This window comes from Sceloporus occidentalis, unplaced genomic scaffold (assembly GCF_023333645.1).
Source record: "Sceloporus occidentalis isolate IW3139 unplaced genomic scaffold, rSceOcc1.0.p SCAF_35, whole genome shotgun sequence".
Classification (NCBI taxonomy): Eukaryota; Metazoa; Chordata; class Lepidosauria; order Squamata; family Phrynosomatidae; genus Sceloporus; species Sceloporus occidentalis.
Genome location: NW_028317015.1, coordinates 9,524,726 through 9,657,465, shown reverse-complemented (window position 1 = coordinate 9,657,465; position 132,740 = coordinate 9,524,726). Strand labels below are relative to the sequence as shown.

At 39.8% G+C, this 132,740-nt stretch overlaps 2 protein-coding genes across 2 annotated transcripts; one reads left to right on the top strand and one right to left on the bottom strand.

Moving 5' to 3' along the window:
• Positions 1-11,097: 11,097 nt before the first annotated feature.
• On the bottom strand, positions 11,098-89,955 carry LOC149298078 (out at first protein homolog). The gene is made up of 10 exons (XM_089487970.1): positions 89,932-89,955; positions 57,331-57,438; positions 56,785-56,901; positions 43,859-43,880; positions 36,275-36,410; positions 31,869-32,051; positions 30,713-30,863; positions 13,261-13,395; positions 11,762-11,942; positions 11,098-11,372 (listed from the first exon to the last, which is right to left on the bottom strand). The coding sequence occupies exons 1-10, from the start codon at positions 89,953-89,955 to the stop codon at positions 11,098-11,100; spliced, it is 1,332 nt and encodes a 443-aa protein (XP_089344096.1).
• Positions 89,956-91,922: 1,967 nt separating this feature from the next.
• LOC149298077 (tripartite motif-containing protein 29-like) lies at positions 91,923-118,142 on the top strand. Its single transcript, XM_089487969.1, has 10 exons — positions 91,923-92,531; positions 100,437-100,532; positions 103,320-103,553; positions 106,664-106,850; positions 107,584-107,676; positions 108,156-108,158; positions 111,429-111,512; positions 115,270-115,362; positions 116,326-116,399; positions 118,083-118,142. The coding sequence occupies exons 1-10, from the start codon at positions 91,923-91,925 to the stop codon at positions 118,140-118,142; spliced, it is 1,533 nt and encodes a 510-aa protein (XP_089344095.1).
• Positions 118,143-132,740: the final 14,598 nt, after the last annotated feature.

The window sequence follows — 132,740 nt, the reverse complement described above, 5'->3', positions numbered from 1 at the left end:
CTTTATGGACAGGTAATCCAAACAGATAGAGCTCAAGATTTGCATAGGCCTTAGGCAGCCAGTTGCATTGGAGTTGTTACTAGTAATTTGCATAAGATAAAACAATGTTCCAAGTTCAGAGCTTTTAAAGTAATGTAGAAAAAAAAAGGCCCAAACTGCAAAGGCAGGAAAATTAGTAGTCATTACATTGACAATACAGAAAATACTACAACACAGACAAGTATTATATTGTATGCATATCACAATTCACAACACCAACAATGCCCCCCCCCCGATATATCTCCAATTCAGACAAAACAGAAAACAATATTTAAATCCTGTTATATTATTATTAATATAGTATGGACCCAACAAAGAACAAACGCGTTCATATATTTTTAGACTCAGCGTACCACCACTCTTGTATGAACAAACATCCTACAGCCATTTATAAAATACAACGCAACACACATTTTATCATAACTGCACACTAACATTCTTTTACTCTACATTTAACACAAAGTACTGGAACCTCAACATAGTCCTGATAATATACCCTAAGAGAACAACCTAAATCCACCAACACATCTCGGACACTCATTTACATGCAAACTTCTGTGTACGCACATACTGGCAAAACAATTATCCATTAATTATAAAAGTATGCTGACGCACAAATCTCAACTTAAGTAACATGATATCTAATAAACAACTGCAACATTTTTGTAATGAAAATTCCAAATGCTATCATATACTAATAAGAAGTATATGAAAACGTTTTAATACATGCATCATTAAAATGGCTTATGCGGAAAAGGGGATCTTAAAATCTGATTAGACTGATCAGACATCTGGTTCAAAAAGGTGTATCTGCTGAAGCTGCAAAGCCCAAGAAATCGCCCGATGGACACTATGGTTCACCTGTCCGAATGATCCCAATAATTGTATGTACTGTTCATGTACTAATGTACCGACATGCATAAGATGTATTTTTAAAAACAATGCCTGCTTTGGAAATGCATCGGCAAAATGATAAACAGATAACATTTACGTAGCACATATGTTTCTGATCATGTTGCCCACTTTTTTAAAAACTATCCCAACTAAAAGGAATTCATTCACAATGCTTTAATTCATTGATAAGTGATCAACTGCAGACACAGTTGAATAGATATAATCTAAATAGAAAATGAATTATTGTGCCAATAAAGTGGATCAGTTACAAAAATAAACTTGCCCTTAATCAATACCGTAAAAAAACACTGCGTATATATAATTTCATAAAAGCATAGAATCTTATGGCAGTTAAGACCATGCAGCTCATCTAGTCTCAGCTCATTTTTGTGGATATTAAGACACAAAACTTAATCAGTCCTTGGGTTCATCTTCAGGATCTGGGATCTGTCTACCCCATACCTGCTTAAATTCCCTCTCAATATTAGCCTTTACCACTTCTGTTGAGAGGCTGTTCCACTTATTTATCACCCTCAAAGTAAAGTAAACTTTCCTTGCATTACTCCTAAGCCTCTGACCCTCTAGTTGTAGATTATGACTTAATTCTCATTTATCTTCCTTTTAAATAAACTTTCCTCCTACACTTGGTAAAAATGTTTCTCTCACATTTCCTCTCTTGTCTCTCATTCAAGCAACACCTATTGAGATCATTTAGCCTTCCCTGATAATTTTTGTTGTGTAAACCATTTTAATAGCCCTCCTCTGGACTCTCTCTATATAATGTCTTTTGGGAGAATTGTACAAAATACATATAGATGTGGCTTCTAACTAGGCCTGCCAAGTTTTGCTCCAGGTGGTGGAGCCTAAAGTAGTCAGCGTTACATGCTGCTGCGTGACCCTCCAGCATTGAGCTCCAGGCTACCCGGTACAGAAACAGGGTGTCTGGAGCTCATTTACCAGTCTTTCGGCAGTGTGTCTCTGAGACATACACAATTTAAACATAATGCTGTTGTGCACAGTGCAATGACAGTATTTTTATGCTGGCACAGACCAGAATTTGACGGGACAGGACCAGAACAAACGGAAATGTCCTGGCAAACCCAGGATTGTTGGCAACTATAGCTACCACTCACTGGGGTGGTGTCAATGTATACATTGTAAGAAAATCAGGTAACTTAAAAGGCATCTCACATATTTATATACCTGAGAGCTTCGTAACAGAGAGACGGCTAGCTATGCGTGGGGCTCCCCTGTCTGGAGAAACAACAAACTGCCCAGGAGAGCTCCCAAGCATGCTTATGGCCTCCCTGACACACAGTGATGTTCATCCAACATCTATACCAGAAAGTAAAAGGGATGGTGTTTACAAAAACAGTTATAACGCCACTATGTTTCTATAAAATTAGCATCTTTTTGTTTTTTACTCCATAATATAGAGTGCATGTGCTTTGTCTGGCTTCACATTCAAATCAAATGATGAGCGCAGCCAGACGTTTGGGTTATCCCAGATTCCAGCCTTCGCCTGCGTCTCCACCGATAGTCTTGTTGAAAGCTTACTGTGTGATAGAGCCTCATGTGTTGCGGTCTGTGTGTAGAATTGTTTGTTAGCAGTCAGTGTATGAGTGCTCTGCGAGGCTTCAAGAGGCAGAGCAGTGGGAATTGGAGTCGAGCCCGGATCTTAAGACTTGTCTTTCTTTGTCAAATACACACAAACTGTTTATCTAACAGCTGAGAGGGAAAAAACAGCCAAGGCACTTAATGATGTATGAAAAGGTTTACATAAAGAACAGATCTTGGGGCAATTTGTTGCTAAAGTCTTTCTCACCTTCCACCCCTAATAAATAAAGAAATGTATAACTTTGTATGATTCCAATTCTTTCTCTTAATCGATATTCATTTTCAGATTTCCTTTTATAACTTTTAAAGCCTCTCTGGTCATGTTCTCATATAATCCCCCTTTAATTTTTTTATTTTTATTTCTTTGTATGTTATTAGTTGAAGCTGTTTGTCTAATGATGTGATTGAGTTAGAGATCAGATCAAATTTAATGGCCAACATTCACAGAAATCCAGGTAGTTCCAAAGGCTTCACATACATTTTCTACAACAGTACGTGAGAATAGTGCAAGCTAGGAAGGGGAGTGTGAATCAGTATAGTGTAAGTGGACTCAGGAGAGCTAAAACCTTTTGGACAATCGCATTGCAATGACATAGAGAACGCAATGCCGCTTTTATCAGAATGGAGGGATCAAGATGCACTAAACAGCAAAACCCAACCTGAGACCTTCCTTTCTTTTAGCGGCCAATTCAGTCAATATGTGGAATGTTCCATGAAAATCATTGACTCATATTTCCATATGTAGGTATTTTTTTTCTGGCACATGGATTGCCAAAAGTGAATATTTTCGCATTTTTAGGAAAAGGGACAGTGAGATAGAATAATCTGAAAAACATAAGGATATATATATATATATATATATATATATATATATATATATACAGTATATATAGATCAGTTTTGTACGATTAAGGTGAATTTAAAGACCCAAAGCAAACTAATCCGAAGGAACAAAGCGGATGAATGTGTTATCAGATGCCTAGATTCTCTGTAAAGCAACAGCATTCTTACTCCTATATATCACTGCCAGGGTCTTTATATGGCAGCAGGGCCTTTTAAAAAAATCACTATATATAATCTATAGTTGAATATACATGGCAGTGGTGTGTAATTGTAAATGCTATCTGCCTTGTGCTGCAATATCCTTTATAATATATCCAATAAAAATATATTGGTATAATAGACCAGCATCACCTAGTGCATTACACAAACCCTGTTAAACTGCTGGTGACGAAGGGTACCAAGTTCCATGTTGTAAATAGGCCCCTTTGGCCTCAGTACATGAGAAACAATGAGAAGAGAGGTTTGTGTCAGTGGACACCCACACCATGTGTATATGAAGTCCAAGGGGAGGGGGTGATGGTAGTGGTCCTTGTCTCTACATAGTTATGTTTCTGGCAAGATTTCCCTTAGTTAAGAGGTACCTATGCACTAAAAAAAAATACATATTACTTCCAGATTTAGAAGATATGTATTGAGATTGCTGAATTAGTGTATTGCGTCTATCCATTGGACGCCACACGCAGTGGTAGAGAAATCAACTGTGTGTACATCTGATCATTGTCCACAAGGGATCTTGGTCAAGAGATGTATTTTTAAAATCATAGGGGGTAGACTGTCCTGTTTTTCTGCAGTGCCCTTAAACATATATGTGTGTGGAGGGGAGAGAAATACAAATTCACAACTGATAACCAGGTAGAGCCAAAAATACACTTGAGTCACTCAAATCACCTGTGATTACTTTTCAGCGCATTACATTAAAAAGTGTAAATACATAAAGCAAATCAATACAATAAAGGAGGAGGATATATGTGAAACAAAAAAACCAACCATATATTTAGAGGATATAGTCTTAAGCTAGAGGGGCAAAAGTTTAGAAGTAAACTTTAAAAATAACTTTACTGAGAGGATGGTGGATGCATGGAATAGCCTTCCAGCAGAAGTGGTAGAGGTTAATACAGGGGAGAAGTTTAAGCATGCATGGAATAGGCATAAGGCTCCCCTAGATATAAGAGAAGGCCAGGGACTGGGCAGACTGGATGGGATGAATGGTTCACACATTCTAACTTATTTTATCTATATGGTATGTAGAACTGTACACGAAAAGATAAGCATTGCATTCGAAAAGGAGTTGTAATATCTAATTGCACCTACTTCTGTGGATGTGGGACGAGGGATGGGTACACCAATAACCTCCAGGCTCATCTCATCACTATATCTATGTATATGGGGGAAAATATGCCTCTATTGGACATAACTGAATTGGGATAGCAAACAGTGCTGTTGTGATAAGCTGATAAGCAGCATGCATACCTGGGTGGCTGTATTCCAGATTCACCATCCTGATCAAAGTATCTCTGTAGCTTTCTGCTGTTGCCTGTATTGTGAGTGGCACAGAGGTGGTGGAGGAAGAGGGATGGGGTGGAGGCTGGCGCTTTCAGGGCAAATGGAATTTCATTTTAGAGAAGCCACCACACCTCTCAGGTACAAGCCAACATCCTGCGCCCTTGGCTAAAAGCCTATGCAAAACAACCATTTGCATATAGTGACTGGGCAAAGAAAGGAGGAAGAAAAGATGAGAGCTGTTGGCAGTTGTTGAGACCTCTGTAACCTACTTTTTAATGCCAGCACCTGTCCGCCCTTTACTGCTGTAATTACCACCCTTCAGATTACTTTATCCTTTCTATCTCTCCATTGTAGTTACCATCAATAAAAGATAACACGTAATTGTGCTATTTTGGGTAACATTATTGCAAAACTCATATCTCTTATTTTCGAGATGGGGATATGAATGATGATGTAAGAAAAGTATCATATGTGTACGTCATAGCCATGATACGTCATATTACAATACAATGCATGAATGGGAGTGACCGCAGAAAGCAGTAGTGTTATTATTTGTGGATGCTTCCATAATTTCATTGTAATCATATTTTATTTTGTTTGTTAACATTCATGATACAAATGCAGCAACTGTAATTAAAGAGATAAAAATGGGTTATGTATATTATTTGGGGTATTATACCAATATTGTAATACATTCTTAAATTGTTGTTCCATGTATGTGTGAGTGAATGAATAATATTTTGGAATCCAAACTACAGTGGCATTTTAACACATCATAGGGATGATATATTACGTTACAAGACCTCTGAAAATCAATTCTTAAAAAATATTAGAAGGAAAGAAAAACACCTCAAGGTGTGGAAAGGGGTTTTTCTTCAGCATTGAAGACGAGGAGGAATTGGATACTAATCTCTGTTATCACCCCACAACAAACCTTGTAACAGTTGATGCAGGTTTTTGGGATCGCCTGCCACCTGCTGGTTGATTGATGAAATTCATTCCAGTATGGTATTAGCAATTGCAAATAATGATTTCATTTTCAAAAATTTCAGTAAATGAAAACATTTATTTTTTTCTCATTTCCTTACTCACATTATGTGAACTTACTGGTTGCTGAAGCTGGTGCTCAAATCCATATGGAGGACCCAGATCGGTATCAACACCTTGAGATTAGTAATTATGCCTGTTTATGGGATTACATTAAACGCATTCTGATTTTTATATATTTGCTGTAACTGTGTTATTTAGGGGTGTGTGTGGTGGGATGAAAAATGTAAGCCCCAGCTAGGAAGCCTCCACCCCCTGCCCTCAGGTTAGAAAAAAACAGGTTTAAAAAAACAAACCAAAAAAAAAAAAAACAGGTACCACATTAGACTTACCTATCCATAATCCACCGTACAAAAAAAGTAGGTGCATGTCCACTGATTTAATTTCTACTTTTAGTTTATATGTAGGTATTTCAAAGTGGGAGAATTAGCCAATTTAAACTCATCCTCGCATAATTTTCCCCGTATTACCCTATGTTGTGAGATAGAAAAAGCAGAAATAGATGAGATTTCTTGAGGATTGTTTTGTTGTGATATGATTAAAGCTGGAGGAACACAGCTGACCAGAAACCCCAAAAGGGACAAGCCACTTGTCTATAGTGCTTTACTACTACTAAAAGACTCCAACCGCAATGAACTCTCTGAAACATTTGGCAACGTCTACATCTTTTGCGTTCCCTATTTTCTCTAAAGTTAGTGCTGCCATTTGTTTCTTTACTCGTCCACAGAAGTATTCTTCCTATATCTGTACTAAGGTGAATTTATAGCCTTCAACAGATACAGGAGTGTGCGTGCTAATCAGTACCTCCCAAAGGTGGTACAGGGAAGGAAAAGCAGTGAACTGGTGACATTGATGCTTGTAGGGGGTGAAGGCTGGCCCGTGTGGTAAAATCTAACAGACGAGGTACTGTAGGTCAAATTCCTGCAAAAGTTAATGCTGGTTCCGATAGAAAGGTGTCAGAACACACAGTGCATCACGGTTTGTTTTGTATGGGGCTGCATACCTGCAGACCAGTCAGGGTGCCCATGTTTTCGAAAGCGCCTACAATGGGCATGTGAACATTAGAACCGGGGACCTACACAATATCAGGCAGGTAGTCATAATGTTATGACTGATCGGTCAATCCCAAAAAATCATAGTTTGCCTGGACTGGAAAAGTACTTGACTTATTGTATCTCTTTATGTCTCAATAAGATCTGGTCACGTACTATTCTACTTAATACGCAAATACAAATTTGCTCGCCCCTACTAAAGCACTAATAAAGTCTGAACTCTGAACCATACAAAAGGCATAGAAAAAAAGTAAAATGTAATAAGCTTGGCAATTTCCCTTGCTTTTATACTAAATTCATATTTTCAACATAGGCACCTTAAATAGCTAGATATGGCAATGGTAGAATGACCAGATTGTAGTTATTCTATAGTCATCCTCCTCCAAAAAATAGCTTCTAGCCCATTGTTGTTCCCATGCAATTCTCAGTGCTATTTTGTCGGATTATTACAATAAATAAATATATATATATTATATATACATATATACACACACACCGTATTGGCTCGGATATAGGCCGCACCCTAAAAGTTTGGTGCTTTTTTTAAAGAAAAAGTTTTTTTCTTTAAAAAAAAAGCACCAAAAAAACCCAATGCTGCCACTCTGTCTCCCCCCCCCGAGATATGCTGCCACTGTCCTCCCCCCCCCCCGAGATATGCTGCCACTGTCCTCCCCCCCCCCCCCGAGATATGCTGCCACTCTGCCCCCCCCGACTTACCAGAGCAGACTCCCAGGTGTCATGCGGGGCCGGCGGGGGACATCTACAACTTCCGGTGCCGGCACTCAGCGGATGTGCCGGCACTGGAAGTTGTATACGCGTATTGCGTAGATGTCCCCCGCCGGCCCCGCAAGACACCCGGGAGTCTGCTCTGGTAAGTCTTGGGGACAGAGGTAAAACGCATCGCGCGGACGGTCACCGGCTGCAGCGATGCGGGTAAACAACCTCCGCAGTCGGTGACCGTCCGCACGATGGAAAGTGCTGGCAGGGGAGGCTGTCTGAGCGTATCGGAGAGTAGGATACGGGTCCCCTGCACCGCTGCGGGGGATATGTATCCTAACCCCACTGCCTGCCCGGCGCCCGACCACGAATATAGGCCACACCCCCACTTTAAAGACTATATTCGAGCCAAAATGGTATTTATATTCTATTAACATAATGGACAATTTAACAGAACCTTTATTTGATTGTATATTTAAAATATGAATTTGCAAATTGCACCCACCAATTATGTCTGACCAAATGTAAAAGTCAATGCGTTCTACAGTCTCTAAATATATACGCAAATCTGTGGGACTCTGACTATACCACAGAATAAAAGGGCTGCATCAGCAAGTATGTGAGAGAGATAGTTGTACCCAGAGAAAGAAACACGACATATACATGGAGTGGGAGATGTTCCAATAAATACATTCTGTAAAATTAAAAATATAAATTTATTACAATACAGGCATTTCTAATGCAACAGAGAATAACAAAACACAGTTGAATCATACAATTTGATCACAATACAAAGCATCATCATACAAAGGCCTTCAAAGTTGGAATTGCAAAGCGTTGCAAAAGAAAATGGAATGTGAAAGTCACTAAACAAAAAAAAAATAAAAACATTCCATCAGGCACATAAATATACTTAAGACTAAACACAGACATATTTACTAAAGTGCCGATGCCTTAAAGTGCGTGCTCCTGTAAAGCTAACGTTCCTCCCCAAATGCCATCTTCTCAAATGTATTTAAAAAATTTTTTTAATAAGGCAAACTGTGTGTCAGGCACATTGCCAATGGCAAGCACCAATGCGGCATAAAGCAGAGTTCACGGGACCATTTTACTAAAACACTGTATGGCAACATTACGCTAATGTCAATAATTCTAACTACAGCATTACTATGTATGGCTTTTTAAACAGATATGTCCAAAAAGGTTTAGTTTTCCGCACTAACAAAGCAACTTAAATCTGGCTTTGGAAGCCCGAACCGCAGTCACGGTCATACCGCAGTAATGTTTGTATGGAAACAATCATGCAGGATACCGCACACGCTGCTCCAAGATTTAGATGCTCGTTTACGCACTTTTGTAAATATGCCCCATGGTGTTCAGTGCAAAGGGACACTTATGGAATGCCTGTAAAAATCTAATATTCACTGAGCTTTTGCTTCCATCATACTGTAGCCAAAAAATATTCTGTACAAAAACAGCAATACTAGTTAAACTAGGTTGCGATATTCTTAATGTATGCGATCAGAATGACATACAAGTAAAAAAATGGACTGTTTTCATTAGCTAGCTAGATGGCATTTGTTAGTACCACGTGATGATTATCACAATCATTTATACAAATGAAAGAAGTATGAGTATACATAAGGCACTAATTGTGTGTAAACATTACCGGAATGGAAAGTGATCATTAATGGGATTATTATGAAGTATATGATGTTGAGATAAATACTCTAACCACCTCAAAAACAAACAAATAGTTAAGTTTTGGATCTCAAAGTGGATCTTCCATAAAAAAATATTTTTTCTTGAGCATAATAATAATATAGTGCTGTCCACAGCAACAAATGTTTAACAAAAACTTGGTTTTATTTCATTTTGCACCAATAAACATTCTTTAGGTTGCCAGTCATCTGTTATTGTGGATGATTTCCTTGCCCAATTGAGATGATTATTTATGGCGATGCTAATGCAAGTGCGATGCAATCCTATCCTCCATAGACTTTCATTAGCTAGTGTCATACTGCGTGATAAAGAATAAAAGCACAATACTTCTGGAAACTTATTTTCACTGGTATTAAAGAAATTTGGTGGAAGTTCTGCTTTAAAGGAGATCTATATGCACAGTGCTAGCGACTAGGCTATCACAAAGTGTAATGTGGAAATAGATGTCCATTCCATAATATGCTCACCAGAAATGTGGATTACAGAAGAAGAAAAAATGTGCAAGTGGTAAGTAAATTTGTTCTCACATTGCTCCATATAGTACAGACATAATTCACATTCTCTCATGGCATGGAAATATATATAGTTGTAAATGCTACATTTTTTTCCTTAAATTTTACATATCTATTCATCAGCGTACATAGTTATTATGTGTTAAAATATGAATTAAGTATGTTGTGACTGATAAACCCACCCTTGAACTCAGGCTATAGTCCCTTCTATTATAAAGTCTGCTGGAAATGGTTTTGATCGTTGGCCTACTTTTATTCAATATGAATAATTTGAACATTTTCTTAACATGCAAATTTTTGTCATCTTATTTTAAGCCTATTCAGTTTTTTTCTACAAAATAGTTAATGTATTTTTTTGTGTTTGAAAAGAAATGAAGACCATTGCAATTACTGACTGTATCGTTTAAGGCTCATATTACCAATTATTTCAGTTTCTTTCCGTATTTTGATTATGTTGCTTAAATGTATAATTTTCCACAGCAGAGGGCAATATTGCTTCACTTACATATATAAACATTTTAGAAGCACATTTACGTTGTCTACCAAAGTCGTTTTAAAATGATTACAAATGACACATTGTTAAAAAGTTATGTTATTGTTACACCGAAGAAAAGTCATTTCATAAAAAAATAGCAATCTATATTGAAATATGATGGAAACAGGCAACCAAGGATTTGTGATATCCAAACCTGTTCCAAGCGGTGACCAGTATATTGGCAGGTAAAGCTTCATTATCCATTCTGGCCTGTAGATCCCAATTGAATTGCAGGTAATTAATACTGGGTAACTCACAAGGTCGTAAATAAGTGCAGAAACTACTTCAGAAGAAATAAGGCACTTTGGATGGGCTGAACACGTCATCTGGTTGTGGAGCAACAAGCACCTAAAGGTTTGTTGAGGCACATGGCAGTTCTTAGTAGGTTAAATCATTGTGCAATAGAATGGGACAATCCTGTCTCTTCCTAATGTCCGTAGGAGGCACAGAGAGAATACGAGTGCTCCGGGTCAACTTTAACATTTATTTAAACGGCATTCTAAAAGTTCACAGTATAAGGCATCTCTAAGGTGGCAAGATTTATAGGATCCTGAGATCTGGTCCCATATCACTGGCAGGCTTGAGACCTCCAAATTCTGACCCAACAGAACATGTTCTAGGTCTCCTCATCCCACAGACAGAGTTGCTTCTGTGTGACATAAAACAAGAAGTTGTAACTCTTTTGGCAACTTCTGATTCCACACCTGTAAGAAGTGGTCCTTCCGGAAGAGTCCCTACTCTTGCAATATTTCAGACTGCATGGAATCCACTCCAAGCTTAGGCGATACGAGCAGATACATGGTTTCCAGTCTATTGAACAGAGCTTGCAGGTGGGAAGGTCAGGAATGGAGGAAGACTGAGGCAGAACCTCAAACATTGAGCCATCAAATCCTGTAAAGGGAGAGCAAGACATTATGAAGACAGATGTAAGAAATTACATCTTTGGTACCATAAGGCACAACGGATAATTCATTTTTTAGGCATTTTCTTTGTAAATAGATTTAGGAAATGTGTAACTCAATTTACCCTATACCTCAAAATCCTCATTGCGATCTTGAAACTTTATCCAGTTTCTAATTCTCCTACTTTTTAATTCCCTGTCTCATTTCACAACGTCCTCTTTCCCATTCACCTGCCTCCATTGCCTTCACTTCCTCCTAACGCATTGTATATTTGTCTCACCATTTTTCAGGTCTATCCTTAGCTCCTCTTCCATTGCCTAATGACTTTCTAACCAGCCAACGAGACCTGTAAGCTCTAGATGTACTTTTAAGTCTTACCTTTCTGTAGCCATATACGCACGTCATCTTGTCTCGTATACATGGCCTCTCTAGCTTCAGAGCAGATGTTGTGAATATGAGGACTTAGCTGGACAGCTTTAGTAAAATTAACAGAAACATCCATCTGCAAATGTTCCATTGCTCTGATCTCTTCAGCCTGACGTACTGTATGTGGATTTTTCTAAGGAAAACAAAAAGCAACACTGATTAGGTGGCATTTGGGATACTTCTCTTTCTGTATTGAGCAAAAAATGTTGGTCAACAGCTCCTGCTCTTTCTACAGTTTACCAAAGGACATATTTCACTAGAGACTTCAGACATTTCAATGGCTTACTGCAGCCTTTTACTGTTTTATCTTCCAAAATTTAACAGAGACTATAGGAAAAGTAGAAACTGTCTCAAAATCTTATGAATTTGTGTTTGTGACGGATACAAACACAGACATAAGCAGACATTACGGCTCATAAAGTCACTTAGAGAAGCTGATGTTTTCCATAATTTCGAAGTGTAATGCAAGCAAAAAAAAAAAAAAAAAAAGTTTTTTTTGCTCTCTGCAAGATTAAGCAAAGAAAAAAACCCACACAAACACCTTTGGTTGCCCTTCAATATCCCAGACTCTATGTAATTCAGAATCAAACCCTACTTTGCATTGCATCTTTCAGATTTACCAAATAGGGATTTTTTTCACCCTGTAAAACGTCACTCCTCTTTCAAAGAATGAATATCAGCTTTCCACGGCTAGTGTGATATCATCAAAATACGGGTGCTGAAATGTTTCCTTTAAGGGATTGTCTCGACAAAGTGTTTGCTTGAAACTACACCCGACAATGAATTTGTATCTACCGTGTTATGTTTTGCAGCTATACTTGACAATAGTAAAAATGAGTTACTCCATTGAGCATGACTTCTTGTGCACTGAGGCATAACATTTTCCAATCTAAAAGGAAAGCCACATTAGCCCGTATTCAAAATGTTTCATATTTTACAGAGAATTGCACAAGGTAAACGAGAAGCGTGCAGCCGTCGGGTAATTCTTGTTTCCAAGATTCCATGATTCTGTAAAAAAATATTTTTATTCCTTGACCTTAAGGGTATTGCTCACAAAAACAAACAACTAGCAGCATATAATCATCCTATCCCTGTTATGGATTGATATTCCTGCAGTTCAATACTTACCACACAAAGCAATTTCTTTAAGAATGATAAGGCTTTCCTACTATTTTTGCATAGCTGAATCTGATTTTTCCCCATATGCAATGGCAAGCGAGGCATACTTTGTTCTTTTTTTGCAATTAAAATACAGTAAAGCAAAAAAGCAGTCTGAAATATAATGTACCTAGCGGTATTTTTGTAGTGAGCTTTGGTAATATCCTCCATTAGTTTTTAAATGTGGCTCAATTCTGTGCTCTGCAGTTGCCCATTAGAAATGCACTATTGTAGATGGGTGAAATCTATGGCTCTAGACCAACTGATCCTTTTTACACCCAGAATGTCCTCACCTGACGTAGCTTGGCCATGGATTCGCTGGGGATGATCTCATTGTTCTGAAGCTGTGTAACAAAACAAAGCGCCTGGAATTGACTCTGTCCTCTCTCTAGCTCCCCCAGGATCAAAACGCGGAAAATCTTGACATTCTGAAAACAAGAATAAGAAAAAGTGAACGAAGGCACCCAGAATTATTGTTGTAATACGTAGCAATTCTGTTTACATTTGCTTTAACCCCTTCATTCCCCTATAGACGTACCAGGACGTCCAAAAAACGCCCACAAAGAAACCCCTATGGACGTCCCGGTACGTCCAGCCCTTCGTGCAGCGTCAGGGACACATCCCTGCCGCTGCACGGGAGACCAGGCTGTCGTTTGACAGCCTGGACTCCCTCCTGGCAGCAGAAGCTGGCTTTGCCGGCTTTCTGCTGCCCAATCTCCCGTAACAGCTTCCGGCATGAAAGCCGGTAAGCCGTTACAGTTGAAAGTGCCCGATCGCGCAGTTGCATTCTGCGGGGATATCCTGCCCTCCAATGAGGCACGGAGACGCTGCAATCTCTATGGACGGGAGGGGGAGTGAGAGAGAAACCATCTCTCTCACTCCCCCTCCCGTCCTGAAAGAGAAAAGCAGAAAAAAAGTTAATTCATTTAAAAAATAATATTAAATAAATCATTAAAATAATAATAATATATATAATACAAAAAAAATTATCTGAGCTGTGATGTCATTGTGACATCACTGGCATGTTCAGGAGGTCCCTAGGAGGACCTCTAACCATTTCTGTGTAAAAATATTAAAAAAATAAAAAAAATAAAAATGTAAAAAAATTAATTAAAAAAACGATAATAAAATAAAAAAATTATTAAAAAAACCTTACTTCCCATTGCCCTAGCATAACATCTAGCCAGTATAACCCTTCTGCCCCCGTTCACAACCCCCAAACCCGTTAAGCCATAGGCATAAAAATTATAAAAAATTGCACACCTTATAGTATGTTCCCTGGTGCTGGGAAAGTCTGGAAAATCTATATAAATTAGGTATTTCTGAAATCAGGACACCTGAATTGATAAACTTGGAGGGGATTTTCTATCACTTTACCTAATTTTGTGAGGATTCAGAGGGAAAATGTAAAAAAAAAATTTGTTTATTTTTCTAATCTTCGCTAGTTTTTACTAAATTTCTCATTTTAAATTTTCAGCTAATCATCCAACTATGGTATCAAACGAAAGCTCTATCTCTCCTTGAAAAAACAATATATAGTTTATATGGGTACACTATTCACAGGAAAAGAGAATCATCGCTAAACCGACATACCCCAAAAATGGCAAAATTCAGGTACCAAAAACCCCTGGGATTGAAGGGGTTAAATACAAAATTAGTGTTTTTTAGTAATGCCTTTTACAAGTAGAATTCCATCGGTGTAAAGTTAGACTTTTAAAACTGCATTTTTCAACTTTGCTCAAGTATATTTAGGTGCAGCCAGTAATTACAACATGGCGCAGAGTTAATTAACTGATTAGCACAGGGCGATACATATGTACAAAGTACTGGGTGATGAACCCACAGCACAGACAAGGCATAAATGACAGAGAAATGGAGGCATCCACTGCTAAACTGATTACAATAAAGTAGTGAAAGGTTGATAAAGAATAAGTCACATTTTACAATATTTGAAAGTGCCTATATTGATGTAGTACAATGTGATTTTTCTTAGCATGATCACCTCCAAAAGAATAACGATACAAACTGCCGTCTGTGTAACCAACCACGAGAATTTTCCAAAGAAAAGTTTGTCCAAAATATTGCTTGTGTGGACTAATGACATTTCACTCTACATATTAAGTTACTGTAATAAAATCCACTGAGTGCAGTACTTTAGTCTAAGTTGTAAATATGAAATGCACAATGAAATTGCCCATACCGAACTAAGCTAGCCCCAGGTATAGGGTATATCAGTTTCATGGCAGAGCTTTAATGGCAGAATACATTTTAGTCCACACCCCGATCCTTGCGAATAACTATGGTACACGTTTTAATAAACCTCATTCAAAAATGACTCGGTAGAACGTTGGTGTAAGAGATGCTGGACCCTAATTTTATGGAAATTATTGGGACTCCAGTTTTACATTGACTTACAGCACTTAAAATTTTAGTTTTGTGTATTTGCTCCTGTAATACATTAAACCACCACTGAATAACCCCACATGCATAGTTTTTTTTCATATTCCAGAAGGCCATATCAATCGATTACACGGGGATACAGTATCATATTTTATATTAGTTATATCATGATTGTATTTTATTTCAAGGGTTTGAGAGCACCAAAAGTGTCCCCCCCCCCCCTCTTTTTGTAGATCTCTGCTTCTGGTGGATTTCACACGATGATGAAATAAGCGGGCTTCCTAGAATTATTTCATTTAATTTGGGTTGACCATTATTTTCCACTTTTTGATCAGGAAGCAGGGCGAGTGATCAGATACCCACATTGACGCCCGCTGGAAATTGTGTGATTGGACAGGGTGAAATCAGTACTTTATCGGAGCGCTGTTACATCAATTCTGTCTACGCGGCCAGGAGTCGAGAGAGTTCTGGCCGTCTCCGTAATAGAGCTGCAACTAACGATTATTTTAATAATCGATTAGTTGGCCGATTATTTTTTCAATTAATCGGATAAAAAAAAATGCAATCTGTTTTATTTAAAATAATGTAATAAACAAAAAACGTACAATTTCCCCTTTATCTCTTTATCGCAGTGGCCTCTCTCTATTCACCTTCTTATTTTACCGACATAATAAAAGCTACAAGAACCCAAACATAGTGTTTCTCAAACTAGGTTTTAATACAAAGTTATTAGTAAATATTAATTCATATGTTAACTATTTTTCATATTTAATAAAAACTGAGAAAAAAGCCTTGTTTATATTTTCTTTTATTTACCAAACTGCCCCCAGTTATGCACATCTGACCCCCAGCTTGCCACTCTGCCCCATATATGCCTTATACCTCCTATATGCCAGAGATTACACTGTGCCCCCTGATATGCCATTGTGCCCCCGATATGCCATGTACTCCTTATATGCCAGTGATATGCAACTGAGCCCCCTGACATACCTTTTTTTTTCTTCTCAATTCTCCGTTTATTGAAAGAAAAACATGACAGTACACAGCATCACAGCAAAAGTAAGGCACAAACGAGGTAGGCAGTGAGCACCACAATAAGAGCGACAGTCGCCCGTATAAATGCAGTCCTGAGAGGATATCACAACAGAGTGCCAAATATTAAAAGGTTACTGTCACTAACGGCGGTTCAGGCTGTGGATCCACGCTGCAGTACAAGGAAAGGCGCCCCCAAGCGGTGATGACGAGCAATGCAGGAACAACAGATGGTACTAGGAGCAGGCAATCGGATAGTCGGGGTCACGAGCAGAAGTCAGGACAGGCAGCAAACAACGGATAGTCGGGGTCACGAGCAGAGGTCAGGACAGGCAGCAAACAACGGATAGTCGGGGGTCACGAGCAGAGGTCAGGGCAGGCAGCATACAATGGGTGGTCAGGTTCAAGCAGAGTTCGGGCAACGAATAGGCAAACAAGGTTCTGGAACGCTAGTGAAGGCAATAAAGGCACTATCACAGGCAAGGGATACATGCAGACTGAGGGTTTAAATATCCCTCTTGCTCCAGGATCCTCCTACCCCCTAAATTAGGGGGAGGAGGAAAAAAGATAAATACCCCTTTAAGACGCAGCATGAATATTCATGAGATAACCTGTTCGTGCATGCGCGAACGGCTCTCATGACGTTGAGACGCGCGTCCCGTCTAGATCCTCTGATCCACACGGGGGCGCGCGTCTAGCGGCCGGACGGACCTCACCGCGTCTTCCCGCGAACGGAACGAGCAGGGGGCTGAACGCGCGGGCTGCGTCTCGGCTCCCCTGCTCGAGGCAACACAGGAACCGCTGGCAAGGTAACAGTACCCCCCTGTCTACAAGAGCCATCCTGGCGATCAGGAGCCGGTTTCTGTGGAAATTTTCTATGAAAGGAACGAATCTTGGCTGGAGCATGGACATCAGATGATGGGATCCAGGAACTCTCCTCAGGACCGTATCCCTTCCATCTAGTAAAGTATTGCAATCTCCCCTGTTTCTTTCTAGAGTCTAAGATGGTTTGGACTTCGTATTCTTCACCTTGGACAACTACGGGATCAGGAGTACGAACCGTGGAGGAAAATTGATTTCTAATCACTGGTTTTAATAAAGAAATATGAAATGCATTATTAATGCGCAGTGTTTTAGGCAGAACTAGTGAATAAGTAACTTCATTAATCTTTGTTTTCATTTTATATGGACCAGTATATTTAGATCCTAAGGTTCTGGCGGCTTGCTGGAGGTGAAGATATTTCGTGGAAAGCCACACAGTCTCCCGGGTTGAGCACCGGCCCTTTGGAACGAGACTTATCAGCGGTTTTCTTCTGCAAAATCCTAGTCTGCTTTAACTGTTCCAAAATAAGTGCCCAATGGTCACGTAAAACTTGAAATTGAGCTTCAGCTGCAGGTACCCCCGTAGTACTGGTTTCTTCAGACCAGAGTGCCGGTTCATAACCGTGAACCGCCTTGTATGGGGACATCTGTAGTAATTCGTGATAAGAGCAGTTGTAGGACCATTCCGCAAGATGCAAAAGCGTAGACCAATCGGACTGATCCTCAGAGACGTACATTCTAAGATATTGCTTAAGTACTTGATTAGTTCTCTCAGCTTGCCCATTAGATTGTGGATGATGGGATGATGAAAAGTGCAACTCAATTCCCATAAGTTTACACATCGCTCTCCAGAATTTCGAGATAAATTGTGAACCTCTGTCCGAAATGATTATTTGCGGAACTCCATGTAGTCTTATGATCTCTCTCATGAAGGTGTCTGCTAAGGTACTAGCAGATGGAAGTTTAGCTAGAGTAATAAAATGTGCTTGTTTGCTGAATAAATCAACCACTACTAAAATAGTCGTATGGCCTTGAGAAGGAGGGAGGTCTGTGACAAAATTCATGGCTACGTGTTGCCATGGCCGATCTGGAACAGGCAACGGACATAATAACCCTGCCGGTCTGGTATGAGGGGTTTTATTATGACCGCAAATAGTACATGCTTGCACAAATTCAGATATGTCACGTATCATAGTAGGCCACCAGAAATTCTTCTGCAGAAGAAATTTAACGTTCAGAGTTCCCCGGTGCCCGCTACCGGAGAGGCATGACCCCAGGATAAAACGGCTTTACGGAAACGGGGTTGCACATACAGTCTCCCAGGCGGAGGAATTTGTCCTCTGGGACGGGGTGTCTGTGATTTAGAGATGTGCCACAAGAGAGTACTGTGTATCGTGGCAATTACATTTGTAGGAGGGATTATCGGTTCGACTGAAGTTTCCACATTAGGCGCCTCATGTCTTCTGGACAGCGCATCAGCCTTCGTATTTTTTGAACCCGGCCGAAAGGAAATGATGAAATTAAACCGTGTAAAGAATAATGCCCAACGAGCCTGAGTCTTTTGGCCTTTTCTATGTACACCAAGTTTTTATGGTCTGTAAGAATGGTAATGGGCATTTCGGTCCCCTCAAGCAGATGTCGCCATTCCTCTAACGCTAATTTAATAGCCAGCAACTCCCGGTTCCCTATATCGCAATTTTGCTCAGCTGACGAGAAAGCCTTAGAAAAATAGGAACAGGGATGTAGACGATTAGAAATTTGGTCTCTCTGAGATAGAATGGCCCCAGCCCCGGTCTCTGACGCATCAACTTCCAGGGTAAACGGTAAATCTGGATTAGGACGTTGTAGGATAGGGGCTGTAGTAAAGGCCAACTTTAATCTTTCAAAAGCATTTCGAGCTTCAGGGGTCCAAGACTTTGGATTCGATCCCTTCCGAGTGAGTGCAATTATGGGAGCGATGATCTGGGAAAAATTCCGAATAAAGCGACGATAATAATTGGCGAACCCTACGAAACGTTGAATGCCCTTAATGTCAGAAGGTTCCTCCCAATCTTGGATGGCCGTTATCTTGCCAGGATCCATCTCCAGCTGCCCAGCAGAAATAATATATCCCAAAAACTTCACCTTGTCGCACTCAAACTCGCACTTTTCGACTTTGGCAAATAGGGAATGTTCTCTTAATCTTTGTAGCACCTGGCTAACATGTTGCCGATGCTCTTCCAAATCTTTAGAATAAATTAGAATGTCATCGAGGTAGACCATAACATGTGATAACAACATGTCGCGGAAAATATCGTTCACGAAGCTCTGGAACACGGCCGGGGCATTGCATAACCCAAAAGGCATCACAAGATATTCATAACGTCCGTATCTCGTATTGAACGCCGTCTTCCATTCGTCCCCCTCTTGGATTCTAATCAGATTGTAGGCCCCTCGCAGATCAAGTTTAGTGAAAATAGTGGCGTCTTTCAGCTGATCATAAAGTTCTGTAATGAGGGGAAGCGGATACTTATTTTTTATGGTTATCTTATTCAAACCCCTGTAATCAATGCATGGACGCAAGGATCCATCTTTCTTGGAAATAAAAAAGAAGCCTGCTCCTGCTGGTGACGCGGAAGGTCTGATGAACCCTTTCTGTAAACTTTCTTCTATGTACTGGGCCAAGGCTTGATTCTCCGGGTGAGATAATGGATATGTATGTCCCTTAGGTGGATTGGTGCCAGGTAGCAATTGTATCGTACAGTCATATGCCCGATGAGGAGGTAAGGTTTCTGCTTTTCTTTTTGAAAAAACATCTAAATACTCCCAATACTGAGGGGGTACAAGATGACGTGGATCCTGAGCAGGTACTTCGAGCATTAGATTTAATTTAGTAGGAGTGCTACAACAGTTCTTTAAGCATTCTTTACTCCACGCCAGAATCTGTCCTTCTCTCCAGTCTATGCTGGGATTATGTTGTTGTAACCACGACATTCCTAGGATGATTGGAATATGAGGACTGGATAATACATCAAATCGTATTTCTTCAGAATTGAGTATCCCAATGATGGCACCAATAGTCTCGGTTTGGAGGGACACAATCCCGGTTCCTAGAGGAGATCCGTCTAATGCAGTGATAGAGGTTTTCTGAGTCCTGGGCTGTAAGGGTATTCTATGTTCCAGGGCCCAACCCTTGTCTATAAAATTTCCAGCCGCACCCGAATCAATGAAAGCTTGGGTGGCCACTTGGTGGCCTGTCCACTGCAGCTTGATGGGAACCAAAAGTCTTGGTGACTGAGGAGGTGAAGCAACAGTAGCACTTAGGCGTTTCCCGATTTTCTAGGGCAAGCAAAAATCAAATGTCCTTTTTGTCCGCAATATAAACATAGTCCCAAAGATCTGCGGCGTTGTTTCTCTCCTACGGATAAATGAAGCACAGGACCGATCTCCATAGGTTCAGCCACAGCAGCCGCAGGTTCAGAAGATGCAGGAGTGGGATGTCGCGTCCAAGGCCTAAATTGACGTGGCCTACGGTCGCGTTCAAATTTTCTCTCCTGACCTCTGGCCTCCAAACGTAGACATAGAGCGATCAGATTCTCCAGATCGTGGGGTATTTCACGGTAGGTGAGTGCATCCTTTATTGATTCGTTCAAACCCCTGCGAAAGGCAGATTTCAGGGCGCTGACATTCCAGTCTGTCTCATACGCTAAAGTACGAAATTCAACGGCGTACTGGGCCACAGTTCTCCTGCCCTGTTGAAGTTCCATTAGGATGGATTCAGCAGCTTCACGTCTCCCAGGAGCATCAAACACAGCACGAAATGATGCGATGAAGGCGTCCGCGTCTTCCAAAATGGGTGAGCTCTGTTCTAGTAGAGGTGATGCCCACGCCAATGCTTCTCCTTTTAATAAGTTTATAATAAAAGTCACTCTGTTGCAATGAGAGGAGAAAGTATGAGGATGTGCCCGGAAATGTAAGGCGCACTGATTTAGGAACCCACGACACTCTTGAGGATCACCAGAAAATTTGTCAGGTAGTGGCATCTTGGGTGCTGGAACAAAAGTACTTGGCCCCGGAACAGGAGGAGCAGAATCAGATGATGCCCCTTGTGAGATGGACAGAGACAAATTCGTGGCCATAGATCTTAGAAGGTCTGCAACATTGTCTAACTTCCGTTCCAAGGATTGGAGTTGAGAAGCATGAGCGGCTAGAACTTGATCCTGTCTGTCTTGTCGGTTGGACATCCTTGCCATGTCTGCGGGATCCATATTGCAGGCCTGTGATACTGTCACTAACGGCGGTTCAGGCTGTGGATCCACGCTGCAGTACAAGGAAAGGCGCCCCCAAGCGGTGATGACGAGCAATGCAGGAACAACAGATGGTACTAGGAGCAGGCAATCGGATAGTCGGGGTCACGAGCAGAAGTCAGGACAGGCAGCAAACAACGGATAGTCGGGGTCACGAGCAGAGGTCAGGAGAGGCAGCAAACAACGGATAGTCGGGGGTCACGAGCAGAGGTCAGGGCAGGCAGCATACAATGGGTGGTCAGGTTCAAGCAGAGTTCGGGCAACAAATAGGCAAACAAGGTTCTGGAACGCTAGTGAAGGCAATAAAGGCACTATCACAGGCAAGGGATACATGCAGACTGAGGGTTTAAATATCCCTCTTGCTCCAGGATCCTCCTACCCCCTAAATTAGGGGGAGGAGGAAAAAAGATAAATACCCCTTTAAGACGCGGCATGAATATTCATGAGATAACCTGTTCGTGCATGCGCGAACGGCTCTCATGACGTTGAGACGCGCGTCCCATCTAGATCCTCTGATCCACACGGGGGCGCGCGTCTAGCGGCCGGACGGACCTCAACGCGTCTTCCCGCGAACGGAACGAGCAGGGGGCTGAACGCGCGGGCTGCGTCTCGGCTCCCCTGCTCGAGGCAACACAGGAACCGCCGGCAAGGTAACAGTTACATTGGCAGGTGAGAGCAGGTAAATTTGTGTAACAGACATGTTGCAACAAGACAAATACATGGAGCAGTTGGTAAGGGAAACCATAGTAAATACAGTACCCAGAGAGAGCAACGAGCTCCGAGATATGCGAGGACCTATCGGTAGTAGAATCGAGTCATAAGACCCTGGTAAGGTGGGTACATAGTGGAACAAATTGAACCAAAACAAAACAAAAACGAAACCTGTGTGGCGTGCACATAAAAAGGAATAAAAAGAAAAAGCAAAACAGATCAATTCAGAGACCGAATGTGGAGGGAAGGAACATTCAAAGACTCAGGTCAGAGGGGGGTCCGGGCGATCATCCAGGGAGGATATACATGAGCGCCAATAAAACCACTTAAGCTCCACCGTATGGTCCTGGCCCTTGGAGGCACTCGAGAGGACCTCCATCTGGTAGATAAAATTCCACTCGGCGGAACCAGGCAGATATAGCGGGGGGGGGGGGGACGACGGACTTCCAGGAGCGGGGAAGGGTAGTGAGTGCGGCGTTAATCAAATGGAACTTGATTGAGCCTTTATAGGCATGATACGGGACTGAGTTGTAGTGTAAGAGAACAGTGGCCGGACACCTTTAGTCTTCGAGGAAGGGGAGCTAGAGAAAAAGGAGTGAGAAAAGTTCCTATCCAAGAGCCTATGTTCATTGCCCCGTTTAAAGTGGGTCTCCTGAATAAAGGCAATGTGGGATTTAGAAGAACGGAGAAAGGAGCAAAGTTTTGAGCGTTGCCCTGGTCTATTTAAGCCCCTTATATTAAGCGTCACAAAGTGTAAGTGGTTACAGTTGAAGCTGGTGTAGTACAAGAGTAGGATACTGAGCCACCACAGGTCAAACAAACCAAAAAAATACAACAAAAGCAACATATGTATGAGATGCAATGTGTGAAGTGCAAGTAGGTCATAGAAGCACCTACCATGACGACACTAAGTGTCGACAACATATGAGCTGAGGGACTACAGAGAGTCCCAAAATCACTGTCCACAGGAGGACAGGGGAGCTCGGGGGGGGGGGGGGGAAGGCCCACCAAACCGGGTAAGTAGGAAAGGCAGGCGAGGAAGGGGAGAAAACGGGAGAATACGAAAGAGCAAGGAAAGAGAAAAGAGCCTCTGCTACTGCACCACCGTCCGAGAGGGCAGAAAATAAGGGGGGGGGGGATAGCCCCCGCCAGACACAGGGGACTAGGAAGAGAGACAAGCAATCCCTCGCAACCCCAAAAGGGGATGCGTAAGGCACCGTAGGGGGGAGAGGATACACACACACGGTAGAAAGAATCACAAAAAACAAGAGTAACGGAAACTGGCTGAAGGGAGAAGGGAACAGGAGAAAGAAGGAGACAAGGGTGACAGACCAAGGGCAAAATAAATGAAGTGAGCCCCGAAATGAGGGGCACTGAGAGCCCGCTGGCGAGATCAGCCGAACAGAGCAATCTGTACAGGGCCATCGGGGTGTCAATTCCATATGTGTGCGTGTCGCGTGTGTCGAGTGTGAGAGGGGCAACAAGCACCGGGTATAAGCGGTCGACCACGAAGGAGCCACTGCCAAACATGTCACTAGTAATCGTGTATAATGTGTAGTGTGTGCGAAACGTAAAACGAGAGCCGTAAAACCGAGATAGAACGAAAAATAGCGGAAAAACAATATAAAAAGGCCGATAAACAAAATACCCGATTGAGTGCGATAGTCCCATTCCACGACGACGGCCGAGGAAAAGCAAAGTTCAACGGGAGAAGGTCACAAACACTCACGCGCGGTAAAGTTCCATGGTGAAGATTAGTCCACCGAAATGCCGCAGACAGGAGAGGTTCAGCCGGTGATCAGCATAAACGGAAAGCCCCACCGATAGGGAACGCCAGCCTCCCGGAGCGCTGCTGTAATGGGCCGCAGCGCTCTACGCTTTTGGAGAGTAAGCGGGGAAAGATCCTGGTAAACGGAGAGCTTTTACCCTTCATATTCCACAGCGCCAGCGGTGCGACAGGCCTTCAACACCGCCTCCTTGACCGAGTATTCGTGGAAACAGCACACCACGTCCCTCGGAGGGGAAGATGGAGGACCCTTCGGCCGTAGAGCACGGTGGGCCCTGTCAAACTGGATCGGTGCATCCTCTGGCAGGCTGAGAAGCGAATTAAACATCAACTGCAGCACCTGGCGAAGCTGGTCAGGAGGAACCGACTCAGGTAGGCCGCGTATGCGGAGGTTGTTTCTTCTCCCCCGGTTGTCAAGATCCTCCAGCTGTCGTCTGAGTTGATGAATGGTATCCGTGTGTGCATGTACAGTGTTAGAGTGAGAGTCTATGCGTTCACACGCGGTCGTATAGGACTCCTCAAGCGAGAGCACGCGGTCGCCCAGCTGCTTCAGGTCATGTTTGATGACCATGAGGCTGGCCCGCACGCCCCGAAGGGCCTGGTCCAGCGAGGAGTCTATCACAGCCACCAAGTCCGCCTTTGTTGGGAGCGCCTTGTGGGCCTCTTGCCACGATGGTCCAGCCGCCAACGGAGGTGGAGAGCTCGCATCCCAGTCACGAAGGCCCTCTTCCGAGAATTCACTCATTTGGCTGACGGGAGACGGCGCCATCTTGGGCTCCGAGTCTCGGGAGTCTTGGTTGGGGCGGACCGTGGAAATAGGACCGGACAGAGGGATTAGACGCTCTGTCCCGCGTCCCAGACGACCGTGGGGTGCTCCCCACACGGTTAGTTTTTCCCATCGGCTGGGATGAGCGGAAAAAACAGGCGGAAAAGTCGGACAGTGAGCAGAGCTAGAGGCTTAAGCGGCCATCTTCGTCGAGCGCTAACTCCGCCCCCCGATATACCTTTTACCCCCAGATATGCCTAATATCTATATGCCTTATACCCCCTATATGCCACTGTGCCCCCTGATATGCCTTATAACTTCCAATATGCCACTCGCCCCCATTTATGCCTTATACCTCCCTATATGCCACTGTGCTCCCTGATATGCCACTCTGCCAAAAATGCCCTGCACCACCCTGAAATTCATTATACTCCCAGATTCACCACTCTGCCTCCCCCAGATTTGCCACTATGAAATTCATTATACACCCATACACCACTCTACCTCCCCCTATACACCACTCTAACTCCCCCAGATATGCCATTCTGCCTCCCTGAAATTCATTACACCCCCATACACCACTATAACTCACCCATACACCACTCTGCCTCCTCCCCCCCTCTGACTCCCCCCCCCCCATACACCACTCTGCCTCTCTCCCGACTCCCTGGTGTTTTGTGAACCTCCGTTGCTGACAGGCACTTTCACTGCAGCTTCATAGAGGCCCCAGCGAAAGTGAAGGGGAGTAACGGAGGCTGTCTGTGCACATCGTGCAGACCCCCACCAGCTGACAGAGAGGATGATCCTCTGCAGGAGACCTCGATTCTCTGTCAGCCGGTGGGGGTCTGCACGATGTGCACAGACAGCCTCCGTTACTCACCTTTACTTCCGCTGGGGCTTCTACATCATGTGATGCTGGCGCTGCATCGTAGAAGTCCCAGCGGAAGCGGATGGGAGAGACGGAAGTTGTCTGTGCGCATCGCACGGACACCCACCGGCTGACAGCGAGGGGAATCCAGGTCCCCTGCAGCGTTGCGGGGGATCTGGATTCTAGTGTTATAATCCGATCTCTGTTTGAGGTCGGATTATATAAGGAGAGGAGTTTTTCAGAGCATGTCAACGATTTTCATTATCGATTATATCGATTAGTTGTTTCAGCCCTACTCCGTATACGTGTTTTAAAAACCCACCTCATATGTATACCCAGGGGAAAATATAGATAACTTGATTTTCTCGGGATGTGCATGACAATTCCTCCCCATTAACATTTATCTGCCCAGTTTCCACTTTTTGTGCTCTTTGCCTGGTCTGAAGTTAGATTATAACCTTCAGAACTTTTTCTTGCAAACTTTTGATTGATTGATTACTTGATTTTACATCCAATGTAGCTTATTGTTGATGATCGGACAGCCTTTTTAAGGATGAGAGGAGGAAATAAAGGAGAACTAAATGACGGGAAATCAATTAGATAACGCTGGCCCTGCCACAGACTTCCAGCGTTCTCAGGTTCCAAAAAGGGATTTTAATCTATCTTCAGACCAGCTGATCAGCAAACAAAGAGCACAAAGTAAAAGGTTGCTTCAATTAAAGAAGTTATGTTAACAGTTTAAGACCAAATTCTGTTCAAATGCCTTTTATATTTCTAAAGCCAGAAAGACAAATCGTAAAACAAAGAACTCCTGCCCCCCAGGCTGCATGAACTGAAGTCCTACATGGAGGGCACCAACTGAAAATTGGATACATATACATTAATTACGAACTTTTACGCAACATTGATTTGATTTTGGCGATGTAGCGGGTTATTCCTCTAAATCTTATGAATGATCGATAATTTTTCCCTGCGTCATGAGGCGAGGATGCACATCATTTTTCGTTTTGTATCTGGTTTCTGTGTTTCCAGGGCCAGCCTCCCATGTCCTTACTTAACACAGGACTAATTTTTACTCCAGAACAGAAAAACTGCCAGAAAAAGAAATTTCTAACCACGACCTACATGTGAGAAGAGAAGGAGGGGGGGGGGGATAAAACAATATAAAATGGTGAGATTGATGATTTAGCTCGCCAAGGTAAGACAGAGGGAACAGAAGCAGGAGAAAATAGAAAAAGATAAAACAAATGCATAGGCACATTGTTATTAATCAAAACATCCACCCCCCCACCCCAAAAAAAAATAAAAAAAAAATCATGCCAGATTTAGGCAAAGTTCAGACTCGGGATGGCTGTGGAGAGTGCCTCCCACGTTTATTGGAACACTATTACTAACGCGAGCGCAAACAGAAATATTAAAAGGACATACAAATATAAAAATAGATCTGCTTTGGAAAGGGAAGTAACTGGAAATATACGTTATTGATTACAGATTGCAACGGTTTAGGCGTAGCTCGTAATGCTTTGTTCCTATAAAGGAAGTCCCCTTAAAAAAAACAAAACACAAAAAAAACTCATTTTGTTCCAATAAACTTCCTTTATCTGCGATTGCTCAGTCATGTGATATTTTCAGTAACTCTTTCTGTCCAAACACTCGACTGAGCTTATGGTAGAGTAAAAGTCCACCATAGACTTTCATTAGAAATAGTGTCTGGCTGGGTGATAAACAATAAGACACTTTATTGTTTACAAAAGGCTGCATATATATCTACATTGTAAACTTGCGATCAGGGCCCTTTTTATCTAATAGTCTTAGTCGGTTAGCGCTACTTATCATACCTTTTGCATGTATGTTTTGTAGGGCTGCAACTAACGATTATTTTCATAATCGATTAGTTGGCCGATTATTTTTTCGATTAATCGATTAATCGGATATAAAATTTAATGTACGTTTTTCATTTATTTAAAATAATTTAATAAACAAATGATGTTAAATACAAACCCAGAATAAAAAAAAAAAACTGATAAAATGCATTTCTTGTCTTTATTTCCCAACCAGCCCCCCCAATTTATGCACATTTGAGCCCAGACATGCCACGCTGCCTCCCACATATGCCACTCCACGCTGCCTCCCACATATACCACACTGCCTCCCACATATTCCACTCCACGCTGCCTCTCACATATACCACTCCACCCCCACATATGCCACTGTGCCTGATATGCCTTATACCCCCTGATACACCACTCCATCCTCCCCAGACATGCCACGCTGCCCTCCCCACATATGCCTTATATACCGTATATGCCTTATACCCCCAGATATGTCACTCCATCCTCCCCAGATATGCCTTATACCCCCCAGATATCTCATAGTCCCCTCAGAGTCACAGACCTGTTCACAGCACACTGACACCATACTTTTATAAATAAGTACTGGGTTAATCTTCACTGCCCCCAGGATTTAGATTCCCCTTAGTTTGCCCCCCTTTACCTCTAACTGCGCCTTAAGTTAACTTTATTAAATTAATTAAAATAACCCTCAGTCCTCATCATTAAATTAACACTAAACACCCCATTAACCAGAACTACACCTAAATTAACTCTAAATACCCCATTAACCACAACTGCCTCAAATTAACCCCAAACACCCCATTAACCACAGCTGCTCCTATATTAACCCTAAACACCCCATTAACCATAACTGTCCCTAAATTAACCCTAAACACCCCATTTACCATAGCTGCCCCTAAATTAACCCTAAACACCCCATTAACCATAGCTGCCCCTAAACACCCCATTAACCATAACTGCCCCTAAATTAACCCCCACCTCCCCTAACTTTCAGCAGCCCAAATATTAATGTTATACTTACAGTTAGATGAGTGTCACAGCCATGTGGTTCTGGCCTTCTGGGAGAAGGAAGGGGGCGGGGCCAGTTGTCACAGTGATTACAGGGAGGGGCTGGTAAGTAGGAGCTGCTGCTGTGAGTCAGACTAAACGGATTATATAACGAGGGGTATTTTTCAGAGCGTTTGCTCTGAAAAACCCTCATTTTATAATCGATAAAAATCGATTCAACTAATCGATGAAATTCGTTGACAACGATTTTCATTATCGATTGGTTGTTGCAGCCCTAATGTTTTGTAAGCACTGTGTAAATTGTTGGCGCTATATAAATAAAATGTAATATATAAAATAAACAGTATCTTAACACATTTGTAACCAGTAATGAATGAAAAGCAGAATGAGACCGTGAATATGATAACTGTAGTCGTATGTGATAGAAAAGGCATTTTCTTGGGAAGAATCACTCGAACAGCAGCGATTTTATTTAAGCATTACAGAGGATGTGGCAGACGTACTTGAAAAGCTCACTGTAATACAAGTTCAGCGAGTATCTCCACAGTTTATTACGCTGTGAATTACCATGTGGCTTTTATTGTATGAATTTATTCCATGTGCTGCTTCAAAGCTTTTTGGGGCCCTGCCAGAACCACGGGCAGACGGAGTAGAGATGAAGGTTAAAAACAATGTGAGGTTTGCTCACCTGAGCAAAAATGTACGTGTACATGCCAAATCGCACGCTGGCCAGAGAGCAGGGGCATGACAGCAAGACGACAAGGAATATCCAAACATATTTTTATCTCCTTTATCTCACTTTCACTGATAACATATTGTTGCTGATCTGATGAGAACATACAGAGTTCCACAGCGCTGGTCATAGGTCAGTTATACTGCACACTTGAGCGAAACTCCACTAACAGCACAGTTCAGTTGATTTTAGTTGGAAAATAACAGCAACCCGGAGATACATTAACCCAGAGATTGCTGGGAAGTTGGGTTCTGGTGGCAGGCTGGAACATCGTTCAAGATGAGCCGAAAAGAAACCCCATTCCAGCTCCTTTCAATAATAAATTAAATAAGCAAAGTAAAAACTCAATAACAAAATGGGGGTTCCCTGTGCCCTCTGTAACCCTAGGTGCTGGGCCTCATTCCCCCTACTCAGTATGTGAATGAATGGGGGCACGGTGCTCATCCTTACCTACTTCCCTTCCTGAATGCAAGGTTCAAAATGAACCCTTTAGGGGTATGTGATCATCCATATTCTGTTCTCACCCACCAGACACATTTGCTTAACAGGGGAACTGGGAATTGTTGTTATACTTTATTTACTGAACTAGACTTCAAATTTGCTTGCTGTAAATGAATATACAAGTTTAATATACCATTTAAGTTCTAGCTTGCAAGGGCTGGCCATTAAAGTTAACGCAACTTAATGAATTGACTCCAAAATGAGAAGCAGCTATAAAGTAGTATGCATCAGTTAGGAAGCCAGGAGAGAACATCATCCATTTTATCCCAAAGGACTAAACAGATGGCTGGTGGAAAGCATTGGGATATGTGTATGTATCAGTAGAGCTGATACCACTACAGAAAACTTTAGAAAAGGATTTAAAAGAGCAATACAAAATAAACCCCTTTTAAGATCTCAGATACACCTGAGACACTTGGCATAGATTTGAATGGTAAGTGGTAGAGACACCTATTAATTCAAGAGCTCATGAGTCCCCCCCGCTCCATATGCTAAGAAGAGCGCCTCTGAAGTCTGGAAAGCTTGTATAATCTTACTCTGTGGACAAGAAGCCATTACAATGTATATAAACGTCTTAAAACACAGCATTATATTCAAGCCATAAAATAAACCTGCTAATAAATAATGTTCTCAGAGAGCCACTTCTATCATTCATTGTATAGAACCTGTCCACTCCCTGCTAATCATTCTAGTACGGAGATAAGAGGAAAGTAACTGCTCTCAGCTGGTCAAAAGACTCAAGTGACATGTATGTTATACCACTTAAAACTGTCAGATCATAAACTTTTACAAGCCAATTGCAACTTTAAAACTTCTTTGGGACAGTCAATTTCATCATTTGGAACATAAATTGGTGAACATGAAATGTTTTTATTTGTCACAAGATCCCCCCCCCCTTAAATTTTCTTTCTTTGGCAAAATATTTCGGTAGTGAATTAATCTCTGTCGGGCGATTACTATAAATTGAGACTAGTCTCACCTGCTTGAAGTCCGCCAGGTAGGTGACAAAAGTTCCATCGGCCTTTCGAAACTCAAGAGTAATGCAGTCTCTCTCGCTGTCAGCCTGCAAACTCTCCTCTGTTACCTGCCCATCATCAAGCCTCACCCGGACCTTCAGTTCGCTAAGGCTTCTTTGGCAACACCACAGCAATGGGACTATTAGCCATAAGAACCACTTGGGATCCACCCGAGGACACATCACCAAGCAGATGTTGCCAGGATGGAGAGAGGAGGATCCACAGGAGCTCAGAATGACTGAAGAGAGGAAGAACATTTGTAAGTAACTCGCATGACACCCTGAGATGGAAGAACGCATATAGCGAACACATGGAATTGCCCAATTGGTATTCCCCAAAATATTTGTGACTCAACTAGTTATCCATGTTCCTCGCAACAAGCCCCACAGTAAATGTACAGATCTGTAAAAGCAGAAATATGAAATACAGCATATGTACATTAATCAAAGAGGATATAAAGCATTGAAATGAAAAGTTTGAAGACAGACAATGCTCAGCAAGGCTTATAGAGAAACAGAAGGAAGAATAGTTAGTGATGGCACAGGAAAAAAGAAAAGTGAGCTAAACAACAACAAGAATAATAAGCAGAAATGAAGCAAAGGGCAGACTCTGATAATAAGCGACATACTGGTTGCCACTCTGCCTCCAAAGCAATAAATTAATTAAAACGGCTATAAAGTCTGACGGGCTGTCTGCACTTGTGAGATTCCCGTAACTTAAAGCCATGCAATGAAACCCGACGATATGATTACAGCGGGGGTGAGGGAGTGGGGAGGAGATTACCGGAGAACTGAATTAAAGGATATCATCCCGGTACGATAGACGGAGAGGGCAGGGAATAACAGGGCAAAGAGTCAAAGGGCCTGAGCCCGTTCCAGTGAATGGGGACTCTGGGGAGGAAAGCGGTCAGTTACGGAGCGCGGTGATGGGGTAGAAATCCGGGAAACCCGATGTATGCGGGATAGATGCGGCTGCAGGAGGTGAAGAGGGCGAGGGAGTGCACATACCCCCCAGTCAGAGTTATAGGGGCACTGGATTCGCGTGTCCACGGAAACCCCCCCGGTCTGTCAGAGGCAGGGTGCCGGGAACAGTGTATTATAAAGGCCGGCTTCTCTGTACCTAGCCAGGCTCAGGTATCGGTCATCCAGGCATATTCCAAGCTCGACCGTGTCCGCGGCGAGCCCCACTCTGTGTTCCCCAGGCCAAGTGTGAAGATCCTCCGTCCAAACCAGATTTGGGTCTCTGGATGTTCTCCCCCAGGCGGCGGCTTCCAGAGCCGTCACTTCCTCCAGGCCCAGCCCCCTGATTTAAAGGGACATGCACATGCAATAGGGAAACGGGGCATCGGTGTCGGGTAAAGGTGCAAACTAGAGAGAAATAAAAAAAAAATCAAAATATGTTTCGAAAAGGCTCACTGGGGCACGGAAACAACGGCACTCGGGAATAGCTGGAGTGAGCGCCAGTGTAATGATCACTGAGACGTGAATGGAAAATAGTACAAATAGAACTAATCCGACGGGATGGGCTGTCCATACGTTTCGTATGGAGATGTATCGCTCCGCTCGATTTCGACCTCTTGGTGATATTGCTTTTGCGTCCGAGTCTTGGAGATTAAAAGCAAACGAGTGACTAACAAACATTGGTTTGAGCGCAGTGTGTCTTTAAAAGCGTTTAATGGGGAAATCTCCTCACATATTCCGAGTGGGTTTATGGATAATTGGCGATTCCTATGCAAAGTTTATCACTAAGCAAGAATAATCAATTGGTTGCTTTGGCAACTGCACAACGTACTAAATGGAGCTGCCTCGGTTTAGGCTAAACAATGGCGACTTATTGATGCAATAAAGTTGAGAGTTTCTTAAACTCTGTGAGTCATTACTGCAGGATTTGTGAAAGACATTTCAGTAGGTGCTCTGTGGGTACCAGGGGAGGGCTGGCAGCCTAAAACCTGGGGGGCAAGTCTAGTCAAGTGGCCCGTTGCGCCACCGAATCAGCACACCATCCATGCCCATCTTTTCCTGGTTTTCTAACGCTTATTGATGTAATGTGATGGGACTGGGAGTAAAAAAAAATATGTTTAATACATTAAAAAACAGCTAATTTTTGTAACAAAATAAAATGTAAATATGGAAAAATTGGACCCTAGGCATTTCCTTGGGCCCCTGCCTGTAATCATCCCCAGAGTCCCTTTGTCCCTCATTCACTAAGCCACACCTCTATTTTACTTACTCCCTGTAGTTCAGGTTTAAATCAAATAAACAACACATGTAAACAAACAGCACTGAATAAGAAATACAAACCTAGTATTTGCAGTTATATATAAATAATGTATGGAAACATAGCATAGCAGATACAGATCAACAGAATAACACACAAACCCAGCTTTGCATATACAGATCAACCGGAAATCACATAACAACTAAGCATTTAAGGTATAGATAAAAAACCCTAAATTACAGGCATAGATCACAGGATGCACACCCCCAAAGCCAGCCCTGGTGTCCACACTGCCCACATAGAACCCGACTAGCACCAAAATAACATTAACAAATTACAGTCCAGAGTGAGTCAACTTTGTCCCCAAACAGCCCAGCGTGAGCCAATTTCATCCCCAAACAGCCCGCCCTGACACCAGTACAAGCTCTGCCACACCGACACCCAAACACACACACAAGGACAGGCTCTGCCACATCGAAACCCAAACACACACACCAGTACAGGCTCTGCCACACCGACATCCAAACATACACACCAGGACAGGCTCTGCCACACCGACACCCAAACACACAAACCAGGACAGGCCCTGCCACACAGAAAGACAAACACACACACACCAGAAAAGGCCCTGCCACACAGACAGCCGAACACACAGACACCAGGACAGGCTCTGCCACATCAACACCCAAACACACACCAGGACAGGCTCTGCCACACAGACACCCAAACACACACAAACACACACACACACACACCAGGACAGGCTCTGCCGCACAGACACCCAAACAGACACACCAGGACAGGCTCTGCCACACCGACATCCAAACATACACACCAGGACAGGCTCTGACACACAGAAAGACAAACACACACACACCAGAAAAGGCCCTGCCACACAGACAGCCAAACACACAGACACCAGGACAGGCTCTGCCACATCAACACCCAAACACACACCAGGACAGGCTCTGCCACACCGACACCCAAACACACACCAGGACAGGCTCTGCCACACCGACACCCAAACACACACACACACACACCAGGACAGGCTCTGCCGCACAGACACCCAAACAGACACACCAGGACAGGCTCTGCCACACCGACATCCAAACATACACACCAGGACAGGCTCTGCCACACCGACACCCAAACACACACACACCAGGACAGGCCCTGCCACACAGGAAGACAAACACACACACACCAGAAAAGGCCCTGCCACACAGACAGCCAAACACACAGACACCAGGACAGGCTCTGCCACATCAACACCCAAACACACACCAGGACAGGCTCTGCCACACCGACACCCAAACACAAACACCAGGACAGGCCCTGCCACACAGAAAGACAAACACACACACACCAGAAAAGGCCCTGCCACACAGACAGCCAAACACACAGACACCAGGACAGGCTCTGCCACATCAACACACAAACACACACACACCAGGACAGGCTCTGCCACACCGACACCCAAACACACACACACACACACACACACACACCAGGACAGGCTCTGCCACACAGACACCCAAACAGACACACCAGGACAGGCTCTGCCACACCAACACCCGAACACACACACCAGGACAGGCCCTGCCACACAGAAAGACAAACACACACACACACACACACCAGAAAAGGCCCTGCCACACAGACAGCCAACCACACAGACACCAGGACAGGCTCTGCCACATCAACACACAAACACACACACACCAGGACAGGCTCTGCCACACCGACACCCAAACACACACACACCAGGACAGGCTCTGCCGCACAGACAGCCAAACACACAGACACCAGGACAGGCTCTGCAACACCAATATCCAAACAGACATAAAAACCAGGACAGGCTCTACCACACCTACAACCAAACACACACACCAGGACAGGCTCTGCAACACTGACACCAACATCCAAAATGCTTTCCACGCTGGTTTGCTGTTTGTTTGTTTTTCCCCCTTGTGTATTGATGCCCCAGCAAGCCCCCCCTTTGGTTTTAATGTATTTCCCCCCACACCCTTGTGTATTGCCCCATGTGGATTTGTGCCCCCAGCCAGCCCCCTTTGTACATTATGCCCCTTGTGTATTGCCCCATGTGGATTTGTGCCCTCAGCCAGCCCCCTTTGTACATTATGCCCCAACACCCTTGTGTACTTATACCCCCTAGCCACCCCCATTTTGCATTTAAGTGTTGTCCCAATCCAGCCCCCCCCTTGAATATGGCTCCCCTTCTGCCTATTACCCCCACAATTTTTTTTACTTTTTTTAATACTTATGTTTTTGCTGCCGTCCTTCACTGCTGCTGCCCTCCAATGTGCTCTTCTAGCTGTCGAGGAGCTGTTCTGTGTGACTCCGCCCCCTTGAGCGGCCCATCACATTGACAATGTGACCTGCCGCTCAAGGGGGCGGAGTCACACGGAACAGGACACTGGGCGGCACTGTGCAGGCACGCTGGCCGCTTAATGATTTTAAAGCGGCCAGCGTGTTTTACCGCCGCGTTAAGACGGCCCAGGCGTGGCCGAATCGGCCACTTAAATGGGCGGCCATGCGGCCGTTTAATGTACATTCAGGGCGGCCTGGGGGGCAATTGCCCCCCGGCCCAGCCCGCCCCTGGTGGGTACCAATTGCAGTCACGCATGGGCGTAGGAACGGGGGGGGACCGATAATAAAACAATCACCCCCAGGGCCGTAGAAAGTGAGAAAGAGAGGCACTCGACTCCCGCATCATGCTGTCAAAAAAGGGGAGGGCTTGTGGGGGTGGAGCCAGGGGTGGTAAAATTATGTTTTGCCTAGGGTGACAAAAATCCTTGCACCAGCCCTGATTTGATCTAAACCTGAACTACAGGGAGTAAGTAAAAGAGAGGTGTGGCTTATTGAGTGAGAGGACAAGGGACTCTGGGGATGATTGTGGGGGAGAAGACCACTTAAAGTCACGGTCAGGGTCAGAAGGAGGAAGGACTGCACTCACTTTTTTCTTTGGTGTGGTAGAGGAGGGAGTGATTGCACGCTAGGGAGCATGGAGAGGGGCCCAAGGAAATGCTTTCCTGGGGTCCAGTTTTTTAATGTTTAAAAAAATGTTTATTCGACAAAGATTAGCAGTTTTTTCCAGGTTTTAAGTTATATATTATTGTATTTGTCAGCAAAAAAAAAGAGATGGGGAGAAAGTGGGGTAGGGGATAGTGAGGAGAGAGGTATCTGTGACGGGCACGCCTTGTACCCACGGCTGGGTACACCGTCAGTTCTGTGATGCTTCCTGCCAGGATCGAAATGGTTAAGCGCTTCCAATGCTAGCCGACACTAGTGGAGCACGGCTCACAAGCTGGTCCTGTGACCTGAGCTTCACGGCACCACAGCCCGCCGAGGCGTAGCTGAATACAGTGCCGTAGTTGTCCTGAAAAGTAATCCAGCGGGCCCTTGAAGCATTAGACAAAACTAATGTTACAGGGAAGTAACAGACTTTATTGGGGAAACACACGGGCTTATATACAGGTTAGGTGAGGAAAAGACCATAAATCATGCACACATCTTCCCGCCCTGCCCAGACAGTCCGGCACCACACTTAGGCCACCGAGCCCTGCAATGTCCGTATGACTCCGTGATCCCGAAGGAGCGGCGGCGATCCCGGGGTACCGATGGACAGCAGTTCGAAGTCTCCCTGGGACGGACCACGGGGTAGCCGGCGTGTGTACGATAGCCACGCTGGCTGCTCTCAGCTTCTTCTAGCGGCCCCAGCGACCAGCAATCCCCGGTCTCTGCGGAGGGGTGTCTGGGCTACAAGAGCCGTAGTCCGTGGGCAGGGCAGGTGATACGTGGATGGGGTAGGACGGGAAGGAGGATGGAGCATAAACAATACACAGCACATATATAGGAATGGCATACATCACTCAAACAGTAATTCATACAGATATAGGGTTATTTAACCCCGGATGGTCATAATAACTGTTATGGATGGCACTTACTAACCCAGGGCCGTCACAGTATCTGATGGGGAGAAAGAAGGGGGTATCTGATGGGGAAAAATGCACCCCCCCAGAGTTTTAGGGGTTCCTAAGCCCATGCTGTCCCATGCCTTTATATATGACACTGGTCAGTCGGAGATGCTTGCAGGGCCTGCAATGTTCTACATCCCCTCAAGATGAATAACTCTCCGAAATGTAAAGTGTGCTTTCAGTGGGAAGATTTTCAAAGACCCTGTGTGAAGCTGATTTTTAATAATGACACCATCTTCCAAGGTGGTTTTTATGGGATACACTGCTTGCCTCTCAACAGTGCTCTTAGGTAGCTGCTCATACGTAGAATTTGATGGGCCCATCTAGTCTGCCCATTTTTCCTGGTGTAGAAACTCAGACCTCAGATTCGGGATAGGTTTATTTCTATGCCATATATGTTTAATTTCCCTTTTTTTTTTGGCCTGTTCCATTTATCATCAAGAAAATCTCTCTTATGTTACATGTAAGCCTCTGACCCTCACAGTCTTTTCTCATCATTTTTTAGCTTGGAAGCCATTCACCATTTCAGTACCCTCTGAATTGTCTCCAAAAAGTCAGCATACTTGTGGTAAAAATACTCTAGGTAAGGTCTGGTCTGAGATCTGTAAACCTCCTAATCTTCCTGAAAAGTTCTTACGTTCCAGCCCATCATAGACATAAATCATACCTTATTGAAGACTGTTCGATGTATACATTTGAAATTGCTGCATGTAGTATTATAGGCATTTTATCTACTGTGCTTTTGGAATTTTTACAAATCACCCTTTACTACCTCTAATGGGAATCATGACAGACTACCCTCTTATAACAGAATGGCTATTATACTAAAATAGCACCAGCAGGTCAATGCACCATATGCAGGTGAGGTGAGATGAAGCATTTCATTTAAGGCCTATGACTTATGAAGCACTTTTTTATTTTGGTAAATGAAAAAGATCTTGTTGTTGTGTAAATGTTGCCGAGCCATTGCTGCTTTAGGCACTCTGATGGTTATTTGTGGAATAGCCAGTAAAATACACAAGGAAGTGACCAAAATCAATAAATAAGAGCGGCAAGGGAACATCTGCCCCTCTGCCATTCTCATCATCCCTTCCTCGGCTGTGCTTTGGTGGGCCACTTTACAATATGGGATTTCCCGTACTGCTGGTGTCTCTGATAAGTCTTTACCCCCTATGGCAAATAGAAGTTACTCGATAAAAGTTTCATCTGCGTGACAGAATAGATATAACTGACTAATGCTGTATGTGGAATGATTGTGGTCATCTAAAGATTATCTACATCTTAACATGCCAGCCATGGCTTTTTGTGATCATCGAGAGATATTGAGTTTCTGCTTCTTAGTGCTGATTAAAAATACAAAGTAATCATCAAAACATTCAGTTAATGCATGTGATAGTGTGCTTCTGTTGAGTTGTGTCTTTATCGTTGATATGGTTATTGCTAGCTTCTGAGATATGACCAGTGGCATCGCTACATGGGGGCAAGGGGGGGCAATTGCCCCCCCCAGGTTAATCCTTGCCCCCCTGTTGCCCCCCTGCCGAATTTGGAATAAAGTCGCAATGCGACTTTAAATCCAGTCTTTTTTTTTTTTTTTAATGCGGAGGAGAGAGAGGGTGCGGCCCGCATAAGATCGGCAACCAGGGCAACCGATCTTACGCGGGCCTACCTCGAGCCCTGCTAATTACCTGTGGGAGGGTCTTCTGTACTGCATAGAGGAAGCAGGACCTAGCAGAGTTCACGTGACATCACTCCAGTCCTACTTCCTCTGTGCAGTACCAGAGAACGCAGAGGGAGGCCGCGCCCTCTGCTGAAGTCTGTGAGCGGCATCGAGGAGCTGCAGTGCAGGTAAGGGGGTGGGGAGGGTGTTTGAATGAGTATGTGTGATTGGGGGAATGAATCTGTGAATGAATGAGTAAATGATTGTGTGTGTGATAGCATGGATGTGTAAGTGCTGGAACCTAGGCATGATGGGACTGTGATTGCACCAGCATGTACTGGCTGACCTGGCATGATAGGAGTGTGATTGCTAACAGCAAGCACAGTCCCATCATGCCTAGGTACCAGCATTTACTGGTTGCCTGGGTATGATAGGAGTGTGATTGCTGTGTGGGCAGTGTGGACGCCAGGGCTGGCTTTGGGGTGTGCATCCTGTGATCTATGCCTGTAATTTAGGGGGTTGTGAATTCCAATTGATCTATACCTGCAAAGCTGGGTTTTTGCGTTATTCTGTAGGTCCATATCTATATATTTCCATACATTATTTATGTATACCTGCAAATACAGTGTTTGTATGTCTTATTCAGTTGATTAATACCTGCAATGCTGTTTCCATGTATTTATTTGATCTATACCTGCAATGCTACATTTCATATACTATTGTATACCTGCAAATACAGGATTTGTATGTCTGATTCTGTTTATTTGATATATACCTTCAGTGCTGAGATCACAAGTGAATTTCAGTTGATCTATACATGCAAAGTTTGGTTTGTGTGTTAATGTGTTGATCTATACCTGCTATCGGCAACTGGGGCTAATATTAATATATATGGGCAGCAGGGGCATCAATACACAAGGGGCAAAAACACTAAGGGGGTATAAACGACAATGCAGTGTGAAAAATCCATCCTGATGTAGACGTCTGTGACATAGATTGTGTCCTGCTGTTTGTGTGTTTTTGGTTATCAGTGTAGCAGAGCCTGTCCTCGGGTGTGTGTGTATAGGTGTTGGTGTGGCAGAGCCTGTCCTGGTGTGTGTTTGGGTTTTGGTGTGGCAGAGCCTGTCCTGGTGTGTGTGTTCAGTTGTCAGTGTGGCAGAGCCTGTCCTAGGATGTGTGTTTGGGTGTCAGTGTGTCAGAGCCTGTCCTGGTGTGTGTGTGTGTGTGTTTGGATGTGGGTGTGGCAGAGCCTGTCCTGATGTGTGTGTGTGTTTGGTTGTCGGTGTGGCAGAGCCTGTCCTGGTGTGTGTGTCTGGGTGTCGGTGTGGCAGAGCCTGTGTTGGTGTGTGTGTTGTTGTAAAATAGTGCATCTCTACATATGCTTTGTGTAAATGTTATAAATTGAAGGCTGACCAAAATAAGCTTTTTTTTTTTAAACTTTATTTAATATTACTTAAAATGAATATTCAATTCAAGCCAACTAGGAAAGCCTCAGTCATGATTGTGTTGGTGTGTGTGTTTGATCATCTGTTTCCTGGCACTTAACTTACAGAAGGAATTATTTAATTTATATTTATCCAGAGATAAAGTGCCCTCCTGAAGTTGTAGTGACTTCAGGGGACAAAACGTTCAAGGCCCTGAAATCATTTAGTGGAAAAGTTATTTATTGTGTTTTAATATTTATTTCAAGGATTAGTCGCACTCGATTGTGGCTTCAGGCTTCCCATGTTGAATGAACAAGTATTATTTTAGCCCAATAACAAAAGTATAATTCCATAGCACATTACTTTTGGAAATTATTAATGCCCCCCCAGTTTGACTGTGGTATCTTGTGTGCCCCCCTATATATTGTTTCTAGAGTCGCCACTGGATATGACATCTTTATATGGAAGCCTATTACAGTTTAGTAGTTCAAAAAAAGAAATGTAAAACCACTATTTTGACGTGCTTTTACATATAGGAACAAAGATTTCTGTTAGCCTATGATTAGTGAAAATATGTAGCCAAAAACTTTTTTTTAAAAAACTAATTTTATTGGTTGTGTTTGCCTTCTGCACCCCTTCCCAAAAATAACTATTATTCTATCCACAGACACGTCCACAACAGGTGTCCATACATTTGCATGTCAGACCCAAACATTTCATACAATTTCACAAACATGTCTGCTATTTCCTATTACCCCCCACACACACTAAAATACCCAGCTGATCTAAATCAAAAGCAGAAAAAAGCATTTTTCTGTGGAATTTACAGCTGTACAGGAAGGTCCCAGACAAACAGCCATCTGAGACCATAAAATTTCATTGTGTAATGTATTCTACTTCATAACAAGTTGTGTTTTGTTTTTTAGACATAAAAACATGTTTCTTTTAATGACCTATTCTTGCACCTGAGTAAATATATACTTTTTCAAACTAGACTCTCCCTCTTCCTCTGTTCACAAAAGCAAACATGTTTACATAAGTAACATGCAAAAGGCCGTTACAAAGCTCCAATGTAGAAGAAAATCCTAAATTCAAGTAATTTAAAGAACCATGAAAGCTGTCCTTTAAATGCATTTAAAGAGCATTACATACCAGATGGAAAAGGTAGGTACTGGAAAGCTAATAAATACAGATTATCATACCCTATTGACACAGATATATTCTACAATATTTTTGTGCACAATCAAGCTTTGTACAGGAGATCCAATCAGATAATTTGAGCAAATAATTTTTGAAAGCTCTCTAACGACCCAATAATATTTTGTGCCAGTCTGTTGGGAAAGAAGAAAAAGAGTTAAATTTGAACGTAACTATGATGAATGATGAAAATGGTTGCTACCAGATAATTATATGAAAGATTGATGTAACGTATACTCTGGTAAATCTATATGCACCGAACCAGACTCCATTAAGATTGTTAAATACTCTGGTTATTCTCTTGGTTATTGGAGTGGATCAAGTTGCGAAAACTGGTTTGTTTTTTTTCTGGGGACTGAGGATTTTAATTGTGTCACTGATTTCAACTTAGGTAAAAGCTTTCCTAAGAATGCCACATTAAATTTACAAATGAAGAACACAGCTTCAGATATAGATTTCCTAGCAAAAAATTTTTCTATGATATATGGAGAGTTCAACATCCTAAGGAAAGAGATTGTATCTTTTTGCATGTTCGTGTATTGTTTTTTATCTTACTAAAATGTCTGGTCTGAATAATTTTACTAATTAAGAGATAGGTTCTGTTACATGGTCAACCCACACACCCAAGGGCATAACTAGAAACCAAAGGCCCCTGGTGCGAAACAATTGCCCCGGGAACTTCAACAGCTGGTCTGTGCCTTCTTTGCCCCTTGCCCGCCTTCCGTCATACAACATATGTAAACACACTTACACAAATTATACACACTTACTTATACTCACTAACACACACTCCATCTCACCTCCCGTATACAATTACACATCCATCCTCACACACACAAGTACACATGCAATGCTCACACAAACACAAGTACACATGCAAGGTGTTATGCTGAAATAAATGCGTCTGTCACATTTTAGTGAATATAAATGTACTTTATGGAGATCTTTCAAGATCCAATTGCTAGTCAATGTCAAAGGGGAGACAAAATATAAGGGAGGGGGGCAGGTTATAAGTAAAATATCCACGCTTACGTTAAAATCCAGATCCAAAGCCCTGAAGTCCTGAAAGTGTAGATATCTTCCTCCAGGACAAAGAACATATTTTTCGGACTTCAGATCTACTTTTTAATGTAAGCATGGATATTTTACTTATTTATTAACCCCTTAAGGACAATGGGCGGTACCTATACCCATTGAAAATAATGCATTTTGAGCCCGTACATGTACAGGCTTTGTCATTAAGGAGTTAATATTAAGGGGTTATATTATTGTATAACCTCCCCCTTATTTTGCCTCCCTTTGATGATAAGAAGTCAGGGAACCGCCAGTGTTTACCATCTTCCCTAAAGACTACAATAGAGCCCTGCGCGGGACTGTTTTTTAATCCCGCTCCTGTGACCATTAACGCCCACTCCCGCAATGTGTATGTTCAATCCCGCCCGCTCCCGCCACATATGTGGTCAATCACAAGTGACGTAAAATCACGTGACTCAGCTGGGTTCCTGGGCGGAACACTGTGAGGGAGCAACCTTGTGATACTGCGCGAGATTACCGGGACCCGCATGTGCATCGTCTGACCGCCCGCTCCCGCCTGTAGCACCCGAAAGACTGCCTGTTTTTTGGCCGTTCCCGCGGGACCCGCATCCCAATGCAGTCCTCTACACTACAATAGCAACCCCCTACTGAAAGCAGATGCATATACAGGAAACCTTGCAGATGACTCTGTTTGTTGACACCTTTTCCACATTTATTGGATTAATTAATGCACTATAATATTTTTCCTTTGTTCTTTAGTTTTTTTTCTGCTGGTTAATCTTTTACAGTGAGACAACTGTGGAGCTCTTACAATTGGTTGTTAGTAATTGTTACATACAGTTTCACTGCGCTTACCAGCACCCGTATGTTTACATATTTTTACTGCTAATCAAATGCCCTTGATTTATTGATCATCAGCTAATGTCACCACCTCTATAAAAGCTGGAGTTTTAGCCATTTGCTACTCTTGAGCATTCAGGTGTGTGTTAACACAATACAAAGAAGACACCAGCAAAGAAAGTAATTGTCGCTGCCCACCAATCTGGGAAAGGTTATAAGGCAATTTCCAAAGTCTATCATTCTACAGTGAGAAACATAATTAAAGTGGAAAACATCCAAGAGAGTTGCCAATCTTCTCAGGAGTAGATGTCGCAGCAAATTCACCCCAAGGTCAGACCCGAATCCTCCGGGTCGCGGGAGCGGGGTCTTGACATGCCCCGCTCCCTGCCTAATTTTTCCTTTAAATGGGGGTGTTTCCCGCTGCCGTCAGCGGGAACTCCCCCGACGTCAGCGGGACCGCCCACCAACGTCAGCGCGCAGTCCTGGCCACGTCCCGCAAGGGAAGGCTCCAGGTAGCCGGAGCCGAGAATTTCCCAGGTATGCTGATATGTAAAACCAAAGAATTCAACGAGGGTGTAATAATCTTTATAAACCTTGAGCGCAAAAGGTGTGTTGTAAAAGAATATTATTAATATTCCTACTGGGTGTATTAATCACTAAGGCTAAAATCTATAATATTGAATAACAAAAAAGGAACTAAAGAAAGAAAAAAGTCACCAGTGAATGTGATCTACTTACCTTCCCATGGGTCCTTCTCTACCTAGACACAAATAATAGACACTTAGAACAAACATGTTAAACTAGAATGGAATGATTGTGGTACGACTGATAACATTTACTGAGATTTTACTTTTTCTGTATATGGAAACTATGGCATGTTGTTTAAGACTACATTGTTATGAGTCGAATAATTGTACTATGTATACTGAAATACAACAAAATAAATATCATCAGTCCTATTTATTCCATCCTAACGGTAACTGACAAATGTTTGGTTCACCTTTTAAAACTTCATGAAGACTTATAAATAGCAAACATTTTGACCAAATCATTGACTTTTTGCTGGGATTATTAGGACTGTGCATTTTAATTAGAGTTATCAGTCATACAGTTTGCTATAGATTCACATTCACAGACCATTGAACTATCATGTTTACACCTAGAAAGGTAAGTAGCATACAACCCTTGAAATTATTAAATGTTTTCAGCTGAGTTCTGTTTGAGTAACACAGTTTTGTGTTTACATGATTACATAACCCCAACTATTAATATGTGTCGGTATGTGCTGCATTGAGTCATCATGTTGTCACATAGGAAGAAAATTGACATATATTCATTGACATAAATGTTTAAAAAGGGGAGGACTTTGCACATGCAGACCACAGTTATTAGAACAGTAGAGTTCATAAAAATTATAAATGTCTGTATTCCACAGGAGTTAGTGCAGTTGTGCAATGGCGTCAGATAGTGAGAAGGGGGGAGAGGGGGTAGGTAGTAAGAATATTGAAATAAATACAGAGTGAAAATGAGTGAATGAATTGATGTGTGAATGAATTGTGTAAATGAGTGACAGAATTAACGAATGATTGTGTGGATGAATTGCGTGAATGAGTAATAGTATTAAAGAATTAATGTGTGGATGAATTGTGCGAATGAGTGAGAGAATTAATGAATTTGTGAAAATGCATTAATGGATATGTGTAAATGAGTTGTGTGAAAGAGTGAGAGAATAAATAATTGAATGAATTATGTGAATACAATTGTGAATTGGTGAGTGTTTGTGTGCATCATAGATCTATAATTGATCTGTGGAAAGGCAAAGATGGCAAAAGCAGGATGTTTATGGGACAAAAATGTCATAGGCTGGGCTTTTTGGGGACAAAGTTGGCTCATGCTGGGATGGCAAGTCCTATGTGTGTAATTTGGGTGCTGGTCAGGTTCTATGATGGTAATGTGGACACCAAGGCTGGCTTTTGGGCTGTGCAACCTGTGATCTATGCCTGTAATTCAAGCGGTTTTATCTATACCTTTCATGCTGAGTTCTTATGTGAATTATATATACCTGCAAAATTGGGTTTTTGTGTTATTCTGTTGATCTATATCTAAAATGCTATGTTTCCATACTTGCCTTATTTGGTTGATCTATACATGCAAGTGCTGTTTACATGTGTTGTTTATATGATCTATACCTAAACTACAGAGAGTAAGTAAAAGAGAGGTGTGGCTTAGTGAATGAGAGGACAAAGGGACTCTGGGGATGATTACGGGGGAGAGGACCTCTCAATGCCACGGTAGGGTCAGAATGAGGGAAGACTGCACTCCCTCAGTCTCACAGTCTTCCCCTAATCTGCGGTCAGTGTGGCAAATATTTTTTTCTTAGTGTGGTAGTGGAGGAATTAATTGCATGCTAGGGAGCGTGGAGAGGGGCCCAAGGAAATGCTTTTCTGGGGTCCAATTTCTTCAATATAAAATATATTGGCAACAGGGTCTAATATTTATAGACATTGGCAGCAGGATCTAATATTTATATATATATATATATATATATATATATATATATATATATCTGCAGCAAGGGCTAATATTAATATATATTGGCAGCAGGGTCAGCTGTTTCTTTTGAAATCATATTTCAATGATGGTCTTTACTTCAAAGAGATAAGTACATATTATGTAGTTAAAAATGCATGTCTAACGCCTATAGATATATATTGTGGTAAAGTGTATGGGAAAGTGGTGGATGGGATATATATCTCACCTGGTTTCCCCAGCCAGGCACGGTAGCAAACCCAGGAGCCCTCAGGTGAGGCTTCCTATGCTCATTACTGGGGAGGAAGCCTTAAAAGAGAGGGCTGTTGGGTTTGCAGGGTGAAGGAGGGACTGAGGCAGGGAGCAGCTACGGTCAGCACTGCAGCCCACCAGGTATGAGGTTTTACCCATGGACAACCTGTTACTTTGCTTTGTGCCAGACCGTAGGCTTGTAGAGAGGTATCCGGATGTTTAGTTAGAGCCGGACAGGCTTAGAGTTTGTTTTATTTGCAAGGGGCTCTGTGCCTACATCATCTAAATAAACACACTTGACTTTTGAAACCTGTGTGAATGAATACTGTCATTGCCGCCCCATGTGTGAGCTGTCCCCTACAATATATATATATATCATATATATGATGTCCTGATGAAAGTCTAATAAATAGACTGAAACGTTGATTAGAAAACTGCAGTTTCTGGAGTGATTATTTAAAGAAGTCCCTGGAGTGCCGGTAACTATTTTTGGATGTTTTATGATTTGCTGTTGCAGCTACTTGGCACCAGGCTAAAAAGGTGGTGATTGGTGTGCAATTGTTAATTTTGGACATTATATATATATATATATATATATATATATATATATATATATACACACACACACACATATATACATATATGTGTATATGTAGCGTTTTATAATTGTCCGTCCCCCCCTACTTTGGTCCCTGTTCCCCCATGTGCCCCCCCTAAATATGAAAGCTGGAGACATCACTGATATTGTGGTAACTCCTACTGGAACAAATATGGACTTCTTTTACAGCCCTAGGGCAGAGTTCTTCTCCAGTTAGCTATAAACTATGAAGACTACATAATTGCGAATACACATGTTCTAAATATCATGTATCGTTATAACAACCCAGCATACATAGATAAAGATAACTGTTTAGAGACATTACCATTTCTGAAATATGTTTTCATAAATATTTGGTTTGTCTTTTTATGTCTTTTCTCCTCACTCAACAATTAGAAAGTTTACCATAAAGAATCAGTGATATAAACTGAAGGATTTGGGAAAGTGCCTGATTTTCTTTAAGGACCAGATGGTTGCAACTCATAAAGTCATTATTAGTCCTGTTGTTTAAACAATAGTGTTTTGTGTCTAAGTTCTTCACCTTTCCATGCACTAACACCTAGAATATCTTGAATGTTAGAGTGCCAGTTGGACGCAACCACAAGGAGGCAAGGCACTGGGTGTGTATAAACATGTGCAGATACCTGTAGCTGCTTTCTGATGTCAGATGACACCTGCTGAGTGAGAATCGAAGCAGTGTATGCGGATAAGGTTGAAGGAACAAGCCTTATCCAACTACAGGCTTTATTAATATTTCCAATATTAGTTAATATAAATGACGTTTTTGAATTATTCAAAATAGGCTATTGTTGATATGCTTGTAGGTTAAGAGTACAAAAACACAATCCAGAGGTCTACAACGCTAATGATAATTCACAAATTAAAAGCACTTAGAAATATGTAGTGTAACATTACCTAATTATCCACTATTATGGAGAAAGGATTAGACGAGAAATGGGTATTTATTTGTAGTATATTGTTTATATTCTTCTTGATATTGTTAGTAATATTATTATTGTCAGTATTATTAGATTATTATATATATATATATAAATTACTATAATTATTATAGCATTAGTATAATCACTATTCATTACACTGGATTTTCACAAAGGGCTGGTCTGAACAATTTTGGACTAGTCCAGGGAACCAGGAATGGAGTGTGGTCATGTAACGCGAAGTCACATGACCCCATGATTAATGTGAGGCTGCTCGCACAATATGCGTGAGTGAGGGAAGGAGGCAGAGGGTAAGGTGAAGGAGAGAAAGTGTATAAGTGTTTGTGAGCATGTTTGTATGTACATATGTATGTGTGTGAACATGTATGTGTGTGAGCGTGGATGTGTCTATGTGTGAGCATGGATGTGTATGTGTGAGCATGGATGTGTATGTGTGTGAGCATAGGTGTATATATGTGTGTGTGTGTGTGGAAATGTTTGGGTGTGGGCATGTATGTGTAAGAGTGTGAGCATGGATGTGTACATTTTTGGGTGTGAGCATGGGTGTGTAAGGGTGTGTGAGCATGGATGTGTATGTTTAAGTGGATGCTAGTGAGTATGTGTGCATGTGTGTTGGCGTTGGTCTTGGAGTGTGTAAGTTTGTGCAGTGGAGGTGCGATAATGAGAAATGGAAGAGATAAAAAGAGGAGATAAAATGAAAAATGGGGATCAAAGAAAATATTAAGAGATGAAAGAGAAAAAAGAGAAGTAGGGAGAATGTGGAGAGAGAGAAAAAGGAGGGGTTATAAAGAGGAGAAGAGATAGAGGGGAAGGGAAATATAAAGAAAGCAGAGCAATAGGAAAAAAGGTGAGGTAACAATAAAGAGTGATAAAGAAGAGAGAAAGGTAAAGAGAAATAAGAAAGAGGAAGAGGATGAGAGGAAAAGAGAAAGGTGGGAAGGTAAAGAGAACAAAAAGAGATGAAAAGAAAGGGAGGAGATAATCAGAAAGGGAAGAGACAGAAAGGAGAGATAAAGAAAAAGAGGAGAAATAATGAGAAGGGGGATAAAAGAGAAGGGGGAAATGAAGAGAAATGGGAATAAGGCAAATGGCAATGGTAGAAGAGATAAAGAGCAAAGGGAGAGCTGAGATAAAGAGGACCAGATAATAAGAGAGGAGACCTGAGACTCTGAGAGCCTGGAGAAAGGTATGTCGTGGGGACGCAGTCTGGGCAAATCCTGTGGGTACAATCTGGGTGCTGGGGCAAATCTTGTGGGTGCAATCTGGGTGCTGGGGCAAATCTTGTGGGTGCAATCTGGCTGCTAGGGTAAGTCTTTATGTTATTATAGAGTTAAATGGGATGTCTAAAGCATATCAATGTCATATATATGATGTCATATTTCGGTGCTCAGCATGAAACGCCGGCACCGGGACGGAGTCACGGAGAGTAAGGGGCGCCGAGCGGTTGCCCGGGACTTAAATTAAAGCATCGGTTTTTTTTTTGTTGTTTTAACTTTATTTAACATCCTCCATGTTAAAGTTAAAAAAAACTTTATTTAACATGGAGGATTTAAATAAAGTTAAAAAACAAACAAACAATGTTTTAATTTAAGTCCCAGGCAGGCGCCCCTGTTGCCATGGCGCCCTGTGCGGCCGCACAGGTCGCACACCCCTAAGGCCGGCCCTGTGTGTATATGTGTGCAGGGTGTGCAGCAACTACTTCCAAAGCGGACTCCACTACTATCAAATCTGCTGTGGGCTTTAGGCCCTGCATCATTCTATGAAGGAATTACTGCCAATATGCTTATTGGTGAGTGATTGTATTTTGCTGTATTAATGGACTATACGTGGAAATCATATTGATTTTGTTGTCTTATTTTTTATGTGACACAAGTGAGAATGTCTTCGTTTCATCCCGTGTCCTTTTCTTTCAGTAAGCATGTTTTTGTACTGCAAACACAATTGATCAAGAATGCAGTTTTGTTTCTCATAGAATCTATTTTTTTCCAAGTGAGTGGAAACTGTTTCGAGAACATTTCAAGTGGAAAGGCATTATACCCAGTTCGAATCTACAATTTACTATGTATAACTTTTAAGAATTTAAAAGAATTGTACATGAACTATTTTAGTATAGTTATGTTTTCACAGAATACAATAAAAATCTTATGAAATTCCGGATTCCAGTATACTTGTATATGAAATATAGAAATCTTTGAAGAAAATATCCTGTGAAAATATATGCATATTTGAAAGAATATTGCATTCTCTGTGTAGTGTATTTTCAAAACTGTGTGTGTTGGGGTGTCATTGTATGGTGTTAAACTGTATGTGTGTCATTTTTTGAGTGTGTGCTTTTTGCTGTGTCAGTGTATAGTGTTAGAGTGTGTGTTTGTGTATATTGTTTGAGTGTCAGTGAATGGATTTGTCACATTTTCTGACAAGGGTGTGTTCTCCCATAGTCTTAGAGTGTATAAGACAGGAAGTTGGTGCATACATGACATGCTGGGAGCAGAACACTGAACAGTGAAGAAGCTGTACAAAGTAAGAGGGAGAGCAATTATTTTCTATGCCTGAGTGTGATGCACAATGTACACTTGGCTCAGCTGCCCCTGCAGAAGAAATAAGTGCTCTGCACCATACTCTGTATAGGGTCTTCACTGCCCGACCCTGCTAGACTTTACAAATATTGGCAAGTCTATAAAAGAATGGGGGAGAGGGTGCAAGAGAATATTCTTGCCCGGGGTGGCACTTCAGTGCACTGGAAAGGGTCATAGCAGTGGATAGATATTGGGGGCATCATGATTAGCCCTGCAATGTGTCTCGGTACCCCAAATGAGTATATCTGCTAAAGTCGGATTCCTCCGCTGCTATTATCAGCCAACGCTATTGCCTTCCCCCCCAAGAAACATCAGCCAGGACTAGATGCTTGAGGGTAAAATCATGAACTGCCTTTTAGTAGGAAGCACACTGGTATTTAAAACCGTACAAGTGGGTAATCTACATACAATACTAACAGCCAAACACACATAGTTCTCAATCAAGCCTTCATTTGCACATGGCCCTCTTCTCCTTTTCTACCAGTTTGATATTGCTTGTGATTTTAATTTATTCCCCTGATTGTAACAGCACTACGGAACCTGCTGATGCTATGTAAATAAATGTAATGTAATGAATATGGTTTCCTAAATAAAACAGAGGGAAACAGGTATTGAAGAAACGTATAGCAAAACCATGAAAATTGCCGTTGTCTTGTAGTATAAAATAGCCCAAGCGCTTAAGGGTTAATAACACCAGTGCATCGATAACTATATAATTACACAGTGCATGCTGTCTTTTGATCATAGTGTTAAACGTTGTGTCTTTATTTTATGATAACAATATAGAGAATACGCATTATATAAAAAAATATTTGTGAGAAAAAAATTGCTGTCCTGTGGGTATTAGCTGTAGGGTAATAGAACTAAATCCTGTCTGGATAATTGGAGAATAATGTTAAATCAACTGAAACAATGGCATAAGTACACTGTCAGGTTTTCTCGAATAGAAAATGTACCCCTTTCAAACACACATTTGTTTGCTTTGTTCTCAGGGAGTACAATCTTTTCAAGTTCTCAATTCCCATCCTACCCCAGCCTGCCCTTGGCCCCAGCACTCAAGATCACATAATATGTTTCACATCTGGCTTTAACTACAAAAACAGAACTCTCATAACACAAAATTCCACACATTGTCCTCGGAGAGGGATTCTGGGACTGGACGGTAAGTTTCAAGCGTGAAAATAACTAAAAAGGTTAACCTTTCAAAGCTGTAATACATTTTGTGTGTTTAGGAAAATATCAATCATAATTTTATATATAATGTAATAATTGATATATTTAGTTATGCGAGTTAACCACATAATAATATGTTTGTACTGACAAAAAAATTCTGTTTATTGCAGGAAATATAACAAAACAGGTTGATACTAAATATTTATATATACAGGGGCGGTCTGGGCCGGGGGCAATTGCCTACCAGTCAGCCCAAATTCTAAACTAAACCGCTGTACACTGAGGTGGCCAAGCCGTTTTTAATGCGGGGCAAAAGCCTGCGGCACCCACGATCACATTAGCAGGGGCCCTGCCTCTTACCTGTGTGTTGCTCGCACGTCTCTCTTGTGCCACCCAGGAGAAGCTGGAACCCAGTGTAGTCACGTGAATTTACGTTGCGTCACATGACCCTGCTCTGTTCCTGCTTCCCCTGGGCACAGAGTGCGAGCAACGCAGAGGGCCCCTGCGGAAGGCTGCAAGGGACCCGGATCCTCCTCTCTGGCAGCCGGCGAATGCTGTGCAATGCGCGCAGACCACCTCCGCTGTCCTGGCCGGAAGGTCACGCTGGTGCTCCATCACAGAAGCCCCGGCGGAAGTGGAGGACAGTAGAGGAGGTTGTCTGCGCGAATTGCACAGACACCCCCCACCGGCTGTCTGAGAGAAGGATCCGGGTCCCCTTGCGGCGCTGCGGGGGATCTGGATCTTAGTGTTATTTTCTGACCTCTGTTTGAGGTCGGATTATAGCATGAGGGGTATTTTTCAGAGCATTTGCTCTGAAAAAACCCTCATCTTATAATCGATAAAATCTATTCAACTCATCAATAATGAAATTAGTTGGCAATAATTTTCATGATCGATTATTATCGATTTTATCGATTAGTTGTTGCAGCCCTATTTACATGTGAAGTAATATATACTAATAAAACTTTTTTCTTATAGGGTAGTCTTATATTCAGGGTTTTTCTTTTTTTTTCTAAATTAATATTCAAATTGTGGGTAGTCATCTTATAATCGAGCAAATACGGTATATGTGATTGTTAACAGCAATCACACTCGTTTGATACCAAGGCATAACAAGATTCCAGCATGTAATGGCTGACTTGGCATGCCAGGAGTGATTGCTAATAGCAATCACACTCCTATCATGCCCAGGTATCATGAGCTCTCATTGGACCTGCATTATTAATCAATGTACTGTAACTTGTATCTAGAGGGACTCAGGGGGAGCTTGACCTCATTAACAACGGTGGCTTTAGGGCTCAATAGTAAGCCAAAAGAGACCTTGCAAGTTCCTGTGGACCCTCTTGGATGTATCTTGGATAAGGTCAATATGTTCTTAGGGAAATAATCCTTTAAGGTGTAGCAATGCTGTTTGCGTCTCACAACACAAGGAGATGAGGAGAGAGACTGTTTGGGGACTCTGAAAGATTGTCTCCGTCTGTGAATGGCTGAAAATCTTTGCAAATATAGGATCCAGGATTGGTCATCTGGGCCGGTTTACTACTAGGCTCCTAATCTGCGGATTGTTAAATATTTCCCTCTGATATAGATTTTCCAGATGCCTTTAATTCATATATTTGCATAGAGTGAATGTCATTAACTGCAAATAGTTTCTCCTGTCTGCTTCCAGATCAACAAGCCTGTCTGTGAGCTGCTGAATATCTGTGTGGATACCTCCAGAAGTTTCTCATCGTGGAAAGAGAAGTATGGACTTATGTTCTCCAAGACTGGCGGATCTATGTTAGTCCGCAGAGACTTCAAGATTGATTGAATGTCTCCTCGTATGGTAAGTGTTTCATGACTTTTTGGAAAAGGTATTAAAGAGCTTCATTACTTTGCAACATTTTGTAACAGTCTGATCTCACAGGGTCATATGACATAGGATCCAAACATTGTTACCAAAACATCAAAGCGTGAATAAACAAATGAGTGTACTAATAGTGGATTACCCCATATATTGACACTGGAAAAGAAACTGATGTTTATTAGTTTCACCAAACTTAACCCAAGAGGTGGACCAGAGATTAATAGTGAGTTGTCCTCTATGTAATGCAATGTCAACCCATACAGGTGCTCTGAATAGTCACAGTAACCCCCTGAGGCTGAGGAGAAATGGGGGTCGGTTTGAGTTTGGGAGGGGACACTGATGGATTCCTGGGAAGACTCCTTGCCTGCCTGCCCAGTCTCCTCTTATGCCCAAGTCACCCTGTGCTCATTGGGGGAACCCCATCTGTTCTGCCTTAACCAGACTCCCATGGACTCTCCATGCCCTGACCTGGACCTAGCCACAAATCCATGGAACTTTGATGGCTAGGAACCACGGAGACGCCCGCCGACATTTGGAACCGAGTTGCTAAGGACTGTTCCTAATAACCTCAGTTTATGTTTTCCACCTCAACATTAGTTCTGTGTTATGATTGGGGTGGGCTGCTATGACTACTAATTATTAGTCCCAGAACCTATATTAGCACTTAGTAGCTACGCTCTGGCTAGACATAGTCCCAGCACGGCTTTATTGTATTGCGATCCGGCTTCGTCTCACCAGTGCTAGTCTCGTCCAGTGCTGAAGTAGTTAACAGTTAATGTCTCAGCAGAAGGAAGCACGATTTGGTGGGTGTACCCAATTGGGGTATAGGTTGCCCCATCATATTCGGTAGCAGTGGTGGGATGCTTCCTTTATATTGGCATTGATCGATTTAAGGGCAGACTTCAGTCGCTTTTACGGGAACATGGACTTGGCACCAGAATTCCAGGGCTGCTGCGGATTACCCTTTCCTGCTACACCACTACGTTGCCTATAGAGCAATTCCTGGAACTAAAGCAACAGATTCGAGGGGCACTATGGCAGGTCATCCCCTTAATGACCTCTTGTAGAACTTTTGTAGTACACTTTGGGACAAAGGCTATTTTAACAGTTTTTATATTTAGTTGTAATTTTCTACTTTCTCGTTTAGTACGATTATTTTTATCATATCATAAATTTTTTTTTTAAAAAGGGATTTTTGAAAAATCTTTTACTCATCTGCAAAAACCAATGAAACAACCTGCTAAAACGATTCTAATATTTTTCACTTTCAAACGACAACTCAATATGTGTTTAGCAACAGCTGCTGAGTACAGAGATATCACCCATTTATAGGGTTGTTTCTGGGATAATAGGTCACATTTGCAGCATGTGCAATTCCGCTTTTCAACTTGAAATTTTGACATGTTGAAAATTCTACCCCATGTCTGATTTGGGACATCTTTGTAGCCAGCCACTTCAATTTACTCCATAAAACCATATTTGTTTGAAAACCAGACACCCCAGGGTATTTCAAATGCTAGTATTTTAACACTTTACATGCACTAATTCTACCACCAGCCTTTGTCAAACTTTATGGTAGTGTCATGGTCTACCCAGGCTGCGGAGCTGCATGTCTTTTGTTTCCCTGTCTTGCTTTAATCCATTCCTGTTCTGTTTGTCTCAGTCTAAAGGTATGTCCTTCTCGGTTCTGTGTTTGGATTCAATGTTTAGTTTATCAGTACTTTCGTATGCAGGGCTTAGCATTAGGACCCACCGTCATTGGAGTGCTTTGGCGCAGTGGTGGGCTAAGCATACTATGGCCATATGATGTGACGGAATCTCCAATTGTTATCACATAGTCCTAGGCTAGTTCCTGTATCCATGTTTGTCTGTCTCTTATGTACCTTTGCCCTTCTTCCCTGAATCATCTGAGGATTTCAGTTCCTCTCTCCTCTCCCCTTGTCCCAGTTAAGTAGTCCTATCCTTGCTTAAAGGAGAAGCGTCCGAGGATTCTGGCTCCTCACTACTTCCCCTGTGTTCCTTGCCTTGTTCCCTGTCCTTTGTTGTGCCCTGTATCGTGTATGTCTTGTATGGTTATGTTCCTTGCTCGGTCTCCCTGTTCCATGCTCTGTCCTCCTTGCTTGCTACGTTTCTGTTGATCCCAGCCCAGCTTCCGTGGTCCCAGCCTGCAGCATCCTGCACATAATTCCAGTGCTACGTGTCATGCCTGCTCCAGGGTGCCTGCAGGATATCTCCAAGTTTTGATGCTTTGTCAGATCCAAGTTTAGTTTGGATTTCCACATCCAGCCAAGTTTGGTTCTGCTCTGTTCTGGACTACATCTGCTGCTATGTCAGGGCGCTGGTATGTGGCTGCACAACCCTAGGTGCTCAACACCCGGGTGAGTGTGGTCGCCCGGCACCAGGCCCTGTCCAACTCCACTACTGCGCAATACCTCCTGAACTCCATCTTTGGGCGCTCTGGGTCTTTACAGTCGTCTGTATGGACCCAGTTCCTGACAGGTAGTAATTTTTTGGCGTTTTTTTCTCACATATTTTACTTTAGAGCTCCGGTTATATGCCACATATGTCATACACCAAATCAATATATGTTCCGCAACATACTGCCCCATGTCCTATTGGGGAGATCTTTTAAGCCAGCCAATTGAATTTACCCCATTAAATCATATATTTTTGAAAAATAGATACCCCAAGGTATTTCAAATGCTGGTAATTTAACCCTTTAAATGCAGACAATTTACCACCAGCCTTTGTCAAAGTTTGCCGTAGAATTTTTTGTGTGTTTTTTTTTTTTTCACACGCATTCTACTTTAGATACGAATTTACAGTTCCTGGTATGTGTCGCTGTCGAACAGCCCAATATATGTTCAGTTACATCCACCGAGTACAGTAATCAGGGCCGGCACCACCTATAGGCAAAGCAGGGCTATGACTTTGGTGGCCCAGGATTATTACGGAAGATTCTCCAGGAGGACCTGGACTTTGGCAATACAGAGAAGCAGACCTCACGCAACAGTATGCCCCAGAGACTGTGTATTGGGAAATCTCAGCAGAAGCGCTGGTATCAGGGCAAAATACTGCTGGCGTCTGTCCTCAACGTCCAGGAGACAGGGCAGAGGGCCCATCTCCCCAGCGGCAGCAGGAGCACCAGGGAGGGAAGGTGGGCAGCATTACTCCCCAGGAGCTGAGTAAACACCCAGGAGAAGGGGCAGTCGGTACATCTCCCTAGCAGCGTGTATATTCTCTGGGAGAGGCAGAGGTTGGCAGGTTGAGCGCTGACCTTGTATAATTAATTTGTTTAGGAGAACAATTTGGTGCTGGTGGTGCGCTACTGGATGTACTGACTAACTTCGAAGTCAACCCGTCTGGGGTCTCCTCCTGTGTTAGTCTCCTTGCGAACGGGGAGAAATATCACGGTAAACCCTTGTGGACACATGGGGGTAGGTTTGAGTTTGGGAGGGGGACACTGATGGATTCCTGGGGAGACTTCTTGCCTGCCTGCCCAGTCCCCTTTTTTGTCTAAGTAACCCTGTGCTTAGTTCTGTCTGATGATTGGGGTGGGCTGCTATGGCAACTTATTGTCCGACTCATGAAGAGATATTGCTCTTGATGACAAATTGAATATTTATTGGTGGTTATCAATTGTCCATTGTTCAACCATGTTGATGTTCATCTTGGTTGAAATCTCAGTGGGCAGCAGGTGCAGGCAAAATGGTGAGCGCTATGGGGCTCACAAAGGTAAAGCCACGGAACTTATCTTGTTCTTTTGAAGACAGAGGCGGCTCTTGTGGGTCCGTTGATGGCATCGATGGGCTCTGCTCCGCAATCCTGTTCAAATGCTCCAGAGATGGCTAAATGAAAGCAAAATTTAAAAAGTGAATTTAGGAAAAACCCCACAAGTTTTGTATAAGCAAAACAAATAAGAAATAGTGTTTCTAAGATCTAGAAGTGTGATCTACATAGTTCCCACATACCCACACCCTACCCTAATGAATACTCTATAAACTTTCAGGGTAAATTGTGGGGCTGCTCTCCCGGCTTTGAGCTCTTCCCAGTCGATACTATTTACCATTTGCACCCGAAAAGTAGGGAATTTGTTCAGCAGCTATTAAGAGACAGAAGAGTAGTCAAAAGATAAAATGTTATTATACAAACAAGACCACATAAAGAAACTAAATAATACAGCACATATAATGGCTTCATGCAGGTAGATAGGCATCTTTACTCATATTGTGTGCATTTTTTTCAATATATATATATATATAGCCATGTGTTCCTACATTTCCAACGGCTTTGATGTCACCAAACATATTTTCTAGCGCCAGCCCCAAGTTAGCTATTCTTATACGGCCGACGATGTCCAGGAGAATATTTTCTGGTTTCAGATTCTGTGAAGAGAATCATTTACGACAAGTGTGGACATCCACTGCACTAGCATCCTGTTAAACGCTTTGGGGCTTTTTATTCAAGAGGCATGTAAAAGCAACCATCAAGTAAGGTGACACTTCTACTTGGTCAGCTTATTGCTCCATGATTGAGCAGGAGCCCTCCAGGAAGCTGCTAGAGTCCCTCTACCTCCCCCTTTTGCATCACCTTCTGTAGGACTGTAGTGCCCTTCATTTACCAGTCTTTTTTCTAGGTATGCCCCTGCTCCTTTCTTTTTTTCTTTATCATTGTGGTAATTCAGTCCTGTTCTAAGGTGTTGGACGTTCCTATCATCTGCCAGTGCCTGTCTGCAAAGGCCTTGTGCTCTACCACCGCTGCTCTTCTTTGACTGTCCGTACTCTGGGCGATCAATTATTCTAATTTGTGTAATATTTGGGAAATTCAGTCCTGGTCCGAGATGCTACATGCTCCTATGTCTGCTAGTGTCAGCCCGCCTTCCTAGGTAGAGTGCTCTATTAGTGCTTTCTTCTTTAACCGTCCTTACTTCTGGGGTAACCTTTTTTAAATTTCTATAATATAAGGGAAATTCAGTCCTGCTCCATATGACTGCATGTGCCTAGCATCTGTCAGTGCCTGCCTGCCCCGAACCAGTGCTCTACTGCTCCTCATTCACCATCCTAACTATGGGCTATCAGTTATTTTAATTTGTGCAATATTGGGAAAATTCAGGCCTTTTCCAAGGGGCTGCATGTTCCTATCATCTGCCAGTACCTGCCTGCCAGGCCCAGTGCTTTACTACTGCTGCTGCCCCTCTTTAATCGTCCTTACTCTGGACGATCAATTCTTATTTTTTTGTAATATGGGGGAGGTCAGTCTTGTGGCTGGATGTGTCTGCCAGTGTCTCTCCAGTGCCCTGCACCGCACCTCAGTGCCTTTTCTTACACTGGGGTATCAATTCTTATTTTTCTATTATGGGGGAAGATCAGTCTTGTGGCTTGATGTCTATGTCTGCCAGTGCTTGCTCAATGCCCTTCCTTACTCTGGGGATCAATTCTTATTTTTTTCTAATGGGGGTTCAGTCTTGTGACTGGATGTGTATGTCTGCCAGTGCCTGTCCAGCTTTGTGCCCTGTGCCTTCTTCACTCCGGTGGATCAATTATTGTTCTTTCATTCTGTCTACCAGTGCCCTGCTCTGCCGCTGCAGCTCCATCTGCCTCCTCAATCTGCGGGATAAATAAATATTTATATATTTTGGGGGGATATTCAGTGTCCTGTATGGTGGGCTGAATATGTGCTTGTGTCTACCCACTCCCAGTGCACTGCTATTATCAACTTCCTTGCTCTGAAGGATCAGTTAATCAAACTGGTCCATTTTTTGAGAAAGTGAGTCCCATAGCTTGATGCTGGATGTGTTTACCCATTGGTGCAGTGCTGCTGTTGCTGGTGGTGGTCCTTCAGTACAAAACCAAGTGTGTATCTCTCCCTTGACCTTTAGATGGTGCTGTTGTAGGTGAAAGGTGAGTCCAGAGGGTGAAGGACTTTCCTCTTTGGGAAAGCCCCCCCCCACATGTCGTTTCCCAATCAAAAAAGTACCCTCAATTTGCGTGATGACGTGAGATGCGCCAGGGAAGGAGGCGCTTAAGGAACACACTGGTGGAGAAATGGATGTTCCCTCTTTGAATGCCTGCGCTCACAAAAATAGATGGACCGACTAGAAATACTATGTATGGCTGTTCTGTGGTACTTTTGCTGCCTTAGTAGAGCTAAGACTGCAACGAAAACACCAGTCACAGAATTCGCGGTTAAGTTTCATTACTCCATAGTAGCAAACTAAGCAGCCTACTCAGAATTTCAGAATACCTTTTGCCAGGGATGAGCTGGCCCGGTAGTCGTGAGTAACTACAATATAATACTTATATGGTATATTTTGAAAAAGAATAATTTCGATATATATGAGTGGCTGGCTTATGCTGCGTTAGTAATACGTCTTGCATAATTGGAAAAAGACGGCTGAAAGGTAATAACCTGGATTTTTGGCACCATTAAGTGATATTCATTGGTCTGTTTGGTGATAAACGCCCTAATTAAGGGGGGTATAACATACTAACTGGTATATAATACTGGATTGAAAAGCAGATATATGCAGATATATAAACTTGTCTCTGCCCTTGATTATACTGTATTATAAATGATCGAGGGGCCTTAATATGGCATATTTTCAGATTTGAGAAAAGGTTGGATCAATTTTTCTGGCACTAAAGAAGATTATTTACATTGAGTACAAGCCAGATTAAAGAAACAGCGCCTTTCCCTTTATTACTAGAACTGCTAAAAAGTGTGACGTATAGAAGATTATAGAAGAAGCTACAAAAAAAAAAGAAGAGATTCAGTGTAAAAAAAGAGAAAAGAGAGATTTGGAATCTAAAAAAGAGAAAAAAATCACATTACTTTTTTCACCTCAGAGTCCAAAAAAAAAAATGATCCGAGAAATGCCTCCCTTTGTTTATCTGAAGCGAACCTGGCTGAATCAGGAAGACAATCTCTCAGTCCAAATACACGATTCTCCCACCTGATTACACAAGAGTATCTACAACAATGTATGGAAACCCAGCTCACCTTGTTCAAAGCAGAAATAGTGAAATTAGATAGTGAATGGAAAGAGGAGCTGTTGAAAATAGGTGAACGGGTGAAATTAAATGAACATGAAAAATGAATATTTAGAATTTGAGTTAAAAACCATAAATGAAGAAATTACTCAGATGAAAAACAAGATCGCGTCTCTTGAATTAAAATTAGTGGATACTGAAGATAGAATCCGTAGAAAAAATTTAAGAATACGTGGCATACCTGAAAAAAGAGAGCAAGATTCCATTAGAAAATATTTATTTGATCTATTTAGAAATATGGGCATCCAAGAAGCAGAGAGAGAAGACACCATAGAACGTGTATATAGAATTTCAAAGCCAAAGAACATTGCAGAACCTAAACCAAGGGATATATTAATACGTTTTTCTGCGGCAGCAAGAGATTATGTTCCTAAAGAAGAAACGTTTAAGAACTTGCAGTTTTTTCAAGACTTGTCTTTGGATACTACACTAAAAAGATAGGAATTTAAAGAAGTGACTCGTTCTGAGGTTTCGTCATATAAGATATGCCTGGGGGTTCCCAGTTAAACTAATTGTTTGGGCAGGAAAACAATCACTTTTCCTGGCCACAGAAGATAAAGCTTGGAAACAGATAAATGAAAATACAGTATATGACGGAGATAGATTTATATTTAGGGTGGATGTTTTTTTTTCTCCTCTTGTATTTTATATTAATCATTTGGTAGAAATTAAGTGGAATTTAATCATATTTGCACAATTAGCAAATATAATTAACTGGTATAATTATTTAGTAGAAGGGGATAATTCCCTTCTACTTTCTCAATCATAGTTTTTATTAAATATGAAAAAATTGTTTACACGTGAATTAATATTTACTAGTAAAACTTTTTACTTATAGGGTAGTCTTATATTCAGGCTTTTTCTTTTTTTCCTAAATTAATATTCAAATTTTGGAGGATCATCTCATAATCAGGGTCATCTTATAATCGATGTGATTTGGGAAATTAAGCAGAATTATGCACAATTTAATAACAAATAATCACTTGGTATTTTGATTATTTTGTCTTTTTCCCTTGCATTTTGCACATTATGATCAATTATTTGGTAGAAAATAAGTGCAATTTAATAATATTTATTATATCTATTGAATTATATAATGTGTTACAACTAAACTTTTTATATAATATATAGACAATTATGCACAATTTAATAATGAATAATTACTTGGTAATTTCAAAAGGTAAAATAATTAACGTATTTTTGCACATTATGATTAATATTCGGTAGAGATTAAGTGCAATTGAATTATATTTATTATATTTCTTGATTTATCTAATGTGTTACAACTAAAATTTCACATAATATATACACAAGTATTATTTAATAACTAATAATGACTTGTTAATTTGGACGGGCAAAATATATATTTTTTTCTACCCATTTATTATATAAAATTTTGTCTTGTGCTGTTCCTCATTTTGTGATGAAAAGTTACTATGTATTTGGGGTTACAAGGGGTTTCTCCTTGTATTTTGCATAGTTCTTGAGATTCAAGAAAATGTTAAATCCTTGTGGATAGTTGGGATTGTGTGAATGTGTGTGTTTATGTGATACGTATTAGGTGGAACTCAACAACTTAAATTAAAATAACTTACCTGGATAATGGATGATCTTAAAAAAGTGATCACATTAAATGTTCAGGGACTTAATTCCCCCCCCAAAACGTTTCTCCTTGAATGAGTACTTGTTTAGAGAACATATTGATGTCTGTAGTATTCAAGAAACACACATGCGGGGTACGGATATTTTTAGATTAAATAATAAAAGATACTCAGTGATAGAACGTTCATCACTTATAAGGAAAAAAACCGAGTGGTAGCAATATTGATTTCAACTAATATTAAGGTTGAGGTAATTTACCAACAGAGTGACCTATTTGGTAGATTTTCTTTCATTGTGTGCAAGCTGGATAATAGACTGTTCTCAATATAAAATTGATATGCTCCGAACTCAAGACAGATACATTTCTTGGATATTACTCTACAGAAGATACAGGAATATGTTCAAGGAATTTTTCTGTGTATGGTGGACTGTAACTGCATAATTGAACATGAATGTGAAAAATCGAGTAACATTCAAAATAGAAGAGATAATAGACAGTGTACTCTATCCAAAGCTTTTCGAGATATACTGGGAAAGTTCGGACTATATGATGTATGGAGAACTATAAGACCTATAGATAAAGACTTCACGTTTTTTTTTCACATAGAGATCAATCATTCTCTAGAATAGATATGATTTTGCCAAAAGCTGAATTCGTGAAAGATTATAAAAAAAATTACAATAGGTAACATTGCATGGTCCGATCATGACCCAGTGTACCTTGAAATTAATAGTAAGTATAATAAGGGAGAGTGGTTTTGTAAAGGGATGACAATCCAATCACACCACAAGGAAAATAATCATTATTCTTAGCTTTATCTTCCTTAATAGTATATGCGCAAGTTAAAAAAAGCACTTACAGGATGGTTGAATTCAAGTCGCTATTCAAACTAAATGTCCATTGAAGTGGATCAGGAACATGCAGATTAAAAAACTTCTCAACGCGTTTCGCCGCTCACTGGGCTTCCTCAGGTTGCTCGATTATAAGACGAAGTTTTTTTCAGAGCAAATGCTCTGAAAAATACCCCTCGTCTTATAATCAGGGTCGTCTTATAATCAGACCTCAAATAGGTCTGACTATGAGACTAAGATCCAGATCCCCCGCAGCGCTGCAGGGGACCTGGATCCTCCTGTCTTATGCCCCCCATTTAACACCCCCCCAAACGCACCTCCTTCTGGTTGCAGCGGAAGTTGTCTACGCGAATCGCGCAGACGTCTACACACTGCCCCGGCTACATGACCAGGGAGTCAGAAGCACCGGTAAGCTTGGGGGGGGGAGTGTTAAATGGGGGGCATAAGGCATTTTTGTAGGCAGAGTGTTCTGTGAAATGCCTTTTGACCCCCTATATACCACTCTGCCCCATAACATGCCTTTTAACCCCCAGAGTGGCATATAGAGGTATAAGGCATTTCTGGAGGCAGAGTGGAACATAGGGGGTCAAAAGGCATATCACGGGGCACAGTGGCATATAGAGGGTTAAAAGGCATATTATGGGGCACAGTGGCATTTAGAGGGTTAAAAGGCATATCATGGGGCACAGTGGCATATAGGGGGTATAAGGCATTTCTGGGGCAGATGTGCATAACTGAGGGGGGGGTTGGAAAATAAAAGGAAATAAAAACAAAATATTTTTCTCAATCATAGCTTTTATTAAAAAAAATAGTTTACATAGTTTACATGAATTAACATTTTTCCTAAATTAATATTCAGCTTTTGGCGGGTCGTCTTATAATCGAGAAAATACGGTAAACAAGACTAAAGCCGCCATTATTTCCATCCCAGATTTGGTGAAACATAAATTGATGGAGAAGAGTTTCTCTGGAAGATAATTATTATTGAAATTAATTATTCAGGATTACGTGATGCTTTGAGTAAACAAGTTAGGGAATGGAAGGGGTAATTTGTTTCATGGTTAGGTGGGATGAACTTATTAAGATTTTACATAATTCCCAAATTGCTATATTTAGTAAGGACGATACCGATAAGATTCCCTGAAAATTGGATTAAACTATTTCAAAAGAATATTGAGAGATTTAAGGGTGGGTTAAGGGCGGGTTAAATGTGCCCCATTTACACAGATATGTCCATGCTAGTATATTAACCCATACTATGAAGATACAATATAATCAAAGTAAAAAGGAAGATTGGTTCTATATTGAACAAGAACTTATTGGTATGTCTAATTTAGAATGTATGTTATGGTTGCATCAGTATTTAATAAATGCATAGGAATGAATGATAACATTCTAACAACATCTCCCTTAGAAATACTACACAAGAATATTCCCCAATTATCCCTCCAATACTGGGATAATTATAGAAATTGTAAGGTAAAGGATATCTTGATTTCTGGAATAATAACATCCTTCACCCAACTCTCTAAAGAACTGAAATTTAAAAAAATCTGAATTTTTTAATGTGCTGAGAATTAAATATTATTTAAATTCACATTTGTATATAAAAGGAGATCCTGCATTAAGTCATTTGATTACTGACATGTTTATGACTGAGGTTATTATGAATAGTTTGAGGAAATGGTACCACCTGTTGGAAAGAATAGAAACTACTATTAATATAAAAGCCTTAGACTTGTGGCAAAAGGAATTAAATGTTTATATAGATCATAAACAATAGATAATTAGTATGCTGGAGATAAAAAGAACTACCCATTGTTTGAATATGGTCAAATTACATTATAAAATTATGTTGCGGTGGTATCTAGTCCCGGTTAGGTTGGAAAAATTCTCTTTAGGAAGTCCATCTATCTGCTGGAGATGCATGCAGGACCAAGGTACTTTTATCCACATATGGTGGAGCTGTAACATGATTAGACAAACCTGGAACAAAGTATTTATTATTATTTCTAATCTTATAAATATTGTTATATCACTATCTCCAGAAATGGCACTTTTACATTTAGATTGTATGAATATTCCTCCCAATAAAAGAGCCTTGGTTATACGTTTATTAGCCATGAAATTGTCGCTAGGAAAATGGAGACAGCCGGAGGCAGTTCATATGGAGAATATTATTAATCAGATAAATTATCTGTGTCAAATGGAGCGGGGTTACTTCCAAGCACAATTGGGAATTCTTAAATTCTTTAGAATTTGGAAGGTTTGGTTGGGGAATTAGCCAATCGCGTGATCATATAGTTTATAATAAAGGTAGTGAGCTTCGAGTTCCACAGTGTGAATTGTGAATGATATGAATGGTATGTGTGAGAGTTTATGTATTTAAGGTCGGAAGGGATTCTAGAATTTTTATGTTTAGTTATCCTGGTTTCCCTTGTTTTTTGATGGCAATGTTTATTTCATGATATTATTTGTTTAATGTAGACCTTTCTACTGCAATGCTGTAATATTGTAATAAAATGTATTAAAGAAAAAAAAACAAAACAAAAAAAGGACCCTGAAAAAGTTTGTTTCCCAAAAATAAAAAACAGCAAAGATTAAGTAAAAAATTTTTTTGTCACAATTTGTTTGATTTGGCTTGCTGTGCACTTGTCTGACTGATAGACGGTTTGTCTATAAATAAAATACATTTATTCTAAGCAAAAGTGAATATACTGCAATAAGCTATGCATGCCAATAGACATATATGAATAAAGTTACAGAAAAATAAATGCTTCAAAGAAATATAAAGGGGCTACCTTCTGGGTCTCTTCTTTCCACACTACCACAATCCATTTTTATTTTCTTTGTATGTCTTCCTTAATTTTTATTGTGCTTTAACATGTTTCCAATGCATTGCTACTGGGTTCAGTAATCCCATCGTTGTGACAGCAGGATAGGGTGTCAGCACTTAAAGAAAGGGTCTTAGAAGTAGCCACATAGACATACATATAGTTTATTTCATATGCAGCTTTTCTAAACATTTTATATGTGGTATAAAGAAAAAATAATTTATCTATAATAAAGTATTAACAAACAAAATTGTTTATATGAGCTTAATGTAATTTGCATGTGCCATCTTCGCTCATTAGATATTAATGATACAACAATTCAGGGTTTCATTTAATAAATGAAATTGGCTGATGGGCTTTTGTTGTTGGTTATGTTATTGACTAAAAACATAGCTTCAGCTTCTGAAGCAAAAGGCTATATTCCTCTTGAATACTACTTTTCTTTTAGAAGAAGAATGAAACTTTTCCAGGTAAAATAGTAACCATGGACAGCAGCCTCAGTCTAAGCCCTTTTCCCTGTAAAAAGGATATCTGGACTGTCACCCTATCCAGTTCTCATAGCGTGATCTAATGCAAGCATGGTTTTGGCTTACAATGAAGGGTGCGGAGCTAGTAAACATCAAATAAAAGCTGTAGAGACTGCAATTTTATGTTTGTTCTGTGCCTGCTCAGAAGACATTGGTAGCGCATTTATTTAAGCTTCACAACTTTAATAATACATTCATAAAAAAATATATCATTTTCTTTTTTTTTCCATTCTTATGTGATATATTGAGGGTATTGCACTATATATATATATATATATATATATATATATATATATATATATATATATAAAATGAGATTTAGTCTTAAGCCTTTCTTTTAGATAAAACTAAAGTGCTAAATAATAATAATAATAAATAATAATATTTTCTGTACAAATGGCAGTTGAGTACAAATTACTCTTAAAGATCAACTAGATTACATAACCAAGCTAAAAGCATTTGTCATTAATCCTATTGGTAAAACTTTTTAAAACACTATAATAAAAAACTTAATCTTGTACCATTTAGTATTTTATTAATCTGGTTGTGGCCAGAGTAATGGGGAAAAGCTTCTTGAATGTTTTTGTGCTATTTGTATGTGATTAAACCTGTAAAGCAAACAATAAAATTGAATTAAATATTACACTAAAGTTAACGCTAGTTTGTGAAGCTGCAGCGACCTCTACTGGTATAGAAGCAGACATGTTCTTTGACAGCTTTTCAAAAATTTTTTGTCCAGGATACTTTTGTAAAAAAAGAATGCAACAAGTTAGGCACTGATGTTTGGTCAAAAACAAAATACCATGCTTCTAAGACCGTGTACAACAAATCTGCAACATTGGGGAGGGAAAATTAACAAACACAGGAAAGACCATGGATCTTATTTTCTCTGGTGCAATGCACTCCTGTAGTGTGCTTCTTTATAAGAAGTATCCCCGTGCATCCTTGCATCTCAGGTTGCATGTGGGGATGAATTTCTCATGTTACACATCCTGACATTTCTGACTGTCGCTAGGCATGATGCTCAGATGCCCCACATGCCTGTATCTCCTTCAGCCACTGGGGATGAGGCTCTGGAGGCTAGCATCTTAGACAGCCAACAATGACGTCACCTCATCTGTTTTATAGTAGTCCTGGAGATGCTGGGCGTCCATCCTGACTTTGTTGGTGTCCTAGTTGGTGGTTTGGACCATTCAAAAAGTGTGGTTTGTGATTTCGCCCCCAAAAAGTTGGTTTCACCTTTCATGCATTTTAATGTCATCAATAATACGAAACACTCCCGATTGCATAGCTTCGCTGCAATTGTTTTTATTTCTTTCAATCAGTTCATTCTCACAAATATTAATGGTTAAGCTATAGCTCAGTGTAAATTTACAGCTTATGAAGAAGAATTTCTGTTGACAGTGATGCGACCACACCCAGCCAGACATGCTGTGGACCCAACCACAACCACACATTCTATGACAACCTCTTTAAGTTTGAGATAAATGAAATATAATATTCTGAAAAGTTTATTACTAATGGATGATGCAGAAATTATACAATCTCACCTTTTTCGATGGTGTTTCACACACATGAAACACTTAAAACCAAGGCCGGATAAAGAAGCTTTATCCAGGAAATTATACAGGAAGCACTGGCGTAACTACTGCGGATCCTTCTTCCTGTTTCCCTGTGCTGGTTCAGAATTGTTTAGGGCCCTTCTGACCTGGACCACACTGCTCCAGGCACAGTGGCATATAGGGGGTATAAGTCATTTCTGGGGCAGAGTGGCAACCCTGGGGGCAGATGTGCATAACTGGGGGGGGGGGTGTTAGGAAATAAAAACAAAATATTTTTCTCAATCATAGCTTTTATTAAAAAAAAATAGTTTACATAGTTTATATGAATTAACATTTACTGGTAAAATGTTTTTCAACAGCAGGATCTAATATTTATATATATGAGCAGCTGTAATTTTGAAATCATGTTTCAATCATAGTCTTTACTTCAAAGAGATAAGTACTCATTATGTAGTTAAAAATGCATATCTAACGCATATATGCGATGGTGCCATCACATAAATCAATAATAAAGGGAAGGGCTTGCTGGGGGCATTACTACAAATAGTGGTGGCTGGAGGCGATCATACAAGGGTGTGGGGGGCACCACATTAATCTATACTAAAAGTGTGCTGGCTGGGGCATCAATACATAAGCGGCAAAAACACTAAGGGGGTATAAATGACAATGCAGTGTGAAAAATCCATCCTGATGTCTGTGATGTAGATTGTGTCCTGCTGTTTGTGTGTTTTTGGTTATCAGTGTAGCAGAGCCTGTCCTGGGGTGTGTGTGTGTGTGTGTATAGGTGTTGGTGTGGCAGAGCCTGTCCTGGTGTGTGTGTGTTTGGATGTGGGTGTGGCAGAGCCTGTCCTGTGGTGTGTGTTTGGGTGTTGGTGTGGCAGAGCCTGTCCTGGTGTGTGTGTTTGGGTGTCAGTGTGGCAGAGCCTGTCCTGGTGTGTGTGTCTGGGTTTCGGTGTGACAGAGCCTGTGTTGGTGTGTGTGTTTGGTCATCTTTTTCCTGGCACTTACAATAGAAATTATTTAATTTATACTTATCCAGAGATAAAATGCCCTCCTAAAGTTGTAGTGACTTCAGGGGACAAAACGTTCACTGGAAAAGTTAAGGTATTGTGTTATTTACTATATAATATTTATTTCAAGGATTAGTCCTACTAAATTGTGGCTTCAGGCTTCCCATGTTGAATGATCAAGTATTATGTTTGTTATTGCAATGGAGATTGCAGTCCTAAAGGCTACACCAGAAACACTTCCTTTTGGTCTTGGGGAGGGAAGCCAACTACTGGTCTCATTACACATACGTGTTTAAACATTGCATGATAGAAGATAACTCATTTAATAACAACTGCAACAGTTTTCAAGTAAAAAAAATAGCAATTCTGTTGCAGAGGAATTGCTTCATGTGTACGTGGGTAAAAATGGTCTCATATATTTAGGGTGGTTCTTAGACTGTTATGGGAAAACAAATTCTGTTTATCACATTAATTGTTTCTAACACAGTAAATTCAGTAGTCATCAGTAAAAAAACAATGTGGTTTTATTTTTAATCCCCACTCTCTTTTTTTGCTGACTTCACAATTTGCGTGTATTTCAGAATTAAACATTAACATACAGCTATTTCCCAGGCAGCACCTTCAGTGAAATGTGAGACTTTTGTTGGCTAAAACATTACTAAGTAATAAGTTTACTTTCATGAGTTGTCTATGAATAAATAAACAGGTGTAGACGGGAGTTCAGTTCCAGACATTATTAAATGTTATGAAACATTCATAGTTGTTTGTGATATATCATGTTGTCTCATGTTTCTCATACCTTTGTAGTTAATATGTCTTGTCACAAAAACAATTTTATAGCTTTTCTTTTGATTTTCAAAAAAAATTAGAAAATTTCCCAAACTGTATCTTTTGGGGCATAATATTACTCAGTGTACTCAATTTATCTGAAACCAATAAGAGCTGGATTGTGTTACATGTGATGAGTATGATAAATGCATCCATTGTTTCCTTAAAACTGCCACAGAGTTTAATAAACTATTCTGGAGCACTAATACCTCAAAGGCAGCCATTACTCATTAGTTATTTGTTTTGGAGATATATACTCTTTTTGGCTGGAATTCTCAAAGCATTTTTTTTACTTGATGTACTATGGTATAGGTCTGTGATATTGAAACTTTGAAGAAGATCATAACCTCACCCAACATGTATATAACTCATTAAACTATACAGGAGTAGCAGCAATTCAGATGGGTGTGACCAGTTTATCCAACAGTTGTACCATATCAAACATGATAGAAGAAAATTAAAGCCGGATAAAACATTTCAATCCATTTTGAGACTTAACAATTCAGTAGAAAATGTCCAGAAGAATCTGGTTCCCCAGGTTGAGAAATACTTATAGTGTAGTTAATTTCATATATAATGGCATTGAAAAATAAGTACTCTTACAGTATGTTGAGCAGTCACTGCTTTAATATGTAGACTCAACATCCTCCAATTCCCCAACTCAGAGATGACAGCAGTGATCAATGACAAAAATCCAGTGTATTGGATGGCAAACGCAGAGGCTGGGGTTATGAAAAAAAGTACTAATATTTAATAAATAAAATATCCACTCTTGCTGTGTTAAAGTCCAGAACACAGAGTCATCAAATACGCTACAGTAGCACTACTGTAAACCTCTGTGTGTGTTCAACAATGAAAACCTCTGAATTCGTCTCCTCCCCCCTGGTGATGTATAAACAAAATATGTAAAAAATTATATATAATATGTGTGTCATTTGTTGTTGACCAAACTTTTAAAAAAATCCTCATCCCTCCAAGATCGTTTTACCCAAGAATTCTAGAGATCCCAAATCACAGTTAAGTTTATGTGCAAAATGAATGGACTTGAAATCTACTATGTTTCTAACGTTTAGTGACCTGGTGGTGCATCCTATATACCGTAACCCGCACGTAATCAACTATTTCACATCATATTTTCTGCCTGTCACTAATGATGTATATTTTGACTTTTTCTTTTTGTTATTCTTGGTAGACCCACAGGCTAAACACGAACCTGAATTGTCTGAATATATAGACCATCTACTTCAATATGGTTATTAAACAATCATCATACTTAAAGAATACAGGTGATATACTGCAGATTCTGCATATCATAAATTGACAACATATCGATATCCTTGTAACATGTAATGTCAACAGTTAATACATAATTATTGACCATGAGAGAGGGTGCCCAGTGGTTAAAACAATTTTGGAAAAAGAAAAAACCCTACACATTGAAGTGATTAGTTATATCATTGAATGTATTGAGTTTGTACTACAGCAGAATTATTTTTGGTTTCAAGGGCAATTCTTTCAAAACAAAATCAAACAATCCTTTATAGGGGGAAATACAATGAGGAGACAGTGGATCAGGCAAGAAGGGAAGTGGCTTTTAAGGACCGGAATAACATTTTACACCCAAAAATAAATACAACCAGACGTAAAAGTAACAATATACCATTGATTTTGGATTATCAAGGGGCAAGGCATAACATAAAATGAAAATATAAACACTGGATCTGCTCAAACAAAATCAGAATCTAAAGGAAATCGCTGGATATACTCCTGCAGTGGTGTATAGGAGAGCTCCCAAAATAGGTACTAAGCTAATAAAACATTGAGAAAGAAACAAAAATAATTTAAATCAAATGGAAGGCTTTTTAGCCTGTGGTTCCTGTTTAGCCTGTAGGTCAACCAAAAAAAGGCAGAATGTACAGGACCATTAGTGCTATGGTTCCAATCTGGGTGTTGGGATGATCCTGTGGATGCAATCATGGTGCCAGGGCTGACATGATACTAAAGGGGGAGGGGCATTAATTCATTAGGGGGTGCTGGCTGGGGGCATCACATAAATCAATACTAAAGTGGGGTAGCTGGGTTGTGGGATAAATATACAATGTGGTGCTAGCTGGGGACAATACACAAGGGTGTTGGGGGCATTAGGGTGGCCAATAGAATACTTTGGTATACAGAGGAGTTCATGGTTGACTCAACGACTGCAAGGTTCTTAGGTCCTGTGGCTGGAAAAACAGCCCAAATCATCACATTATTTTTGTGTTCTATTTTTTTTGTGTTGCTTTTTCATCGGACTATATCTGTGGCTTGGATTCTAATACAGGGATTTCTTTGTGAGTACTTATTCGACTGTCATCTTTTAATAAATGATACTGTATATCAGACATAATTCACCAATGGGCATCTTTGTGTTCTTTTTCTCCTCCCCTGCATTGAGAGAGACACCTCTTTACGGAAGAACAGATACATGGTTGCAGATTTTCTATTACAAATATAGCAGCACGGAGCTTCACTACGGGTTTAATATAGAGCTTCTTCTTTGAGTACCCACTTCTACTTTTCTTGGATTTTATTTTTGAGGACCTTGGAGGACTTTCTCAAGACTTTCGTATCATTTATCACTTTGTTTTTATTATACAGTATCTCACAAAAGTGAATACACCCCTCACATTTTTGTAAATATGTTATTATATCTTTTCATGTGACAACACTGAAGAAATGACACTCTGCTACAATGTAAAGTAGTGAGTGTACAGCCTGTATAACAGTGTAAATTTGCTGTCCACTCAAAATATAACTCAGCCCACAGCCATTAATGTCTAAACCTTGGCAACAAAAGTGAGTACACCCCTAAGTGGAAATGTGCAAAGTGGGCCCAATTAGCCATTTCCCCTCCCCCGTGTCATGTAACTCGTTAGTGTTACAAGGTCTCAGGTATGAATGGGGAGCAGGTGTGTTAAATTTGGTGTAGTCCCTTTCAAAATCTCTCATACTGATCACTAGAAGTTCAACATGGTACCCAATGGCAAAGAACTTTCTGAGGACCCGAAAAAAATAATTGTTGCTCTACATAAAGATGGCCTAGGCTATAAGAAGATTGCCAAGACCCTGAAACTGAGCTGCAGCACAGTGGGCAAGACCATACAAGGGTATTACAGGACAGGTTACACATTTAGAACAGGCCTCGTCATGGTCGACCAAAGAGTGCACGTGGGCAGCGTCATATCCAGAGGTTATCTTTGGGAAAAAGACGTATGAGTGCTGCCAGCATTGCCGCAGAGGTTGAAGGGGTGGGGGGTCAACCTGTCAGTGCTCAGACTATATGCCGAACACTGCATCAAATTGGTCTGCATGGCTGTTGTCCTAGAAGAAAGCCTCTTTCAAAGATGATGCACAAGTCCGCAAACAGTTTGCTGAAGACAAGCAGACTAAGGACATGGATTACTGGAACCATGTCCTGTGGTCCGATGAGAACAAGATAAACTTATTTGGTTTGAGTACAAAGACAAGTGTGTCCTGCCTACAGTCAAGCATGGTGGTGGAAGTGTAATGGTCTGGGCCTGCATGAGTGATCCCCTCCCTTCAGAGACTGGGCTGCAGGGCAGTATTCCAACATGATAACGACCCCAAACACACCTCCATGACGACCACTGCCTTGCTTAAGAAGCTGAGGGTAAAGGTAATCCACTGGCCAAGCATGTCTCCAGACCTAAACCCTATTGAGCATCTGTAGGGCATCCTCAAATGGAAAGTGGAAGGAGTGCAAAGTCTCTAACATCCACCAGCTCCGTGATGTCATCATGGAGGAGTGGAAGAGGACTCCAGTGGCAACCTGTGAAGCTCTGGTGAACTCCATACCCAAGAGGGTTATAGCAGTGCTGGAAAATAATGGTGGCCAGTGGCCACACAAAATATTGACTCTTTGGGCCCAATTTGGACACTTCCACTTAGGGGTGTACTCACTTGCCAAGGTTTAGGTTTAATGGCCTTGTGTTGAGTGTGTTGAGTGTCATTTCTTCAGACATACAAATGTCCGTGAATCCAGTGGATGCTATGTAGTCACAACACCTAGAGTAATTCTCCCATCCTGTCAAGGTGCAGGAGTTTTCTGGCTTCTGAGGACAAGCACAAGCTAATTGTCCATTTTGACACAACAAGGACACAGGCCTTCTGTTCATCAGAATTGTTACTCCTCCTCAGAAAGACAAGTGGAGTCTATTTACATATGTTTCTCTTGTGTTGGTTGAAGAGTCTGAGTATGAAAAGCAAGGCGAATGAAGAGTATCTTCAGCTGTTCTTTTTGAACCTTTCTCTGTCTGAGGCAAAGGTCTATGCATTCCACAAAAGCAATTAATGCATCTTGCCCTAATCATGTCCTTTAACCGATCGGAAAGTCCATTGCCAAAAGCTGCCTCTAGAGCCTCATTATTCCACTTCCTCTGCAGCCAATGTCCGGAACTCTTTAGCGTAGTCAGATAGAGGCCAAGATCCCCAACACAAGTTGAAAAGGCTGGAAAAGGCAGTGTGTCTTTTGCCTGAATTGAAGGGTCATCTTGAAATGGATGGAGCATTGGTTAAAAAATACACCTGCATGATCTCCACCATTATGAAGACAGTGGCAGACAGATAGATTGAGGTGTCATAGGATCCAACTGCATTAGAGGTCCAGGTGGGACCAGAACATTGTTGTTGGCAAGCTGCGTTGGAGGGCCTCGACTGGCCGTCAGGTACATCAGGTGCATTTGACCAGTAGGCTGCTGGCCAACATCACAACATACTCATCCACAGTGCTGTATTTTTGCCGTATTTTGCATAAAAAACTGTCCCAGTCCAAAGCAGAATTTCTCTGCCCACCCAAAGCAGAATTTCCTGCGAGTCTGGAGTTCCCCTGCAGTTCAATCTTCTTGGGAACTTTAATGTTGTGCGGACAGATCATGACCCATAACTATGGCTGGTACTTTTTTTTTTTTCTTTTCAAGAAAACGTGACAACCCTACTTTTCCCATTATGCATTATTTAGACTGGATCTGTTGATATGTACGCTGCCAAAGTTTTGTATGTGTCAGGATTGGGTTTGGAGCATAAGAGCAGAGGATGCTATCTCTTGCCAGGCACCCTTACCAGGTGGTCTACAGAAATAATCAAAGTAGGACACCCTGGTAGGAATGGAAGCACGAGAGTGCAAAGGATAATCCAAAAGCAAAGTCAGGAAACAGACAAACGGGGTGGTCCAAAAGGAAAGTTAAATGTAAAGTAACGTATAATCCAATAGAGGGTCTGTAGCAAAGTGAGCAGAAAAGAACAGGAATCAAAGCTCTGGAACACTGGAGTAAAGTGACAACAGTCTGAGGGGTTTTTATAGTGCAGGTATCTACTCCTAGGAGAAGAGGTGGGTCTGAATAATGCAAGGGTGGAGCCTAAATTAGAAGGGGTGGGACCAAAAGAGAAAGGAATGGATCATAAACAGGAAAAGGTGTGGTCTCGGAAATGAATGCATGAGCAAAATGAAGATGCGTGCGTGGGTGGTTTAGTGAGGCCTAGGGCAGCACAAAACCTAAATACACCACTTCTCACTCGACCTGAATTGGGTGCTACAGTATGCGGCCAATGGTTGGATATGCCCAGCAGCACAATATATGAGCAGAAAAAAAGAACGTGAACTGATGTTATTACACGGCTGCTAGACTTAAAGTGCCAGAGCCGCCCGACCATAGCCAGTCCATTTCTGGAAAGGACCGAGCAAACTAATCCATATGGTGTTCTAAACTCTCAATGCAGTCTTCACTGCAAAGAGCTGACATGTTCTGTCTATCTCTGCAGGTTCCATGAATGTAATATGTTTTCTTTTTCAAGATGGAGATATGGTACAGGGCAGATTCCTAGAAAAACAGAAAAATAAACTTTCATCTTTGACGTGCAAAAATGTTTGTGATATGTGCAAATGTGTATTATGTGCAATTTGCTGTGCAATGCTCTCCTCCTATATCGGCTGTCAAATACTTCCATCATCAACTCTATCACTCTCTACTTTTTCTTTTCACTCTCTAAACATCCTCTGCTTTTTAGCCCTGTGTTGTAGCTGAACCAATGTTCAGTTGACTATAATCCGCATTTCCTGTGGCAACAGTGCAAGCCAACATCATTTTGTATCTTTGACTTTAATTTAATTGATGTTTAATTTCCTGGTCTCCCCTCTGACAGCTGGGCATATGTGCTTGGTACGAAATAGCAAGTTATTGAATGTAATGGTGGTCAATTACAGTGGTGTTACGTTCAGGAGGGATTTAAATGCCCGAATGGAAGTTCGGGTATTTCATTTCGACAACACCATTGATGACATTGCAGGGAAATCTCTGTGTAATGTGGTAGGGACTTGCATGGTCTGTAGAGAACCCAGTTGTCTCCTCTGCCACTGTAACTTACTGCCTGATCACACAATTTGTGCCTGCGTGTATGCTACAGCCCTATGACTGAGTGTTCATACAGTTGCAAACACCAATCAGAGGGGTCAATGTAGGTTTCCCCTCATACAAAATAGTGTCTGACATCATCTACTTGTGAATAGATATACCGTATTTGCTCGATTATAAGACGAGGTTTTTTTCAGAGCAAATGCTCTGAAAAATACCCCTCGTCTTCTAATCGGGGTCGTCTTCTAATCAGACCTCAAATAGAGTCTGATTAGGAGACTAAGATCCAGATCCCCCGCACCGCTGCAGGGGACCTGGATCCTCCTGTCTCACCCCCCCCCCCCATCATACACACACTTACCGGTGCTTCCTGCTGTATTGCCGGGGCAGCGGGTTGACGTCTACGCGATCTGCGTAGACAACGTCCGCTGCAGCCGGAAGGAGGTGTGGCTAGCAGCGGGGGTTGTCTGCGTCCGTCGCGCAAACCTTCCCCGACTGTCAGAGATCAGAGTTCCCCGCACCGGTGCGGGGAACTCTGATCTCTGACAGCCGGGGAAAGTATACGCGACGGACGGATACAAACCCCCGCTGCCAACTCCACCTCCTTCCGGCTGCAGCAGAAGGCGACGTCAACCCGCTGCCCCGGCTGGAAGCACCGGTAAGAGAGGGCTGAGAGGGGAGGGGAGAGTGTGTGTGTGTGTGTGTGTGTGTTAGTTAAATGGGGGTATAGGGCATTTCTGGAGTGGCGTTAAGGGGGCATTTAATAGAGCACTCTGCCTCCTGAAATGCCTTATACACCTATATGCCACTCTGCCCCATAATATGCATTTTAACCCCCTAAATGCCAGAGTGGCATATAGGGGTATAAGGCATTTCTGGAGGCAGAGTGCTCTATACAATGCCTTTTAACTCCCTTAATGCCACTCTGCCTCCTGAAATGCCTTATACCTCCCTATATGCCACTCTGCCCCATAATATGCATTTTAACCCCCTAAATGCCAGAATGGGATATAGGGGTATAAGGCATTTCTGGAGGCAGAGTGGCATATAGGGGTATAAGGCATTTCTGGAGGCAGAGTGGCACATAGGGGGTCAAAAGGCATACCATGGGGCACAGTGGCATATAGAGGGTTAAAAGGCATATCATGGGCCACAGTGCCATATTGGAGTGGCAAGCCTGGGGGCAGATGTGCGTAACTGGGGGACAGGTTGGAAAATACAAGAAATAAAAACAAAAAAAATATTTTTCTCAATCATAGCTTTTATTAAAAAAAATAGTTTACATGAATTAACATTTACTGGTAAAACTTTTTTCCTTTAGGGTCGTCTTATATTCAGGCTTTTTCTTTTTTTCCTAAGTTAATATTCAGATTTTGGGGGGTCGTCTTATAATCAGGGTCGTCTTATAATCGAGCAAATACGGTATAATATGTGTGAATTGACTAACTGACAAGAAAGGGAAAAAAACGAAAAAGCCTTGGTCCTTAAGTTGTTGTGGTGTTATTAGGTGATGTGGTCTGTCATGGAGCTGGATAGTCTGACCGGCTACCTCCACTGACTTGTGCTCCCTAAGCCTGGGACAACACACTTTCCCCGGTTTCCCAGTCACTAGCCAAGACTCAGTGTAGGGTATAACCAAAACGAAGACTGCTTTATTTTTCACACACAGGGCTAGATATATCCAGCAAAACACACATTAACATAAAACAATATATTGGGATACAAACCTCCCCCTTAATCTGCCTCCCAGAGACAATAGGGGCAGTAACGGGATTAACAAAACAATGGGGTCACAACCTCCACTATCTATTACTGGTCGAAACCAGGGATGGCCCGGGGTAAATGTAGTCTATAGTGTCTGGGGGGGAAGGGGGGTAACATAGTAGTGCACGATGGGGTGGGGGGTCTGATATTAAACTAAAACAATGGTGGTCATTCTCTGGTTGCAGATCCTTGCTGTCTGCAGGGATAATCCCTCAGCAAGTGATGATATGATATCCTGCTGGGGGTAGCCACAGAAGTCTTTACAAAGTCAGGGCCCATCGGTAGCCAGCCTCCTCCCTCGGTAGGGAGGAGGCTGGCTCTTAGGCCTCTCCAGTGGCCCCAGTGATGGAGGGTTCCGTCACATGGTCACTTACTGCTTACATGCGTTATGGCTGAGAACAATTGTTCATTTACTTTATTTGGGGGCATTGAATGGATATGTTCATACTGTGTATAATAATAACAATTTTGTTTGACAATGACTTGATTTAGTTGGGTCCACTAAATCGATTCCAATGATTCTTTGAAACTTCAAGCAGGGGCGTAATTAGAAACCACGGAGTCCTGGTGCGAAAATTGTCCCTTTAACAGCTTGTCTGTGCCATCATTTCCCCCAAGCAACTTGTCTATGCCTTCTTTGCCCCTTGTCCCCTTCCAACATACAACGTATGTAAACACACAAATTACAAACACTTACTCATTAACACACACCTCATCTCCCCCACTTACACATCCATGCTTACACACAAAAGTACATATCCATGCTCATACATACAATTACACATCCGTGCTCACATACATACATAAATACAAACACATATACATACAGCCCACCCGCCCCCACGTACCTTTCACCGCTACTGCAGCTTGCTATCCGACTGCTCACACACTGTGCCAGCAGCATCAGTTTCACCACGGCGTCACGTGGCGTAACATGACCCTGATACGCTCCTATCTCCCAATGCCAGTTCAAAATAGCTTAAAAGGGGCCTTCCAACTGGGAGTGGAGTGGTACAGTCTAGGTCGGAAGGGTCCTTTCTAAACTATTTTGAACCAGCATGGGGAGACAGGAACAAGGGGTCGCAGGGGTTTGGTTGCTTTTGTAATATTTATATAAATGGTTTTTATTCAGCTTTCCCTCAAGTTACCAATATATCTAATCAGAGTTTACTTTACACTGTGTGCACAATTATTAGGCAATTCGTATTTTTGAGGATTCATTTTATTATTGAACAACTACAGTGCTCTCTGTCAATCCAAAATGTTAAGAAACCTTAAACCTGAATATTTAAGAAAGTAAAAGTGAGGTCTTGGCTTTCTTAGAGAATACCTATTGGGCAACAATATGGGTGCAAAATTATTATGCAACTAAATGAAAAACAATAACTTTCCCTTCTAACATGTTTATTTTCATCTAATAATATAAGTATACTAAACAAACTACCCAGACTTTACAAATAGACATTTATATATATATAGCCACCCTCCTTTTCAATAACAAAAACAATAACAGTCAGAAAAATTATGATATGATCTAAATACTCACTTGCCTAATAATTATGCACACAGTATATTTTTCCATAAATGTTTTCTTTCCCCCTTTTAACTTTATTGATTGTTACCACACTCCAACATCTTTTTTGCATCCTCTTTCTTCCTTTTAGCAAAATGAATCATTAAGTTGTTTCCACTCCCTTTTTACCAGCCAAATGAATCATAATAAAACAAACGTCATTGTAATTAATTAGTAATGATTTATTGCAAAATCTTTTCCTTTTCATTAGACCTAAGCAGTTATAGGATACCAACCTACCGTATTTGCTCGATTATAAGACGACCCCCCAAATCTGAATATTAATTTAGGAAAAAGAATTTAAGCCTGAATATAAGATGACCCTATAGGAAAAAGTTTTACCAGTAAATGTCAATTTATGTAAACTATTTTTTTTAATAAAAGCTATGATTGAGAAAAATATTTTGGTTTTATTTCCTTCTATTTTCCAACCTGCCCCCCCAGTTATGCACATCTGCCCCAGAAATGCCTTATACCCCCTATATGCCACTGTGCCCCATGATATGCCTTTTAACCCTATATGCCATTGTGTTCCCCATGATATGCCTTTTGACCCCCTATGTGCCACTCTGCCTCCAGAAATGCCTTATACCCCTATATGTCACTCTAGCATTAAGGGGGTTAAAAGGCATATGGGGCAGAGTGGCATATAGGGAGGTTTAAGGCATTTCAGGAGGTATAGAGAGTTAAAAAGGCATTTCTGGAGGCAGAGTGGCATTAAGGGGGTTAAAAGGCATTTCATAGAACACTTTGCCTCCAGAAATGCCTTATGCCCCCCATTTAACACCCCTCCCCCACAAACTTACCGGTGCTTCTGACTCCCCTGTCATGCAGCCGGGGCAGCATGTAGAGCTCTACGCGATTCGCGTACACAACTTATGCTGCAGCCGGAAGGAGGTGTGGCTAGCAGCGGGGGTTGTCTGCGTCAATCGCGCAGACTTTCCACGACTGTCAGAGAGAATTCCCCGCACTGGTGCCGCTGCAGCTGCGGGGGATCTGGATCTTAGTCGTCTCATAGTCAGACCTATTTGAGGTCTGATTATAAGATGACCCCGATTATAAGACGAGGGGTATTTTTAGAGCATTTGCTCTGGAAAAAACCTCGTCTTATAATCGAGCAAATACGGTATATGTACCAACTGATTTTCTGTTTTTATCTAAAAAAAATAAATTTGAGTTCTAGGGGAGTTTAAAATATCTAAATATTGTGAAGGGGCAACTCAGGTCAGTATGCAGAAGAAAGTCAAAAGGACTGATGCTTTATAATACAAAATTAAGATAGAGTGTTTCCTCATCTAAATGCACACTGAGGTATATTGACTAAAGTCTGAATAACTGCCTCTACTACTATGACTTTCCCAAATCCTGTACTCAATACTGCACCCACTTTCTCTTCATGTCTCTGCCTGTATCTGTCTGGAAGCTGACTATAAAGATTGTGCTATAAAGATTGTGATTAAAGTACATTGGATAAACTTTGGACTAAATCAGTGCCAATAGACTAGAAAGTTTCATAAGGTTTTGTTTTTTTAAGGTTCTACAGGTAAATGTTGCTTTATGTCAGCCCAACGGTGATATTAAATCTATGTTCAGACCATTCAGTCATGTTTGTCCCTTTTTTTATCTTATGAAAAGTCTGTTTTATTTATATATTTATTTACAGATGCTTTCTATATGTTAGTTTGGCTGCATATATTACAACTGATATTTCCAGTTAATTTTACTTACTACTTTGTCCTACTAGATGGACCATTTACAGGAAATGTTGATTCATTGCTCTTTGTGTAAGTACGCTGTCAAATCATGCCCAGGGCAGTGAATTACCCGACATGCGCAAAGTGCTTTATGACTCATGGTCTGCTTATGAATTCTTTGAATAATATAAATGAATCATGATGTCTTGCCTCAACCTGCTTCTCAAGGCTACAATTTCACTTTTAATTGGTATCATTATTTTTTTACCATTACTACTTACTCAAACTTTGGTGACAAAAGTAAAAGGCTCATCCTGAAACTGTATTACTGAACCCAGTATACCTCTATAAATGCACTGCAGAGCGCACTGGCTATTTACAAAAATCATCAGACCCACAAAGAGTAAAATGGAAGAAAAGGCTCTTTAAATATTTAACAATCACCTGCTCGTTCAGTGCCCAAAGAGGTTTATATTTTCCTACAGTTTTGTAATATGAATTTAAAACTGTTTATTTAAAATTGTTTAGTTAAGCAGTTTATTTTTAAATTGTGAGATACTACTTAATCAGCATTAATTGATTTACCACATTAAGCAAGCTCAGCAATTTTTTGTATCAAATCTCGTATCCTTTTTTATTTCTGTTTGTAAACAAAGTGAAACAATAAAATCCATAATGGAATCTACAGCTCGATTCTACCTTGTCAACACGGGTCTCTCTTAGTAGTTGATGGATACTTGAATGCAGGAACAGCTGTGAATATATGTCCCTGGGTTTCAACTGATTTCACTTGGCACAGTGATCATGGAACAGATCACTGCAAATATTACCCAATGATTTTGTAAATTCTGATTCATGCATTGCGACTTCTTTTTATAAGAGCGACAGGTATTTTGTAAATTTCTAAATATCCAGATGACCATTTCCATTAGGTTTCTACTCTTTCTTTTTCAGGATGGAAACATGGTACAGAGCAGGTCCAAGACAAATAGAAAAATAAGTAAGTATATAGCGACCAAATAACACACAAACCCAGCCTTGCAGGTATAGATCTACTGAAAAATCACATACAAACTCAGCATTGACTGTATAGGTAAAATAAATAATGCAGATAAATTACAGGCGTAGAGCAAAGGTCACATGCCCAAAAGGCCAGCACTGACATCTACACTCACTGCTCACTTGCCCCTTTATTAGATACACCTTGCTAGTAGCGGGTTGGACCCACTTTTGCCTTCTGAACTGCCTTTATTCTTCATGGAATACTTTCTACAACGTGCTGGAACCATTCCAGAGATTTTGGTCCACATGGACATAATGGCATCACGCAGTTGCTGCAGATTTGTCGGCTGCAGATCCATAATGCGAATCTCCTGTTCCAAGGTGCTCTATTGGATTGAGATATGGTGACTGTGGAGGCCGTTGGAGTACAGTGAACTCATTGTCATGTTCAAGAAACAGTTTGAGATGATGTGAGCTTTATGACATGGTACATTATCTTGCTAGAAGTAGCCATCAGAAGATGGATCCTTGCTTTCATGTTGTTTACGCCAAAGTCTGACCCTACCATATGAATGTTGCAGCTGGAATCGAGACTCATCAGACCAGGTAACGCTCTTCCAGTCTTTCATTGTCTGATTTTGGGGAGCATGTGCGAATTGTAACCTCAGTTTCCTGTTCTTAGCTGACAGGAGTGGCACCCGGTGTGGTCTTCTGCTGCTGTAGCCCATCTGCTTCAAGGTTCGATGTTTTGTGCATTCAGAGATGGTATTCTGCATACCTTGGTTGTAACAAGTGGTTATTTGAGTTACTGTTGCCTTTCTGTCATCTCGAATCAGTCTGCCCATTCTCCTCTGACGTCTGACATCAACAAGGCATTTTCGTCCACACAACTGCCGCTCACTGGATGTTTTCTCTTTTTCAGACCGTTCTCTGTAAACTGTAGTGATCATTGTGTGTGTGAAAATCCCAGTAGATCAGCAGTTTCTGAAATATTCAGACCAGCCTCAGCCTGTCTGGCACCAACAACCATGCCACGTTCAAAGTCACTTAAATCCCCTTTCTTCCCAATTCTGATGCTCAGTTTAAACTTCAGCAACTTGTCTTGACCATGTCTATGTGCCTAAAAGCATTGAGTTTCTGCCATGTGATTGGCTAATTAGCTTTTTGTGCTAACAAGCTATTGAACAGGTGTATCTAATAAAGTGGCCAGTGAGTGTATATTGCTCGATGTGCTTTAACAATCTCCCTTGCCGGGAATTCCCACGGGGGGAGTCCCGGCAAGAGAGATTTTTAAAGCACATCTTGCAGACGTGCCAGCAGCGGAGGTGAACGTCTGCGTGAACAATCTTCCTTGCCGGTACTTCCCATGGCGGAAGTGCCGGCACCGGAAGTTGAAGTGTTATGTGTAGATGTCCCCCGCCGGCCCCGCAAGACCCCGTGGAGTCTGCACTGGTAAGTCTGGTGGGGGAGGGGGGACATCTTGGGGACAGAGTGGCAGCATATCTCGGGGGGGATAGAGTGGCAGCATATCTCGGGGGGGTACATCTTCGGGACAGAGTGGCAGTATATCTCGGGGGGCAGAACCCTTTTTCATTAAAAAAGGCACTTAACTTTTAGGGTGCGGCCTATATGCGGGTGCGGCCTATATCCGAGCCAATACGGTATGTATGTATATATATATATATATATATATATATATATATATATATATATATATATACACACTGTATTTGCTCAATTATAAGACGACCCTGATTATAAGACGACACCCCAAATCTGAATATTAATTTAGGAAAAAAAGAAAAAGCCTGAATATAAGATGACCCTATAGGAAAAAAGTTTTACCAGTAAATGTTAATTCATCTAAACTATTTTTTTTTATGAAAGCTATGATTGAGAAAAATATTTTGGTTTTATTTCCTTCTATTTTCCAACCTGCCCCCCAGTTATGCACATCTGCCCCAGAAATACCTTATACCCCCTATATGCCACTGTGCCCCATGATATGCCTTTTAACCCTCTAAATGCCACTGTGTCCCATGATATGCCTTTTAACCCTATATGCCACTGTGCCCCATGATATGCGTTTTAACCCTCTAAATGCCACTCTGCCTCCAGAAATGCCTTATACCCCTATATGCCACTCTGGAATTTAGAGGGTTAAAAGGCATATTATGGGGAAGAGTGGCATATAGGGAGGTTTAAGGCATTCAGGAGGCAGAGTGGCGTATAGAGGGTTAAAAAGGCATTTCTGGAGGCAGATTGGCATTAAGGGGGTTAAAAGGCATTTCACAGAGCACTCTGCCTCCAGAAATGCCTTATGCCCCCCATTTAACACTCCCTCCCCCGCCCCCCCAAACTTACCAGTGCTTCTGACTTCCCTGTAGCCGGGGCAACGTGTAGATCCCACGCACTTCCGCTGCAGCCGGAAGGAGGCGTGGCTAGTAGCGGGGGATCTGGATCTTAGTCGTCTCAAAGTCAGACCTATTTGAGGTCTGATTATAAGACGACCCCGATTATAAGACGAGGGGTATTTTTCAGAGCATTTGCTCTGAAAAAAGCCTTGTCTTATAATCGAGCAAATACGATATATATATATATATATATATATATCTACTTCTCACTGATCCCTCTTCTCGTTGTCTATCTTCCTCTTTAATTCTCCTTTCTATCTCTCCCCTTTGTTATCTGTTTGTTCTCTTTTTCTTCCAATGCTCTCTTTATCTCTCTTTCTCTTTACCTTTTCTCATTATCTTTCCTTTTTTCTTTTCTTTCTCTGTATCTCCTCCCCTCTTGTTCTTTACCTCCCCATTTTACCCTATCCTTACTGTAACGAGTTCACCAAGAGAGCTGTAGTAACTCTCAGAGATCACCCAGATGTATCCTCTTGTTGTCCCCGAAAGCACCAGTCAGCATGCACACCTTGGAACCCTGCTATGTGTACCCAATAAGTAGACACAAATACCTTGAATTGAGCAGCAGGAATGAACAGTTTATTGATGTAAAACATGGACTCATATAGCCACAGAACTTAATTAACATAAATTAACATTGATAAACAGGTACATGTAGACAACCCAACCTTTAATCCCCTTTAGCTACTGAATCCCGCCCTGTCAGCAATCCTGTTAATGGGATTAGTTTACACAATGGAGTTCCTGCCTGTTTGGCAGCCAGGATGGAGTCATCTCTGAGTACCTTGGGGACCTGTATGACAGGTCATTCTGTCACACTTACCCTTTAGGGTTTATCTCTTCCTGCTCCTTCACTCTCCATTTTCTCCCTATCTCTCTCCCTTTACTTTGATCCCTCCCTGTCGTGTTATCTTTCCTCTTTTTGCTAAGCTCATCTCTCCTCTTTCTTTTTATTTCACCCCTATCCATTCCCTTTTCTGTTCATTACCCCCTCTTCTGTTTTCTCCTCTTTCTCTTTTATCCCCCCCCTTTTTTAATCTCCACACACATCTGTCACATCCCCATCATCTAAAAACACTAATGTCTGAAGTTCTTCAGCCCTGAAACAGCTAACAAGGGGTTGAGCCCTAAGCTAAGAGGACAGTTACTTCCCAACGTACATACACCCTCATTCTTACGTACATACTCACTCTTTTGTTGCTGTTCAGTGTTTTTAATTTCACGCTGTAAGCTTTTAGAAAGTGGACAAATCATTATATTTTGTATGAATTTGCTTATTTGTGTATGTCCTGTTGATGAATATAAATTGAATTATCGTATGAAGTTGATTTTTTAAGAAAATTTTTTTTCTGGTATCCCAAATAATAACTAAAACCATCTAGCTCATGAATATAATATAAATAATACAACACTATGAATGACTGGAGAAATTGTGACAATATTAGAATGTGCTTGTTAATAGTTGACCAATTGTTGTCTGTTTTTATAAGTGATATATAGTGGAATAATTGTATATTTTATTTGTTACCACAGTGTTCATAATGAAAATAATTTTAATAGTTTTGTTTTTGGATATATAATGAGTTGCTGAAGGGATTTGCAGTCTTTTTCCTTGCTTCCTTACTTCAGGATGCCAGGAGTTCCATTTACAGCTTTCATCCTTAGCCTAACCATTTGTGGTTAGTGATATATGATTATTTACTTAAAAGCAATGTAAAGTTTTAATACAATTGGGAGAAATTGGGAAAATTATGAACATTTTCATATACCAATAATATTTAATAACACAGGAATTAATACACTTATGATTCAAAATGTATATGGGTAGATTTGTGACCAGTCCAAAATTGTACCTCCTTCTGTGATGACTTTCAAGTCAGTAGTATTATAAAACTAGAGGATTGATCTAGTTATGGTGCTGTGATATCTGTTTCCTCTATGTATGTATGTATGTATGTACAGTATCCCAATTATATGTAACATGCAACACATTTGCACTGCTCTGGCAATGTCATATTGAGGCAGGGAGAAGATTCTGATGGAGGGAAGACAGGTTTGCTACTGCAGTGGACATCATGATCAGACAGAGATTCATATGTTGCTACACAGTCTGCAGCACATGTAATTAAAGGACAATACCAGCTGCTAGATATGATGTCATATCCCTACGCGCTGTGTCTTAAAGGCATGCAGCCCCTTCTAATGTAGACTATGGGGGCTGTGCTGAGTCGGCACAGCTTCCATAGTGTAAATGGGTCGGTTGGATTGATCAAAGCCCCCTGTTTGGCGGTAGAGGGACTTCCACGCCCCGAGACCTGCCGCCCTAGATATGACCAGAATATGTCATTGTGCATAGCATGTCTGCACTTTAAATGCTATGATAATTTACAATCCCTAGATTTTTAGTCAGCTAGAAATTAAAACGGTCAGTATTCCTTCCATACCCAGGGCTAAAAATGTTTATCACTTTACCTACTTTCAAGTTTTTTATACGCCTAAAATGATGACTGGTTAAAGTATTAACTGGTTCTCCTCCCGATGAGTAAGTTTATGTGCCTGCTAGTAAAATGTAGTGCATAGGTACAGACCTACAAATTCACAGAAAAGTCATTAGAAGGCCTTGGATGAGTAAATCTAATGAGATACAGTAGAACACTAACCACTGAACCAGCACCTATCAACACCCTTATAAAAAATGTAACGGCTGTCATTTATTATGGCCCTACTTGATGAATATTTAAGTAGATTTGTCTTGTTTTCCAATCCTCCACGGTTAAGTACAAACATAACTTACATAATTGGGCCTGTCACGGACAGGGCTATCGGCCGAACCGTGACATGGGAGTATGGGTGTAAATAGGGTTTAAATGTCAACCAGACTTCTGGTGCATTGTCACTTTCCCCGCAAGGCACCAAGCAACCACCACCAATACCAACCAGTCACCCTCAAAAACTCCCAGCGTAAAGCAAGCTGCCACCAGTTTGTCACAGACAAGGCTATCAGCCGAGCCGTGACATGGGAATATGGGTTTAAAAGGGTTTAAACGCCAACCAGACTTCCGGTGTGTTTGTCACTTTCCCCGTAGGGCACCAAGCAACCACCACCACCAACTTTAAAACCGGGCGTCTTAAGTTACCCAAAACCAGTAGGACTGCCATATACACACAATCCTCTAACTGATTGTAATGATATATATGATATATAAAAAAGGCTATGACTAAGGTCATAGTACTGTTATACAAAAATGCATATAAAAAGAGACAGACATAAATGCAAGTACAAAAATTTATTTAAAAATAGAAGGGATAAAACAAAGTATCATTTTAATTCCTTGGAGCCTTGGTGTTGTCTCTTTAATGGTAAAACAGGCTCTGTCTCCAGTTTCCCACCTTTTTACCCCCCCCAAGACCGTCCCTCTTCTATCACCTGAGCAAAAGGATGGGAGTAGAGGGCTCAACAGTTTATGACATCCTGAAGCTCGTCATATCTGCTCAACTTTTGCCTGGGATCACAATAGAAAGTCCGCTGAGCTTGGCATAATTATAACACCAGGATCATCATAATTCTCTGGTCCTAGTGATCATTTTCATACCAAACTGCACACCTCTATCAGTTGGCAAATTGAACTTTCACATAAGTTCTGTTATGGTCATGCCTGCATGGTGTGTTTGGTCTCCTTGACACACACACCAGGACAGGCTCTGTCACACCAACACCCATACACACACCAGGACAGGCTCTGTCACACCAACACCCAGACACACACAAACCAGGACAGGCTCTGCCACACCGACACCCAAACACACACACACCAGGACAGGCTCTGCCACACCGACATCCACACATACCAGGATAGGCTCTGCCACACCAACACCAGAAACTGCTGGAAATAGCACATGGGAAAGAATGACCAGATTTGGAAAACATGGTTTTGAAATAGCAAAACGCTACTTGTACTTATTGCCCAATAACTTAGGACAAATAGTAAAATCTATTTAGCAGGTTTTTCATTAGCTTTTTTAGATGAGTAAAATATTTTTCAAATAAAAGTGAGAAAAAGTGTTTTTTTTTTTTATTTTTCATCATATTTTGTTTTTACATATAGGAAATTAGATGATATGATCAAAAATAGTATCTGAAAAAAGCCCTTCTTGTCCTGAAAAAACAGCCTGGTCCTTAAGGTGTTAAGAAAGGTTATAACATAAAAAGTCTCCAAATCTTGATAAACCGGCCTTCCTAAATAGCATTAATGAATGAATTCTGCTAGTGTAGGAAACTCTGTCTTCATGGACTTTAGTATAATTTAATTATGCACATACGGGTAAAACCTAGGTTGCATAAGCTGCCAGCCATATAAGGAAGGTAGCATCTCATTATGGGGTTCATTGTAATTGTCAATGTTTAAGTTAGGGTTATTTTGACTTGAAGCAAATGATTCACATGGTATTTAGGTTAAAAATGTATCCAGATTATTTTGGGGGCATGTACAGGTGTTTGATTGTAAAATGTTACAGGACTGTTTGCCCTCCAGGCCGATGTTAACAATATCACCTAGCTCTTAGGCTAAATTAATTTCCCCTATATGTTTCTTACTTTGGCAGTGAGGCATATGGTTGAACTAACCAACTCTAGCAGGGGATTTAAGCCTTCTTTTCTTTTTCTATTGTTACAGTCCTTGTGTCCGGCAGCACTCAAACTCTTGGTGCTCGAGCAGAACTCCACCTGATCCATAGCAACAAAATTAAAATAAAACAATGTAACTCAGCACTCAGCATATGATGTGTTTATTCCACTAAGTGGCAATTTTTTGATCCAACTACAGGATCCTATAGTGCTGAATTATATCGTTTTAAGTTTCTATTGTTTCAGTCTTCTTATTGTTTGTTTTGTATTTTATTTTTTTTTGGCTCTACAAGCTTTGGAATTCTAAACATGCTGGCTCTCCTGTTGGGAATGCTTGCAAGGGCTGGTAACCCAGCACATGACAGCCTAATAGCACCGATACTGGGTTTTGTTAGAATCCTATATACAATATATTTATCCATGCAGGTATATTCTTTGTTAAAATGGGCTTGCATTTTTTGTCTTAACATATGTACCCACTTTGAAGCTTAACCACATTTTCGGGGAATGCTGCCAAAAATGCTAGCTTATTTAACCCTGTATGGCTCCAGAAAAAGCAACATCTTGTAATTTCTGGCAACAGTCCCAGAAAATGTTAAAGAGGGAGAGAGAACTCATCTATAGCAGGCAAGCGAATGAACAAATTTAATGCAATTTTGGTGGTTTTGCAATTCGCTTTTGTTAGTTTTGTTGTGGAATGCCCTTGTTTTCGGGAGATTCATACGATTGTACAACAGTCAATTTTCATTAAAAAACAAGTTTCCCTACAAAATCCCTACTGATAACTTTTGAATTCAATTGCAAGCTTTCTTTGTGCCCCAAGCTGGCTCTTTGTCATTGTTTTGGATAACCATAGACAATGTTTCATCCCAACTGGTGTTCCATTTACATGGAGGCTGTATTCCAGACCAATGTCATATCCTAGAACCCTGGGTCAGGAAAGATCACTTCCTGGACTATGACATATGTTTGTACATGTTTTGCACAAAATGTAAAGGAACAATCCAGTCATGATATGCACTTTAATGCATATAATATCTTAGTAATCCTTTAAAATATTTTTACCTTGCAAGGAGGGTTTCTATAGAATCCCCCTCCAGTGTCTTTGCCCCTTTCCCTGCCCCACTGGTTCTTACCTGCTCACCACTAGTCGGCGTCATTGCTAACAGCAAGTTTTCCTGGGGTAGGGTCTAACACAGGGCCGGCCCGACAATTGAGCCGAGTGGGGGAACCGCTCCAGGCGGCACTTTTGAAGCCCTTTTTTTTTTTTTTTTTTTTTTTAAAGCCGAGCAGAGAGAGGGTGCTGAGTGGTTTTCGCTTACCAAGTTGCCAATACCCGCTCGGCACCCCTCTCTCTCTCTCCTCTGCGAGCCCTGTAGCTCGGTCTCGGTGCCAGCTTGTAATGTTGAGCCCCGGAAGATGACATCATTTCCGGCGCTCAGCATTACAAGCCGGCACCGAGACCGAGCAGGGGACTCACCGCAGGACTGCTGAAAGGTAAGTACGGGGGGGGAGAGGAAGGGTAGATAATGGGGGGGCGGCAGGGAGAGGAAGGGTAGATAATGGGGGGGGCGGCATTTTAAACTTCACCCCAGGCGGCATTTTGTCTTGGGCCGGCCCTGGTCTAACAGGACCCTAATTCCCATGTGCAGAAAGCACTACCATTAAGTAATTGTTGTTAATTAATTGCTGTTTAACAATACCTAATAAAGTCCTTACAAAGTACCTCGTTGACATGGAGTGCACCTTTACTACTCTGCAACACTTTGTCATTTTTAATTATTTAACTGGGAGCGCTTAAGAAAAAGAAATCCTTGTACACTGTCTGAAAGCCAATATGGCAGCTTTAGGGTAGGTGACTAGCACACTCACTTTTACACGCTCACTAAAACACATACACTCTTCTTCTCACACTAAACCATACTCTTTCCATCATATTCCACTCTGTCTCACACTTCACTGTCTCAGACCTCAGCCCTCACGCTATCACAGCTCACACCCTTATCGTGGCCAAAGCCTTTCATTATAGCTGCTTGCAGACTGTGTGAGCAGCCACACTTTTACCGCATGGTCTTGCAACAATGTATTACATCACCCCACTGTGCTCCTCCCCACATGAGTAAGTGGGGCAGTCCGGGTCACATTGGTCCTGTTTAAAGAATTTTGGACCCATCTTATGGGCAATTGTCCCCTAGGCCAGATTTGAACAGAGTACAAGAGGAAAGTATACTTCAAAGAGGAGAAATGTTAGGACAAAAGGTCATAGTCTAAAACTGGACTGTCAAAGGTATAGATGCACTGTTAAAAAGTTTTGCTTTAATAAGAGGGTAGTATAAAAGTGGAATGGTATTCCAGCAAATGTGGTAGAGGTTAATACAGTGAGGGAATTTGAACATGCATGGTATAGGCAAGGCTGTCCTGACTATTACAAAAGGCCAGCACTGTCAAAGGTTTGATGTTTTTACAAAAGGAGAAATTGGCAGACTAGATGGGCCAAATGGTACTTATCTGCTATCAGTTCTATGTTTCCATGTTTCTTAGCTTTAATTTATGTGAATAAAATTTGTGTAAAACAAATATTAAAAGAAATGTAAGTATTTAGAAAGTGTTACTTATCGATTTTTAGCAATGTCAAATGTGGAATTCAATTTCTCCCTTGTATAGGTTGTATTAAAAAAAAAATATTTAAGGATACCTCCTTAGTAATAATTTCAACTCCCTCTTATACTGTTGTCTTGCATTTTAAATGTAAAAAGCACTTGAGTGCATACATATATAAGAAACCTCTAACACATTTTCTGTCAACAATTTTGAGTTGTCAGAAAGAATTATCCAGTGTGAAAGGATGAAGAGCAAGTTAAAGCCACAGAGCAGATGATTGTAAACGTTTCTTCTGTTAAAGAGGGCAGGGCAGGAATGTTCCTAAAGCTTCCTGGGTGTGGATCAGGTTGTGTAACCTTACCCTTAGCTGCAACATCTCTTAATCACATCTGCTTTGAGGCTCACCTGCGAAATCTGGTTTCTTCTTTTGAGCAGGTTTGAGTCATAGAGATATATATTTGAGTGCGTTTTACCGTCTGCTCTAATACTATTTTAAGAGTACAAGTTAACAAGCAACACAAAGATCATGGAAGAACAAGGCATTAAAACAGCAAATGGATCCCATTCTGAGGACGCAAAAGACAGCAGCTTAGAATCTCCAAATGTGAGTATCAATGATGATAATCAAGACATTATCAATGGATCCGGCTTGGAGAAAAGTGGTGTAAAAACAACCATTTTAAAAACCACCATTGGATCAGGGGGCATAAAGACTGGCAGAACAAATCTTTTTAGTGCATCTGATGTCAGGTTAGCCAGCAGTCCTGTGGCTGGAAATGACATTTCAGAAACAAGAAGATCAGTTCGTGTCAGCGTAGGCTCTAACTATGACCAAGATGAAGTCCTTTGTGATTCTTGTATTGATGACAAAAAGAAAGCAGTGAAATCCTGTCTTGTGTGCCAAACATCTTTTTGTGAAATCCACCTCAAACCCCATCTTGAGGGAGCTGCGTTTCGGGACCACAAGCTACTGGAGCCCATTAGAGACTTTGAAGCAAGAAAATGCCAGTTGCACAGCAAAACAATGGAGCTGTTCTGCCAAACTGACCAAACATGCATCTGCTACCTGTGCATGTTCCAAGAACATAAGAATCATAATACAGTCACAGTAGAAGCTGAGAAGTATGTGAAGGAGGTGAGTACCAATTCCTTCTTTTAATTTTTTCTATTGTTTAGTTTGTAATACATTTATTTCATGGAATAGTAAACTTCATATTATTTAACATATTTGTTAGCATATTTGTTAGGATGTGGAAAACGTAATCAGATCATGACATTAAATATGATATTGTTTTATGCTGTTGGTAATTAATAATACATTATGATATATTTTTGTATGAATTAACATATATACGTGTAGAGCGTTGTATGATATATCACAAAACCCTACCTGTCCCAGTAAACTGACTGAAGTACATAAAAAATACCTACAGATCAGAGTTCAGAAAAGAAGGAAATAAAAACTGAACTAAGGAACTCTTTCTCGAGGTGTATACATACTATAAAAGAAAGCTAAATGCCTAAGTCATTAGTTTAAGTGGATCCTTTGCAGGTAGAGTATAAAAACAAGGCATCTATGAAATACTCAAGCATTCTATAAATGTCCTTAAATGGCATACTAAGATTAGCCATTCTATATCAATTTAATCCAAATTGTATATATATTTTCACATTTTACAAATTAAAAAACAAAACGAAATATTGCTAGTGAAAATAAATAAGTATACAAATTTTTACTCAGATCTTTTACTAAATCTTCATGCTTAGTTTAATTATGTGCCTAAGTCTATTTATTCTATATGGTGAAAATGTACTCCTTGTTAGTAATATTAAATATGCCTTGTGTACTGACCATTTATCATTTTTGTGTGAACTGTGTCTTTAAAATTGTACTGATGTCCTACAGGGGTTAAATGCAGACGTAGATATTCTGCTTTAGTCTTGTCTGAACAGAGCAAACACTGAGGGCGGCTCCTCCATTACGACATTTCTTGAATGCCTTTATATAAGAGCCTTAGAACTTTGACTGTTTTGCTCTCCCACCTTGGGTGTGCCGGAGCATCTTCCAGAGGAGGCACTTGCCTGCAGCTAAGTAGCGCGTGTTATGCAGGCTGACATCACTTAAACCCCACCTGGGAAGATGAGAACTTACTTGCAACACTGATCTGTGTATGACAGCCTTTAATTACAAAGATATAAAAACCAAGGGAAACTAGTGCAAGACAGACACACATATACATACATATATACACACACACACTCTATCTATTGTGGCTGGTTTATTTACTTCTAAGGCACAATGCTTATATAGAAAGACAGCAATATAAAATATCAATCTGAATTTAAAGCTTGTAACATTTCAAGAAACACTTCTGTTTCTGATGTTGAAGGGTTCTGTTTCATTTTCAATGCATCTTAGCTTCATCTGTTGCGGATTCAATTAAAATAAAAAGACTTTTGGGCAGGCTGGATGGGCTGAACGGTTCTTATCTGCCATTGATGTTTTACAACCATATTTATCTATGTTACCATGTTACAATTAAGAAGAAAGTCACATGCTGGCCATTATCTGGTAGATTAACTTTCAGATAATCACCCGGGTAAGACTACAGTCAGTTCTATCTATAGCAGAACTAATTCTGATCTATATACTATCTAAATATACACAATAATAATCTTATGGCATGTAAATATTATTACGATATTGATGTTACTGTGTATAATACAGATGCATGTACTTAGCTGTGATATTTTTCCAACAATGTTTACGACATTTGGAACACAAAGGTACTTTGTTAATAGATGTATAGTTTATTACTGTAGTTAAAGTTTCTATGGGGTACATAATAATGAGTCTTGAATATTATATATGGAGTGTATATCTGTTACAGTCATCATTTTTAAAGCTAACCAAGCAGCTTGTAAGATTACATTAAAGAGTTGTATTTTATGTATGATAAACACAAGCCATGATTCTTTTAATTTCCCATATTACCTATAAAGCTTACAGTTTTTACAGTAACCACCCTTTTCGTTCAGCCTAGGTTTAAATATACACAATTCCACGCAAACATTATTCAGATATGTACGTACCTTAATATTTTAGGATTAAATAGTACCCATTGTGCAGCGCTATGGAATTTGATGGCACTATATAAAACAATAAATAATAATAATAATAATAATAGTACCAAACTAATTTTCAGAGTCTTATATAGGAGTATTTAACAGTGATTGTCAATACACATATTTTTATTATGTCACTTCTGGCTAACATCTCTTATAACTAGTAAAGTTTATGTGTGTAGGGGGAAATATTACTTGAACGTCTGCAGATTTTGAGCCTTTTGTGGCACTTTTTTCTGTTAACTGCAATCACTCCAAGACTGAAATAATTGAAAGAAGACTGTGTGTTACTGTCTTATGTTAGTGATTTTACGGCATCTAAAGTAGACATAGATGAACAGGTATATTAGAGTAAGACTATAGAGTAAGATATATCACTTAAAACATAAGTGGGGGAGCTATTTTTTATCTTGTTCCCAGGAAATGCAGAAAGAGAGGAAAATATTCTGGACAAAAGAGCAAAGGAGAGTACGAGGGGGTAACATTGTGGTTCATTATTAGAACGTTACTGCATTTTTTCAGTGACCAGGCTCCGTGAAGGACACAGTTGAATTTAAAAAATATATATAAAATACTACTAAGTTGTACCCCAAGGTTAAAAATGTGTTAGAATTAATCTATTCCTTTTACAAAGGCCTAAAACATAAATAGCAATGGATAGACTGTCAAGATACTCACATATATCTATGCCTGCCCATACAAATGTAACCATGCTTACCCTTAGACACAAAGATCCTAGCATATACTTTACATTACAGACACACTTACTTGCCCTTACACAGACACACCCGAACATACAATTTGCTTCACACAACCAACACACATGTAATTTCTCTTCCCCACTTTCTTCCCCTTCTCTAATCCTTTTTTATCACTCAACCTTTTCTCTCTTTTTCCACTAATTCTGTTTTCTTCTCTTTGCCGCTCACTCTTTCTTTACTCTCTTACACCCATCCTTTTCTCTCTCCCCCTTTCTCACTCTCTCTCTCTCTCTTAGAATCCTTTTCTCAGTCTCTCTTGCCTTTGTCTCGCTTTCTTTCTTTTCTTTCTCTTTACTCTGTCTTACTTTTCTCTGTCCCTCTTTAATGTCTCTCTCTCTCTGCCTCACTCTCTTCACTTTCTCTCTGCTTTCTCATCTCTCCTTTTCTCCCTTCCTGCTTTAATCCCTGGTGTTCCTGTTGTAGGAACATGCGGTCTGTTCCTACAAACTTCCAATTGTTGCATTGTGCGCTGCTTCAGTGCTATGCACATGTCTATCTCATCCACAAGGGAGCACTGAAGTGAAGGTCTGTAGGAACAACTGTTATGCTCCCTCCATTTTGGGCCTGTTAGAACAAGATCAATGATCTCCCTAACAGGTTCTGCTCTTCCAGCATTGGACAGTTCACAACTTATGGTGATGTACAAGCACCTTCCTGACCCCTGATCCCAACCACAAATACCATAATATGTTACATGTAATATGTAAGACTTAAGCCTATAGCTAATTTTGAAGAGTCATTATATCCATCAAAATTATAAATGCAACTGAAAAAGAGAGAGCATTGAATCATAGGTAATAATCGAAACATACTATAAACAAAATGTAGTAGTCTTCTGTTTAAGAAAGAAAAAAACTAAATTAATGCCAGATGGAATGGAAAGCAATTAGTTCACACAGTAGTTCTATTAGGGCATTTTTCAGTTTGAGGATGTAATTTGTCAGACAGTAAATATTGTCTTTAAGTCAAATAAAAGTTAATAGGGACTTGTTTCAGCAGAACATAGCAAGGTCTTTGTGCAATTCAGCAACCACTAAATTTGCAGGATTGCACAAACACAGCCAAGTCTTTCAGTTACAAGAATAGTTCAATTTAAGAAAAAGTTAGATTTTTTAAGAAAAAACATGCAGATTAAGAAAAAACAGGTATACTATGATAAACTTTTATCATAGTAATATAACTTTTTTCATGCTAATGGTAGCCATTGTAGCATATACACTGTGTGTATTGAAATGTAAATAATGCCAGAATTCCATGAAGATTCACTATTTTTTTTTTGTAGCATAGTTTTTATTAATTTTTCAATTAGAAATAGGAAAACAAAGTTGTATAAATGTACAGAGGCAATGCGGTTACGATATACAAGTTATACAAATGACGCAAATAGATATGTTGATACTGTGTGGAGTATGACAAACAAGTCAGACAAAAAGTTAACAGAAAACAAAGTAAAAGAGTAACAATTTCGCACTCATAAACATTTCAGACACAATGTCAAATGAATACATGTTCTACTTGTGGAATATTAATGTGTGAAAAGGAGATTGTGATGGTATCTGACTCGTGGTATGTAAGAGTTAAAAGAGATGAACTGTGTTGTGTGTGCTATTTAACCATACATCCCACCTTGAGTAAAAGACAGTGTTCTTATGTTGAGCAGAAAAAATCTTGAATTCATGCCAGCAATTTGAGTTTATACCTTGTATGACTGTTTGAAGAGAAGGTATCAAATTAGAGTTCCAACGTTTCGTGATGTTATACCTCGCTGAAATCAGTGTGTGCATAATGATAGTTTTATGAAAGTAGGAATATTGGTCTATATTAATGTTGAGTAATGCTAGGGGGGCATCTAGTATTACAGGAAACCTACATAGGTTCGACAGAAATTTACCAACTCTCCTCCAGAATGCAAGTATTTTGGGGCATTGCCACCATATGTGTAGTAGCGTACCTATATCCGAACACCTCCTACAAGTATTTGGAGTTTGAGCGAATTGAGCTAGCCGTGACCGTGTAAGATACCATCGGTATAACAGTTTTTTGGACGTTTCTAGATGGCTGATACACTTAGACACCGATGATATGACTGTGTGCGCTGTTCGCCACTGGTCTGCAGTGAATTGAGTGTGGAGCTCAGTTTCCCATTTGATTTTGTAAGGGTCCAGGAGGTCTAGATAAGTTTTAAGTAATAATGAATAGCACCATGAGATGCCTTTATGGTGTTTATTTTGTTGTGTTAGCCATTTGAGTAAATCAGAGTCAGTTTGAGTGGAGTGCATTGTGATCGAATGGAGAGCATGACGTAGTTGTAAGTATTTATAAAAGTCTTTGTTGTTTATTTGGAACTTGTTGTGAAGGGCTTCAAATGAAACCATAGTTCCACCTTCCCAAATGTCCGAAATACTCTGTATTCCCTTGTTAGTCCAAACCGATAAACTCAAGTCGGGGATCGCTGCCTCCAAAGTTTTGATGGGCAAAGATAACGGATTGGCTTGAAATAATTTGTTAGGAATTATAAATCGATGCCATAAGTGTGATATGGCTCCCAAAGTAGGGTGCGAGTATGACAAAACGGTCTGGAACAAATATGCTGCGCTAAAAATGTCACGGACTCCAAAGGGGCCCAATTCCATTATCTCCAAAGAAGATTCACTATTTAATCAGTTACAGAATCAGTATCCAAACCTATTGGTAATATATGATATAGGAAAAAATAATCCCCTTATGGAGTTAAAGGTCCATAAGAGCGACTCTATTGGTCGATGGCAGGGGGCTGCTCTGGCATCAACCAACGAAGAGCAGCTGCCCTTTATTGATTGATGCCGGATGAGTCCCCTGCCGACGACCAATAGAGTCGCTCTTACGGACCTTTAACTCCTATCCTGAAAAACTATATATATATTATATATAATAGATATTGCCAGGGATACATTTAACCTTTGTTTTAAGGATGAGACCCCATAAACATTTACATATTATCAAGCCTTGCCAAGGTTAGGCCTCTGTTTCTAATAAGCTGCTGACAAAATGTTTTTAAAGGTCATCCGTTTCCACAGATAACAAGATCTTAAAGGAAGTTAAACAAGATGAAAATAAATTTGTGTAGATTATTGTATCTGCCATGACAAGCTTGACAATTGTAAAAAATTTTGTGGATATCAATCATATTTCTCCTCCATTCATGATAATCACTGGGATATAGATGCAATTGAGGTTGCATACCCAATGGGTTTTAGTTTTTGTCCGGACAATTAAAAATGGAAGGCAGCCCTAGGCACGCATAAATGTATGCTATTTAAAATTACCGTAACTTCCAGTAGCGCTTACAAACTATTATATAACTGTTTAATGATGAAAGGTTCTACCTTTTTTAATCTAGTTGTTACCGAGTAGAATGGATTGTGCTTTATAGTAGTATAACTATAACTTTAGCGTATAAACATTGTAGGAATGCAATAGTTAATGTGTATGATATGATGTATGTATATATATGTGTATATATACCGTATTCGGGGTCTAGCGCCCGGGCGCCGGGCAGGCAGCGGGGTTAGGATACAGATCCCCCGCAGCGGTGCAGGGGACCTGCATCCTACTCCCCGATACGCTCAGACAGCCTCCCCTGCCAGCACTTCCCACGGGGGGGGTGCCGGCACGGGAGGTTGTCTAAGCGCATCGTGCGGTTGTCTAACCGCACGATGCGTTTTACCTCTGGCCCCCCGCCTGACTTACCGGAGCAGACTCCCGGGTGTCTTGCGGGGCCGGCGGGGGACATCTACGCAATAGCGTATTGCGTAGATGTCCCCCGCCGGCCTCGCAAGACACCCGGGAGTCAGCTCCGGTAAGTCGGGGGGCAGAGGAGGACAGTGGCAGCATATCTCGGGGGGCAGAGGAGGACAGTGGCAGCATATCTCGGGGAGGGAGGAGGACAGTGGCAGCATATCTCGGGGAGGGGGGGACAGTGGTAGCATATCTCGGGGGGGGCGGACAGTGGCAGCATATCTCGGGGGGGGGCAGAGTGGCAGCATGTTTTTTTGGTGCTTTTTTAAAGAAAAAAACTTTTTCTTTAAAAAAGCACCAAACTTTTAGGGTGCGGCCTATATACGGGGGCGGCCTATATCTGAGCCAATACGGTATATATATATATATATATGTAGAAATATATATATATATATATATATATATATATATATATAGCCAAAAAACAATGGTGTAACCCTGTACTGATTACAATATCTTATCTCTCATATTTCCCCTTTTTAGGATCTTTTGGGGGACAGCGTATTATAATCAGGAACAAAATAACCTTTTCCTCTATAAAAGTTTCCTGAAAATTGAGTCCTAAGCTAATTATGTGCATTAGACAAATCCTAAAAATGTAAGGTGAATCCACACCTCAAAGAACTAGAATGTTTCTTAAACACACCCATATCGAGGACATAACTGACATACTCGTAGCAGATGCATGGGATTCTTTAATATCATTATGACATGCTTTAAATTTATTGCAAATAACTTGTTTTGCTATTTCACAATTAAATGCCTGTAACCAGAGAAAAACGTCAACCTGGAGTTGGTTAATTGACATTCTATTTGTCTTATTACCTTTAATCTTGTCAGAATGAGCTGTCACTATTATCCTTCACTGCCTGTTTAAATGTATCACCGCTCTGTTACTGTAAACATTACATTTCCTTGTGAGTTATTGCAAGATATTGAGAGATATAGCAGAATGTCAAACCTACCAAATAAAATAGAAATACATTGAAATAAACAAAGAATTCTGTCTCAGACTTTTCTTGTTTAGATTCAGCCACAAGTCAATGTTCACAATTCACATGACTTAATTTTAACATGAGCTAAATTGTTTACAAAGACTTTTGATGAGTAAAACCAGCATTTTCTAGCAATAGAATAGAAACGTGACATTCATGCAATATATAAAGCGTCAAAGTTACACAATGGGTTGATGATTTAGTGTAGGTTTACTTCGATTGCAATCGTTACTTCAGATTATTCACTTGATTTTACTTTATAAGTATTATTTGGATTCACCTAACAGTTGCATATGCATGTAGATGTACAAAAAATATGAAAAAATATAATTAAGTTACAGTGTTATTTGATATTTTTTTTTCTTTATTTCTCATTTAAAGACAGAGCTCTCTGAAATACAAGAGCAGCTTCACATACAGCTCCTTGAGGTGGATGATGAAGTTGAGAGATGGCATAAGGAGAAGGATCGCATCCGGGTAAGACCCAAAATCCTTAAAGCAGATCCGTCAGTTTTCCTAAATTCTATATTTCACAATTCATTATACTGTATAAACCTGCAACTGTAAAAACCTAATTGTGTTTACAGTTGGGAAAAAAAGTGAAACATATATTTAGATCTACATATTATTATTTTATGGGAGAGTTTGAAATTAGTGTTGTAGACCTTAGTATATTTACCTAGAAAAAAGCATGCGGTTTTTTTCTTTGAAAATGCAATTAGACATTTTTAATGTGGCATAAGAAATTAAAAAAATAACTGATGTGTGATGTCATTGCTTTTGTCAGTTGGATTTTTGGGGTGCCTCTAGACAAAATGACTATGACACCTATGACACTGGTGCTCCCTGTATTTAAAAAAAACTATAAAATAGGAAAATAGGACACTAAGGGGCATGAGATGATTCAAAATGGTTCTTACTTTTAAGTTTGTGGCGGAAACTAATTTCAACAGAACGTTGTCACATGATTTTGAGTGTGTTGTAAGAGAGTCAATGTTTTTCGGGTATAAAAGGGTAGTTGAGCTGAATGCACATTTTTTATACTCTAATTGTACTCCATGTTTATGGTACTGCAGCGAAATACTTTTATATCTACAGTAAAGTCCATACACATTTTTCATTCTACTAGTTTTAAGCTCTGTGTAAACCTTTCTGACTTAATTTAATGTCCAGTTTCTCTTATACATTGTAAATATAATAAATGGGAACAATAGTTTCATTGGTAAATTAAATGTAATGCCTTTTAATCATACTCAGCAAAAACAAGTGATATTTACAGTATATTAGGTATATTCAGGTAATTCATACCTGAATAGGCTAGACAAACTATATGAAGCAATGGCACGGGATGATTTAATTAAAAAAATAATATAATTAAAGTATCTGTCTAGGGTATGAACAACTGCCACCTCCCATTCACACCGTAAATCTGTGTGGGAAAACCCTACGGTTTATGCTGTTCTGCAAGTTCTAGTCCTGAATTTCAGGTTATGCTTCTGCTGGTCGCGCTCAACTAATTTCTACTGTTGTTGTATACACCAGGTGCATAGCAAGCAATTCTGTTTGATGTAAACTGTGAATAAACACTAGGGTATACTTCACGTAACGCGGAGCAGGTCATTTTTACCTTATGATATTGTCAGTCTCACTGGTATTTTGGAAAAAAGCAGAGTAGTCCATGTCAAACTATGGCTTGTGTTTGAAAACAAAACAGTGCCTCCCAACTGTCCCTCTTTGAATGGCACAATCGCAATTTTTCCACTCTATCTAGCCGAGCTCTACCGCTGTCCTGCTTTGTCTGTAACACCAGGGAATGCATACTGTGATTACGCAGAATTGTACCCATGTGCAGTAGCACTACCTCCCAAGCTCAGCCTTCTGGCTTCCCGATTCCCCATGGGTAGAAGTTGGTAGTTATGCCCATAGGATGGGACAAACAGAGTTTTTCACTAAGTAAGCCCCCTTAGTATTGCTGCTTGCTGCTTTTACCCTTACATTAGTGGCTTCTGCATCACTGAGTTAAGTGGAGTGCTACAATGTTTTATTCCAGCACTCTGCTTCTCTCAAATCTGCAGAGACCACGATCAAGAGGTACAGCAGGACCATGCTTGCCCTTTACTAAGGACAAAAGGGGCCCTGCAAACCTTCCTTGCCATGGGCCCTGCAAACCCTAAGGGCAGTCCTGAACAAAATGCCTATGAGAATCTAAACTATTTATGTTGAAAATAGACGAAATCACCCAAAAGTAGCTGTAACTTTGTTATTGTTCCGAATCAGTGGTTGTTTTTTGCGGGGAAATCTATAGTCCCTTTCATAATTTTTTATTTACTCTTGAAAACTAATTATACTCTCTTTGAAATAAAGATAAGTATACTGCTAGTGCTAACTCTTCCGCGATACCAATTTCTTCACAACTGGAGCTCTTAGACCTGCCTTCTTACAGGTGCCCACTCCTTTTGGGTGTGCTAAAGTCATGTAAATGTAGGGCTTGAATCTTGGTAAAACTCTTTAATGCCATCTATTATAGAATCAATGCGTCACTATATGTGTCTTTCCTCTCTTCTGCATTGTGCGTTGGGAGGTAGCAATGTCCTATGGATGTTAAGTAGCTCATTGTTCATCGGCAGGGGGGATTAGGCTATTGTAAGAAAAAAAAAACTTCGTATTGAACATTACCAGTGTTGTGGGGCCATGTTTGAACACAATCATTAATACAATGACAATACACTATAGTGTGTTTAAAAACTCAGTGAGGTTATTATAGTATTACATTCAACAGTCTTGTGATATCTACAGATCACTAGATTCCGTTTGCTTTTTCCGTTTTCTATATTTCTCAATATATACTAATTCCGATATTAGCAATATATGAACATTTTCATTGTGATCTTTTAGTGATCTCACTTTTATACCTTTAAAGACATTAAAGGGCCAAATAAAATGTGTAATTATACCTTACAACTAACGTTTAATCAGTTAGCTTGCTGAATAATGTGAATAGGTTATTTTTGCGCGCTGACTGCTTGGCTGACTCATCAGCAGTTTTATTTAATGTATTTATTTATTTACAAAGAGTAGACAAAGCAATATTTGAATTATATAAAAAAAAAACTTGTACGTTAAAGGGTGTGACCAAAAGCCATTATGTTGCTTGTAATTCACTCTATTATCTTTCTGGGTTGTAAAGCAAATGGCATGTATTAGCTATTTACTCATATTTCAAATGAATGCAGATTGATTACATTTATTTTATTTATTTTTTAGAATTTCATAACTAACCAAAAGTCAGCTGTGGACCACAGCTTCAAGGACCTAATTCGAGAGATTCAAAGACAGCAGGATGAAGTGAAAGCACACCTTGAACAAAAAGAACGGGCTGCTGTAGACCTTATCGAACAGATAGTTAGTGACCTGCAAGTGAAACGTGACCAACTACAAGAAAAACAGCATGATGGAGATAAACTTCTTCACACAACAGATGCTGTGCTCTTCCTTCAGGTAGGTGGACAATAGAGAATGTATGGATGAATCAATAAAGATGTCACAAACACATAAATAGAAGAGAAATACTCAAATTAAAAAAAAGCTGATTAATAAAATGATGTAAACTAATAATGATACTCTCACCAAAAGTTGTATATATATAGGCCTAGAGCAACATATGGAGAGGTGTATGGGGCCACCTATAAGGAAGAAGAGAGCTGAGCTACACCTGCTGTTTTGTGCCCCTGCACTGGGCACAGCGCTGGGTTAAGGGAAGGGGTTACAAAAGTATAATAAGCAATATATCACACCACCTCTACAGAGCAGGCAACTATTCTTCCAATTAAGTAAACCTTGACCAGAGTTTACAGATTATTACTTCAAAGTCAGCTCTAATTGTGTTTATCTGTATCTCTACATTGGAAACAAATCATTCTGATATTTTACTAGTAAATTAAAACCAAATATACAGTAATGTAGGTTAGCACTATTCTTTATGGGAAAGCTAACAAGTCAGCATTGTTTGATGAGAGACTAGGATGCATTCATGTCGATAATTACCTTAACAGAGCAGTATCCACCCACATGTCTTTATAATGTATATGTATACACCCAAGTAAATGGGTAATTGTTTAAACACTATGTAGAACATAATTACTGTCTACTTACAGAAATGGCAAATCCTAAATTGCAAAATAATACCTTAAGTAAAATTGTATTTAAAGACAAACATGCGTATATGTCTGTTTTTAATCTGTATCTTATATAAAACACTAGCAAAAAAAAGCATTTGTTAACTGGATTTGGAAGATATACTCGGTAGGTAAGCAGAAGCACCTATTTCCTTAGAAGCATGTATTTTCACATTCTAGGTGGAGGGAAAAATAGAGGATGCAAAATCAGTGCCATCATTTACAAGATTTTAGTATTTTTTTTTAACTTTTGTAATCTACTTTCTGGAACAAAGGAGCTATAGGTATTCAGTGAGCGTCTTTAACCAAAGCCACCAACTATTTCAGTAGAGTCTTGAATCGGAAGTTTAAATTTAAAAAGGTTCTAAAACTCAAAGAGGTCATAGAGTTTCACACTTATGCCACATATTTAATTTCATTAATTTTGACAACTTTAAGGGGTCTGTGTTTTCTGCCTATATATTGCTGGACGAGTTGGGCTGTCTTCCACCAAGGAGCTACATTTAACTTTTACTTGTTGCTTCTTTGGCTTCTCACAGCCGTGCAAAATCTTCTTCATCTCTGCACATAGGGAAGGTTTATTAAACAGTTACGCCTCAGGCCTATGTAAAGCCATCACCTCAACTGATGCATGAAGTCATTAGGATTAATTGTTCAGGGTAAAAGTGAGCTCCGTAGTCACTGTTTTTTCCATTTTACCAGTTGCACTCAGGAATCTATTCTTTCACGACGTGTTCACACTCCATCCTCTGCATTGATTTTTGCCTTATTTTAAATATGTAACCTCTTCCCTTTTTCTTGAAATAAACATCTATTAATCGTATGCTTCTTATTCATCACATCACTTTACATTCTTTATTGTTGTCTCTCTTTCATTTTGTGAAATTCCTGTCTGCACTTGTCCTATTTATCCCCCATGTATTAATGTTTCTAGCATCCCTACTGCTCTGCTATATCTCTGGGATGTCTTCTACAAAGTAGTAATAATTCAGTTAATGTCCAACTCTATAAGCTTTTAGCCTGCATGAATCTCACAATTATCACAAATCAGCCAGTCTTTTTGTGATAGCTACTATTGATCAACAACAATTTGTTTTATCGCCCCTACTATTTCTCTGTCTGGGAACATTCTCTTAGAGACTTTATTTACTTTGTTTAATTCCAAGGCACTAGGCACTGTACAAAAAGCATTCCCAAATATACGCTAGGTGTATTTAATGCCCATTCCTTCAGATCCCCGTCTATCATCTGTTTCCGTTTGTTTAAATATGTGGTGTTAATTAAGCAATAATAATTAATGTTAACCAGAGAAAATTGTATATTTGAATGGCAAAAACTGCCATGAATGAGAAATGTATGTATGTATGTATTAATTTTATAAATCAATTTTTCTTTACTCTTTCGATTCTTTGCATAATAAGTACTGCTTAGTACATGTTCTTGCTTAATACGGATTACAGAGTATATAAAACATAGAACCACAAAATAGTGCATGACAGTTTAATGAAAAATTAAGGCATTGGGTAGATCACCTATGGACAAATTGGCAGGCAGGGCAGATCTGGGTGAGGATTGGAAGTCACTGAGTGGAAGTCGGGAATGCTTTGTTTTTTGGATTAGTATCGTCTGCTCATTTCTTTCAGTTTCTCCTGTTCTGAGGAAATGCTTTCTCGTGGAACCAGAACTTCCCCCATGTCTAGCGTTCCCTTTGGATGTATTGAACACTTAAGACCTTAACATAGCTTGCTTATAAAGGTAGAAACAGTTAGAAATCCCAGGGATAGCTCTGGGTATTATATGTATATCAATTTTGTGCACTTCCATATCTTTCAAATATTTTATTTTGTGTGCTGTTGCCTTACATTATTTTGATGCTCATGGGCTAAGAACAAATTTAGGTACTGGGCTTAATCCATTACTCATTATTCTATAAACTTGTATAGTAATAGAGGTTAAAAATGGCATTGCAATTCAGGTCCTGTGTGGGTTACATGTCTATCTGATATTCTTGGACAGTGATTAGAAATCAGGTTCAAACTTGTAAAAAAGATAAATGTTTGTTAATGTCTTTCTCAATAATCTTTTTAGCACTGAAACTGAGTCATCGTATTTCCTGTAATTTCAAAGCTTCTAAGCCTAAGGGTATGAAAACAACGCTAACTTTTCACTAGGGAAAGTTAACCATCTATGAAAGGGGTTGTTCTTGTAGAGAACAAAATATTCTAATCTTCTCTTGGTGTATAATGTTTTTTTTGCCATAATACAAACATTTTGAGTCCATGTTTTAAAAATTGTATACCTTTTGTACTATGCCTTGGCTGTGAGATAATAAATAATATCAAGACTTTACTTATGATCAGATTTTTACTCTTCATATTATTTTCATGGCATCATTCTAAGTGTGAACTAAAATATTAATTTTACATTCCACAGGAGTTTCACATAGTGATAAGAAATGCTCCCCCAATCCCTCCTCTGCCTACCTACAATGTGACACTGGAAGGTGAAAAGCTGACACAGTCTATGGGTGGCTTAAGAGAGGAAATGTTATCAGTTTGCAGGAAGAATGTGGAAAAATACTGCAAGGCAGATGCAAGCCGTTATCTTGTTGAAAAGAATGGTAAGAGCACAGGGAAATCTAGAAACAGAGAACTCAATGGCAGATATGAGCCATTGTAGTCTGTTCTTTTTACCTCCAAAACTCGATTTGAAATGATCTTCAAAGAATGCCTGGAACATGTAATTTCCTCTTTTAGTGTGGTAGCTTTAGTTTTGAAAAACACATTCTTTTGGAGAACCTACACTTACAGTAACAATAAATACATTTTGAGATTTTCAGCACAGGGACACAAAGCAATTTATCAGCTGAAGTAGACATTTGCATTGTACAATACTTTTCTGAATTTCACATCAAAACAATCAGTCATTTTCAAAACATAGAGACTTACAAAACAAGATTATGTGGAGATTCCATAGAGACCATAAAGCTTTAAAAATATAATTACAGTTTATTTCAGGTGCTCCTTGGGAAGAGAACTGTGCACACAGCCAGATATTTGGCAAGTTTGCCAGAGGACCAGTTCATGCCTAGTTCTGTGGCTTCCAAAATAAACACAAGCTGATTTACACACAGAATTACATAGCTTGGATCCATTAAAAACAAAAGTAGTCACTTTTATTTATCACCGGACATATGTTGTTATGTTCAGGACTTTCAGCATCAAATAATAAAAAAACACATATGTGAATAAGTAAATTGATATGGGTATAATATATGGCTTCAATATTAATTAACTAATATATTAATTGCTATCTCAAGATGTAGTAAAAGAAAAGCTTTATTTTTCTTTTAGTTGAGAACCGATATGCAATGAAAGATCTAACATCAGAATGGACCCAACCAAATGACTCATTTGGACGTTTTAGCTCACTCTTTAATATGAAAGGTAAGTTAAAGAAAATAGCTAAGAAAAAATAGCAGTTTGTGTTTTTATATTACTGTGCACTATACAAGCTAAAATAGACCGCTCAGAAGATGTCACTAGTTGAATGTTAAATGTTTGCGACATTTTCCATATACGCCTAGGAGAAGCAGTGTTAGAGACTGGCAGCCAACCAACTGGGCCATCTCAATCATAAAATGGGAACGTTCTTAAATTTCTATAGTGTTTGAAAGATGCTAACGTTAGGGTGGTAGTTTACTATAGGTCAAAGCCATCCAACATGCGGCTTGCGAGCCAAATGCGGCCTGCCAGATGTTGAGGTATGGCACTGCATTGGTAATGGCACCTCCAACCATTGGCAATTCCAAGGGGCAACAGGGCAATTAACGCCCTGAAATAGACGGAGGCATGCTCCAGGAGTAGGGATAAAGCGTTAAGTCCTGACACTGGACATAACTCTTTATCTCCCTAACTTCAAGGAGGAGGTGGGGTTGAGTGGGGTCACGCAACTTCCGATTGTATGGCCCCAAGGGAGTAGCGTGGCACCTTGCCAGATGAGCTGCATCAAACCAGGCTGAGGCTTCGCAAGGTAAGTTGCCTGTGTGTATGTATGTATGTGTGTCTGTCTGGTTATGTTATTGTGTGTGTCTGGTTGTGTTGATGTGTATGGGTGTGTTGATGTGTTTGGAAGATTATGTAATTTTATGTAGCAAGGGTGATGTACCTCTAGGTCAAGGACATTTAACATGCAGCCTGCGGACCAACTGTGGTCTGCTGGGCATAAAGGTGATTTCGGTAATGGACCTTGAGCAGATTCCAGCACTCTAATGTGCAGGTGTGGCCTGGATACACCCAGCTGCATACTATGAAGAACATACTATGCTGCCACATGTTCAGCCCTGCACAAGAACCTGTTAAGCTAGGTCAGGGTGGCAAACAAATGTTTTTGGTTATGTTAGTATCTGAGTAGTGTTGGAACACGTATCTTTGAGTATATTTGTGTATGTGTCTGGTTATGTTAGTGTGTGAACATGTGTCATTGGGTATATTTGTGTGAGTGATTAAGTATGTTAGTGTGTGTGTGTGTGCATATGTGCGTATTTTATTGTGTGAACATGTGGGTCTGGGTATGTTAGCTTGTGTGTCTGGGAATGCTAGCATATGGCTAGATATGTTGGTGAAAATGTGTGTCTGGGTATGTAAGTGAAAATGTGTGTCGACTCAGCCTCAGTGTGCTCCAGCCTGCCTGAATCCAGCCCATCGCTGTGGATTTTCTTACTATGCAGCTCTGTGATACACTCACACACACACACACACTGCACATGACTCAGTTTTATGAGGCTCTGTCATACACTCATACTGCATATGATTGTGAATGTTACTACTGTGAGGCTTTGTGATACGCACGCATGTTACTTTGTGTTGATCTAAAAACTGTTTTGTCAACTGCTTTTGCATTATTGCAAAATTAACCCTGTAAGAACATTCATTACACAGCTAAAAAGTAATACTTTCTCTCATTGAGGGTGGCTCACGAACACATGCATTTCTGACAAAATGGCCGAGTGCAGAAAAAACGTGAACACCCCTCCTATAGGTCATATAGTCTTAATCAGGCTATCCAGAGCTCACCCTCTTCTGAGGGTGGCTTAGTGTGGCGGTGGGACTAGGGGCACAAGGGTTGGGGCTAGCCTAAATCACGTAGCCTAGAGTAGAGGAGAAAGTTAGCAGAGGTGTGGATATGGCCAAACATCACTCCCCTACCAATAAAACAAGGAAGTTAGGTTCCAAAAATATCTAAAGCTAACTCCCACTAGTGACATCCTTTACGCTGCATGCCAGAATTTGTATCTCTTCTACATTTCCTTTTTGTATCTATGCATGTAATAGTAAGTGTTTAATAAATAATATCGCATTGATATTTTGCACGTAAAAATGAAGCTTGTTAAAATAAAAGCAAATGAAATAATCATGAAGAAGTGAGTATTGCAATATAAAATATCATTTTATTGGACTAACATTCCATTTTAAAGACCAGCTTTCGAGAGAATAAACATCCCCTTTTCAAGTCAAAAGCAATACAAAGGGAGGTTTATACTCTCGGAAGCTCATCCTTAAAACTGATTGTCAGTCCAATCAAAAGGTATTTTATATTGCAATACTGATTTCTTTTTAAAAAATTTACACTACTGAACTAACACGGATATATCAATCTACATACTTTATACACACACACACATACACACATTCACTCACTTTCCTTTATCCCCTTTCCCATCCTCAGTTTCCTCCTCCTTCCTCTTTAGAGCAGCTCACATTCACTGCCATGAGGTATGTGACCCCGCTGGGGTCTCGCTTGAGCTTGATGGTGGTTATTAGATACATGTAATGGAGGGAACACATTTCCTACAAGGCAAGCAGCCAGGGAAAAGGGGAACAAAGCTAATGTAGGGAGAGGATTCTGATGAATCTCTCTAGACATAAAAATGTCTAAAAATGATTAAAAAGATGGCAGACCTATCATATGCACGTCCACATCATGTAAGTTTGCAGGTACTTACAGGTAGTCACATTTCATTGAATAGGCCTTGTGTTATGCAGTTTACTGCTATTACAAACTGGTTTGGTGGGTTTTTTCTCCTATTTTTTTTAAAACATTTTTAACCTATTTACTCACTTTTACATACTTTACTAACCTCTGTTTGTTCCCATGTTATCTCTCAACTTCAGTTTGTCGTTTCCAATTCTTATAACCTCAAAATAGCCTTTTCTTATTTGAAAAATATCAAAATCATGTAAAATCTGCCGTTTATACTTTCAGTTCCATATCATTTGCATTATATGTGTTATCATATTAGCTTATTCCCTTCTTACCATTATGATTGTGGCTTTGTAATATATTCTAAAATTAGCATTTCTCCTTGATCACTTCTTAGTGTATTTGCCAGACATGTCTCATATGTGTCTGCCAGTAACCGAAATACTGGCAGACACATATGAGACATGTCTGGCAAATACACTAAGAAGTGATCAAGATTATACATCTTATACATATGATACCTCTTATACATCTACCAAGTAGCAGCTACTCGAACATTGACTTTTGTACATGGTATTAAAACAATATTACGCTATTTCAGCTCAGTCTCACAGCTGGTACTGTTGATTGTTACAGACTAAAATAAGCACCCTGAACAAATCTCTGCTATAGACAAATACAATAAAAATATATTTCTTGTAGTTTGAGATGACCAAAATTACTTTGTTTGGATGTCTACAGTTTAAATTAATGTTTAAATTAGTTCTGTGTGCAACATTACCCTCATTTGTAAGGCTTGGTTGCACAAAATACTTAAGAGTTAATGTTCTAGGAAGGACCAACATGTGAACTGATCGCATCTGCTTAAATCAAATCAAATAAAATGTTCACATTCAAATACAAAAACAGAGACAAACTAATTATCACAGATTTTACTTGCATAGTTTATTTGTTCTTTCTGGGCAATTACCCTTCTACTAGATGGTCAAGATTACCATAACCCATGTTGTCTCTATCGAGTGGCCATCAGTATTTTATTTATATTTTATTTTTAATCACCCTCTTCTGTGTATGAACCAGTAACATCTGCTATAATAAAAACATTATTTACACAATATAAAATTCAACACATTTATTATAATTGCTTTCATACAGCTTTCTAGACAATTAAGGCTATAGAAAAGATGTGTGACCCATCACATGTTCTCTCCATCAGGTGGCCGTCAGTCTTTCCAAGCACCCTCTCCTGGACGTTTAACTGAAAATGTTTCAAGTTTGAACAGCATCTATGGAACCAAAGGTATGGTGCATATGATCTCTCCCAGGTGTTTTCTATATAGGATATATTAAGATTAAAATAATACACACACACACATATATATATCCTAACATTTATAGATGTTAATAGATTGCATCATTAACTTATTTTTATTTTAATTTAATATATTGAAATGATGCAAAATGGGTTACTTGTGTGCCAGTGGTGCATGTAATATTGCTTATAAAATGTGTTTATTGTATTGCGTGTTTGTAACATTTTATATAGATTGTTATTTATCTTAGCATGACATTGATAATCTGCTGGAGGCAGATTTTTAAAGCAGGCAGGATTTATGCTTACATTATTATTTCCAAACACTTGGATTATTAGTAAAGTTGTTGAAGGCAATAGCGAAGTTCATTTGTGATACGGCTCCATCTCAAAAACAAGCAAATTAATCTTGACAAGATAGTTTATTTGCTTCTAACGCCAAGTTAATAACTCAAAAGGGACATGAAAATTATTTAAATGTCACAGCACTCTAAAAACTGCAATCCCTATACCCAATTTTGCTTCCATGGTGTAGATAAATCTGTTTGAATTACTTTTTACCTTTTCTCGATACACAGTAAACACAAGATAGTTTAAATTCCTTTGCTGAAAGGGAAGCTCACAAAAGCTACAGAAAAGGCATTTGTGCTGTTGTTTTTCAATTGCGTTGGTTGCTGGAAATAAGTTGAGAAGCCATAACAGAGAATTGTACTTTAGAGAAAACGCTTCCAAAGGGAATATAATAGGTTGTGTTAAACCTATTATACTCCCTGCTGTTTTATGGGCTACCAAGTTGAAAAATGTAATCTCTTTAAAACCAGCAAATTAAGAAGACAACAATTTTTTAATTGCCATTTCAAGATGGTTGACTGAGCAGTCTTACATGAACTACTGAAATGGCAATGATATAGGATTTACATATGTACCTTCATTTTATTTTAACTTGTGTAGAGATTCTGAATTCTAAAAGGACATCTACTAAAGAAAACACTATATAACATGTTATAAGATCTTTAGAACACACTATTTGATCTGAAAGTACATCGCAACTCTGATTGAGTTGGTCAAGTCTACCCTAAACAGTTTGCAGTACTATTAATCTACATCATCTTTTCAGCCAGTGAGCAAAGAGGGGAATTCAGGTTAGTCAACCCTTGGAAGTTGCTCTGTTGTCTTTTGTATGGAACGGCTCCCTTATTAACATGCCATTCCATGAAGTCTAGTTCTACAACATGCTTTGATAAAAATCTAGCTGTGAACCATGCCCTGGGGTTATGGCACATGTTCAACTTACCATGTCCAAGGGCTAAACAGAGGAATGTAAAAAAGTTGTCAGGTCACTTACAAACGCAATCAAGACAAGCAAAATGTATAATGTTTTTTTTAAACGCATACAGACAGAAACACTGAACAAACATGAAATATTGCAAGTTCAGTTTTCCTGGAAACTCCTTTTAGGGCTGAAATGTTTAAACCTCAAAGGCTAAAATCTATTATTAATTATATAAGAGAACTCTCTACTTTGACAGATAAAACACTCCTATAAGATTCCGTATTTGAAATTTAAAAATCTGCCATTATCTAATTTTCTCCCTTACATGGTTGTCTTTTCATGCTAGGCTTAAATTTATAAATAGTTATTTAAAAATGGTACTTTTTTTTTACAAATTGATGTAAAATGTATTGCTTTTATTAAGTGATGGGTGCTTTAAACAATCCCGACAGACTGCTTTTCCACATGGCAACGGTATCTATACTGTTGCCATTACTGACATTGAGATAAGGAAGAGAGATACACATCATAGAAGCATGGGTCACATTGTTCCATGGCGAGACAATGGAGGGAATAGAGTAGATAATATGTGTGGGTGCTGTCAGGGGGATATAAAGCCAATACATATAAGGGGCCACTGCACAAACCTTTGTTATAGTCTAAGTATCCATTTGAAGGTTGCACCCTTGATCTAAGAATTAGACTCATCCAAAACATTTGTGATACCTTTTAGTGAGCTAGGATTCACAAAACAAGAGGAAATTATGTTAAAGAGGTTTCAGGTTTTGTAATCATGTAGAGGTTCATTAAATTTTTCTTAACATTTTTTGCTGCCTGTTTTGTTATTTGTAAAACATGGCATATACAATATCTTCTTCTTTAAGAACATTGAAAATGACCAACAGGTCAATACATACATTAGTATGTAGTTTGCACCGTCTGTGCAGCTATAACAGCTTCCACTCTTCTGGGAAGGTTTTCCACAAGATTTTGGAGGGTTTTTGTGGAAGTTTTTGTCCATTCATGCAGTAGAGCATTTGAGAGGTCAAGCACTGATGTTGGGCGAGAAGCCCTGGCTCTGGAATATTTGTTCCAGTTCATCCCAAAGGTGTTGGATGGGGTTGAGGTCAGGGCTCTGTGCAGCCGGTCAAGTTCTTCCACACCTCATCCAACAATGTCTTCATGGACCTTGCTTTGTGTGCTGGGGCACAGTCATTCTGGAACAGCAAAGGGTCTTCCCCAAACTGTTCCCACAAAATTGGAAGCATAGCATTGTCTAAAATGTCTTGGTGTGTTGAAGGAGACGTACCAAGACATTTTTGACGATGCTTCCAACTTTTTGGGAACAGTTTGGCGAAGGACCTTTTCTTATAGCTGCAAAGGGGGACCAACTACATATTAATGTCTATGTATGTATAATGAAATGTCATTAATATACCTGTTGGTGTAATGGCATAGTGCAATATAGAATGCAGACTTACTCGTGTAATCTAAAAGAGCAAAATACATCTTTAGTTCTGTTCAGTGGCACTATCTAAGTATACAAGTATTCTGAATTTGCCTTACATGGCACACATTTTCTTGAATAAATAGCTCACATATGCTATTTCTTGTTTCAAATTATCTTCCATCTTAAAAGGCTATACTTAAATCGTTTGTGGAATGTCATTGAGGAAGGTGAAGGATTCGCTCTTTTACATTCCCTTTCACATACTCCGAGAACTATTTGGGGCCTTGATGTATACAGTCCTTGCTTGTGTATTTTCATGCATTATTTACTATACAGCTGCCGTAATGCAAAATGTTTTACAATTCCTTCAAATTATCATAGAAACACCTTGCATGCCCTGAATATTTATTAGAAATGTGCATACAGTTTCTTTGCAATGTTAATCTGTTTACCAGTTTATTTTACTGGTAAATAACCACATTATGTATATAGGTTAATTCTAAAAAGGCAGCACCTACCTCTTCTTATAGGGAATTTCAGAATGTGGGACCCTGCTCCCCTTCAGACTCAAGAAGACACCCCCAGCTTCTCAACCTTTTCTCAGAAAGGTATTCCTGCTACTTCATAGATTATTCTGCTGCTCAATAAAATCACAGCTTTTGGTCTCATTATTTTGATGCACTTTCTTTTGCAGTCAGAAAGCAAAATTCATAGTGTGTCAGACCTATTCTACTTAATGTGTGTATTTCATCCTTTGTGTTACAGCTTTTCCAAAAATCTTATCAGTGTACAGAATTCCACTAGAATTTATGTAACTGATAATCAGGCTATTGCAATTTCTTTTAGATTTTTCCATCACAGATCACCTGTTTGCTGGGTTTGTCCTTAAGCTTGAATCACAATTACTAACATTAGTATGTTTCTTCAGAACTATTCTGCTATTCTGTATTCCCTTTCTGGAATATGCTTGAGAATTGTACACCTAATAGTAGTATCTAAATTTGCTTGTGATTCTTTTCAAGGCACCGGGCCGGTAACTTCATACCAGTTCTCCTCTACTGTGCAATCCAATGAGAACAGCACCCAACAAGATAGCAGCCCTTATAATCTGAATGGTTTGTATTTTCCTTGTATGAGACAGCCCTATGTTAATTTAATAATATATTTGTCTATCATTCTTGTCTGTATGTGTTTAATATTTGTCTGGAAGAAATTATGCATGCATACTTGTAGAGCAGGGCTATATTTCAATGTGCAAAATAAGTTGGACTTAGAAGATATATGGTTTTCGTCAAACTGTATGAAAGTTAGCATATGTTTTGACAATTTGCACCTCTGGTATAAAGTTTGGTAGACCTTTTTTTAATTTTGTCAGATAAAACCAGCAACATATTCCCAAATGCTCTATGCTCCTGAAAGTCTAGTAAAGAGCTAATAATTTCAACATTGCTCTGTCATAAATTAAGCTCAATTCAAGCAGAGCACTCGTACCAGGGTCCCCTCGGGGTAATGGTAGTAGAGGAATGTCTATGTTGTTTAGTAATTCAGTGGGAGAAATTACTTTGGGAGTGGACTACAGATTTTACACTGCCCAAATGTACCTGGTGTTATGATTTTTGCCCTTATGTTTCATTTTTATAAGCATTAATAATGGAATCTATTAGTTGTCTTGGTATACTTAAGCTACTGATATATTCTTAGAATAAAATCCAAACAGAATACATTTTGAATTTATTTTCTTGGACACAAATTCCGTAAATGTTTTAAGTATTCCCACGTTACCAGTTTTTCAGCTCAGCAGATGCTCTTCAGTTTGCCAAGCTTCTGTTTCCTGTATGGTGTAACCTGCAGAAATTTTCATTAACATATTTATTACAATCAAGTCAGCCTTTTAAGTGCTGTTCTCTACACTTTTGCTAAAGAAGTATTTATTGTGTGCCTGACAAGCTGAAACACTGGAGGAACTAAAGGAATTCCTGTCTACGGTGTGGAATAGATCACTTCTGTAAGCAGCCCTGATAACTAAATGCTAAACCTCTAATTAATCTACATTGTTTCTCGTTCACTTTTTCATACAGTATATCCAATGATGTCAAGGCATCAAACTAAGCCCCTCCCCCAAACATGGAAATCCTCCAAGCAAAGCTTATTGGTGAGTTTTTTTGTGATCCAGAGAACACTGATCTGGTTGGTTCAAAATACACCAAAGGGTAAAACTTTCCATATCTTTAAATGATATTGCTTGTTTAAATAGAAATACCAAAATATAAAGAGGCATTTTATTTGTTCTTGCATCAATATTTTTATCAACAACAAATCTACCAGAAGAAAACCTCAATAGCTGTGGTTTTGTGTTTTCAGAAGCCAAGTTTGTATTATTATTATTTTTTCAAAAGACTCCCTGGGGTTGTTATTTTAACAACAATGCTTATGTAAGATCTGACAGAAAGGGAAGCTGGTCGCACCCAAAGACTCTGTTTAGTTAATTTAATTCATGCAATTTAAAAGATTACAGATGAACACAACACAAGTAATAATTGCAAGAGATGCTGTGTATTTTCTAAAGCAATCTGTGCCCGACATAATTTTGCACACAGTTTGTATCGTATTGGATATCTTTATTGTCTGAACATCTTACAATAGTCCCTTTGTAGCTTAGTTAGAATGCTACATTGTGTTATGGTTATTACAGTGTCGCTACTATCTTGGTTGATTCACTAAAATGATTTCCCCTAAAGTTTGAAACCAACATAACTGAAATTATCTGCACCAATGATGGAGACTCGTTGTGTTTTCTAACAGGCCAAATGAGCTGGTTTCTAAAAACAGTACTACATAATATGTTTGTTAATAGTATTAAAACATAATAATAATAATACAAATTGTCTGCAACTCATATGATATCAGTTTGGCTTATGTAAAACACCTTGCAATATCCTCAACTGCATTTGTAAAACATTAATTGTTACAAAGAAGTTGTTACAAAAAGGAATTCACTCCTGTCTGGGCCACACCTAGCACTCCTTGGTCCTCCTCATCAACCGAGCTGTGAGAGATGTGGTAAATGTCTCCATTGTAAATGGTTAGTCCTCCGCTCTGACTATAAAACTACCTTTAGCACAATAAATTAAGGGGTCTGAGATTGTATAACAACAACTCTGTACCACCTCAATCTAATAGCCTTTAGGCAAGATGATGTCAAGTCCCTGAGCTGGCTAAAAGCACTGTAGACTAGGGTAATTCCCACGGCATGTCCTAAACTCTCTCTGTGCCATTCCCAATTAAGAATGAATGGAACATTTAAAATTGCCTTCCTAGTTCCATCACCTTCAAATAGACCATGTATGATGAAAGCAGGTTGATACTCTTGAATGTTGTTAATTAATGGTATTCTATGTGCCCAGACATCTGGGCTTCCATATGGTTGGCCAAGTTATTCAGGCATGGATGGTTTACTATTTAACCATTCCTACTATACAACAGGGTAGGGTGTGGTTGAGAGGGTTGTGATATTTTAAACAGTGTTGGTGTGTAATGCCAGAAAAGTGAAAACAACAATATTTTTTCATTAGGGAAGGGGACCTGGGGGTGTATTTTTAACTTGTTACTTTTTAGTCCTGTTACAACTGGGGTATGTGAACACAAACATTTCTGCTCAGTCTTCAAGCTTGCCAAGTTTAACCATACTGTAGCAACCTTAATGTACGAGTGGCTTATTTTCATGCCACTCTAGGGGTCAATCTGATATCACCCCTTATTTATAGCTCACTTAAGTAAATATGCTAAGACATGGTTTAATAGTCACAAAACAGTAAATATGATTTTTTTTCCCCAGACTCAACAACGCCCCTTTTACGTCAACAAGGGAAATGCGGCAAACTCTGAATCTCCGTGAATCTCTGGAAGTTGCCTGAAAAAAACCTGAATATAATGTTCACATACTAATTTGTAAAACTACTGAGCTGGAGGAAATAGTGAAGAGGTTTATGGGGTTTTTTTGAAGTAACAATTTCCCTGCAGCATGGATTTTAATGTCTGTATTTGGCTGGGACTGCTAAACAGTTTGTTTTTGCTAACCCATGGCAGTAACCACTCATTTGCATTTCTGAGTGAAGTAAAAAAACAAAACATTTGAAATAGGATTATTGGAATGATCAGAATGATTAACCATGACTTCTACGTTACAATAATCCTATTTCTATGTATACATTGTATTAGTTTAATTTTTGTGTTTGTCTATAATTACAATAGTATATTTTAACTGAAAAACAAGTGTTTGGTGGTTTACATGTTGTGTAGCCCAGTCAAATATGCACATGATCATTATTCTAGATGTGTCAAATAATGCTTAAACATTTTTATAGCCTTTGCTACTACTAAGAATTTAGTTTCCCCAAAATTGTCTAGCCATATTAGAATGTTAGAATATAATTTCACACAATTAAAAAGATGGCTATAGTGGCTAAATCAGGCTTTCTTCAGATTATTAGTTCTAAACAGCATGGCAACACTGAGGTTATGGAATAATATATTTTTCACAGCTTCAATCCAATATAATGTTCACAGTTTAAAAGATGTTCTGTCCGATTTCCTTCCTCTAGATTGCCTTGGTGAAATTATAAAATCAATTTCGCTAATGCAGGATTTATTTGTCTCATGCATCCTTTGGTGACCTAACCTTTGTTATTTTCTCTCACTGCATGTTCTGGAATGGAAATTAGTATTATCTGTTTCCTGTGGCTAATACACTGCTTCAAAATAATGCGGCTATATCTGTCTGAGGCAAATTGATTAAAAAAAATCAGAGCAAGTCAGTGCCATATTTTAATTTTTTACTATAATTTACACCTTTAAGACACAGGGACACTTCTTTGCCAATAACTGGCTATTGTTTTTGGAATACAGATCATCGATTGAAGGCTATACTAATTTGAGACCGTGTGCAAATCATTCTCACTGACCTTTATAGATCCTCCTTTTTCAGTTATGCACTCAACTTCCCTGACTGTGGCAAGTAAGCAACCATGCTGATAGTACAGATTAAAGATGCATCTATTTGCCATTAGTGAAATATGCAAAAGACTCTATGTTCAGTAAAACTGTTACCTACAATCTTGTGAGTGTTTGGTAGAAACCTTTCAACAAATGTATCTACTACTGTTCAGGTTTCAAAGTTGTTTGCTAAACTGCAGTAGATGTTTAACGTTACTACATATCTGAAACCATAGCAATTTTAATCCATTTCAGACAACTTTTTTTTTGCAGTAGGAACCATTAGTGGAATCTTACTGAAAAGAGTGATCACATGTATCTATTTTTATAAAATCACATCTGTTGCCCATTAGTTTAGATTTTTTTTGTTTTGTTTTACTTAGTAACATAGTTAGTAACATAGTTCATAAGGTTGAAAAAAGACCAAAGTCCATCAAGTTCAACCTATATACATATTGTGTCCCTACCGTGTTGATCCAGAGGAAGGCAAAAAACCCTTATGAAGCAGATGCTAATTGCCCCATACCAGGGGGAAAATTCCTTCCCGACTCCAAATATGGCAATCAGAATAAATCCCTGGATCAACGTTCTGTCCCTATTAATCTAATATCCATAACTTGTAATATTATTGCTTTCAAGAAACACATCCAGGCTCCTTTTGAACTCTTTTATTGAGTTTACCATCACCACTTCCTCTGGCAGAGAGTTCCATAATCTCACCGCTCTTACTGTAAAGAACCCCCGTCTGTGCTGGTGTAGAAACCTTCTTTCCTCCAGCCGTAGAGGATGTCCCCTTGTTATAGATACAGTCCTGGGTATAAATAGGTCCTGGGAGTGATCTCTGTACTGTCCCCTTATATATTTATACATAGTTATTAAGTCCCCCCTAAGCCGTCTTTTTTCCAAACTAAATAACCCCAATTCTGATAATCTTTCTGGGTACTGTAGTCCTCCCATTCCCCTTATTACTCTGGTTGCCCGTCTTTGAACCCTCTCCAGCTCCACTATATCTTTCTTGTACACTGGTGCCCAGTACTGTACACAGTATTCCATGTGTGGTCTGACTAGTGACTTGTACAGGGGTAGAATTATTTCCTTGTCGTGGGCATCTATGCCCCTTTTGATGCACCCCATGATTTTATTTGCCTTAGCAGCAGCTGCCTGACACTGGTCGCTACAGGTAAATTTACTGTTAACTAAAACTCCTAAGTCCTTTTCCATGTCAGTCGTCCCCAGTGTTTTCCCATTTAATACATATTCCCAGCCTGGATTTTTCTTCCCCATGTGCATAACCTTACATTTATCTGTGTTGAACCTTCCATTAACAAAGAATAAGTATACGTCTTAATGTCTAAAAAAGAGGAGGTTCCAGCAGTAGAATATGTCATATTATCTCTTATAAATAGTAAATATTTCTGTCACTGTTATGTTTTAATTAGATTATCTAGGTTTTATCTTTTATCTACGTTTTTGAGTGTGTTGGCAGTTCAAGATAATAGTTACAAAGCATAGTATAATGTTGATTTACAACACATTTCTTTTATTGTAGGAGACAAACTTATAAAGCATGCTATATTAATAGATGTTAGGGCAATGTATTGTGTTATTGATGTGATCCTTTTTTATCTTCTGTCTTTAAAGAAAACATTGCATTAATGATAAGAAAGATTTTTTTTGTTAGTGACTCCTTAACTTTTCCATCTCACATATGCATAATTATCCCTTTCTTTTCGGTTGGAATTAAACTTCTATGAGAAATATCTGCAACTGTTCTCTTTTTTCTGTTTTAAGTGTAATGCCTGTGGTGGCATAGTTTTTAATGGTTTAAGAACAATGCCACCTAAATGCACCCTTATGGTTAAGAAATACCTGCAGTATTACAAGGTTTACATTACTAAAAAGGGGGCATTTTATATATACCTGTTTCAATTAAGTCTTTCAAAGGAACACATAAAACCTTCAAACACAAGTGCCAATTTGCATAATAAAGTGTGGGTTCTAGATGGAATGAATTGTAAGCAATATCACTCCCTGCTTTACTCCTTCTACAAATGTGGCTTCTAAACCGTACTACAATTGCTTCCCAAGCCAAAGTCCAACAACCGTAATCACAAGGGCATCTGCCCCAGGAGGCACCATGAGTCAACCTCTATGGGTGGTTAACCTTTGCACCAAGCCAGCATACCCAACCGCCATGGAAATAAATACATATCCTGAAAAAGAGAGGGAGGGTGGGAAATTGTGAAATGCAGCAAACAACACTCTGGGCCTGAGATTGCCCTTAATATACCCCTCTTATAACTGTGAGTTGCCCCCAAGGGCCCCCACCAACCACAATTGATCCCTTTGGTGCCCCATCAGCATCATCTCCCCAGAGACAAGGAGGCCTAACTGGTGTCATCTTAGTCATGTTGTCCCTGTGTCCAATGCTTTACCTGCAGTGCTTATTTCACAGCAAGACTCAAAACGTATAAAACAATGTATTTTCTTTGTAACCTATAAATAGATCTTTGCTTTCTGTCTACTTATGGTTTGTTAAAACATATGCTGTATACACTGCTGAAGATTAAAGGGGTTTAGCATTGTATCCAACAAAATCCATCACAGGCAAGACAGGCTTATGTACCAGGTCACAGAAATAGGGAGAGAATTTCTGGAGAATGGTTAAGTTACCCTAAATCTGAAATCACTGTAGTGAAAAAACTTAGAAACCAGCATTAACAGTAATAAGTATTATCACTTCTTTGTTTGTGGATTATCAGTCATCTCCATACAAATTATGCTACATAGACTTCTCAATCTTAAAATATAACGGATGTGCTTGTGTCCTTATCATGTTGAGTGTTTACCAGTTTTACGGACAGCATCTATTACAGTTATTACCACAATTAAAAAACAATCAAGCATAATCTTTTTTCAGCATTAAAGGGATGAAGATCCCTAACAACAGACACCATACGACTACTCTGGAATAATAAATAAAGAGAGGAGATGCAGTATCTTAATTTGCTAATCCACCCAGGGATGAGAGGTTCAACAGAGGACCAGGATAATGGTTTTTAAGGCAGAGCAAGACAGTCTGCTTGAATTCCAATAGCCTTTTCTCCATTATTAGTATGAAAATAAACTTTAGGTAATATAACTGGTATATATATATATATATATATATATATATATATATTGCATTAGTTTTTTATACGTAGTGCTTCCTGATTTACTTGACTAATCGGCAGTGAACTCCAGAGAAGAAGCACCTGCAGAATAAATCATTTGAATAAAACCACTCAATTTCTACGTACGGTAGTCAATCAACAGCCATGCCGGTAAAATTAGGGATTACTCTAGCCCTAGTGTAGAGATAGTCTAAATTTTATTAAAGACAGGAGGCGAATATTTGCATCATCTTCTTTACTAAAACCTCCAGCAGCAAAGAAATGGTTAACATCAGAAAACAAAGAACCAATAATAAACAAGATGTGTCCATAAATAACCCCTCAGAACTCTCCACTTCCTCTTCTTTGATGTGCTGAACAGGTAGCACACGTTCTTATCTAGCAACCGGAAACCGCAACAGGCAAGAAACCGGGAAAAAACGAACTTCCATCTGAATCGAGTGAAAATCCAGATGGTATCAAACTATGCAAAAAAACAGAAAACATAGTGAAAGTAAACTGCATACAACAATGCAAAACACAAAAGCAAACATAGAATCACTCAAAAATATAGTAGAAAACAAACAATACACCCCTGATGGTGGCCACAGTTGATGTACTCCGCCCTGATAGAGAGGTGATGATCCAAGCAATACTGATACAGCTCCTTGGTCAGGTCTGACAGGCGCTTTGACCTCGAGCCGCCCAGACGATTGATGTAACCGGACTTCTCCACAGGTCAAGTAGGGCTTGAACCCTCCGCGGGGTACTCATCCAAAACATCGTAATTGGCATGGCTCTCAACCCATGCCAGAGAAGGTGCCTTAGACCTTTTAAGCAGAGCTTTGCCCTTAACTTAGACAACAGCCTCAGTCCACTGGCGTTTACAACGACGCTCCTCAGTGGGTATAGGCTGCGACTCCTCAGAGTCCGAACCCGCAAGACGTGGAGACACGGCAGGGGGTGGTAAAGCCTGACCAAGGGCGGGACGGTCCAAGGAGGCTAAAGCTGCCGGAGAAGACTCCAACAGGGCATCTCTCAACCATGCCTGAACAGCAGCGGGGATGGGAAGGTCGTTCTCAGACATGACAGCAGTTTCAACTGACAATAAAAAAGGATAATTCAATGACAACAGCAAACAGCCTGAAAATAACAAAGAAAAAAAGAGGGGAAAAAATGCAGTATAAACTCAATCAATAATAACATCGCATAATAAAATAGATAAAACACGTAATAATAATTAAAAATTATTAATCACAGTGCGTAGCACACTAGAAAAGAGGGTGCTCATCTGGAGGCTAGCATCAAAGAAGAGGAAGTGGAGAGTTCTGAAGGGCTATTTATGGACACGTTTTGTTTCTTATTGGTTCTTTGTTTTCTGACGTTAACCATTTCTTTGATGCTGGAGGTTTTAGTAAAGAAGATGATGCAAATATGAAGCCTCCTTCCTATACTTGCAAACCCTTGTGTGGTAATAAATACACAAAAGGCTTTCTTGCTTGTCTCTCAACATGTCTCTCAGATGTATGAAATTGATACTCATTGGTGTGTGGTTATACTGTATTATGGCACAAATAAACTTAAGGCATCAATGTTGGAAAAAGATAAGCCAGTGATATAACAAATATTCTGTCCATGCCTGGTAATTATCTACTAATTAATTAGCAGAAGACATCATCAATGACAGCTTCAAAGGGTTACAACATTTTACTCTATGCTAATTGATGCACACAATATTTAAGTTTTGTATTTTGAACTTAAGTTGAAAATGAAAATATAAATAGTAGAACAAAGTAGTGTTATAACAGATCTATTAAAATGTCACTCCCCGTTCCATGTTTATATCTGAAGAAATACATTTCTGCTGCTGGAAGTTTTCATATCCAACAAATGCATCTCTCCTTTACTGAGCATGCCCTTTTTGTGCTGCATCTCACAAACCCTACAGAATGTAGCATGTCCATCCACGTTTTCAAATTATAACTTTTAAGGGCCAACTTGTCATTTATCCTAAACCTATAATAGCCATCAATTGCAACCATAACTAATGAAAGTACCCCGATACTTCATGCCAGAATTTTATTTTCTACTTCAATCACTGATTCTGTACCATCCTGCACACACTCCCTTCTCACTTTCACTGCTTAATGAGTACCAAATTGGTTTGTAATGGCATCAAAACAAAGAAGCCAATGGATTACAAATATTCAGGAGTTTCTCGTGTGTTTTGTATGAATGCACTTATTATGCAAAACATGTTTAAAAGTTCCTATGAATCCAATTGCAGAAGTCTAATATATATGTTCCTACCATGAAGCTAGTTAATATGCGTAACTGCTGAAATTCCATTTCAGGTAAAACATGCACTTCTGCCAAGACTCCAAAAATTGACAAATTTCCACAATAAAATGTATATGTTAGTGCACATAATTATTAAAATATGTTAAATCCAGGATTTCCCTGAACTAATCAGTATAATTATACATTTAAATAGTAAACAGCTAACTGGATTAACAAACTCAGTTTTATACACATTTCAATGGCTTATTCAGCAGAACTGAGCTTTATTTTTCACTTATTAGGTGCACAGATGTTTGGGAAAGAGTACCTTTTGCTTTTTGATTAACATATGCTTTCTAAATGCTTTGAGAAGTTTGTGTTTTTTGGGGGGTTTGTCACTTATTGCTTTCTGGTGAACATAAATATTGTAGCCCATGGAACCAGCGTAGCTAAGTGGAGGGGGCCTTGACTGGGTGAGGAGGTGGGCATAGGACAATGGGGTTAAGGGCCATTGGCTAAGGGACTTTGGGAGGTCCTGTATAAATAGGTCCCTCTATTTTGTGACTGTCACTTTTAATTAGTTTTTCTTTCCTGAATTTCCCACCCTCCCTCCCTGTTATTAGTAGGATGATTGAGGGTCTTCTTGTCATTGTCACAGTGGCGGGGCTGGTCGGTGTAAGGTGGGGGTGGAATAATGGTTGGTTAATAGGAAATAGTGTGTTTCTGGTTTGGTTGGTGTTGGTGGTTTTGAGCTGGTCGGTGGCTCAGAACCTTGTGTGGGAAAGGTGCGTCTCGGTATGCTCTTTCCTGATTGGTTTTGGTGTTGATGGTGTTGTTATATGTATGGGAAGGGGGGTGTCATTGTCAGGGGGATGATTGGAAAACAATGGGGAATGTATGCACTGTATTACTTGTGGTGTTAATTCTGACAATGACTTTATTGTGGTAATAATTGAATAGGTTTGTTTCCCATACATCTGTGGCCAATTTTTATCCAAAACAGATTGTGTTCATGTGTTATTTGGTGGGTTAAGGTATTGGAGATCTGGGGCCCACAAAATCGACGATTCCTCAGTCAAGTGATCCATCTTATTTTGAAACTAATTGAACCCATGAACTGTAACATTTTTTCTTCAAAATATAAATTTGCTGGTGTATGATCTTCTGACATTAGTTAATTGACAGAATGCATTTAATTTCACTGAAAGAGATTCACATTTTGTTTAATTTTTATTTTTATGATGTACTTTTATGTTAGACCTTTACTATATTTGGCATTTGCTCATTTCACTTTGATAGTGGGGGTGAAAGGGACTAAAAGGACTTTAAGTTTGAAGATGTTCTTGGAAGAAGCATTATAATCCTTGGAACAACCTATTGAAAACCACAAAAATTTCCATACAACAAATTCAATCAGAGTTTTAAAACTTCTTTAACAATACATAGCATTTAAGTTTATTAACAAAGAAGGGCTGTAGAAATAAATTGCAGCAGGGTACCACTACATTTCTTTTAAAATTCTATCTACACAGCACTGTAGTTGTGAAATATAATTCAATGCTTTTTTGAGCATGGCCTTTCTCGCTTATTGTTTCTGTCCAATTTGTCCAAAAGTCCAAACATGTAAGAAATGTGATGCACTACTTGTCCCGTTTACCCGCTGTCCATAGCTATTATGCTATATAGCAGTAAGTCGAGTAGTAATAATAATAATATACTCAGTCATGCTAGTTAAAATACATTCATGTTTTGGACAACAGGGGGCAGTGAATCACTAGCAATAAAAGAGCATTGCAGTCCAATCACTCAGAATGCCGTATAATCCAAATTTTTCGCAGTGGGAGTTTTCTGCTGATTGTTTGTAAGAATCAGTAACATCACACTGCGCAGACCACTTGCCTCTAATTTACCAGGTCACAGCCTAAAACCTACATATGCAGCCACATGCAAGTTGTCAATATTCATCTCTATCCCCAAATGTAAAACTCTTCTTCCACAATCTAATTGTACCAGACAGGCTGCATATTGCCTTAACAAAACACAACAAAGGATAGCAATACCATTAAATGTACACCCACGTCAGCCAGAGATGAAATCCATACCATATATTTATGTCTCTCATCATGAGGCATTTTCAGTTTAACCAGATTGCCCATATAGTAATTAATTTGTCTACTTTAGCTCGACAACTTTTCTAACCTACAAATCATTTTGTTTCTTTGCCCTCCTGGGGGATCAGGGTCCCTTCTAAGGGACCTCTAAATAATTACATAGGCCTAAATACCTTAAGTCAGCAATTCTCAACCTGTGGGATCCTGCAGCCTGGGTATTATAGGAAGATGACTATAGCTGCTTTGCATATTCATTGAGGTAATTTTAAGTATCCAAAAAGATGTTCAATGTTAACAGCTGAATGAAGCATTCAACTATATATTATGTGCACTCAAGCTAAACTATAAATGGCATTATTTACTAAACCGTGTGATCTAAATCAGATGAGGTTAGCTGAACAGATGTTATCTTGCCTACAAAACTCTTCTGATAGACCAACTTATGAGAGCATTGTTTATGAGAAAATTTACTAATATATCAATACTAGTAGATATACTATATAAAGTAATCCATTTATTTAACAAAAATTTAAGCTAATGTATAGACCAAAGAAAAAAATGGTTTGGGGCTTTAAACTGCTTTACCAAAGATTGTTTGGTTAGTGAATGTTGCCGGATAGAATATTGTTAGGATAATCCAGCAATGTTAGAATCCATTTTATGTTGGAAATTTCATGTAACAAAGAATTTGACAGCAGGTAAGAAGCATTCAGCCCATCTGGTCCGCCAATTTGTCCTGCTTTAAAGACCTTAAACCTTATTAGGTACTTGGTCTTGTACTATATTGAGGGTAGCCATATGGCTGCCCCATGCATACATGAAATTATTTGTAATTCTACAAGCCCAATGTACACATTGATCTTATGTTCTATATTATACACCTGTAACAAACACAATTGAATTCTGTTTAGTTGCAAAAAAAAACCCGTAAATAAAATGAAACCTACAAAAATACAACAGATGTTTACAATTTTGATGCCATGATTTAATGTAGAATTTACAAATTGGACAGATGGCTGCTATTATGGATCAATTTCAATATTTATTTTAAACACAAAACGTGCATTGTTTGTGTGAAACATTTAAGAATTGCCTATTTCAGTACTGAGATCATTAGATTATACTTTGTGCTAAATGTTATAATTAATCAGATCAAAACGTTTTACTGTATAGGACAGTCCAGTATAGTAGGGCTTGTGCTTTTCTTTTCTATGATGCTCGCTGTGAGAGTATTTCTGACAATCTATTATGAGGACTTAGATGTACCTCATGATAAATCAGTTTAAATTAGTTCAAGGGTGGAACCAATCTCTGTGTTTAGTTAAAAAGGCAGATAGAACGTGTGTCTCTGAGTCAGACATTTCTTTCTTTGGTGTTTTTGTAGAAGCACATCTTTCTTTCATCTTTTTATCTTTTGACATAAATTTTCTTGTAAAATATGGCAAGTGTTACAGATGAAGCTGCAGATGGGATTTTTATAGTTTTAAATTATTTTACAATAGAGCAAGAAGTTGGTAAAATTATAATAATAATAATAATAATTATTATAAGTGTGTATTGAAGGCTTGTCAAAAACAGTGACATAACAAAAAATGCCAGGACCCCCTGTGAGACATCAGGTTGGGGCCCTAAACTCCTCCTACGCACACATAGTAAAATACTAATAGACACACAATCATACTAACTAGGGTGACCACATTTTATTTCTGCCATTCAGGGACACACTATGAAGTGTATGAGATTACACACACAGGTATATATATATATATATATAAATAATGTATGGAAACATAGCATAGCAGGTATAGAGCAACACAATAACTCACAAACCCAGCATTGCTGGTATAGATCAACTGGAAGTCACATGGATACTCAACAATGAAGGTATAGATCAAATAAACAACACATGGAAACAGCACTGCAGGTATTGATCAACTGAATATGACACACCAAGCCTGTATTTGCAGGTATACATAAATAATGTAACCCCTCTCACCCTTTTCTCACTATCTACCCCCTCTCCCTCCCTTTCTCACTATCTACCCCTTTTCCCTCCCTTCTCACTATCTACCCCCTCTTCCCCCTTCTCACTATCTAACCTCCCCCATTTGTAGTTCACTTATCCTGCGGTGGGAGCACAAGGCTTCTTTCTCCCTGAGCGCAGGAATGATGTCATATTCCGGCGCTCAGCATGAAATGCCGGCACCGTGTGAGGGGCGCCCAGCGGTTGCTGAAAACCTACTTATGAGCAACCGCTTGGCGCCCCCCCTCTCTCCTCTGCGTCAAAAAAAAAGAAAAAGGACAGTGTTTGAATTGGGGAGGCCACTGATTTAGGCTGCACGGGACCCGGGACTTAGAAAACCCATTGCGGGACTGTCCCTGGTAATCCTGGTAATGTGTTCACCCTAATACTAATACATAAATACTAAGAGACACAAACATACATACTTACACACAAAGTAACATGCTAACCAAGGCAGAGCTGGCACCTTCTAGAACACCAGTCTCTTGCCCCTTCTCACATCACTCCTGTCACACATCCCTCCCTCACATCTATCACATATAACACCTATTACATATGACACCCTCACCCCTATCACACATCACAGCTGACTCCTATCATTCTTCCCACCTGACATCCTTACCTGGAGCCTTTCTTTGCAGCTATAATGTTACTGCAGGGTCACCTAAACCTGCCTCACGTGACCCCACTATGCTTCCTTGGACTGGTCCAAGGAACAATTGCCCCCCTGCCTTCAAGTTAGCCTGCCACTTATACTAACATACTTAAACATACAGTAACATACTTACACACACACAGTCATATACATACACACACACTAACATACAGTACACACAGTAACATATTCACACATTAACAAACTTACACACATTAACATACTTATTTACACACCCCTACCTACCTCTCTGGGTTTGAGAGGTGGTTTGCTGCTTTGCACTGGAAAATGAGTCAGAGTCGCTGTTCACAGTATACCTGGCCCAGTAGGGGGCTGAAGGAACTGGTGTTGGCAGCCCAATGGACAGGGAGCCCCCTTGCACTACGGGGGCTGCAGAGGCCTCCATTTCACCAGTGATGCACCATATTTGTTCAAATTTAAGGTGCCCCAACCTAAAACCCTAGGTGATCACAAAATAATTAAACTTATCTTTACTTAAATAAAAAGATGTTAACTAAACATATATACAGTAATATTTGGTCATTCGTCATGTTTTGTTAACCCTATATTCTTTTCCCACCTGCCCGTTATCATTTTGTATATGTGCCCTTTTCATTTGTCTGTGCTTCATTTCTTCATTAATCATTTGTATTGTGTCCCTCGTTTTATTTTGTTGATCATCATCATTTTTATGTATTCTATTATTCCATGTGGGTCTTTAATTTCTTAATTTCATATTTGTGTCCCTCATTTTCTTGTTATGGTTAAAAAAAACAAACAAACATCCCATGTGTCCTGTTTTCCAAAGGACAGTCTAAGACACCGGCCTACAGAGCTGCCCACTGTACCACATTTGTTGGCAGTGGCGACGACCAGTTAGTATTGGCCAGTGAGAAAGATCAGGCTCATTGAGCTGTAGAAGATATGTGCTGTAACATGCAATCACAGCTCCCATGCTGTCACCTGATTGAGTGGAATAATGGGGAATTGCATTATATCCAGTGTTTTGCTTCATAGATCAAGAGACATGTATGTGGTTTTTTTTTTGTTTACATGTATGAGTTACATCCCAATTAAGATGTCCTGCTTTGGCTGCTCAGGTGCTATCATCCTCCAGATTGGATATCTAAAATCCATTTAAAAGTGCAGAAAATATATTTAGAATACTGTATTAAAGACGATTTTCCATCATTAAAACTGTCTAAGTGTGACTTTTTAGTTAATAATGCAGTTCAGTTAAATATATATATATATATATATATATATATACACTGCATTTGAAACTCATGTTTCTCAGTGGAGACTGCATTTGATATAAAGTAAATCAGTAAAAAAACTAAGACCATCTTTTCTACAACAGTAGCTACCTGGTCACCAAATTTAGGCCCTATGCCTAAGCACCGCATTAGTGTAGATCATTGATGCGTGCACACCATTTTCTAATTTTGAGAAGCACAAATGAATATGTAGCTAGGTTGTTGATGAACTTCAACTTCAAGGTAGACCATAAAAAGGGAAAGGAAAGACTTGTTGTTAGCCTTCTATCCATGATCAAGGGTATGATTGGCGTTGTATAGGCTTCAAGTGGTTAAAGATGGAATTAGGTGAATATGCCCACTTTTCATCACAGATATTGCATATTCAGCTGTAGTACACATATTCAGTCATAGGGTTTTTTCACCATACATTACATTTTTGTTTTTTGGCCAAAATGCAATACTAAAGCCTAATAAATATTTAATGTATCTGCGTGTATGTTTATACTGAGTTTTGTCTCATATGCTTTCTAAACATGGCTGAATATGTTTGCCTATTCAATGGTATTGAGTGCAAGGTATCAGCTCTCAAATTTTGCATAAAGTGTGTGTGTGTTTGGAAACTATATTGATTGGTTACCTCTTCTTATACATCAAAATAATAAGATTAATGATGCATATTTTGGAGCAGCAGGTGGGCTCAAGGAGCATAATTTAGCTGGATAGTGTTAATTATGGGGGTTCCTATCATAGAAGATGTGAGCAAAACTGAGGTGTGGTATGTTGTTATTTCAGCTGACATCTCCAAGACTACAAACCACAGTGTTGGAAGTTACAGCAGTCACCGGTTGTATTTTGATATCAGCTTATGGATATATACATATATATATATATATATATATATATATATATATATATATATATATATAATATGAAAGTGAAGTCTTTAGCCAAAATTGATACATTTTATTGGGCCAACACAATAAAAATGTAAAGTTACATAATCAACTTCCACTAAGAGTACAGGTGTTTATTAGGATAATTAAAGAAAACAAATTTGGCAGGCAGTGTCTTCTTTAATAAAAAATGTTTTGTATGTATATAGAAAATGTATGTGAACGGATACATTTTGTTTAGGTAAATTCTTTTTAATAAAACTAGTTGAGTTATTACTCAATGAAGCCTGAAAAACACAAAGGAAAGTCTGATCCTTATTCCTATGTTAACATTCCTCCATTGGGTTTACATGTAGCACATCAGTTGAAGGGCTATTCCATGTAATAACCGTGCTTAGGTTACCAAAAATTTACATTTATGGCCCTCAGCTAACAGGGTTTGTCACAGTACCCCTTGATAATGCATAGTGAAATCAAGAAGTTGAAATGTTAAATTTGCCTTCAAAATTACACTTTTTTTTTTTTTATATTCTTTATTTTCTTATATAAAAGGTATGAAAGACAAATTTACAAACACATAAATAATTAAACGAATAAATACGTACACCAAATACAAAACAGGAAAAAAAAAAAAAAAAGGACAATGAGGTATTCGGTCATGGAGAAAAGGAAAAGAGGTAAGTCTATGCAAAGAGGATTTGGCTGCCTAATTTATCTTATTTATTATTTGAAGGCATTTTTCCCATATTTGGGTTTTTTTAAATGAAGTATACAAAATTTGGGAGACCTCCTTCTCCATTATAACCTGAAATTTTAGTTGATTTATCAACTGAGACATATTAAATTGGTTATCATTTTTCCATTCCCTGGCTATCAATCTTTTGGCTGTTAAACATGTGTGAATACTTAGATTTAATTGTGCCTCAGTCATAGAGGGCCAACCTAAATGAAATATCAGAGAAAGAGGAGAGTCTGGTATAATAATATTATCTATAGATTTCAAAAAACACAAAATCTCATTCCAAAAGTTATTAACCCTGGGGCAGGACCACCAAATATGTAGGTAGGACCCTATTGCCTGGTGACATTTTTGCCAATCTAGTTGGTACTAAGTACCATTTGTTTAGG

Bases quoted from the DNA above. Each gene is read 5' to 3' on its own strand.
- LOC149298078 (XM_089487970.1), bottom strand. From the start codon at position 89,955: ATGACGCCGACTAGTGGTGAGCAG. The intron at 43,881-56,784 runs GTGAGCCCCATA...ATTTGTGTCTAG, and splicing joins AGTTCCGTGGCTTTACCTTT to GTAGAGAAGGACCCATGGGA. The intron at 32,052-36,274 runs GTCGGCTAGCAT...CCTTTAAATCAG, and splicing joins GTGAGCCGTGCTCCACTAGT to GGGGCTGGGCCTGGAGGAAG.
- LOC149298077 (XM_089487969.1), top strand. From the start codon at position 91,923: ATGGAAGAACAAGGCATTAAAACAGCAAATGGATCCCATTCTGAGGAC. The intron at 106,851-107,583 runs GTAAGAGCACAG...TTTTTCTTTTAG, and splicing joins TTATCTTGTTGAAAAGAATG to TTGAGAACCGATATGCAATG. The intron at 111,513-115,269 runs GTATGGTGCATA...ATTCTTTTCAAG, and splicing joins CAGCATCTATGGAACCAAAG to GCACCGGGCCGGTAACTTCA.